Source organism: Mytilus trossulus, chromosome 12 (assembly GCF_036588685.1).
Source record: "Mytilus trossulus isolate FHL-02 chromosome 12, PNRI_Mtr1.1.1.hap1, whole genome shotgun sequence".
NCBI lineage: Eukaryota > Metazoa > Mollusca > Bivalvia > Mytilida > Mytilidae > Mytilus > Mytilus trossulus.
In genome coordinates, this window is record NC_086384.1 from 44,901,718 (window position 1) to 45,029,680 (window position 127,963).

Here is a 127,963-nt window from a genome sequence, read left to right on the forward strand (position 1 = left end):
ACTAATCTCCCGTCAATATTTTGATCGCCAGTCAAATACAGAATCCAATTGGTATAAAACTCAATGAAAGAGATTAAGTTGATTATGGATTGGAGGAAAACATTGAGGAGGCTAACCTTATGGACGATGGAAGGCCAATTATTGAGCCAATAAAGATTGTAATTAATGACCAACTAATGAGAGCAGATTTCAATAGGACAGGTACAAACTGTGGCATTAATAATTTTGTGAACTGTGTCGAAATCCTTTTTAAACAAGCCTGATTAAACTGTCCAATGACTTTTTGCGAACAATAACAATGTTTTAAATGTTTATTGTTTATTTCTTGTCCTGTTTTGTGTCCCCAGTATTATTCTTGTTTTGTTTTTTGTTTTTTTTTTTTTAAATTTATCATATTTTAATGAAATCTGTACATTTGTTAGTTTAAAACATCAAGTACCGGTACCTTATCCCGGCCTCGTTAACATTAGTAAATATCATATTTATACAGCTGTTAGTATTTGTTAGTATTATACATTCAATTTTCAAATTTGAAGGGAAAAAAAAAAGAAAAATAAACAGAACTAAGTTTACTAAATAAATGAGATTTTCAAATACAATTATTTGTAAAGCAAATGCACAGGTTTTGAAAAATATATATACTGTTTTCTATATTAAATTTCTCTTTTCCTTATTTGCACATGAACATAATAGGTTACACACATTTGTATGCATAATAGTTATATACACTAAAAAATAGTTTGATACATTGCAGATAATGATTTTAAGACAGAGGCTGTTTGGATATGAAATATATACAATATATGTGAAGTCTATATGTTTGTTTTTTTTTGTTTTTTTTTATGATAGTAAAGGAGTCTAGGGGTTCTAGCAGTTTTCTGCCCTACTGAGTAATTTATTTTTATAGAATATATTTTTTTCTATCAATAAGTTTTCCTTCAAATAATTTTTAAGTGCTATTATATTGATTTGTTCCATAGCTAATTTGCTTCTATAGATGTAGAATTTTGTTAACAGAAGTATTATGTTTCTTATATCATTTTTATCTGTTTTTGTTAAAATACCAAATAAAACCAAATCAATATTTAAAGTTAGTTCTATTTCTGTCTTCTCAAATATCCAGAAGTTAAGGTCTTCCCATAATTTTGATATATATGGGCACGTCCAGAATATATGTTCTATTGTTTCGACCCCTCCGCACCCAAAACTGCAAATATTTGTATCTTTAATTTTTATTTTAAGGAGGAGTTCATTTGTGCCTAAGATTCGATGTATTATTCTGTATTGAAACCACTGCAATTTTGATTTTTTTGTTAAATGAAAGGGCGATACATGAATATTTTTCCAATTGAAGTTTGCATTGAGAATTAATGACCATTTTTGTTCACATTTTTGTTTAGGATTTGATTTGTTACCATTCAAAATGTTATACATATCTTTTGAACCTTTCTGGGATTTAAAAAAAACCTTTAACACTGAGGGCAAAACAGGACCGTTTTCCCTCTTTAAGTCATTTGGACATATTTGATATTCTTTTAAATACTTTTTGATTGACGAAATTAGGCCTTGATATGTGAGAAAATTAGTTTTAATATTGTATACCTTATTAAAGTGATCAAAAGTCATAAAATTTCCATCTTCCTGTAACAAGTCATTGATCAGCCAAACCCCTTTTATTCTTGTTTTTTGTTGAGCCTGCGACTTTTGTTGCAAACAGCTCGACATAGGGATAGTGATCCGGCGGCGGCGGCGGCGGCGGTGGCTGACTTCTCAAAAGCTTTATATTTTAGATGGTGGAAGACTTAATTGCTTCTTATTTTGTATATAGATACCTCATGTTTCGAAGTTTTCCTCTGTCAAATGTCCATTGTCCTTGATCTCATTTTCATGGTTCAGTGACTACTTGCAAAAAAATAAGATGTTTCGTTATGTTAATTTCTCTCTTGTTATGAGTAATAGTATCAACATATTGGGATTGTGCGTACCCCGAAAGGTACTCCTGCCCGCCAGATAGTTTTCAGTTGACTTTGACATCATTACATGGATTAGTGAACAAGGTTAAGTTTTCTTGTCTTTATACATACCTACTATATCATGGTTTTTAGACTGTACTTGACCCACCAATGCATATAAAATTCGGAATAATTTTAAAGAAAAACAAAATGAATTCTCAAGTTAGTGTGTTTGGTAAGAATATTGATTTATTGTCACACTTAATCACAAAATTCCTTGTCATGATGGATAGTTTTAGACACATTTTACTTTTTTTTGTAACTAATTTTTAACCCAAATATGGAAATTTCAATTAATCATGCAGTGCCGCAGACGGAAAAAGAAGTAAAGACTCATGAAAAATGCACATTTTGTGAAAATCTTTCACCAAAAGTTCATTTTATTCATATTCTACCTAAATGTCAACAATTGAGCCATGAAAATAATTACCCAAAAGAACAACATTACTTCTGTAAGTAGCTGTCTCTTCAACTTTGCTCTTATTTTCAACTTAATTGTGCAACTAGAATTTTCATCATAAGAAGAAGATTTCATCGAGAAAAAATCTTTGTATGTTCTTTTTAATTGAAAATCATGTATGTAATACCAACAAAATCTCAATTTGCCTCAAACTGTTGTACTTTATATATATTTATACTTTTGAATGGTGTCTAGTATAAAAATGCATAATTATTACACAATTCAGTTTTTTCAGTGTAACTTGATACCCCATGATTTTTTTCTGTTCTAAAGTTGTTTTATCATTATGGGCACACAAAAGTTCACATCAGCTACTCTCTTGCAGTGAACATATAAAATAAATATCCTATGCAAGTTGCAGTCTTATAATTAACTGCTCCATAGGCTTACATGCAAAACAGCTGATCTTTGAAAATGAAAAAATAAAAAATGCTACATAGAAAAAAATCATGTTCATATCATGTATGTACTGATGTGAAATTGTGACTTAAACGACAAAAAGGGGTCTTGCCACGAAGAATAACAAGTTACGCAATCCTGAAGTCAAAACATTTTTTTTCTTCTTTCTGTTTGCTATTTTTACTAGGTCGCACCACTTCCAGCAAACATGATATCCTTCCACTTTCCTGGATTGATATCCCCAAAAGATGCAATTTTTGTCTATACATACATGTATGCTTCAATTCAGCATAAACCTTTATCAAACAGAAAAAAATGAGTTCCACAAACCACCTTATAAATATAGATATATTTCGTCTTCAAGCCATTGTTCCACAACTAAATTGTCTTTTCTACTTACCAGTACACTTGGTACAATAACAAATCTGATAATAAATTGTTCAAATAAGGCTTTCGAAAATAGTAGAATTAATTCCTTTTGGAGTGTCAAGAACTTGGAAGTATTTGATAAATTGCATGCTTATATTGGTGATTATAAATCTGTTGAAAGTTTTGATTGTTCAAATCTGTATACCACATTGTCTCACATTCTCATTAAGAAATATTCATCCACCTAGTTAAATGGGCATTTGAAAAGTCAGAATGTGAATATATAAGTTCAAACTCTTTTAAGTAATTTTTTAGTAGCAATAAAGAAAAAAACTATACCAATTGGACATGCTTTGATCCTTTATATGCCCTTGAAGTTTTACTAGATAACATTTCGTTATCTTTAGATATTCCGTATAGCGTGAGGTAATCAGAATTTCAATGGGGACTCACTGTGCACCACTTATTGCGGACCTGTTTTGATATTGCTATGAGTTACAATTTTTGACAAAAATCAGCAAAGACCCATCGAAACAACATCTGATAAACAAATTTAATAATACTTTTTGATATTTGGATGACATTCTGGCTCTCAATAATGACGACTTCAGTATGTATACTAAAGAAATTTATCCTGTTGAACTTACTTTAAATAAAGCTAATACTGACCACTGCCCTTTCTTCGATCTTGATATCTATATCACTAACGGAAAGCTTTATACTAAAATTTATGATAAAAGAGATGATTTTTCATTGACTCTCGGTAATTTTCCATTTTTAGATGGTGACGTCACCTTGTCACCATACTACGGTGTTTATATATCTCAACTTGTACGATTCGCTCGTGTATGTAACAATGTTTTAGATTTTAACGAGTCAGAGAAACTTTTGTATTCCTGAAAAATTATTACACCGAGATTTTCGATATCAATAAATAGTCCAAACATTTACTTAATTTTATCATCGGTATAAGGATATTATTCGTAAATATAACTCAACATGTAGACTTCTTATACGTTATAGGTATTTTACATCCAATGTTTTATGGAAATATTCTCTAAAAATCACAAAAATGTGAGTGTTCACCGCAGGAACTAACAAAATTTTTAAATAGACTTATTAAGAAGGGACATAGTTACGATACTGTTGTCAGGTCATTAATGATTGCATATTTTGGCGTTAATACTAATACACGTATAGGGTCTCTGCATCGGAACGTGACAAATTTATAAAAAGAAAACAGTTGTTGGCATAACATGGGTTATCTTCTTCACATATATGTAATGATAGTATGAAACTAATCCCCTAACGGGAAGAATTGCGCCTGATGTCCATATGATGACATCATAATCTTTCAATTAGTTAAATTGCAGTCTGGAGCTGGCATGTCAGTTAACTGCTGGTAGTATGTTGTTATTTATGTATAATTGTCATTTTGTTTATTTTCTTCGATTACATCTTCTGACATCAGACTCGGACTTCTCTTGAATTGAATTTTAAATATACGTATTGTTATGCCTTTACTTTTCTACACTCGCTAAAGGTATTAGGGGGGGGGTTGAGATCTCATAAACATGTTTAACTCTACCGCATTTTTGCGCCTGTCCAGGTCAGGAGCCTCTGGTCTTTAGTAGTCTTGTATTTTTTTAATTTTAGTTTCTTGTGTACAATTTGGAAATTTGTATGGCGTTCATTTTCACTGAACCAGAATAATTATATTTGTTTAGGGCCCAGCCGAAGGACGCCCCCGGGTGCGGGAATTTCTCGTTACATTGCAGACCTGTTGGTGACCTTTTACTATTGTTTTTTTCTATGGTCGGGTTGATGTCTCTTTGATACATTCCCCATTTCCATTCTCAATTTTATTCGTAACGTATGAACGTGCATAGAGCTTGGCAATCTCTTAACACGAGGCATCGGATTTAACGTCCCCATTCTGACCGGACGTGGCTGCGAACCTGATACCTACCGCACAGCCAAACGGACGCTCCACTTTGGCAAGCGTTTTACTGTCGGTAGGGAGAAGACCAAGTGACCATACTTCAAATCCCCAGATGTGATATATACATTTAGTCAGGAGCTTGTAATTCAGTTGTCGTTTGTTGCTGTGTTACATATTTGTTTTTCGCTCAATATTTTGTACATAAATTAGGTCGTTAGTTTTCTCGTTTGAATTGTTTTACGTTTGTCATTTCGGGCTTTTTATAGCTGACAATGCGGAGTTAGCTTTGCTCATTATTGAATTCGTGAAAATTGTTGAGTTGCCATAAATGTTTGCTATTTAACCTGAGACTTAATATTCGAAGCTCTTATATCATCCAAATAATGAAACAATTAAAGAAAAACGCACATAAATTCGGTTGGCTTTAAAAGAAAAGATGTTTGGCTTCACATACGTAAAAATCGAAAGTTTAACTTAGAATACAAAAGAAAAGATAACGTTCATTGCATTCTGTGCGTAAAATGGTGTAAAATAATCGGAAGTGCGGTACAAAAAAAAAACTAATGTTATACAGATTTGACGCTATATAGTTATCAAAAGTACCAGGATTATAATTTTATACGCCAGACGCGCGTTTCGTCTACATAAGACTCATCAGTGACGCTCAGATCAAAATAGTTAAAAATCCAAACAAATACAAAGTTGAAGAGCATTGAAAAACTATACAGGGCAATAACTCCTTAAGGAGTCACTTGACCATTTTGGCCAAGTGGATTTATATGAGATCTTACTTTGCTGAACATTATTGCTGTTTACAGTTTTTCTCTATCTATAATTAATAAAATTTATATAGCATAATTAAAGAAATATACTCAGCAAATGAACAATCTCTATTTGGTTGTCGTCGTCGTTGTCCGTCGTTAACTTAACTTAACAAAAATCTTCTCCTCTGAAACCTATGTACCAAATTTAACCAAACTTCGCCACAATCGTCATTGGTGTATCTAGTTTAAAAAATGTGTCAAGTGACCCGGCCAACCAACCAAGATGGCCGCCATGGCTAAAAATAGAACATAGGGGTAAAATGTAGATTTTGGCTTATATCTCTGAAACCAAAGCATTTAGAGATAATCTGACATGGGGGTTACATTGTTTATTAGGTCAAGATATATCTGCCTTGAATTTGCAGATGAATCGGACAACAAGTTGTTTGGTTGCTGCCCCTGAATTGATAGTTTTAAGGAAATGTTGCCGTTATTGGTTATAATCTTGAATATTATTATAGATAGAGATAAACTGTAAACAGCAATAATGTTCAGCAAAGTAAGATCTCATATAAATCTACTTGGCCAAAATGGTCAAGTGACTCCTTAAGGAGTTATTGCCCTTTATAGTCAATTATAACAATTTTTCGCAATTTTTTGTAATCTTTAACAAAAATCTTCTCCTCTTAAACCACGAAGATGAATAAAACCAAACTTGTCCACAGTCATCATTAGGGTATCTAGTTTTAAAAAATGTGTCTGATGACTCCGCCCGCGAACCAAGATGGCCGACATGGCTAAAAATAGTACATAGGATAAAATGCAGTTTTTGGCTCATATCTCTAGAACCAAAGCATTTAGAGCAAATATGTCAGAATAAAATTGTTCATTAAGTCAAAATCTTTCTCCCCTGAAATTTTCAGACCAATCAGACAGTCTGTTGTTTGGTTGCTGCCCCTGAATTGGTAATTTTAAGAAGACTTTGCAGCTTTTGGTTATTATCTTGAAAATTATTATACCTAAGGATTAACTTAAACAGCAATAATGTACAACAAAGTATGACCTGCATTTAATTCAAATGACCAAAATAGTCAATTGACTTCTGAAGGAGCCATTGCCCTTTATAGTCAATTCTTAACACTTTTCATAAATTTTGTAAATTTTTGTAAATTTTCACAAAATATTTCCCATTGTAACTCCTGGGCCAAGTTTATTATTGGTAGAGATAATTGTAAGCAGCAAGAATTTTCAGTAAAGTAGTAAGATATACAAACACATCACTATCACCAAAACACAATTTTGTCATGAATCCATCGATTTCCTTGTTTCATAATTATGCACATGGACCAAGGTGAGCGAAACAGTCTCTTTATAACCTTTAGATTAATATACATTTGTTATTCTACATTCCTCTCAATTATACGCTTTTACCAATTTTGCAAATTTATAATAATTATATCTATATTTTCATACCGATAAATTAACAGTAAAATCAATCTTTTCAATAAAAGATTTTCAAATAACGCATTTTGATCCCCATTATTTCTGGGCAAACTAAGTTAACATTAGTCTATCTTTAACAAACGTTGAACTAAATAAGCTGATCGATTTTAAATGGATTATTTGTTTTATATATACACATGGAAAAAAGTATTGCAACACCTCTTTCTTTTGGATGATATATAATAAGATATTTGTATAATATTATTGAAACATAGTTTATGATATCATTGGCATTGAAACGAACAAAAAGTGTTTAAAAAAATGATTTATATAACCACAATTTTAATAACAAAATGAAGTGTTTTTTTTACTGTAGTCGAACTTTACAATGTCAGGCATTTCAAAATTAATCTTCAGATGCCTGTTCACATCATGGTTGATCGTTATACGCCAAAGAATTAGTACTTTGTGCGCAGCCTCCATTCAAACGGATAACCGCATCTTAACGTCTTCTGATTCATGCCAAAAATCGACTAATTTGTTGCTAAGGTAGCAGCAACCATTTCTGATGAAAGGCATTGTTTATTTTATGATGTGTTTGAACTGGGGTGTCCTTTCGCACAGTTCCCGCCCAATAGTGTCCCATATATGCTCGATATTGTTCAAATCTGGGCTACGATCCGTCGAAGGAAGATGACCCGAATTCCATTGGAACAATGAATCTTCCTCCACGATGCTAATTTTCAATTTTAGCGAGCTCTGCACTCCATTGGATACGGAAAACTGTGTATCTGTTCGTAAGCAAAGGTCTCCGAAATGGTCTTATGGCACGATAACCAGTAGCGATGAGTCCATCTCGAACAGTTCTTGTTAAAAGGCTCCTGTATGCCCACCACTCTCTTTTTGGGATTGTATTGTATGCAATGGGTTTCCTTCTGACCAACCTTTATTATGCTTGATTTTCCCTAGCAAATGGTATAGGGGGTCTTCTTTATCTCGGAAGGTCTTTAACATCGTTAAGTGCCATTTTTTATTCTCAAAACGACTTATAGTGGAATGGTGATGACCAACAATACGTGCAGTTGTTACAGCGACATCCCTGCTTCTCTCATGCCGATAATCTGTCATCTTGCTGTAGTTTAGAGTTGTCGAGGACCCATTACAAGGTGTCAATCACATAACTTTAAAAATTTGGTTATTTAAAGTGTTGAAAACAATGAGGATGAAAACATATGTTTTGCTGTTTACGGGTTCAGTATATGCATGTGCACATAAAAACATACTGAGTCGATATTTATTGATTAAACTCATGTGATACTTCAATAATGTTTAAGAAGTTCGATTTTACCAAATTTTATCACAAAAAAATAAAAAGTGTTTTTTTAATTTCAATTTCAATTTGGTGTTGCAATACTTTTTTCCAAGTGTATAGATAAAAGTAAACGGATTTTCGAGTCAACTGCCTTCCTTGATGAATATAATAATACCTTTTTTGCAGAATGTAGGTCTGAATGGGTAAAACGTAAAATTTGATATATAGCAATCGCCATGGTTTTTAAACAGTTGTTACAGGTGAGATTTTAGTACATCGTTTTTATTGCTTCAATCAATATACATCTAACCTAAAATCAACGACTTTGTTATTGATGCATTTACTATAATTAAAATCAAATTAGCCACTTTTTTTAGATAATTGCAATAGATGTAACATTAATTTGGTCACTTTTTTATTGATTATTTTACTATATTTAACAATAAACTTAACATTTTTTTCTAGTTTGTTATATTAGATGTAACCTTAAATCTTTCAATTTTTCTAGATAATTGTATCACTTTATTTATTAATACTTTTACTACATTTTACAAGATTCAACTACTTGTATTAAATGTAACCTTAAATCGACTACATTTTATAAATGATTGTAATAGATGTAATATAAAACCGGAAACTACTTAATTGACCATTTTACTACATTTTACAGTAAATTTTACTTCTTTTGTGTATTAAGTGTAACCCAAAATCTGTCACCTCTTCTAGATAAATCGACAACCACTTTTTATAGATATTTGTTGTCAACAAGTCACTTCTTGAAAACAATTGTATCAGATGTAACCTTACATCAGCCACTTTATTTATAATTTTAGCACATTTTACAAGATTCGTCTACTTTTCATAGATATGTGATGTAATCTTAAATCGACCACATTCGATAAATTATTGTATTATATGTTAAATCGGCCACTTTCTTCAACATGTTACGATTTTTGACCTGATAAAGCCTATTTAATTTAAACGATAATAAATGTATCAATACAAAAGTGGTCGATTTTAAGTTAAATCGACCACAATTTAAAGATAAGTGTATTAGATGTAACCTTAAATCGATTACCATTTCTAAATAATTGATTAGATGTCACCTTCAATTGGTCACTTTTTTTATTGATAATTCTACTACATTTTATAAAATTACTAGTTCTCATATACGTAAATGTTAAGATTATAGAAATTAGTTTTCATCTTTATAATTATGACATGTTAAATCATTTTGCCTTATTCATAGTAATAGTGTACTGAAGTATGACCCATTGCCAATAACTGTATTTGTGTTTGTGCCAATACAGTATAATAATTTGTATAATATGCGTAAATCAGTTTGTATACAATTGAAAGAAAAAAAGAAGCAATGTATGTTGATCGTTGCTAATACTTATGTATATAGTTGTAAAATCGATTGTAAACGTTTACAAATCAATTCATATACACGACAATAAATATCATTGTAAAAATATAAATATTCTTTTAAGTTTTTAAAGTCCATAGTGATAACGGAAGTCTGTAATAGTGTAATTATATAACTAGCGATATTTAATAATTAAATTTCACATTTGATTTATATGAGATAAAAATGTAAACATCGTTTAAAACGCACATTAACAATACTTTGGACATATATTTTCTAAACCGCCATGAGAAAAATAAATAGACAGTTTAACGCCAAAAGACACAACTATCTTACGGTTCATGATGGTATTTTACGTCAAATTATAAGAAAATACTTAAGTGTTTACTGTTTTTATCAACGACCACGATTACACGATATATAGATATAAGAACTGTCAGGGATGCATTAACGTTTACTTTACAACGTATTTTTATTTTTGAAGGGAATATACTGTTTGTAATCAGATTGAAACATTATTGGAAACCGAAATATTGGTTAGTATCATTATGCATTATCGGTATTTTTGTGATTTTACAATTGTAACTATTGTTACTAAAACAAATAAGTGATTTAAAATAAACTTCCGGTATGATACAATTTGAATGTAAGGAACTTAAAGAGAAAAACTTATGGTTTATGTTAAAAATGAATATATATATAGGTTTGAACGTAGTTTTCAATTTAGACTCGTATATATCATATTGTATATGTATTTCGAATAAATAACGGCCCAACAATGTAAGATCTGTTAATTTGCGGAAGTAATTTTTTTGTTCTTCCCTGGCCGAGGTTCGAACTAATGATTCTGAGATTGACAACGTAAATTTATTAAAAGTCATGAAAGTCACTCATTCTCATAAACATAAGTTTTTAGATTTTGTAAATGAGATTTCATCTTTTGAATCATAACATGTTTTATCATTTTGGTGGTGTTTTTTTTTATAATATACTGAAATATGACCCATTGCCAATAATTGATATGCGTTTGAAAAAATAAAATATATGTATTTGCCTAATCTGCGTAGATCAGATTGTATAGAATTTGTAAAAAGCGAAGTAATTTTAAGTTGAGTCACTAAATACTTATTTATCTTGTTGTCATATGGATGGTAAATGTTTACTTATAAAATCTAATAAAATCATGAACACGACAATAAATAACATTGTAAAGGTGAATGCATTCTTTTTACTTTTTAAATTCCATACATTTAAAGATAAGAAATTTGATTTATATAAGTAAGAAAGGTAAACATCGTTTAAAACGCACATTAACAATAGTTTGAACCGATTTTTTTATAAACAGTCGTGTGAAATAAAATAATTTGAAAGTATAATGACAAATACACATAACTATCTTACTGTTCGTGATAGTAATTTTACGTCTTATCATAAGAAATATTATGAGGTGTTTGCTTTTTTATCAATCAAAATATTTTTGAAGGGATTATACTATTTAGATCACAACATTATTGAAAATCGAAATATTGGTTAGTATGATTATACAGTATTCGAAAGAATAAAACATATAAATTATTTCAAGTAAACTTCCGATATGATACAACCGCATTGTAATTTTTGTTTTGTTCTTTAATTTATGTGTTTTTTCATAATTCTTGATCTATGTGTGCAAAAAAATATTTCTCCTCATTAGTCAAATATCTGTTCTCCGCAAATGATCGGTCAAAACTAAATTATGACGTCAGTTTTTCTTTGGTTTCTCCTGAATGTCCTAATGTGACGTCATGAAAAAGGAGACCATGCCTGATGACGTCAAATATAAGGAACACAATTGTTTGCAAATCATTGAAAAGGAAGTAAATAGATCATTATAAAGAAACTGATTTCACCACTATAAATAAAGGCGACAGTAGTATACCGCTGTTCCAAACTCATGAATCCATGGACAACAAGGACCAAGCATTAGACAAGATCCCACGAGAATAACAAATATAACATCAACACCAAATACATGAATTTGGGATAGACAAGTACCGTGCCACGTCTTATCTTAATATCTAAAAAAATAAGAGAAAACAAACGACACAACGTTTAAATGCAACACACACACAGAAACGAACAATAATATAACAATGGCCATCTTCCTGACTCGTGTATTACGATATTTCAAACTCTTTATTTCAGCGTTTGATGACTTAAGATGTAAAACGTATGTCTATGAAAAAAAATATTAATGGTTATAAAAGAATCTTTCTTGATGATAAAATAATGTAACATTTGAACATAACAGATATAAGTCTATGGCTGGTAAATGAAATAATTGTCTTGTACAGAATAGCGATAAATATGAACTCAATGTTTCTTTAATTTCGGAAACTAATTGTGTATCTAAATTATTTAAACACAAATGAACTTGTACTGAAAGTCATTTTTAAAAGCCTTTTACCCTGAACTATAATAAAATGTCATTGGTAATGTTTTGGTTTACAAGTTCCATGTTCTTATTTCAAATAATTGTTGCTTTTCAAATGTTTACTGACAAGATTGCGAATAAACATCATATCGCTAGTTTATTTAATGTTTTTTTTCTCAAGAGATTGGATTTCTTTTCTTGTTCATACACGTTTTGCAATGAGTGTCAAAACATGTATGGGCAACTAAGCCACACAAAAATGTTCCTTATATTTTGCAGTTAAGACACAATGAATATCTGTCTTAATTTAGAAGAAAAGGCTTACTATAAATTAGTGCAAAACAAAGTATACTTGTTCATTTCATTTAATGTGGTTTTATTGTGAAAAGGGCAATGAAGCAGAGTGATTGATTCAGACTTTATTGATCATTCGACACGTGTTTTGATTTATATAATATCTCGACAGTTTCTCAGTTTGTTATAAGTAAAAAGAACATAGCTTCAGGCATTTTTTGGAATAAATCCGAAAACCATTGATCTACAAATGTATACTTATTCTTGCTTTTATAATGATTTGTTCCGGATGCATTGACGGTTATTTACTTTGCATCGTTTATTTTTTAATTATAATAAATTCAATATTTACACAGCAACAGTATTGGAAGATCAAAATATAAGTTAGTATCCTTAAGTATCACAGTACTGAAATGAATTGACATATAAGTGAGTTTAAGTTAACTTACGATTTGACACAATTGCTGTGTGACTATTGTTTTATCATATGTTTATGAGATGCGTTTCAAAACCAGGGTTAATCCAACATTTTCTACATAAGCTAATGCCTGTACCGAATCGAAATATAATAGTTATTCATTCGTTTGATGTGTGTGCGCTTTTAATATTGCCATTTGATCGAGCAATTACCATTTTAAATTTTACTCGGAGTTCGGTATTTTTGTCATGGTGGAAGGCGAATACTGGATATCAAATACATTTCTTCTAACTAAGTATAAGTAATCTCTCATATGCTTTCTATAACAGTTTGCCTTAATATCGTCTGTTACTGCTTGAATGTTTTACAGCGATCGACTTAACGCTATTTTATTATTTAATTTACGTAAGAGAATAAATATAAACAAAAACTGATGTTGCAAATGTCATAACACTCATTTACAATTTGATGGTGACTGTACACTTCGAGACATTTAAACTATTATACCTTTATACATGTCAATGAAAATGGTTTTAAAGTTTTCTATATATAATTCCTTTTTCACAAGGCCATTATGGAATACGCAAATTACTTCAAGATAAAAGCAAACCATTGCATATTTTCTCCTACGTTCTATTTTCAGCCATGTCGTCCAATCAATGTCATCAGACACATTTCTAATCCTTTCAGATTTTCTCTTTTTATTACAATAAAAGACAGAAATTGCAATTGACACCTATGCAGACGATGACTGTCGACGACATAGTCATAATTGAATTCATTGTCAATAATGGAAAAAATTCTCAATGGGATAAATCTACAAATACGTGAACATATATGTTTAAAATGCAAGGGAACTACTCATGCTCTTCAAAGCCGCTAGTAATAATTCACACAAATTAGAAAAAAAATGGTATTTCGTCACAAAAACGAAGGCCCAAGTGAGGTTTTTATCATCATTTGGCGTCCGTAGTAGTTAATTGTATCAAAGGTTTTCCTCTGAAACTACTGGGTCAAATGTAGCCAAATTTGACCACAATCATTTGGTTCCCTGATAAAAATGTATTTAATTCTGACCATAAGGCTATGTTAATTTGGGAGAATTTACGGCCTTAGTGAAATATTACCACAATGATATTGAAACACCAAGTGCATCATGATCAAGTTTTATCAACATTAAGGTTGCTTCTTGAAATCCTCATATCATAACTGTTGTCAAATCATTGTTTTAATGCTATGAGTAAAATCAGATATACTTAAACCTTTTAACACAAGATATGGTTCACCTGTTTATGTTGTCTTACAATTAGTTTATGGACATTGCTATTTATAGATCAAAAAAAAGAAGATACGAAAACTAGTTATGTTTTCGTCGACAAAATATCTGCAGACTTTGGTAGATAAATATGTTGTAAAACCGGCAGTAAAACGCTTTACAAAGTGGGGCTACCGTTTGACTTTGCTGGATGAAATAGTGTGCAGCCATGTCCGGTCAGAATGGGGACATTACATTCGATGTCTCGTGTGAATAGAGTGATTAAGAACCCTTGCAAAATATCTCTGAGGGGTCCGTAGGTGACCTGTTGCAAGGCAAAAAATAATGTCCAAAATACCCTTATTTTCCAGTGGCAGTCCAAACTTCCCCGACCATCATTCCGGATTGCCCCTATTACAAGACCTTCCTATTGTATTTATTGTTAACTTATTTCTGAACATGCATGAAATATTTGCCACTGGATGTTAACAAACAACAAGCAATCATACAAATCGACACGAATGTTTACATTAAAATGTATAGATGGAAAGTTAATTGAGGCTCGTTGAGGGTTACAGGTAAGTTCACCTTTCTGAAAAATTAAATTTTAATGACAGTTGTTTTTAGTTTCGTTTTAAAAATCATTCAAGTAATATACAACATGTCAGGACACGCAACAGGCTACAACAGATTTAAATTTACACGAAAAGTTAAATTTGATCGAAGGCTGCGTTCATGAGTATTCTCGCACCCTGTACAATCCGACACAATTACTTGGCCCCTTAGTGTGTCGGATAAGACAGGTTGCACTGAATAATTTTGATATTGGACGACTGACTGGAGACAGTTAAATTTAATGTAAGGCGTCTAAATCAATATTGGTTTTCTGAGCTAACTATTTGAAGCATCATTCCAGTCAACTATGAGGTTTTTTTTAATTATAATTCTGTGTTTCTTTGTTTGAGTGTACCTTGTTTTATGGAGAGGGCTTTCATAGGTTTTACCTGTTGCCTTATCAATTTCAATATATTTGAATAAAATACTGTTTAAACTAGCATAACGAATCACTCGTTCTGTCTTATCTATCTTTATATGAAGAGACCAATGAGTCTTCGCTCTCCCATAGTTTGAAGCTTGGAATTCATGATGTTGTCAAGCTAAAGGCATACCCTGCCTACAATTGTGTTTTCAATACCATTGATGAAGATATTTTTGAAAAACAAGAAAAACATATTTTCCTTTAGGAATTGATTTAAACCAACATTAAAATACTTTTGATTTGAAATCTATTGCTCTATTTCAAACTTCCGTCGCACGTCCATGGGAACTTTCTCAACCAAAAGTGATTTTTGAACTCCGTTAACTCAGTAAGGCTGACCAAAAAATCCTGTTTATGACTAAAATCAGCAAAGACCCATCAAAACAACATCTGATACAGAAATGTAATGATAATTTAAGATATTTTCATGATGTATTGGCTATTAATAATGACTACTTCAGTATAAACACTAATTATATTTATACAGCTTAACTAACTTTATAAAGCTACATTTTTTTGTTATACTTACAATCAACACTGCCCTTTCCTGGATCCTGTGATTAAATTCGTTAACTTAAAGATATAGATATGCAACCTTTTATTACATTGGATTGTCTATCTTGTCATAGAATACTCTTTCAACATGTATTTTTTTCTTTTTTAATAAAAGGATGGGCAATACAAGCGGAAAACATGCAGAAAGAGGAGCTATCGATTCCCAGGAAGGTGAATAGACAAATAGATTATGTATTTTTCTTTTGATTAAAACAGCTTAAAATTATATATGCCCCTTTTTTATTTACCTTGGAGTTTGTTGTTGTTGTAAATATTTCCTTATTGAATTATAGAAGTAAAGACTAATTAATTTAATCATTAGCGTTACGAATGTAATATCATTACATTAGGTGTATGTTTCATTATAATACGTTATTTTGATTGGCTAACATCATTCTCGAGTCATTTTGAAAACAACATTCATTTCAAAATGAATTGTAACATTCGTGATGACACACGTTTTCACAATACATTGCACAGGTAAATAAAAGAAGAATTTGATAATGATCGTGCTTTCGTTACGATAGCGAACAAATGGAATTATAACCATTGAATGCCTCTTTCAGTAATTTCATAGGGTGGTAAAAACGTTGACGTCATACAAAATGTACTTCGGTCAACGCTTTTACACCCTAATGAATTTACAAAAAGAAACATTCAATTCCTAAATGAAAAACATTTTAAGTCACCTTACATAAAAGACTTTATCCTTATTTAGAGTTATTTCTCACAACTCGATTGGTTAATATTGTTATAGTAAATGTCAGTGCACTTTTTTATTAAGTCAATTCGAATTATATCTGTTATACCATTGACTTCATAAAAAATGTTTTGTTTTTTACTGGAATTTATCATGGAAAAACAGTAAATGAGTGGTGTGATAACAACATCAGGATAAATTCGTTATAAATATTCACAACACTGGGTTGATGCCACTGCTGGTGGACGTTTCGTCCCCGAGGGTATCACCAGCAAAGTAGCCAGCACTACGGTGATGACATAAATATCAAATATGTGGTCATTTTATAAATTTCCTGTTTACAAAAGTATGAATTTTTCGAAATACTAATGATTTTCTTATCTCAGGCATATATTACCTTCGTCGTATTTTGCACAAGTTTTGAAATTTTTGGTCATCAATGCTCTTCAACTTGGTACTTGTTTGGCTTAATAATTATTTTGATCTAAGCGTCACTGATGAGTCTTATGTCGACGAAACTTGCGTCTTGCTTATTAAATTGTAATCCTGGTACCTTTGATAACTATTCCTACCACTGGGTCGATGCCACTGCTGGTGGACGTTTCGTCCCCGAGGGTACATGTATGACCAGCCTAGTAGTCAGCACTTCGGTGTTGAAATGAATATCAATTATGTGGTCATTTTATAAATTTCCTGTTTACAAAAGAATGAATTTTTAGAAATACTTATGATTTTCTGATCCTAGTCATAGATTACCTTTGCTTAATAACTATTTTGATCTGAGCGTCACTGATGAGTCTTATGCAGATGAAACGCGCGTCTGGCGTATTAAATTATAATCCTGGTACCTTTGATAACTATTGTTGTAGAAAAATGAAATCGCAGTGAAGCTGATTTGCGTAGTTAGCACTTTTTCTATGAACGCAAAATCGAAACGCATAGAAGCTGCATAAGTGATCAAACTTAAGTTTATGGTTTGTTTATGGTATATGTTAAAAAATTGCTACATGAATATTTCCCTCTTTCGTGGAATAACTGATTTTTTGAAATGTAAAAAAAATTGGACACAAATGGTGGTGCTTAACTTTTGAAGGACTGTATATATACATGTGTGTTCAAATCAGTTATGGTTTGTTTTATGTCACAAGTGTCATTTTACTTATATGAAAATAAAGAATTATTAAGTATTGTAGATAAAACCTACAAGTACTCAATTATTTATTGTTCACCGAATTGAAATTAATAATTTAAACAATTCTTTTTTTGAAATAAAAAAAAAATGATGCTTGATTATCTATTCCAGAAGATACCACAGGAATAGGATTCGCACAAGCTCAAGCACCTGTCATATACAACCTACCTGTGCTTGGCACTTTGCGGCAACAGTTAAACGTGAAAATTGCAAAAAATAGGAGAATTTTTGACTGTATAAAAGTAGACAATGTATTAGTGTTTACCGACTGGAGTCACAGCCAACTTATTTCTTGCAAGTCAGACGGTACTGAAATTCGTCATATTCCTCTGTCTTATAAACCATATTATATGACAGCGGTAGAAAGTAACACTGTAGCAGTATCCTGTTCAAATGACAGATGCATACTGATAGTAAATATATCTATAGGCTCTGTCAACAGTACAATCAAAACAAGTGGTAAATGCTACGGAGTATCTTATGACGGTAATAACCTGTATGCAGTTATTGGAAAGGATAAGATACATGAAATCGACCTGACAGGTAAAGTTGGTAAATTAATACGTACAATACATTTACCTTCAAATAGTACCGTCGACATTACGGTACACAGAGACCGGTTTGTATGGATAGATATGACATCAGTTCATTGTCGCTCGCTAGATGGAAAACTATTGTGGAAGTTTAACAATCATAAATATGAAAATTTATGTCGCGTAACAACAGATGGTGAGGGTAATGTGTATGTGACGGATTGTTTCACAAGCACTGTAGTAGTATTATCCGACGATGGAAAACAATACAGAGAATGTCTTACTGAATCAGATGGGTTGGATACGCCGCATGGAATTTATTTTGACAAAAAAGAAAACATGCTGCTTGCTTGTAATTTAAACGACGGAAACGCTTTTCTTATTGGTGTAAAAAAGAAACATTCATGATCTTTCAAACGGTTAGTTTTTATGTGTGGATATGTAATGGGTTTTTTTACTCATCGTAAATACATTTTTATTTATTTGATATAACTAGCAAAAAAGCAACGTTTGTGCATATCGACCATTGTATACTGTATTCCTATTGTAGCCAAATACAAATGTTATGTCTATGTATTAAAATACGCTTAAATTTCTTATTCGATAACGACTTATTTATGGAAATGGAAAATAATTTTATTTTTTAAACATAGAGTTACCTTATTCCGCATTATATATTTACACATCTTCCTTACGAGATGAAAAATGAGAAATGGTATGATTGTTAATGACATGTTCGGTATCATAAGTATGTAAGTTTTTAAACAGTCACAATAAAAAAATGCAAACACAAACAAGTTCTTCAATTATCATAGTTGTAACAAAAAGACTATACTTACTTTATTTATATGTATTTGTTATCTAATTTTAATCTAAGTGATGGATATCACCTATGGAAAGTTAGAAACGGTAGATGTTTACCTTATGAAATGGGTTGTAGATGTGTTTTATTTCGAATAGGTTGTAGATGTATATCACCTCAAATAGGTTGTAGATGTGTATTATATCAAATATATATTTTATCAAAGCTTTGGTGTTTTTCCTTTGGTTTAAATCATTGTCTCATTAGCAATTATCAAGTATCACTTTTTTCAAATGTTAGTCCTGTAAAATTTTGATATTTTTTATTGCAACCTTAAATTAAAAAAATCAAATATACAGAAAGCTCTGTTAATTTCTTTTAGTGCCCATCCCATGTAAAGGGTCTGTGATTAATTATTTTTTAATGATTAAGGTCCTTCGTATTTGTTTATAGTAAATTGTATTATTACTAATCCAACAGTTTGTTTTCTTGTTTGAATTGTTATACTTGGACTACGATTAGTAGATTGTGTGGTTAACATTTTTTTACTCAATACAAGAAATAATTGTAACAGGATGCTGTAAGGAAGTCTCCTACACAAAGCTCTCATACTTACTCATGTCCATGGTCTTCTCACATTGGGCAAAGTCCAGTACAAATTGGTTTGATCTAGTATAGTGATATGCATAAGTCACGTCAAGGGATTAACCCTGTATGTCATCCAAATCTTTTTGAAATCTTGAACAGGAATATATATGGTTTAGGTGTTGGGATCTCGACAGTTTCAGGTTCTCAAAAAGGAGTGGGTGGATTCTCAGGGGACTTTTTATTTCATTTGAGTTGTTTTATTGTCCCGTACAAGAATATATATGGTTTTGGGGTGGAGATCTCGACCGTTTGCAAGTTTTCAAAAGGTGACCTCCGTTTTATTTCCCCTATATTTCATTTGATCTATTTGATTGTCCAATACAAGAAAAAATATGGTTAAGGGGTGGGGATCTCTACCGTTTACACGTTCTCAAACAGGATGGGATGGGGTGACCCAAAGGGACTCCACCTATATTTCATTTGATTTGTTTTATGTCCCATACAAGAATATATATGGTTTAGGTGTGGGGATCTCGACTATTTACAAGATAAAAGCACATTCTCAAATTGAAGGGGATGGGTGAACCCACGAACTCAACCTATGATTTTGATTTGTTTTATGGTCCTGTGATCATTACTGAAGACCGCGTGTGTCTATCATTTACTGTTTCCAAGTAATAGTCATGTGAAAATAAGAAAAATGTTCCCATAGGGTTCTTAAGTAAATACCTCCCTTCTGTAGGCCCCTCGAAATACACCTTTATAGACCTCAAGAAGAAGAAAAAATAAGAACTGAGCAAAACCAATAAGTGTCCAAACTTTTGTAATAGTGCGATTTTGTGAGGCCGATTATGTTATAGGCAGAGTCTGTTTTGGACCGAGTTGAGATAGCAGGCTACTTTTGATACACTCGGGCTTTAACGTATTAATACACATTTGTAAACATCTTAGTAAAAATAGCGTCGACAATTGTTCATTCATTGCTTCACATCACGGTGTGGAGCTATCAGTGTCAGTCGACATACACACCATCTTTAAATAATTACTTAGAACAAATAGATTCTGATTGGTTGTTTTATGATGCGGCTGAGTTACATCAGCAGCTATTGTCTTAAATGAGATAAAGAATTACAGACTTTTCTCGTCTCAGGATACGACATCAAATGCCGGAAAATTAACTATGTGTATTACAGTTCCGATCAACTCTCATTAGTTCATGTTTGTTTTACTATGCATATGGTGCACACTGAAATTCAATATTAAAATATCAATTATATATGCGTGTTTACTTGCTTTGTTAATCTGCAATATGCACCATTTGTTTTGCGAAATAATGGTCCTATACAATTTTACAAAAATCTCCGCCAATCTAGACAAACCTCCAGGGAAGCGCACCTTCGTGTGTCTATTTCTAAATGGTTTCAACAAGTAAGGTGAACAATATTTGTTAAAGCATGAGTGTATAACACATTTCCGATACTAAATCAACAACCACATGCACACATATTACCTTAAAATTAGATAAGAAAGCTTAAATTTTGAAATATTTTAAACACGGTATTTATTTTCTCTTCAACCGAAGGATGAGAGGAGACCCCTGAAACCAGGATTAGTGTACTCCCGTCGGGAGGTAGACATATATGGATATCGTGCATGTCTGGAATACCGATACAAGCATAACGTAGAAACTGCTGTCTCGAGTAGATGTGTACTGATTTTAATTTCCGCGCAGCGCAGATCCGCAAAGTAGTGTTTGTGATAGCCATTTTCAAAATGTAGTTCAATTCATTTGAATTATCGATGAACTTCAGTGAATTTTAATTCAAGTTGTAAGCTAATCAAAATAGAAGTAACCCAAAATTTTAAAAGCATTTTCCTAGAATTAGTATTCAAACACTAGTACTACATTATCTAGGAGTAGAACACACATCCTATGTTAAGATAGTCTGTCCAAGTTCCGGTTTGAGGCCGATGTCTTAGGAAATTATTGCTAGAGCAAGCTATTGCAAACTATAAAAACTGTTTAATCAAAGAAGTTGTATTCCAATCAAAGGTTAATTGTCAATATGGCATAGAACTAAACAGGCAGAGAAGATGGACACAGAAATAATAAGAAATTACAAAGAATATAAGCTGCTTAATTGGTTCAATAAAGGTAAGTCAATACAATGCACCTATATTTCACATAGTAAGAACACATGTATTATTGCTTCCGAATGTGTTCATGCAAAAGCCCATGTGGCTGTATATGAATGTTTCTGTATTATTTACTAGTTTTAAAAATAATGCTCATGTTTAAGGACTGCGTAGACTTAGGTTTAAATTATATGTTACATTTAGTTTTTTATTATTTAAGTATTACGTGGGATAATTATGAATGGTGCTGTTGTTATTGTTTCAAAATTGTATGGGGGTCTGCTTCTGATGTTTACATTAATAGTGGACAGATAGACATGCTAGGAGATGATATCGTGGTCGATACAGGTTTTATTCATTTAAGGTCATTGACATTAATTTGAACCCCCTTAGCTCTCGTATCAAACTGAGAAACACAGAGTTTGCAGTCATTTGACATTTTTATTTCTAAAACAGTGCCATTTCCATCAAAACAAAATGTGTAAGTGGTTTACCGAAATAACAAAAAACAATATAGAGAAAAAAACTTTGGTTACACGGTTGCACAGACTGAAAAAAGAAGTAAGTCGACAAAGAGGCCTAAAGAAGGCTACATTTTTAACAGATATTTTTAATACATGTAAAATGTGTGCAAGTGACTCCAATATACAAAACCTCAAGACTACAGAAGATGCTACTTATAAAAGAATAGCAGAAGATTTCGTAAATGAATTACAAATAAATCAGGTAAAGAAGTCTCTTGAAGTAAATCAGTTTAAAAGAAAACGAGAAAAACTGTTGATCTTCAAGAAAGAAAAATAAAGAAAGTTAAAAGTGAAAACAAAACTTCAAGTGGAAATCCTAAATCTAAAATACAACAGCAAAATAGTAAAATCAAAAAGTTAGGATATAGTTGTTAAAATTTAAAAACTAAAACAGAAGGCAATCATCCTGTGTAGTAAAACACAAATCATGTGCTTAAGAATTAAAGAAGAAATTAACAGACATAGAAAATAAAAATAAGAGCAAAACACTTGAAATTAAAAAATTAAAAAGTGAACTGAATAAAATTCAGAGTTTGTATAAGGACGCATTAAATAGTTGAATGAACATGCGGAGCTTGTAAGTAACCTTAAAACAAACCTAAATGACTCTATGCAAATAAGGAATTACCTTCATTCTTTAATGCAAGACCATAAAGAAATAGATATTTTGGATGATAAGGTACGAGCATATTCACCAGAATTTCGACAAGCCGTTATGAGTTTATCTGGCAAGAATGTAGCAACTGAGCACATAGTATCCATTATCAATGACAGTCTGAAATTAGCTGGTAAAACTTTGAAGCAAATTTCGGCACTAAAAACCATTGATAATATTGTAACAGAAAAGGTTGTGGTAAGTAATATTCAGGTTGGACAGTGTTTGCAAGACAACGAAAAAAGACATTATATTCTAATGAAACACGGAAGTTTGGAAAGACATACAACAGCTACTTTATACGTGATGATCATCAAAATGTGAACATGCTAGGTTTAAGAGAAATGCACAATAAATCCTCCTCCACAACTTTACCAGGTTTTCGATATCACAAACTAGTCAAAACATTTACTAAATTTTATCATCGGTATAAAGACAAGCCTTTGAATAGACTTATTAAGAAGGGATATAAATACGATACGGTTGTCAAGTCATTAAAGATTGCATATTTCGGCGTTAATATTGAATCACTGATAAGGTCTTTGCGTCGGAACTAAACACATTTATTCTAAAAACAGTTGTTGGCATGACACGGGTTATGTTCTTCACATATATGTTATGATGGTATGATACTAAACCCCTAACGGGAAGGATTGTGCCTGATGTTCATATGATGAAATCATAATCTTTCAGTCAGTTTAATTGAAGTCTGGAGCTGGCATGTCAGTTAACTGCTAGCAGTCTGTTGTTATTTATGTATTATTGTCATTTTGTTTATTTTCTTTGGTTACATCTTCTGACATCAGACTCGGACTTCTCTTGAACTGAATTCTAATGTGCGTATTGTTATGCTTTTACTTTTCTACATTGGTTAGAGGTATAGGGGGAGGGTTGAGATCTCACAAACATGTTTAACCCCGCCGTATATTTGCGCCTGTCCCAAGTCAGGAGCCTCTGGCCTTTGTTAGTCTTGTATTATTTTAATTTTAGTTTCTTGTGTACAATTTGTAAATTAGTATGGCGGTCATTATCACTGAACTAGTATATATTTGTTTAGGGGCCAGCTGAAGGACGCCTCCGGGTGCGGGAATTTCTCGCTACATTGAAGACCTGTTGATGACCTTCTGTTGTTGTTTTTTTAATTGGTCGGGTTGTTGTCACGTTGACACATTCCCCATTTCCATTCTCAATTTTATTTAGATACTTTTAAGGAGATTTTAACAGATATATCTGAACTATATAATGGAAGTTTAGAAAATAATGATATATATTACGTAACATGCGAGACTTGATGTCAGACAGGGCATAAACAAACAAATTTGATGGTGATGTTATCACATTTTTAAGGTTCTGTGCAAAAAATGTTGCCAGAAGAGGTGAAGATGTGGTTGTTTCGCTTATTTGAATTCATATTGTCTTGAGAAGAATAAAAAAATAACTTCATTTCTTTCCTAGGAAACGGATTTAACATTGTTTTTCTTAAGGGCGAAATTGCTTTTTACCATCGAAATCATGTAGTAGATTTTTTTCAAAATGTGCACGGTGCAAATAATTTCCTGCAAAAAGCCACGCTTTCTCTGTGTAGATCAAATCTTGAAATAGCCGAGTGTAAAGTGCTGGGGTTATTATCAAAATTTTTAACTGCGCCATTGTGGCGCCTCATTGAAAAAACGGATAGACATGTTTTTGAAATGAATGCTTATTGTGCAATGCTTCTAATCTTTTTTGATGAAAATAGCAAAGATGCCAATTCGTTTATAAATTGTGAAGTATTTCCATTCGACGAGGATTTAACTCGTAAAGACAAGTACTTTGATTGCTTAAAAATGCAGGATGATCAGATAGACACCCTTGCTGTGCAGGTAGCACAGACTTTGGTTGCTTCTTGTTATAAACTACTTGAAGTAGCGATGAAGGATCAACTACCAGGAGGTCAGTTTTATGTAGCATCGCCAGAGTTAACTGCTGAAACTTTATCAGTTATACCACACAACAAACTAACAGAAAAAGCATTTGGGATGCTTGATTTCATGGCCATGCGTCAATATTAACAAATGAATCGTTTATAACATTTTCATCCAAAAAAACTCACGAATGGTTGGATAGTTTACCCAAAGAAGAGAGATATATTGCTGACAGATGCAAGGAATCAAGGTAAAAAATTAAGGGGAAAATTTAAATTGAGGATGCCAATTCTTGTTGGTAAAAAAGTTCGACATACTTTCAACGAAAGAACATTGCCAGTTAATTTCAACAGTACCCGGCTATCCAGACTACTATAACTTATTATACGATAGTGAATTAGACAAAGAAGGGAAGCAAAACAACTTGAGATAATATCGGAGGTGGTAGGTCTAAAAACATGTTCAAAGTTCTGTTCAAGATTCGTTTTGCATGTAGTTGCACAGGAAGTGCATTTTTTAATGATTTCAGCATGATCATGTATAGGAATACATGAACTAATCAAGTTTTACCTTGGAGCTTCCCACATTCTGTATTGATCAGTATTGAAGTAATTTTATGGCCAGAAAAAACCTTCTAGGGACAACCATGCAATTTAATATATATCCTGAAATAATATTATATATTGGAAGCTGCAAGGCATACTAACACATAATGATTGATACAGTGACACCTGTCTAAACGAAACCCTGAATAAACCGAAAACCATGTTCTGGAGTCCTTTCATCTCGGATTCAATACATTTCGAACTTCAGTCATGAATGAATTTTGGTTTGTGACTAATATACAGATATGAAATTTACTTTTGTACAGACAAATCTTTACAGTGATCTGACATAATAATTTTCTTTGATATTTCTCAAATAAAATCAATGTATTATTTATATTCATTGTTTTTCAGTGTTTCTCTTGTTTAAAAAGTAAAATTGTCTTTCAAACGGTGTTTTATTTTAAGGTGCAAATCAAATTTTGAGGAGCAGTTCTTATAGCCATGTAAATTTAGCAAGTCAAGAGAAAACAAGCAAGGAATCTTGGTGGAAAAAACTATCCAAGTTTTTTTCTGAAACGTATAAAGTTGTTTTTGTTAAAGATGTTAACCTGCCAATAAGACGAGATTATGTACTATTAGAAGAAATTTTTATTCTGTTATCATCAGCCGATGAGATGACAATTTAATCCAATCTTCTTATAAATCTACAAAAATGTACTGAGCTTTCCCTGTCATCACTTACAGAAAGCGATCTTACAATTCTTTCCTCGGCATCGAAACAACATTCTTTTCTTGTCTTTATGATAAGTTTGAGTGGGATGGAGGAATACTCCGCGCAAACATTGGACAAGGAAAAAATTATGTTTAAGTGACTCCCAGAAAAGCGACGATGAGTACCCAATATGATTTAGCATAAAGTTTCATTCATATCGTCTCTTTTGTTAATTGCCATGTCATTTTTTGTCTTTTTCCTCTATTATCATTTTGTTTTGATAAGAATAACGCAATTTGTATTTTCATTCTCCAAATATTGAGTCATGAATTTTATATGTTGTAGTAACACGATGAACAAAAAAAAGTACAAGTGTTACTTATCAAGATAACATATATAATCCAGAATCTACCAATCGCAAACACTGTTGCAAATTTGACCTTGTGACGTCAAACAATTTCCCATAATGCATTTATTGCATATACATTATAAAAAAATATTAAACAATGCAATCTAAAGTTGAAACAACAAATATACTAATTGAATCAAAATATTTGATTTGAAATGACAACTTATACCATTTGAATAAAAAAATATTGCATTTAAATGAAAAAAATGAAGAAATATATCTATTTAATAAAAAAAATAGTATTGCATTTCAATTTTTGCAACCAATTCCATGCCATATCCTGTTGAAAATCTTATAAAATATAACACTTACCAAGGGATGGCTATATTCTATATATAGAAAGAGTTAAATCCTCATATTTTTGAAATATTTATATTAGGTGTACGCGACTGCCCCCTACCACCATGCTGTGAAAAAGTTTGCTCCGACACTCGTACTTACCCTCAATTATCCTGATGCATTCAGATTTGATATTTATGTCTATGTTAGGCATTTCATTTGTAAGGCAAAATATTGCTATTATTAAATATATCAGATTCCACGGATAGATGTTTGAATTTTAAAATTAGGGAACTGGGAACTATTCAAGATATCAACCAAAAACTGCAAAATTTCCTTAAAATTACCAATACAGGGGCATCAACCCAACAACAGGTTGTCCGATTTGTCTGAAAATTTCAGGACAGATGGATCTTGACCTGATGAACAATTTTACCACAGTCAGATTTTTTCTAAATGGTTTGGTTTCAGAAATGTAAGACAAAATTTACATTTTACCCCTATGTTCTATTCTAAGCCATGGCGGCTATCTTGGTTGATTGGACGGGTCATCGGACACATTTTTAAACTAGATACCAAAATGATGATTGTGACCAAGTTTAATTAAATTTGGCCTAACAGTTTCAGAGGAGAAGATTTTTGTAAAAGTTAATTTAGACGGACGACAGACGACGGACGCCAAATGATGAGAAAAGCTCACTTGGCCCTTTGGACCAGGTAAGCTAACAATTTTGAGTATGAATTTTTAGGTGAAGTTGTTATTTTGTCCAGTTTGAAAAGGTTAAAAATTAGTATGTCTGAAGCTGTCTAATTGAATTACAGACCCCCTTAACATAAATTGTCCATCTATTGAATTAGATCCGATAAAATTTTCTATAATTTTGTATGATTTGTACACACTCTAAACATCTTTTTTCCAAAAGAGCAGGTGCGTTTTTTTATTTGCGTTTTAAAGAAATGAACTTCGAAATAATTGTCAAAAAACATATGTATGCATGTTCTAGAACAAACCTGGTGCACATATCTAAATACATTGGATTATCCCGGAATCATTTGGTGAAGTAGTTTAAGAACTAAAACTACTTTTCTGTATGCAAAATTATATATAATTGGCATCTATTGTAGCATTCCCAAAATTACTGTCCAATGTTAGGGTAGGGATGAGCGCTTTCAAACATGTTTAATCCCGCCATGTTCTATATATGCATGTCCCAAGTTTCGGATCCTGTAGTGCAGTGGTGGTCGTTGGTTCATGTCTGTGATATGTGTTATAAATAAGGCCGTTAGTTTTCCTTATTGATTTTGTTTTTATATTCTTCATGTATATAGCCAACTATAAGGTATGGATTTTCTTATTGTTGCAGGCCGTGTTTCCCTTCATTAGCAACATTTTTCGCACCTTGCCAAATGGCACAATGATAATTGAAATGTGGAAACCATTTGAATTTCGGTTTTAGAAAGACATATTGTAATGAACTGGAGTTGACCTAAGGACAAAACTAGCTTTTTTTATTTCGTTATGTTTTATTTAATTTCTCAATAAAAAAAGTATTTTTACTATCATAAACACAGCCTTGTATTGCGGATAATTTTACATGTGCCTACCTTTTTCTCTGATTTCATTGTGTTCAAAAACCATCATACATGGGAATCATACATGCCCATTGGAGCCATAAATCAGTGGATAAACTCCTACAGTCCTTGGATGATGTAAACTTCACACTTACACCATACACCACACACCCTGTACCATTACACCATACATGTTACTCCTTTGCACCATACACCTTACACCATAATGCAATTGAATTCAAAAGAAAGCGTGCGACTACAAAAATATTTATCTATTTTAAAAATCGAATTTCGATCACAATATCGGCAATTAATGCAAAATTAAATTTCAAAGTGGTATTAGCCATGAATTTATATCAAGTGCGGAGTAAAACAAGGGGATGTACTTAGCCCAACTTTATTTAATATTTATATAAATAGCCTTGTAAATGACCTTGATCATGCAAACACTCCACCAATTATTATAGGAGATGTTAAACTAACATCATTATTATATGCAGATGACATTATTTTATTGTCTGAAACCCAAAAAGGGCTACAAAATGCACAAAATGAGTTAACTAAATTTTGTTCCCTATGGACACTTGATGTTAACAAACTAAAAAAATCAAAAATTATGATATTCAACTATAATGGAAAATCTCATTGTATTTATTTTAAAGAAGAAAAAGAACATCTTGAGACTGTTAAATTTATTTGTTACCTTGGAATAACTATAAATTGTTCAGGAAGTTTAAATCTTTCAAAGAAAAAACGTATGGAAAAAGGAAGAAAGGCTTGGTTTAAGATTAAAAAAAAACAGTCTCTTTAGATAAGTCCTGCAGTATGCTTTAAAAATTATTTGATACTTTAGTTGTTCCAATAACTCGTTATGGAAGTGAAGTTTGGGGTGTAAGCCAAGTGTTCGAAGATTCAGATCCATTTGAACATTTACATATTACATTTATTTAAGAAATTTTAGGAGTACAGTGCAAAACAACAAATGTAGCCTGTTTAACTTAGACAAACAGAATCCCTTTGTACTTTAAAATTCAGCTTTCAGCTATAAAATTTCTAAACCACATTGTAAACTCGCCTAACACTTTAGTCCATTAAATATATAATAATGTAAAGAAAACAAGTAAATGGGTTAACATTGTAAAAGACTGGGCCCGGTTATTCAAAAGTGTCGTTAAGCTAACGATGTCGTTAAAGTGTCGTTGGCCAGTCGTTAAATTTGACATAATCGTTAAGTGTTGTTCAAAAATTTTAACCCTTAACGCAGTCGTTAATCTGTGTTAAACTTAATCACTTGACATACCTCGATTAAACCCCTAACGCAGCGTTAAAGATGGCCGCCTTAGATTAAGCCTTGTTTCATGTACCAATTCAAAGAAAAGAAAGAACTTTTAGAAGCAAAGAAGAACTTACCCTAGACTACACTGATACAGAACTTAGAGCACGCTACATATTTTGGAAGGAAGGCATTTTATTCCTATCTGATTTAGTTAGGGACAGGTTGACACGTCAGACAAACCTAAATCATGCCCTCAGTGTAGAACAACAGACAATGGTGACATTGAGATTTCTTGCCAGTGGAAGTTTCCTCCAGGTCATAGGTGACACATTAGGTAAGGCTATATACTTTTAAATGGTTCAGCTGTTAACGCATGTTTTCTAATGATATAATATTTCAATTTGAGAACTTTAAGCAGAATCTAAAGTGGCAATTCATAGTGTACATGTACATGCATTTATTGTTGTATTTTTTTCTTCCATACTCTGCACTACAGTACCATATTTGTTTACAAAGTAATTGGGCAGTCATTACCCTAAAGTTGTGCTACTTTATAGGTTTGGACAAAAGCACAGTTTCGAGAGTGGTCGATTCTGTTTTAGATGCCCTTTGTGAAAAGAGGAACGAGTTCATTCAGTGGCCTACTAACCTTAACCAAACCAAAGCTGAATTTTACGATTTTGCGGGGTTTCCAAACATTTTGGGTGCTATTGATTGGACACATATAAGAATAAAGAGACCGCATCATGACGAACCTTCATTTATCTACAGAAAAGGCTACCCAAGCCTAAATGTTCAAGCAGTATGTGATGCAAAGGGTAATTTTTTTCTGTTTTAATTTTCACATAATGTAATTTTGAACTGTCACATTGTAAACAAATATGCTGTTCCCCCTGAATTAAAGTTCAGAAACCAGTCTCACTATAGTCTGTTCCATATAACGAAGTCTTTATATTTAAATAGATATTAATATTGTTACTTCCAGACCTAAATAAAAAAAAATCCATACAGTAACTCTAATAAAAAAAAATGTTTTCCAGCTTAAAAAAACATGTTTTCCAAAAAGAATGTACAATCTATTTATAAGTACCCCCCCCCCTTTTTTCCATACTAAAAACAAATTACTTGGAAAAAAAGACGCTGGACTTATAAGACAAAGGGTTTATAATCTTTGACTCCTCCCTTTTTTGGAAATGTCTCTTAAGGTTTACTAGTTTTTGAAAAAAAATAATAGACAAAAAGTAACTCAAACATGTTAAAGTAGTGCTTTATATAATGTTTTAACTGATTTTTTTCAGGTAGATTTACAAACATAAATGCAAATTGGCCAGGTTGTTGTCATGTTTCACATGTTTTCATAAAATCACAGGTGAGTGTAAATGGTTGATTGATAATTTTGAATCAGCTTCATTAGTCATTAGAATAAAATGGAGTGTCATGAAAAACAGATCATAATTATACATAACATTGAGAACACTTTATTTGATTCTATTAGTCCCAGATGGTATATATATATTTCTGTTTTATGTAGACAACCTAAGTGAAGATGCAAAATATTTTCACTTTTTTAAAGAGGTCCAATGTTTCTGGTTTATATCATACAAGAGACATATTGTATTATATATGTCCTGATATCTTCCAGCAAAAAGTGAATGAAAATGTTGTACGATTGCCAATGCTATATCTTTTAAACAATGCAAACTAAATAGATATGCATGTATATTCTTTAGAAAATATTTTTGTATTGTATTTGTATTTATGTATTGTATTATATTCTTTAAAATAGATATATTTACTCATGCAGGTTTGTGCTCACATGGAGAGAAATGGCAATTGGGAAAATGGCATCTTACTTGGTAATAGTGGCTATCCCTGTAGGTCTTTTTTAATGACACCTTTTCTGAACCCCAATGGACAACACCATAGAAGGTACAACAGATGTATTGCAGTCACAAGATCCATTATTGAAAGAACATTTGGCAGATGGAAGAGAAGTTTCCACATATTGCATTCTGAAGTGATGTATTATTTAGATGATTTTATTACTATTTCTTATTGATTGGAGTATATTTTTTCCTTTCAAATTATAATCATAATAATTGTTTTAAAGAAAATAACAATACCACCCTCCACCCCTCCCCCTTTTCCACTCCCTCTCACTCTCAATACTATATCGAATACATTTGCACCCGAGTTGTGTCTTATATATATATATTATTTTATGTTATGAACCAGAACTATTTGGGTAAATTTTTGTATATTTAAACTTAATATTACAAACATTATTATACTTTTTTTGACACTGTTACTAACAGATTGCACAAATTGATCAGTGGTCCCAGAGAAAAAAAAAACACACTACGACTATTTTGCATCTTATTACTTCCTTCAACCACACAATCTAGTGTCTTGTGTAACCCTGCATGGTAATTTTTTTAAATTTTGCAGATTCGTATGGATCCCAAAAAGGTAACCAAAATAGTTATGGTTTGTGGAATCCTACACAACATCTGCATACAGCTTAATGAGCCAGATGTAGCAGAAGAGCTTGTTAATGAGGATGTTGAAAATGGAAACAACTATAATGGACAACAGGATGGAAGAGGGATTAGGGGGCACATTGCTGACACTTATTTTAACCGTCATTAGATTTAAAACATCTCTTTCATTTTCTTTATTTTTATATATTGTAATCCAGGAAACTTAAGTACCCGGATCATTTACGATTTTATAAAATTGTTTAGCTTTGAATGTTACAAAAATCATATTTGGCAATTGCCAAAATCTTGCACCCACAATGAAAATAGAAGATTTGGTATGCTTGCCAAAAAGATAAAATCTTCTATACTTCAAATGATATAGATATGAGCAATTACATGACACTGTACAGCCATCAACATTGAAAAAGTCAATTTCCTTTATATACAGAAACATTGTTGGTGAAATAAGACTCAGTATTGGAATAATCATCTTACCAGCTTGAAATTATCACATTTGACATCAACATGTTAATACATTGATATCTTATCTTCATTGATAAGGCTACAAAAATGACAAAAAAGCAACAAAAAATCCAAATTGCTGACAGTATTCATTTATAAGTTATATAATCATCAATTTCAATCACAAAGAATTCATACATACGATATGTGTTAATAGAAAATCTATCAATATAATATATGCAGTATTTTAATAATTTGATTTTGTAATAAAAATAGAAATTTGGAAAAAAACAATTAAAACAAGTCAATCATTTCAGTAAATAGAGTCAAAACATTTAAATATCTAACAACTTGAAAAGTTTTCTTAAATCTTTTAACAATCACTGCCCTAAAACTGACAATAGTTCCAAGGCATCAGAATCTAAACTGTCATATTTGCTAAGCAATTTCCTCAACAGATCTACTTGTAGTGTATTCTTCTCTAGTTCCTTTTCAAGAACTACACATTGTAATGTATACACATCTTCAGCTGTCTTTTTCTTCTTGTTGGGTGTCTGATGTATGCTGCAAGAAAACACCACATTCAAAATAATTACTGTATGAATAACAATTATAAGTTAATTGGGGCATAATCAAGTTCTGCCAACTTTTAGCAGTCCCTTTTTGAGGGTGTCTCATCAGTTGTATTATAATGGAACAATTATTTCTTTTTTTTTGTCTACTTATTTGAATTTTTAGTACCATTAGGTGTGCATCAAAGTTAGGGAGCATTTGATTTTTAGGTTGGGGAAGGGGGTCTCGAGGAAATTAGAAAAAAATAGGCAGGACAGGATTTTTGAGAAGAGGTAAAAAATGTCATGATAAAACACTTTTCAAGAAAAAGGCAGGATGACAATTTATGTAAAAAAAGTCACGCACCGGGTAATCTAAAGAGAAAAGAAGACAGGACCAAAAAGATTGAAAAATTGAAAGGCAAGACATAAATTACAACAACAACTAAGGCAAGACAAAATTTTCAATCCCCCCCTTAAAAAAAGGTTGAGTGCTCACAAACTCTCTCAGTAATCTGTGTAGGTCAATGGTTTTTCATTCATATTGTATTTTTTATGATTTTCTAATTTTCCTTTTTTTAATCCATTGGCATTGCATGGTCTTTTATAGGGTATGGGTTTTTTATCATTGTCGAAGGCTGCACGGTTACCTTATAGCTTACATCCACTTTATTTTAACTTCGCCTTTTTTTTAATCCATTGCATGGTCTTTTATACGCTATCGGTTTTTATCATTGTCGAAGGCTGCGCAGTTGCCTTATAGCTTATATCCATGCACTTTATTTTAACTTTGCTAGATTATATGTCCTATTGACAATCATACCCCAACTCCTTTTTTGGGACGATCAATTTTTCAACGGCAGCTTTCAGATATGTGTTTGTTACTTTTGTAGGGAATTTCTTATGATTTTCTAATTTTCTGTTAGGAGCTTAGACGAATATAAAATTTATGAGATCATTATATCTCAAAATTGTGCACCGAACACAAATGGAGACTTGTATAACTGTTGAACGTATATAATTGCTGATGTCATGAAACAAGAAATTTCTTGTGGTAAATATGTAGTAACATTACCTGCATGAACTTGAAGATCTTTTTGACTGGGAAGATGCTGAAATACTTGGTCCTGGAAAGTTAAGATTTAACGACTCGTTAGCCTTAATCATCGTTAAGGCTAACGCCACTTTTGAACAAATGGACCCAGTCTTACTGCGTAGTGACTTCCTGAAGTATCTGTACAACGTTCACAATCGACAATCCGACAACACAACAAAATTAGATTTGAAATGGCATCTGTACCTGCTCCCTGCTATATCCATCATGGAACCAATGAACATGCATATTCGTTCATCTAATTTTTTTTTATAAAATATCAAAATTTAGTATTTCAGTACTATTACACACTGCACCAAGGAGCTTATCAGTAACGTTCTTATCAAAATGTTATACATGTTATAAGGACAATATATCCAGGGAATATTATTAGTTACATAGTGTGCTAGTTACCTATTGGGGCTCAAATCCCCATATGGAATTTACTGACCCCATATATACCGTATTACGTCACTAGCACACTATGTAACGAATTTATCTAACCGACTATCTTAACGTGTAAAATTTAGACTAGACTAAGCATTCACATGATTAAGAAAAAACTTCCTTTGATCCTACAAAAAACAGATGCCGACAATGACAATTTGTTAGATTTAAATGTGTTAAGAGTTTATTTCACTTTATCATCATTTTCTTCGTCTGTGGTAACCTTTAAACTTATTTGTCAGTACTGTTTTGTTTTCTAAAGGGGCGTAACACCACTACTTACCGTGTATTAAATACGCTCCGCCTCCTTATTACCTTATATGGAATATAAAGGGACGTGAATCCACTCCTTACCGTGAATGACATAAGCCCTGCCTTCCAACTAACCTAATATCAAATATACACGGTTTCCACGAGGACGCTTTTAATCAATCATATTTCTAGAAATGTATAGGAGGTAAGATAAATAACCTTACCTGTATTTGCAAAACCTTCATGAATGGAGTCCTATTCTTTTCAGCTCCGTGCTTTTGTATTTTTGTATATTTTTGTTAGTGTATTTTTTTGATTCGAGCGGTACTTATTTGGTTTTTTTTTAATTTAAATCTTGGAAGCCTGGATAATTTCAATTGGTTTTGAAATTGTTGCCAGTAATTGTGAACTATTATTTCTTTGCTTTCTGACTATTTTATTCATTATTTATCACTTCCTAATTTGGTCACGACATCTACAGAAAAAAAGTGCCGTTCATGTTTTTGATTGTCGATAAACTACTGTTGCCTTATTTTACATAATCAGTTGAAGAAGCGGACCATAGAAAATCTGAATCTACCAATACAAATACCTTAGTTTTAAACAAATATAAGACATTTAAGACCATTTAACATACACTTCACATAAAACCGGAGACTGAGTAATACTAGCTCCACCCAAAAGAACTATTGGCCGAATTTGATGACATATCATATCTCATTTTTGCTTATTAGAAACCCAAAGCTCATCCTGATTAATCAGCAAAATTAATATGCTGGGTGTTTTAAACCGTAAATGATAATACACTTTTCAATTTGTCAAATGATCAAATGAATCCGATAATACAACTAGGTTCAAAAGGACATGAACTTTTTTTTTCCTTTTTTAAGCATATAATTGCTTCTTTTACATTTACTAGTTTCATGATATTAGACATGTGTTTCTAGAATGTAATTAGCAATGTGCGTCAAAGTTCAAAAACCTTGTAACGGCTTCTTGCTGTCTTTAATGGTAAAGTCAATTTTCTTTTTGTAATGGATTATTTCATATGAACTGTTTGTCTTAGTCTTTTTCCTAATATAGATTTAGGAGTGGGTGTTGCTTTGGTGCCAGGTCTATGATAGTTTATCATAGATACTGATGTTATGAAGATAAAACAATTATTTAAATTCAATTTGGAAAAAGTTAGAAGAAGCTTTAATACAAATTCATTGCTGTAGTACTTAGTTTACAATTGCGTTAAAAACAAAACGTTAAGAGAAATTCAGGAATTATTTGTGCTTTGTATAGAATATTACCATAAAAGACAGAATACCTCAAAGTATAAGATGACTGCACAATGAATTATAATAGGGCACCGTTTATTTGTACCGATGATAACATTCAGAAAAAGTCTGAAAAGTTAATGATAATTAAACGCATTTGTTATAATTTTTCAGTAAAACAGAGATTTCTTTCGATAAAATTAAAATACATTATAATATACAAGCAAATCAAATCAGTTGAGATAGGGAGATGTCATATCATGAAGCTAAGAAAACATTTTAGGAAATGTATGACAATAGATAATTCCGCTTGAAGATGTTTGTTGTATTATCAAAACTAAATTTCTTGCGATTCAGATTAAACATGTTTTGTGATCCATGTTTTTTTGGCATTTTTAATCTTTACATTTTGTTGTTTGATTTTAATCTCATCGATGTATATTTGATATTTTTTTAACTATATATATAATTAAAAAAAAGACGGCTTTTTACATAAAGAAAATACATTTCGACCTATTATTGAATTCATCTACTGGTATATTAGATGCATGCACAAACTCGTTATGTCACGTGAAGTAGTGGATAGAAGACATCAAACCGATTATATGTTATGTTAAATGACACCAATTAATAATAAGAAAGGCCAATGGATCTCGTTTAGTCTATGCTTTCCAAACGTTACTGGTTTATTTGCTTTCAATGTCAGTTGTATTTAAGATCTATGAGTTTGAATGTCCTTCTGGTATCTTTAGCCCCATTATTCTAATTTGAATTGTTCACAAATCGATGTCAAAATAATGTAATTTTATTCAAATGTCATACAGGTGAGAGACATCACGTCTGGTGTACAAAATTTGAGTCCTGGTATCCATGGTAAACCTATTTACCGTGTCGATTCAACAGGTCTCGCACCATTTGAGTTCATGTAATTCCGCCCGTTTCTGTTTGTTGCCTCTATTTTCTCTTCTTAATCGAATTATGAGATTTTATCATAGGTTAACAACTTTAACAATTAAATACTTTATAAAAATGATAGAATATAACAATCAGACAAAGAAAACAAACCATATTTCAATGAAAAATACACAATTCAATTATAGAATGAAAACAAAGAACATCTTTCAACAATACATAAAATTGAGAGTTCATCTTAAAACAAAAAAACTAAGTTATTCAACATGTTCGCGCCCCACCACACTCTACACCTCCATATGTGTTTACATAAGACATAACTATTGTGTAAAAAAGAAAATTAAACATCAATGAATTTTATAATTATGCGCTTTTTTATGATTTGTTTGCAAAATTATTATGTTGTTCTTTTCTAAGTATAAAATGATAATGTGCGTGGCTTTAATTTACCTTTTAGAGAATTCAATCACTACAGCTAGGTTCAGAAAAACACGAACCCTTTTTTTCTCTATTTAAGATAGCACAATACAAAAGCAACTAAATTTTATCAAAATGTCATTTTCAGCTGTTATTTCTTAAAATTCCAAAACCATAGAAGAAAAATTTCTCTATATATCTTGCACTGTTAATGAGTTTTGATGATAATGAGTTTTAAAGCGGAAGATATTATGAACATAATTGTGCAAATCGTAATACAAGCATAAAATTTGGTTTAAAGGTCGACTAAATGATATTTATAAAAAATCCGCTGCTGGCTACAAAAAAGATGGCCACCACACATTTTGGAAAGGCGTCGTTACAAATTGACAAAATTCGTTAAACCTTGAAAAGTCTTATATATGTACAATCCAATGTTAGATTTGATACAAAGCAAATGACAGTTCCTAAATTATGACTAGACAATACATTAATAAAACTTAAGGTAACTTCCGGTTTAATTATTCCGGCAAAAAAGTCAAAAATTTCGATTTTTATACCTTCGAGCAATTTTAAAAAGATGTCAATCCTCGAAATACGTGTTATAGATATAATCCTATGTTAGTTATAATAAAACGTTTTAAACAGTTCCTTAGTACGACAAAACAACACATAAATGAAGAAAAATAGTGATTTCCGGTTCCAAATTGGAGGCAAATACGTAAAACATATTTTTATAAGTTTCACCATCTTAACAAGTGATAACACTTTTTGTTAAGTTTTTATGCCTAGTTTAGTTAGAAAGGCAGGTTGTTCGTCTTATAATTATCTGACAGTTGCCTATACATCAACCCGTACAAGGAAGGCCAGAACGGTAGCATTTACAGTCACCAACACAGCTGGATGTTTGCCTCCGCATTTCAAAAGTTCCTGACACGAGGATGCAACTCCAGTCAAAGAAGTCCATTTCGGTTTCCAACTGTTATGGATTCTTTATTTCATCCATACCTAGTCTTCATGAGTTGCTATATGTACCTATCGAATACATGAATCAGGTTGAGCCCACATAACTCCCCTTTTGATTGATTTCTCTTTTGAGGTCTAGAAAAGAACATCTTGTAGGCGGAATTGCATCACAAGACTGCTGCGTCCTGACAAACAATTCACATCGTGTCTCGCTTCATATTTATGCAAAAAAAAACGTTCTTTACATCTGGAAGACCTTCCATTGTTAGCCAAGCTGACATCTGCCCTTTCCTATGGCAATTCCACAAAGTGTCATATCCACTGAATGCATGGACGAAAGGGAGAGCAGCTACACAAGGACCAAACGGATTTGATATGTCACGTACAAGAAGCTGTCAAAAGTCTTCATTCCTTCCATAACCTATCCATAATGTGTTCTACCTAGTTTTGCTTATTACTGCAATTCTTGATACTATTACATCTGTGTCAGTACTACCTAAAATAACATTTTACCACCCTTTTTATAATCATGCCGAACATGGACAACCATTCGTGTATCTGCTTCTTCTGGTTTATAAGCGGTAAATAGGCAGTAAGGCAGTATGACATTATTTGCATAATCATCAACTGTTTTTGCCGAACTTTGTGACCTGGAATTAACCATTGCTGCCCCACCAACGATAAATGCGTCTGAATTTGGATCAGCAATATGCAGAATGTTTCAGATAGACCCATTTGCAGCGATTTAATACCGCTAATTCAAGAGACATCCTGAGATAAAAACGGAGGAGCAGTTTGGTTTTAATGGATAAAGAAATATTTAAAGTAAAACTGTCTTCTGTGACAAGAAATATAAAGTGTAGAAAAGTTTTCCAATCACGTTTGAGTTTCCCTAGCTGTGATTTTGACAAAGACGTTTCCAGTTTTATTTTGCGGCCAAAAAAAGAAGTTGTTATTTTTTATTTGGTTATAAGAAGTAGGTTTTCCTTCTTTTTGCATTTGCTTCAAAAAAATCTTCGTATTGTTTGGACCAATATCTTGGAGTTTATTTACATATCTTACCAGTCCAACAATTTCCTAAATGGAGTACTAGTATTTGTTTTTACAAATCTGACGACTCTTCTGGAAATGAATTTCTAAACTCGTTCATCACTTTACAAAGCCTTTAAAGCTCTAAAGAGATCTTTTTGTGTTTTGTAAAGTCTTCATTAGGTCTTTCTTCTGTAGTAGAATTACCCAAACCACAAGATCTTTCAAAATCATCTTCTAGTATACTGACTCCTGGTCTATCCACCATCCATTTGTCTAAGTGGTATCTTCGGTTAATCCTAGAGCACCAACATCACCCTTCACAATTGCATTATTCTGTTTCGACTCTTATAACTAAGCTGATGAAAATGGAAAGTGCTCTTGCTTTGTAGATTAATTCATTTACTAGAGTAGCCACGTGCATCAATCAACAATTTTTACCACACACGTGAGGTCACAAGTTATGAAGTTGTATATATCGTTTAACGTTGTTGTTTACCAAAAGATTCGACTATTTATAGATAAAAGTTACCTTTGTAAAATCTTATTGCTAAAATAGAGAGGACAAATCCGACACTCTACGGGATTGAATGACATTTACTAAGTTTCGATTGTCCTAACCAATCAATAAACTTTGAATATTTACCTCTCGTAATATCTTCCAATCAGGTAGCAAGAAAAAATCACGCACTAACCGTCCATTGTTCAATTCTTATTCCGACTCCTAGGAGTCGATGATTATCAAATTTTAAAAGTTCAAGCAAAATACATGCAAATGACTGATGAGCATGTCTTATCATAGGTACATTTAAACATACATAAAAAGAATCTGCCGTTCTTGGTGTTGCAATATTGGCCTCAGTAAGACAACATATTTATCCCCCATCACGCAATATATCACCCAGAGTTTTATAACAAGTCATTTCAATGTGCAATCCACCAAACATGAGGATAAACTTATCTTTTTTCAAATCAGACCATTCCCCGTGAATCTGCTAAGGCATTTCTAAAAGTAGCTGATCTGCAGTTACAATTGATGTTTCTCCGGGATTCACCACATTTTCGCCTTATCCATCGAATACCTGAGAATTGCCTGGTGGTGCATACGCTCTTGTAGTCTATAAATGGTTTGCACATCCACAAAAGTGTTAAACACATATGTATCATATCTTGAAAATTGTTATTAAACCAATTCTTAATATCATTAGAAATCCAAAAACACTAAATATTAAGTAAATAGTTAAAATGTTTTTGAAAAAAGAATTTTGTAACATTTTCGCGCATACGCAAATACTGGATATGTTAAATGACCCCTTAAATATACATTTTTAATAAATATGTGATGAAAGGAAGGTAGCCACTAAACCTGATAATTGGTTTTTACTAAAAGATGTTCAAAGAAAAGTTTTCCAGAAAAATCAGTATTTTCAAACTGAAGAAAACAGCTATTTTAGAAAATGGACGTGGCATCATGAATTTTTTTTATTTAATGGCCAACAGTTATTTTTTTTAAAGAATATAATAATGATGCTTTGTGGTAATTTTCATGCTTGTATCATTATTTGCACAATTCCCTCGATATTGCTTCCTAATATCTTTCACTATCAGACAGCAGAAGAAAAACATAAAAGAAAAATAATCAGAAGAAAAACAAAAGGTCTTTCCGTGGAAAGACCAAATAAGAATATGTGGTATTATTGCCTATAAAAAATCGTTAAATTTAAATAGAGGTTAACAACAATATGTAACCGCACAGTCATCAACAATTTGAAAACCCCATACCGTATATTGTGCTATAGAAGGCCGAGACATGGAAATTATGAAACAATTCTATGGTGCATACTATCAACTTAATTTTTTAGCATTTTTCGAATAACGTCCATTATCATTGAACTAGTATACATTTTTGTTAAGGGTTCAGTTTAAGCACGCCTCCTGGTGTTGGGGTTTCTCCTTGCATTGAGGACACATTGTTGGCGTTCGTTTGTTGTTTGTTGTTTGGTCGGGTTGTTGACTTTTTGACACATTCCAAATTTTCATTCTCAATTTTACCAAAAAAGACAATACGACGTGACATTCATACATATTAGTGATATCGCAGTCCCACTAGGCCACGATCAAACTACGATCTGAGAAAAAAAATCAAGTAAGGTCGTATCACGATCATGGTGAGGTCTTTAAGATCGTGATGAGCCTGACCAACTTTGAACATGTTCAAAACAATTGTGGTGCGGTCGTGGCGAAACCAGGTCGTAGAAGAAGGGTAGTGAGGGCGCACTTAGGTCGTGCTCAGATCGCACAGGTTACTGTACGTAGTGAAAGTGTGATTCGATTCGGAGATGCTGCGCTACGATCTCACAGCGATAATATTATGACCTCACTACGACCATCACGTTATCACTGCAACCCAATAACGCTTCAACTACGAATATACCATGTTTACACCACGCTGATGAAGATCACAGTACGATTCTAGCACGCCATTGCCGTCTTATTCACGCTCTTCTTGTGACCTGACTACGCTCATATTACGACCATCATGCTCTTTTTGATTGTCACATAAAATATATAAAAGCTCTTCAAATTTTGTTTGTCTGTATGTAATTTACACCTCTTGTCCTTTTCTCTAATGGCTTAACCATGCTTAAATATGGCCGTAATTTCTCGTGTGAAGTGTTTAACATTGTCATTTCGGGGGCTTTTAAAGCTGACTAGGCAATATGGGCTATGTTCATTGTTGACGGCCGTACTATGACCTATAGTTGTTAATGTCTGTGTCATTTTAGTCTCTTGTGGAGAGTTGTCTCATTGGCAATAACACCACATCTTCTTTTTGTATATTGACACATCAGAGTCATCCTTGATATCGTTACCTAACACGTCGTCATTTGTACTTGATGGATCAGCCATAGGTTTGTGATTCAGGTAATATTGGTCGGACAGACATCTGTGCTTGATCAAAATTCATTACTATCATCTCCTTCTGCCTCTATCACTCCTTAATGTTCTTTTATATTTTTTTGGCATGCCATGTTGTTTCCGAGAAATCTATGTATTAATCAGAAATAGAAAGAATGGAATCCTGATTTGGAACACGATGTTGACGCTTTTGCTGTGAACGACGTAAGATTGCGGTATGAACGTAGTATAATCGGGGAAAGAATGTGCTACAATCGCAGTAGAAGCGTGGTAAGATCGTGTTGCAATAGGATAGCTCGTTGTATGGTCGTAATGAAAACATGATGAGCGTAGAAAGATCTTGATAAGCATAGTGAGGTCGCAGAATAACCACGGTGAGAAGGTGGTATTATCGTAGCGGGTATGTTGTAGAAGCGTAATGAGGACGTAGTAGCAACGTGGAGGCAATGAAGAAATAAACATTTTCATACCGCTCATACCGCGACCTCACCATCATCTGAATTTATTTTAGATCGCGCTAAGCGTGGTGCAATCGTGGTCTAGTAGGACTGGGCCATTAGTGAAAACAGCATTTCATATCCAACAAATACAATATGCGACAAAAAAAGTAATATCACAAAATTATTAAACTTAAAAGGAAAGTGCCTAATCAAATTGACAGTGTAATTCTCTACTTATATATTATTTATTACTAAAGCAAATTATGGTAAGTGTTGGATTACACTCATAGAAAAGAGCTAGATCAAATGACCACGTCGTGAACGTGCCGTTTGCTTTACTCACATCATTAGAATATGGAGTTGTAGACGAATGAGATCTTATCTGAATTGATAAGGTGAAAATAGCTTACGCATTAGTTCATGTTTTTAATTCAAACTATTCAAGATGTCTTCATAATAATGTGTTCGTATTGATGTATTAGTTAAAGACATTTGATTATTTATCTTGGGGGGGGGGGGGCTTTGTTTGTTTGTTTTTTTAATATCATATAACTGCGACTATTCTAGGTTCTGAACTTCTGTACTGTGTCTTTTGTGTTTTGTAAGTGTTTTGTTGTTTCTTTTCAACATAATTTCAATTTTTTAACATCCATTTTATATTTTCATTTCAACTGGTTTTTATTAAGTTTGTACTTGTGTCGAACTATACATCAGTGTCCCAGAGGATAGGTGCTACGTGTAATTAACATGTTTAAATACCTCCATAAACTGTATATGCCGGTGCAAATCCAGGAGCCTGTAATTATGTGGTTGACTTTTGTTGTTTATATCTTGTTTATTTTTGTTTTGTACAATACGCTTCCCTTTAAATTTTTCGCTTTAAGTATTATATATTTGTCATTTTGCGGCCATTTGTAGATTTATATGCAGCAAATTCCAACGATGACTTATACTGTTGGTAACTTTTTTGTCATGTGCTCCCTGGTGATGATTTGTCTCATTGTTAGTCATACCACATCTTATTATTTGTATGTGCATGCAAACTTGTAGAAATATCTTGATAAAACAACCTTAAAATTTGTCCTTAAGATTGTATGAAAGACTAAAAATAAAAATGAAAGAATTTGCTCATACTTTGCCGAAACGTAGTATCTATTGATATATACTGAGCCAAAAAAGTTTAGCAACACTTTTTTTTATTTTTTTTTTATGTTTCTGGAAAAAAAATATTTATAAATCATTGATACAATCCTTAGTTTTACCTGTAATCTGAAACAGTCGCACTTTTTCCCTGGTGATTAATTTCGCGCCATTTCATTTTTGCACGAGTAATTGATGTTTTACCTTCTGTACCTGTACTTTTAAAAGGATGGTAAAAATTTCTTTTTCTCTAATTTTCAGAAACACACCATTGGTAAGAAAAACACATACACCTTTGGAAAAATTGCATGTGGCGTCAACCAGGCCTACCCGAAAATGACCGTCAGACAGCTCTTGGAATGGTTGATGCCGGAATGAGTATTGCTGACATCGTGGCTCGATTGAATGTGCATAAGGCAACAGTTTAGAGACTAACAAACAGATATCGACAGATTGCAACTGCACAGGATAGGTCAATATCTCGTAGACCGAAAAAAACTATCGTCAGGGGAGGAGCGCTACCTTTGCTTTACGCCAACACGTGACAATTTTTTTTTCCAGCCACAAAAGTAGTGCATGACTATGGGCAGCTGTTGGTGTGCCTGCCAATCTATCCTTTGTGCATTTGGGGTATGGCTGATAAATTTAATTTTGAATAACACTATACTCTTTTCCACACATTGGCCCTCCCACGCTCCATACAAAGAAAATCCTTAGGAATGTAAGTGATAAACATTCATGTTGCCTCTGACATGTCATAATTTTATTTTATTGTTATTAAAATTATATGTTTAATTATAAAAAGGTCACCGCGCATTTTCACAAGATACAGGTTTGAAAAAAAAAAAAAACCTTTTGAATAAATTGTACAAGAAAATAAACAAAATGATAAAATTGTAAACAACTATTAGGAAATATAGCTTTCAGGCAATGCTTTGAGAATATCAAAAGATTAAAGGGTCACCGTACGTTTTTTTCAGCTGAATTACAACATAGGAACATTCCATGTAGATTCTTTCAGAAAATGCACTGTTTTAGAGTTACCTCTCCTTAAAATGCCAATTTCAAAACATTTAAAAGCAACCAAAAATATCAATATTTATAAGTTATACTAGTGAAATCGCGGGTCCGTGACTGAATTAAAGTATATAACTATGCGTAAGCCTTATTTTAGTATTGGTATTGGCATCTGATAAAGTCATGCCTATTATGAGATACACAGTTTTTTTCTGCTTTCAATCTCTTTTTGTGTGAACCCGTCGACCCGGAACTTTTATTATTTTTTATTTGTAATATTAATTATTTGGGGAAAAAAGGTCTTGAAAAGGAGTATTTTTTAATCAACAGCGTTGTCCTATGTTAGTTATAAACAAAGCTGAGTTATTGGATTCGCTGACTAACGTCATGCCCGCTAACAAATTGAAAACTGTACCTTCAAGTCCAGATTTTTAATATTCGTATTGTTATCTTAGAAAGTCTTACTGATTAAAATACTAAAAAAGGGAACAATTTGATAATGAATGATTTAAGTAGTGTCAACCATGTGAGTATGACCCGTGTATATAGCAAAATCCTAAATACACCGTTTGGTGGTGCACCTGTCAGATGCGGAACGTACGGTAAGATAATAGGTAACAGGTGAATATACTATTGTATCGGTATCGGAATCGACCCGGAACTTGTATATTATTGGCAATATTAAGTATGTGGAAAACAAAAGGGTCTGGAGTGGTGTAATTTTTAATCTACACCATTGTCCTATATAAGCTATATATAAAGTTGAATTCGTTGATTTGTCGTTTTTACCCGATGACGGCTGACAAATTGGATCTCGTTATTTTAGTATTATTGTAAATTGGTTATTTAAATGAAATTCACATAAAATATATGCATTTCTGCATTAAATTTTGCAACCTTGATGGAAAATCTTGACATTAGTTTCTCTGTTTATTGCAATCCAAGATGGCGGAAGACACCATAACATATAAAGCTGAACGCATTTACGTTCATTCTTATTAGTAAATTCCTTTAAATTCTAAATTCTTTATTTTTATCAAGTGTTTGAATTATTTGGGACAAACAAAACGCATAACTTCTATAGAACTATACAGGTGATAAAATAGACAGATAAAGTAATAAAAGACAACATTTCTATCCTATATATTTATTTTTTTTTACTTTATAAATTCTAACATAAACAACATTGTTCAGGCTAATTACAAAATAAACATTTATCTTCCATGATTTGAATTATTACTACTGGAGTAATCTATTGAGGTTTTTGTAAGCATTTGAAAAAGGTTCTGAAATGTTCACGATATTGTCTTACCGTAAACGTATAAATCAAGGGATCAAACAGAGGGTTGAGCAACACAAAGACATCATTAGCAATCCACATAAAGTTCAATGCAGACTCTGATCCTCCAACACTGTATGAATAGAATACAGTAATACTTCGAGGTAAAGTTGCAATAATTGTGAGCCCGATGATTGCTCCGAGTGTAATGACGTTTTTATATATTCTAATGTTATTTTTGCTTCTGTTGTCTACGGATATTGAAACATTCCAAACTGGTTGGACTCCTATTGTTTTACTTTGTTTCATTATGAGGTGCATGGTAACTCCATAACATAAGACAACTATAATAAGGATGCTGACTGATGGAATATCATGTGAAAATAAGAATGACGGAGTTGCCGTATACCTCTGATCACACGGAAATGTTCCATTCAGTGTCCCTAATCCAAAACGCAGGATGGCAAAGCCATTTATCAAAACGAAACTAAGTACAACGGAAATATTGCTTGTTATAATATGTCATATTCTTGGTTTATTGATAAATGTGGAACCTAGCCTTTCCAAACATATCATTAAAGTATGAAATTGTGAGGCAAGAACTGTTCCAGCTACAATATGGTTTATTGCGATACATTGATAGAGGTATGCTTTATCATGCGAATCCAGCAACAATAAGATGGACGCATACATTATTTCAATTCCCATGGCGAAATCGCTCAAACTTAAGAAGAGTGACAAAACCACGAACCGATTTTTTCGCAATTTCTTGTTTGACTTTATGGCCACATATATCGAGGGTCCATGAAACGAGAGTAGCAACGTTGCAATGAATAATCCTGTTTTTCCTCCTGGTCTACCCATTTCGAATGAGTCTATTATCAAGCTACACTTGCAGTTGTTACTGTGTTGCTATACTTATTTATCATGATATAGTCAATGCAATACCATAACAACAGTTTTTATATCTTATCACAACCTAGTACTTCCTTATTATTTTTTTAATGAGAGTTAATTAGTTAATATTTTCCCTTTCTTGATGTTTCTAATTTTCCTGTGTTTTGTTATAGGTTAAATTTTATACCATACTAGTTACATGTAAGTCAGTTATTAATTGCTATAACTTTATTGAAAACTCATTCGCAGTAATAAATGCTATACAATATATTTGCTAGTATACATACAGTTTTTAGATACTAACAATATGACGCAAACTATAGTGGAAAATAAGACGGGGATTTAAAACTTTCCCCGCAAATATAAGCAAGGAAATTAATACCATCATGTGAATACATACCTATTGAGACCTATCATAAAGAGCAATGTGGTTATAGTTATCAAAGCTAATAGGATTATAATTTAATACGCCAGACGCGCGTTTACTTATGTATAACTTTTTGAATTTAATACGCCAGACGCGCGTTTACTTATGTATAACTTTTGGACTAGTTTGAATCTCGGTCTATTTCTGTAAATTATTCTTACATCCGTTGATTTTTTAACCCTGTATGCGTACATTGCCTATGTAAATTTTTTGTATGCACATTGAACGACAAATTTATGTGACGTATATATTTTTTCTGACGTCAGACACTCAAATCAATCCATGTGTTCGTAGATAGTAGATGTTTTTGTGTCCTGTTAAATTGTTCCTTTTAAAATTGTTATACGATGATGACTGATGTACCCATATTTTGACTATTTTATTAATTGTGACTGTTTATTTAACGCATCATGTAAATGTAGCGGAATTTGATGAGACTGTTATAAAAGTGAGAGGGTTAGCCTTATAGAACCAGGTTAAATCCACCATTTTCTACATTTGAAAATGCCTGTACCAAGTCAGGAATATGATAGTTCTTGCCCATTCGTTTTTGATGCGTTTTGTTTTTTTGGTTTTGCCATGTGATTATGGACTTTCCAAATTGATTTTCCTCTGAGTTCAGTATTTTTGTGATTTTACTTTTTACTCTTCATACGACTCATCAGTAAAGCTCGGATCCAAATAGTTATTAAGCCAACAATTACAAAGGCGTTTGGGACCCAAAATTCCAAAATATTGTGCCACATACGGCTATGGTAATCTGTTCTATGGATAATAAAATCCGTAGTTTTTCAAAAAAAATCAAAGTTTTGCTGACTACTGGGATGGTGATACCTGCGAGACGAAACGTTGATAAAAGATTAAAAACCCGATAACTTAAAATGATAATGGTTATATGTTGATGGTAAATGAATACAACAGTCGAATAACATCATTAATTATAATTCTCTCGTTTAACACGACGGGTGCCGTATACGGTGTAGGAAATGCTTACCCTTCCGGAGCACCTGATTTCACTCCCTATTTTTAGAAGGGTTCAAATTGTTTCTTGATTTATAACTGTTGATGTAAATGTCCTTTGGTTTTGTGACTCTTTGTTTACTCCTTGATTTTTATTGTTATTGTCTAAGCTTAGGCTAAGTGGTTTTTTTAAATTATAAAAATTGCATGTGAAATTTTACCATGGCAACAAATTATATTGAATTAGGGTATCATTTATTTCTTCTTACGAGGAAGCTCCAAGCATGCTCGAAGGATGCTCAGAACTTTTGGCTTTTCTCTGCAGTTTATGTGACAATATTTGACATGATCCATTAAGATGTCCAATGTATACCTGTTCTGTATAATAATGAAAGTAATGCATAATAGCGGAAGCTCAATTAACACCTGTATAAACATCTGGTCTGTTGAAATACATTTTGCATGATATTTTACAAAACTATGCAAGAGATAAGAAATATAATAATGTTTTAATTCATAACTTCAAGCGAACATAAATAATTTACAAAAATAAACTCGACACCTAGTATGGGATCAGCTCACAGTGTGCAACAAAGCTTTTTTTTTTAAAGACTAATGCACAATACTAAATTTTCATCTGTTTTTGTCTATCTAGGCCGCTGCAGGTAACGAACACAAAAAACAATCTACAAAGATAAAAGCAATTTTCATTATGTACTCAAAGACATATTATGAATCAATTTAAAGATTCTGTTTTTACACACATTATTCACAATAAACAAAAATAACATAAGAAAAATACATCAAGTCGGATGGGTTGGTGGTTAACTTTACTGCACCAAAAGCGGACCTCGAATGACAATATCTTAAATTCGAACAACAGCCAAAAGTATAACACGAAATTGACCTTATTCAAATATTATGGTCAGTTCTAACTCGACCAATGAAATAATTAAACCTTTTATATACTTTCAACACGTGTCTAGTTATAAACAAATACACGTGGTAACGTTTACATACCATTGTACGTATCTTTAATAAATATATCAGTACTCGGTAATGCTTGGATTGAAATTTAAAGTCCAATTGAATATTTGAAATTTAAACAAGTTAAATATGCTATACAATAGTTTTGTAAAATAACAGAGCCCGAGCCACAATCAATAAAATAGTTAAACTACAAATATGTTTTATGCTATTAAACTAGTTTCATATTTTCTAACTACATTAAAGTAGGAATTACACGTACATCTTCATAAATATATTATTTATTCAACTCCTTTTTTATTTTAACACATGCATATTTCACGGATTTTTCTAAGGCTTCCCATCATCAGCCGCCCAGCCAAAATTTTAAACATTATGATACTCTTGTTAGATGCTTAGTTTAATAGCATAAAACATATTTGTATATACATATATATTTAAATAATCATCAGCTATATATAACTATAATATAAATAGTTATCCCACACAATTTGAACTATATTATGATAAATGCTACACGGACAACAAATACAGGTGTCATTATAATTTAACCATTTTATTGATTGTGGCGCGGGCTCTGTTATTTTACAAAAAAAAATAAACTTAACCGTTGCATTTATACAAAAGAGAAAAAAAAGAAAAAGTTTAAAAGCAATGGAAACAAAACAGATATACACATACATTGATAATAGAAATGAAGATATGTCTCCAGGTTTCTTAAATGGTGATGTGGACTAAATTTAGATTCTTTAATCCCAATTAAATCAATGCTTAACTTTGTATTTACTGATTTAAAATATAACAGATTAAAAATATTTAAATGGAAATTGCTGCATTATATCCTTCCTTGTAAACAACTATTTTTTCAATGGAAGATAAAAGAAGACAAAAAATGCGACTTATGTAATGTAACAGAAGATAATAAAAAAAATATTCTGAAATGTCAATACTACAAATTTTTTGGGAAAAGATCACAATACTATTAGATAAAGTTCTAATTGGTCATCCCAGACATCTCATAATAGGATATAAAATCTGTGATATCAATTATTATGATATAAATCTTTGAGGGACACTCTATCCACAAGTGCACTTACAGTTCAAATTATAAAACTACAAATTTTGATGTAGATGCCGTGTTCAAAAACGACTTTGAACTATTCAAATACTTCGACACTTTCATGTGGTAAACATGGTAAAATTTTAAAAGAAATACGCTTGTACATATAATTATTATTCTATGCATATGTGTTATATTCAATCAGCAATACATCATGTGTCTTACCATTATTTAATCTTAAAACCACGTGTTGTGGACTTTTTTGTTTGTTTTTTTGGGTTTTTTTTAATAGAGAAAAAAATGTGGTTTTGGTGCCAGGTCTGTGATTGTACATGCTAAATACTGAATTTATGAAGATAAAACAAATGTTTCTAATTTATTTTGGAGAACGTTAGAATAAGCTTTATACAAAGTCATTGTTATAATAGTTATTTTGTAATTGCGTTAAACATTAAACGTTAAACAAAAATCAGAAATTCAAACATGACATGGTTCAGCTTATGCATAATTTCTTTTATAATGGCTAAGCTAGCTTTTCACGTGAGTGGCGAACTGTTTGTGTTTTGTATAGAATATTACCATAAAAGACAGAATACCTTAACGTATAGGATATATGTACAATAAATTATTTCTTTGTACCGATGATAAAATTCAGCAAAAGTGTTGGTGTACAAATGTGTCGGTAATACAGATATGTCTTTCGATAAAAATCAAAATCATTGTAATATACAGGCGAATCAAACAAGTTGAGATCTGTTAATGCAATACATGTAATGTACCATGAGGCCAAAAAAGCATTAACATATTAAAGGAAATTAATGACAATAGATGAATCCGCTTAAAGAAATTAAACGTATTATCAATGCTTAAACTCTTGCGATTAAGATTACAGCAGGTGTTGTGATCGTTGCATTTTGTTGAAATATGTTAACGTCATATGATGAGACTAAGAAAAACAATAATATCTCAAAGGGAATTAATGGCAATAGATCAATACCATTTAAAGAATTTAAATGTATTATACACGCTTGTAATTTAGAGTTAAGCGTGCGTTAAAATCATTTTGTTAAAACCTTATGTTTGACACAATGTGGCATTTTTAATCTTTACATTTTGTTATATCATAAATTGTCATCGATGTATATCTGATAGATTTTTTTAACCACATATATGAGTATAACAGACAGCATTTTACCTACAGAAAATATATTTCTACCTAGATTACAAACAAAGTTATTATCTACTGGTATATTAGTATACATGCACAGAACTACCTATATTGTGACGTGAATCAGTGGATAATAAACTTCACAAACCAATTAATATATCGTTTGCTGAATGACATTAATAACAAAAATAAAAAGGCAACTAGGGTCATGGCTAATTTTTGCTTTTTAAACGGTACTGGTTCATCAGTTTTTAAGAATGAAACGTGATATCTTTCATGTTTTTACTTGCCTCGTGATTCGAGGTTGTGGTATCAACGATGTTTACGCTAAACATGTTTATGTTTATGTTCATTCGCAATTGATTGTTCATCGTTGAAAATATAAGGAAATTTTAGGCGACCCTACAAGTGACAGACATCACTCGCGTTTAGTGTACGTGTATGTAGCCCTTTTCACAAAAAATCCTAAGTGTAAAATTACTCTCACGATAAAAATATTTCGTTTGATTTTTAAGGAATATTTTAGACTTGCGATAAACATTGATAAATTTCAAACTAAAATTTTTTTGTCAAAAAGGTTACTGGTAGCTATGATAAGTTTAATTATCGTGTCGAATCAACAGGTCTGATGCCTTTTTGAGATCATGCAATATCGTCTACCTCTGTTGGTTATCTTGGTTGTCTCTTCCTTATCGGGTTCCGAGATTCGATCATTGGTTAACAAATGTAACAGTCACATATTTTACATAAAATACGGAAAATAACTAGCAGACAAGGAAAAAACTAAATTCAGGAAAAACACACAATGAAATAAAAAAATAAACGGAAGAAAAGAGTATAAACTTTTACAATACACTTCACATAAAAAAAAATGGGTAGTACAAGCCCCTACAAACCAATCTCCTCCATTTAAGAGAGGCGAAAGATACCAGTGGGATAATCAAACTCATTGATCGAAAATAGATTGACAACGCCATGCCTAAAAAAGGGACGAAAGATACCAAAGGGACAGTCAAACTCATAAATCTAAAACAAACTGACAACGCCATGGCTAAAATAGAAAAAGACAAAGAGACTAAAAATAGTACACTAGACATAACATAAACAACTGAAGACTCAGCAACACAAGTCCCACCAAAACTAGGGACAATCTCAGGTGCTCTGGAATGATAAGCAGATCAAATTGGCTTACATATGACATACTAATTTGAAAATGAAAAAATTAAACGTCCATGAATTTTTCTGTTATTTTTTATTCATTCGCAAAATTATTATGTTGTTCTATTCTAAGTAGTAAATGATGATGACAAAGCTTTATCTTTCAATGATTCAGTAATTATAGCTAGGTTCAAAAGGACATGAACATGATTTTTTTTTATTAAAAGATATAATACGTACCTTTGTATTTTTATGACCGCTAATCAAAAGCTACCTATGTATTTTACGTGTCCGAATATTTGACCGCTGTTCGTAGAATGTAATTGTCAATGTACGTTAAAGTTCAGAAACCTTAAAGTTGTAAATTATTTCTGCTGTATTTAATGGTAATGTAGTTTGTTTAATAATGGATTATTTATATCTGAAAAGTGTATTTTGATTTAGTTTTTCGCGTCTTAGGGAAGAGGGTGTGGTCTTTTTATGACAAATCAAATCAAATATTTTTTATTGTCAATTAAAGACGCCCATTACAGGCAGAATAATTACAAGTTAAATTTGGTGACATGTCTATGATATAAAGTAGTCTATAAACTAAATACGGGTGATGTTCTTTTATAATAGAATAAAAATAAAACGCATATATCCCGTCGAACTAAGCTTAATTCAATCCGCCTTATATTTTGAGATGCTTTAAAACATCAATATTTGGAATAAAATATTTTTGTTGGCAAAAGAGATGATCTCAATTGTAAAACAACATTCGTGCATCGCATGTATATTGAGTATGTGTCTAATTTGATTTTATATTTCGGAGCTTGCACTTCCTATGATGATTCTTGCTAAAAATAGAAGCAAGTAAGTTAAACCGACGGTGATTCAAACTTTGCCTCAGATTTTACTAACCATCTATTGAATTATAGTGGATCAGCAGCAAACCATGTAACTGATTATCAGCAAATGACCCTTTAATTATTTCTAACTCTAGTATTTTCTTATTTTTGTAATATTAAGATTTGCTTTACTCCCTCCTAAATCGATGACTTTTATTATAGCAATAATTGATGCATAATTTTAAGCCTTTAATTTAATTTTTATATACGTTTCACCATGCAGTATATCCAATTTATCTATAGACCAAAAAAGGGTCAACAAATGTGAATTTAAACCAAATAATATTGCCTTCTAAATCCTACGGTTTGGTAGTTGTATTTTTTTCATTTTAATATTCAACTCCTACTTAACCCACAAGATTCACTCTCAATACTTCCGTTGATGTTATGTTTTTATTTATTCTACAAGAGAACTGACACAAACAAGATCAAGTTTGAATATGATTAGAAATTGCGAAATCCCGACTATGTAACTACTTAATGTTTTGTTTTAAAAAGTTTAAATTTATTAACTACACTTTAAATTTACCAAATTGAATGTTTAAACTTCTTTCCAAATATTAAACCCGGATTTAAATATAAAGTAAAAAGAGTTTCTGATTACTTCACTTAATCTGAGCAGTAAATAAAATAGCTGTTTGATAAAGGGGAGATAATCAATTCTATTTTAATCATAAAAAAACTTTTTTGTTTGTGCACTGCAGAGCTTCTCAGATTATTTATGGGGAATAAAAAGTAGTCAAAGTGCTGGTGAAATTGGTGACTTTTATATCAGTTTCCTCATGTAGTAATTGATTATGTGATTGCTTGGCTGTTTTAATAGTGATTATTTGAACAACAGACCAAATATATCAGGGACCCTATGACAATTACAAATTTGCATTACCCCATGTCTTTACTGCTTACTACTTATCTCCTACAGAGGGTAAGTTAAAACCAAAGGATATTCAGACTTTTACCTCATTCCCAGGATTTTACTAACCCTCTATTGATCCAAATCGGTCAGCTGAAACCATATTATTTCTATCAGAACTTTAGTCATACTTTTATCTCATTCCATGGATTTTACCAACCCTCTATTGATCCATAGTCAGTCAGCTGAAACCATATTATTTCTATCAGAACTTTAGTCAGACTTTTGCCTCATTCCATGGATTTTACTAACCCTCTATTGATCCATAGTCAGTCAGCAGAAACCATATTATTTCTATCAGAACTTTAGTCAGACTTTTGCCTCATTCCATGAATTTTACTAACCCTCTATTGATCCATAGTCAGTCAGCTGAAACCATATTATTTCTATCAGAACTTTAGTCAGACTTTTGCCTCATTCCATGGATTTTACTAACCCTCTATTGATCAATAGTCAGTCAGATGAAACCATATAATTTCTATTAGAACTTTAGTCAGACTTTTGCATCATTCCATGGATTTTACTAACCCACTATTGATCCATAGTCAGTCAGCTGAAATAATATTATTTCTATCAGAACTTTAGTCAGACTTTTGCCTCATTCCATGGATTTCACAAACCCTCTATTGATCCATAGTCAGTCAGCTGAAACCATATTATTTCTATCAGAACTTTAGTCAAATCGGTGAAAACAGACAGCTAATGTACCTTTAATTCTACCTCAATTTGATAGTTTCTTAATTCTCTTGCATAACTCCCTCCTAAATTGACAGTTTTTATTATAGCAATAACTGATGCATAACATTAAGCCTTTAACATAATTTTGATATAAGGAACACCATATATAGTATATCATATTTCTCTATACAATAAAAGAGTCAACAGATTTGAATTAAATACAAATAATATATTCTACGGTTTGTTAAAAAAAAAAATCATATATTTAACTCCCACTTAACACACAAGATTCACTCTCAGAATTTTTTTCGATAAATAAACTCATCATAGATACCAAGATTAAATTTTGTGTTAACGTAGGCCGTTCGTTTCGTCTCCAAAAAACTCATCAGTGACGCTCGAATCCAAAAACATATAACAAGCTAAATAAAGTAGTAGAAACCATTAGTAATAGAATAGAGAAGAACGATTTACGTTAATAAAATATCGTGTCATTTCCCGGTTATAAATCGTTCATAATATTTTATAATGTTGATTGAGTTTTCCGTGAGATGAGTTGAAATTGTTGTTTGTCTTTTAGTTCTTGTCCTTTTGGGCTATGTAAGGTTTTGCAAGAAAATTAAAATATAACTAGATATACATATAATTGTAATCAGTATTTTGTGTCTTTTGTAATTTTATATAAGTTGTTTTTGTGCTTCATTTCGATTTGATGAGTGAACCATTCTCCACTATGTTATACAGTTTGGTCTTTTGTATTTTTGTTTGCCATTTGCCGTAGTTAGAAGGAGAAATGAACGTTAATAAACATGTTTGACCATCGTAAAAAGTTCGTGTATTATATAATTCTTGTCAATAGTTTTGCCAAACACAGTTAGGTAATCTATTCCTGAGGTAGAAAAACCTTAGTATTCTAAAAAAAAAAAAAAAAAAAGGTTTTGTAACAGTTACTTTATGTTTATTTACATATAAATACTAACTCTAGTTAAAACAAAAGTGCTGACTACCATCGGGGAAATAAATCTCCACCAGCAGTGGCATGTACCCAGTGGTTGTAAATAAACTCATCATAGATACCAGGATTATAATTTTATATTTACGACAGACGTGCATTTCGTCCGCTACAGACTCAAAGGGGAGATGATAAATTCTAGAAATCATAAAAAAATAATTTTTGTTTGAACACTGCTTTGCCTCTCAGTTCTTTTCTGGAAAAAGGGGGGTCTCACATATATGTATTAATATGACAAATTGCGGTAGATTTCTTTAGCATTTGATCTCTATCGGAAGTCAAATTTAGTGGATAGTTATTCTTCAGAAAAGGCATCTTTCCATTATCAGTCAACTTCGTATTTGTTGTCCAAATCTTTTTCTCAGAAATTATATAGATTAGGTAAATATCTTTCTAGGGGTTCCCTTTACAGAATTGACATCAGCGCTTTTTCGGGTTGATCATTCATGCATTGATTTGTCTCAAGCAGATAAGAAAAATCATGAGCTTTACTGTGCTAGAAAACACAATCTGCGATTTGTTCAATATCAACAAAATTATATGTAACTTTTTAATCCGAAATCAATTCAATACATGCTTCTATTTTGACCAAAGTTCCTCTTCAGTTTCACATAAGTTCCTAACTATCTATTTGTTTGTCCATATAGAGTTATAACATAAGTTATATAGGGATTCAAACAAATTCATTTAAATAGCATACTAAATTGCTCTAGATGAAGGCAACAATATTATAACACTGTTCGAAAGTCATAAATTGATTGAGAGAAAACAAATCCGGTTCTAAACTAAAACCAAGGAAAACACATCAATTATAAGAGGAAAACAACCATACAAAGAAGAATTAAACTGTCTTGGTACAGAACATTTTAAGAAAAAATGTTGTGTTGAAGCTAGTTTTGTGGCTAGCCAACCTCGCGCTTTATTGCAATTTTAAATATAACATTAAAATGACAACATTACATGGTAGGAATACAGTATAAATAAATGCAATAACATTAAGAACGGAGAAATACACAAATAAACCATGACCATGCAATAAATTATTTCAACACGCTAAGTACAGAATAAACAGAAACACGTAAAACAACCTAGGATAGCACACAAAAACAGCCAAACAGATAAAATCAGATCAACGATATCATGTTTGGTGGATAATGAAGAATATCTTCGATACGTTCAACACCTTTCCAATACTGATAAGTATAGTTTATGTACATGATAAATGTATGCACTGGGTTGATGCCACTGCTGGTGGACGTTTCGTTCCCGAGGATATCACCAGCCCAGTAGTCAGCACTTCGGTGTTGGCATGAATCTGATTTATGTGGGGTTTTTTTTTTTTATAAATTTCATGTTTATAAAACTTTGAATTTTTATAAACACAAAGGATTTTTTTATTCCAGACATAGATTACCTTAGATGTATTTTGCACAACTTTTTGGAATTTTAGATCCTATATGCTCTTCACTTGTATGACTTAATCATATTTTAAATATGAGCGTCACTCATGAGTCTAATTAATACGAAACGCGCGTCTGGCGTACTTAATTATAATACTGGTACCTTTGATAACTAATAATGCTTACTTTTCAGAATGCACCATTCATTGAAGTTCCGTCTTTACACATTTTGAATATCGATAGCGGGTTCTCAAGTTCGGAAGGTTAAAATTTCAAACTTTCAAGGGCACACAATCGAAAAGGATACCAACAAAATAGTCAAACACAGAAGGGGGCTTATTTATAACATTTACCTTTTTCCTTTTTCTCACCTTATTTCAAGTGGTACTGTACCACTTGTGGACTGTTGGATCGTGGTAAAACATGATTTTTATATATTTCATAAAAGATTAATGAACAATAATATAAAGTTAGATGTACAGGTAGAGTGGTATACTAAGGTTGAGAACCAACTTCATCAAGTGACTGTACCAAGTCAGGAGTATTACAACTGTCATCCATTGACAACATGTAACAAAAGTTAGAATGAAGTTGATGTGAGCAGTCTATAACAATTAGAAAACCCAAACAATTTAATGGGATATAAAATCATGACATAAAAAAATATGAAACAATTCAATGGAGTTAACTAACGACTTAGTTTATTGCAAAAAAAGTTTACAATCAACAAATATGACGTGGTATTCATTAATATTAGTAAAAACATCATTTCGTTTACATCAAATGCAATGCAACAAAAGTAATAACCTACCGATATCTATTTATTAAAAAGCCGATTATGTTATTTGCTTAATGACACAAAAACAAGAAACAATGGGTTACGGTTTGTTTTTGCTTGAGGAACATAACTGTTTGGTCAGTATATTGAGAATACAAAATGCTTTTTTTTATTCTATTAGCTTTACGTGTTTTATGAGGCTATGATTTCGTAGATGTTTAAAAGCATAGCGTAAAATGTTGGGTTTTTTTTTCGTAACGTCAAACTAAGACATATCAAACTGAATTTTATCATTGGTTTGAAAAACGAGAAGATTATTTGTACTTGTGTGGCTTTATAAATATTTTGATATGAGCGTCACTGATGAGTCTTATGTGGACGAAACACGCGCCTAGCGTACTAAATTATAATCCTGGTTCCTTTGATATTTTTTTTTGTACCATTTTTAATAAAAAAAAACGCAAATCAATTTTCTCTTTAGTTCAATACATATTCAGCAAAGTATGTAATTTTTTACATAGAATCATTAACATTTTATAAAATGAATTAATTTTAAATATAATCATGCAAATTAAGAGTATACATATAACGACATTATTCAAATGTTCTTGCAAACTTTTTGTTGTGTATAAATTTTAAAATGAACAAGTAAGCTATGTCTGTCCTACGTTTAAAAATACACCAGGAGCTGACATGTTTATTAAATGTCTAAAAACGGAATCCAGTTATTTCTTAAAATAGAACTTGAAGTATATTTTTTTCTATTTCATGTTTGACTAAGTAAAAATACACCTGAACACAAGGTCAGGTTTGTATCTTCTATCTTACCATTATCAATTCTTAAACAAAACACTATTGTTCAGACTAGTGTAAATTTAACCTTTAACTCTTACAAAAATGTGTTATGCTTTGAATTCTTTCCTTTCAGTGGTCTATTGTGGTTTTTTAAAGCATTTGGAAAAAGAAATTAAAAGTTCACGGTATTGTTTTACCGTAAACACATAGATCAATGGATCAAACAAAGGGTTAAGCAACACAAAGACATGATTGGCAATCCAAACAAAGTTAAGTGCAGACTCTGATCCTCCAACACTGTATGAATAGAATACAGCAATACTTCGAGGTAAAGTTGCAATTATCGTGAGCCCGATGATTGCTCCAAGTGTAATAACGTTTTTAAACATTCTAATGTTATGTTTGCTTCTGTTGTCTACTGATATTGAAAAATTCCGAACTGGTTGGACTCCTATTGTTTTACGTTGTTTCATCATTCGGTACATGATAACACCATAACATAAGACAACTAAAATAAGGATTAGTACTGCTGGAATATCATGTGAAAATAAGAATGATGGAGTTGCAGTATACCTCTGATCACACGGAAATGTTCCATTCAATGTCTGTAATCCAAAACGCAGTAAGGCAAAGCCATTTATCAAAACAAAACATAGTACAACGGACACATTGCTTGTCACAATATGTAATATTCTTGGTTTATTGATAAATGTGGAACTTAATCTTTCTAAACATATCATGAAAGTATGAAATTGTGACGCAAGAACTGTTCCAGCTACAATATGGTTTACAGCCATACATTGATAGAGGTATGCTTTATCCTGTGAATTCAGTAACAATAAGATGGAGCCATATATAATTTCAATTCCCATTGCAAAATCGCTCAGACTTAAAAAGAGTGATAAAACGGAGAACCGATTTTTTTGCAATTGTTTGTTTGACTTGATAGCCACATATATCGAGGATCCATGAAACGAAAGTAGCAGCGTTGCTATAAATAGTCCTGTTATTCCGGCTGGTTTGCTCATTTTGAATGATTATGCTTAACTAACAGTCTTGTTACTGAGTAGCTTTACTTATTTATCATGATAGATTGAATAAATTACCATGACAACAGTTAAATATATTTTAGAGCAACCTTACTTACTTTATTATTATTTTATGAGAATAACTATACAATCTATAGTTAACATTTTTCTTTTGTTAACGCTTCTCATTTTCCTGTGTTTTGTGATAGGTTGAATTTGATACCATACTAATTAGTAATACGTGAAATAAGTCAGTTATTAATTGCTATAACTTTATTGAAAACTCGTTCGCATTTTTATGTGATACAGCAGAAACTTACACTCAAACGGACAATAGGATGTCGCGATGAATAAACACAACTGCATATTATATTTTATAGTATACATAAACAAAAAAGATATTAACAATGTGATGCAAATTATATTTGACCATTAGACGAGGATTTAAGATTTACCCCGCAAATACAAGCAAATAATTTAACACCAGTATGCGAACACGTGGTTATTGAGATCTACTATAAATTGCAATGTAGTTACATTGATGAATGATCAATAAAAATTATGACATAAAATCATAATGGTTATATTTTTATTCTCAACAAATAAATAAATGAAATAACCTTATCATGGATACCAGTATTTAAATATTATAGACAGACAATCTCATATACAATGTAGTATTTGATAGCAAAGCAGTAAAGGACCTTAAAAAGAGTTTAAAAACTTTGAATTGACCTTGAAACAAACTTGATTAAAACAAGTAATTGTATAGTCATATAACATGAAGAGATTTTGCCTAAGGCACATTGCAATATTTCAAGCTAGTTAAGATTAGAATTTTTTTACATAGCCTAGGTTAAGCGGTTTCAAAAATAAAACAAAACTCGCATGTGAAATTTTACCATGGCAACAAGTAGAATATTTTGTTTCAAACCGTAGTGAATGGGATCATCTCTTGGTACAGTCATATCATCAATCGACTGAGTCAATTCAGGTAAACGTTCATTTGTTGCGTTTACTAAATACATTGTTCCTATTATGAAGATGAACGTTCAAACTTACGGATTTGCCAAAGCTTTCGAAACGCACAAAAGCAATAAAAAAATCCAAATATCCACGTAGTAGACTTTTGATTAACATTGAACTCTTTGGCATTCTTCCATATATAACAACTAGCTTCACAATAAGTAATGCATTTGCTAGTAACTTCCTTTTCGTACTTCCAGTAGATATTGCACTTGTGGTTTCTAAAAAAAATAGGTTCGTGCTCTTTCGTATCTTTCAACTAATATTAAGTCTAAAATTTCAGTTTTAGAACGAATGCATGAGACACTTTAAATCGTTGTGCAATTATTAGATTTTGGAGAAACATACTTTCGTACGTTTTTATTCGCACTTTTTCTGACTTTTAAGATATTGTACGGTTAGTAGCTATTTGAACTAAGAAAAATAGAGGTAGATTCACTTTAAGAGATGATTTCAGCTTTCCAATTGTGAACTTTCCATTTCTAAGTAGCAACATTCCAGCAGCACCTGCATACGGGGTATATATCTCCCAATTGATACGATATTCCCGTGCTTGCATTTCCTATCATGATTTCCTTGATAGAGGGTTACTGCTCACAAGGAAGCTATTAAACCAAGAGTTCCAAATAATGAAGTTGAAATCATCCCTTCGTAAATTTTACGGACGCCATCACGAGTTGGTTGACCGTTATGGAATAACCGTTTCACAAATGATATCGGATATGTTCCTTACGTCGTAACTACAATCTTCTTCCCTTTCATGAATTTGACCTACCGAAATATACTATTTACCGGATTTGTAATCACATAAGCAACATGACGGGTGCCGCATGTGGAGCAGGATCTGCTTACCCTTCCGGAGTACCTGAGATCATCCCGTTTTTGGTGGGGTTCGTGTTGTTTATTCTTTAGTTTTCTATGTTGTATCATGTGTACTATTGTTTTTCTGTTTGTCTTTTTCATTTTTAGCCATGGCGTTGTCAGTTTGTTTTAGATCTACGAGTTTGACTGTCCCTTTGGTATCTTTCGTCCCTCTTTTATTAAATACTGACTGACCCGGCCTTTTGGACCAGGCCTTGGAAAATATATAGGATGATAAATAATACTTTGATGTATGGGAAAATGAAAATTTTCTGCTAAACTTTTTTCTTAAAGATATATAATGATATACTTTGCAGCAGAATCGTATTCCTGAATTTCATAATTAATCACTGTTTGAAGTTATGTTGACGTGAAGTTGTATCTTATGTATCGAAATATGAAATAAGGGATTAATGACATTTCAACTAGAAAGCATCTGACAGAGTGTATTTGCATAAAATTCTTGTGATTGATAGCCACTGATAAAAATTTAAAAAAATAATAAAGTGGTATAGTAAACAAAACACGGGTTACGATAATCCACACTGCTACTGTTTTGCCTTTATTTTAGTGTAGTTTATTCTAGTTTATTTATTGTTACCCTGTCATGTAATGTTGTCATTTTAATGTTATAGTTAACACTGCCATTAAAGCGGGAGGTTTAGCATACCACAAAACCAGGTTCAACCCACCATTTTTTCATAAAAAGCCCGGTACCACGTCAGGAAAGTTGCTATTGTAAAATTATAGTTCTTTTCTGTGTGTGTTACATTTCGATGTTGTGACTCTGTTGAGTCATAGATTTCTTATTTTTAATACCTTTCCCTCAGTTTTAGTTTATAACCCGGTTTTGTTTTTTCTCTATCGATTTAGGAATTTTGAACAGCGGTATACTACCGTAACCGTTGAGTATTAGAATCGTTAGAACTAATTTCAAACTTAAATTTGGCGAAATTTTATGAATAGATACTAAAAGTTCTTTGTATCTTTTCATAGTTTATAAGTATATACTATATATCTAAAAGGGAAATATAGATTTAAAACGACATACAATGAAAATGATTATTTATAAATTTGTATCCACGAAGTTGCCCTAGGAACAAGGTTTTACAGAATATTTTTTTTCAAAATGCAATCCGTCCTTGTTTCAGAGTAATGTTACTTGAATATTTCTGGTCTTAGACATTATGCGAAACTTTTCTGTCAGAAGGAAAAAGATAGATTAACATAAGGGTTCTATGCTAGACAGTATACTTTTGCTTGATAGAACAATGACTAATCTCAAAGAAGAAAACCAAACATGAATAAACGAGAAGACATTTATACCTCGACGTAATGAGAATAGTTTTTTACATGTTCAAATAACATGATTAACAAAAGTCTTTGAATCATGGGTATGCCAACCTGCAGAAGCTTTAATGCATGATCTGGTACCTAAACGTAACGAGAACGGTCTTTTTGGAGCTTAATTATCCACAATCTTTAATCAATAAACACAACAGTAGTATACCACTGTTCAAAACAGATAAATCCATGGACAAAAAACTAAATCGGGATAACAAACTAAAACCGAGGGAAACGCATTAAATATAAGAGGAGAACAACAAAACAACACTGAAATGTAACACACACAGAAACAGACCAAGCATCAGACAAAATCCCACGAGAATAACAAATATAACATCAAAACCAAATACATGAATTTGGGATAGACAAGTACCGTGACACGTCTTATCGCAATGTGAATTTACACTCAAAAATAAGAGAAAACAAACGACGCAACTTTAAAATGAAACACACACAGAAATAAACAATAATATAACAATGGTCATATTCCTGACTTGGTACAGGACATTTTTAAAGGAAAAAATAGTGGGTTGAACTGGTTTTGTGGCATGCCAAACCTCGTACTTTAATGGCAATGTTAAATATAACATTGAAATGACAACATAATATTACAGGACTACAATACAAATAAATAGAAGAACGTATAAGACAAAGAAGCACATGATTAATAGATAACGCGGATTGACATAAATTTTTGTGTGGTATTACAAGAAATATTGAATTCTTTTAAATCGGAAACTGCTTGTCATCCAGTTGGAACCACGACATTTCGATACCCTTAACTAACCCTAACCCATTCGTGACAAACGTTATCGTTTTTCTGAATGCTACTGATAGGTTATTAAAAACCTACATTTTGGTTTAACCCCATCTTTCCAAACTTTAAACCATTTTATATAAATTTCTGAGTTCATTACCTTACCGAATTAAGTTTGAGATCACGATAATGACATCTGTACTGACCAATATGCGTCAGAGTGAAAGTAATATAGGATTACGAATACAAAACAATGGCTCGTCTATAACGTATTTTTCTATTTTGATGCATATGTTGATTCAATCTTTGCAGTGTAATTATTTACAAGCTGAGAAAGAACTATAGATAAGAACTTCAATCAGACATTCACAAAGGGAAGACAATTTATCAAAGAATGAACAAAGATTTGAACATGAGCTGCTTAACATGAGGCATACATTTTGGTTTAACCCCATCTTTCCAAACTTTAAACAATTTTATATAAATTTCTGAGTTCATCACCTTACCGAATTAAGTTTGAGATCACAATAATGACATCTGTACTGACCAATATGCGTCAGAGTGAAAATAATATAGGATTACGAATACAAAACAATGGCTCGTGTATAACATATTTTTCTATTTTGATGCATATGTTGATTCAGTCTTTGAAGTGTAATTATTTACAAGCTGAGAAAGAACTATAGATAAGAACTTCAATTAAATGACTGAATAAATAGTCAACGATCAATTAAGAACTTCAATTAGACATTCACAAAGAGAAGACAATTTATCAAAGAATGAACAAAGATTTGAACATGAGCTGCTTAACATGAGGCATGTGATATCGCCTCTTGAAATTCGTACTTAGGACATGTGTTATTAAAAAACGTGTTCTCTTCCGTGAATTTTCAATGAATTATATTCATATTCATTATAGTGTCCTTTTTTAAAACCCAGTCTTTCAGTTTTGTATTAGCTTACTTATCTTTTCATTCATAACATAATACAGGTTTTATCTCAAACTTCAGAGGCAATCATAAACACGCTAACATCATCAAAAACAAATGAATCTATATACTTTCTTTTCTAATATATTGTTCACACATCGTTGTTAATATAATGGAATTTGATGTGACTGTCATACAAGTGAACATTTGGCTAGCTATAAAACCATGTTCAATCCACCACTTTTTACATAAGAAAATGCCTGTACCGAGTCAGGAATATGACAGTCATAGTTGTTTTCCATTCGTTTGATGTGTTTAAGCTCTTGATTTCATCATTTAATTAGAAACTTTTAATTTGGAATTTCCCTCGGTTTTCAGTAATTTTGTGATTTTATTTTTTGTCTGTTTTACATATTGCATTCATACATAAGAGTCAAAATTTACAAACTTCTAAAACATTTCCACACGTATCCTTTTTTTCTAGTGTTTAGGGAATGTTTTTTTTTAGCATTACTCTATTGCTTATGAAATGTTTATTTCAATTTTTTCTTCAGATACTGATGAGATTTTTATTTATTAATAGGTTAAAAGTAACTCTCAAAACAAAAATCTCTCATCATTTCTGTTTGAAAGTATGAATTTGAAACCCAATACAAAATCAAATATCAAAAGTAAAATATATTTTCAACATTCAATAGCAGTCATTTATTCAAGTCGCAATCGTTAGAAATTAAAAGTTAGAATCATTATTTGTAATTCTGACTTGCAAACTAAGACAAAACACACACACGCACTCATATAAATTAATCACACATAAATATCATTTAAAAAGAAGGTTTAAATTTCAAAACTTCAAATAACACAATTATATACATATTATAATATGGCTCGTTATTCTTTTTTTAAACGTAGGTCAGAAATCAATTGAATCCACAGGTGGTAAATACTTCTGAAAAAAATAACACAAATGATTTGAATTGTTGAACAATTAATAAGTTAAATAGAGTCTACCAAATAACATATAAAAACATAATTATTAAATACAAAATTATCAAATTTGAACGTTAAGCTGCTTGGCAGTGTTTTTGCTACGCGTGTTGTGTTTGAGCTCGTCTTAGTGTTTGTGTGTCTCTTTTTGTATTTAATGGTACAATTAAATGTTTGCTACACGTACTATTATCATTTATTCACTAGTTAAATTTGAATCGTTTATCAAGAATGAGGTGCAGTAATATTGGCATTGAGAGAACCATCCACCAATAGACCAACGGACTAGAATGTAAAACGACACCATATAGTTCAATTTAAACAGACAACTGATTACAAAATGTATACCATATAGTTAAATTGGAACAGGTACTCGATATCAAAATGAGAAAAAATACATCAACGAAAAACGGCCACATTTGAGTTAAAAGCAAAAAAAACCAGGAAGGGACGGCAACCAACAACAATTAAAGGACTAAAGGCTGTTATTAGACACAAGTTATTATTTTGTACATAACGAACATAGCGCGGTAATCAAGTTTGTGATCGCTCTTAACCATTTTCTACCCTGGATCAGTGTTTCCAGTCTTATGTAGACGAAACGCGCGTCCGGCGTACTAAATTATAATCCTGGTATCTTTGATAACTTATTACCAGACGACACATAAGAATCAACTGCGAGACTCAATTGAAAATGACAAAACATGTCCTCAACACACTGGTTGGTACTAAAACAAGAAGCTAAGAGAATAAAGATAAAAGGAGCCTAAGTGTATGATATTTTATAACATCGATACACAAACACATTTTCCACTAACAAATAAACTTTTTTTCAAAGACCTCAATGTCACACAGACACCTCCAACAGATTTTATATAAGGACATAAAAATCAGCCTTAGAAATTCATTACTTTATACTTAAGAAAGTATAAACAAAAATGAATAACCTTAGTTTTCAACAATTGGATATTGATAAACTTCTGAAAATAAAACAAATCAAGTGTTTTGAATCGTAGTTTAATGTTTTAAGTGCCAGTCTGCCTCAGAATCTGGCAGTGGTGAAAACATGATAAAAAACCAACCGAATTTGACAATGATTTCAGTTCATAATATGTAGTTATGCATTAACATAACATTCATTTCTGTTTTCTGTTCTGGTAATAGAAGATACAATCTGGTTGAAATGCACTAGGAATTAACGAATAAGGGGAGATAACTCTGTAATTTGCTATCATTCTAAACAACTTTCTAACCAAGTTATATGCTATTACCAGACACACACAAACGAAAGACTAATACTTTTTAACTCGGGATGATGGTAAGTATTAAATAGCATGATTAGATCGGTGGGTTTTTTCTGATCATGTTTTGACTTTTAACTAAATTGCCTGATTCTTACAAAGAATGATACTTAATTAACATAACAATTTAAGCGGGATGTTTGGCATGCCACAAAACTAGGTTCAAGCCATCTTTTTCTTCTTAGAATACCCTGTACCAAGTTAGGAAAATGGCTATTGTTCGTTTATGTGTGTGTTATATTTTAATGTTGTGTTTCTGTTGTGTCGTAGTTCTCTGATAGTTGATTCGATTTATGAATTTCGAACAGCGGTATACTACTGTTGCCTTTATTGATGAATCTTCTCTATAAGCCAGATCACCGTTTCGTATAACATCTGATATCTCGTTGTTTAAAATTTTCTTGAGATAAACTTAAAAGCACAGTCTTTTTATCTATGATTTTTGTTAAATGCTCTACCTTGATAACAATAGATCACTTTTCATATGCTTAAGGATATTCATTATATTGGAGATTTATAAGATTACCCCCGGTTATTGGTAAAGTCTTCAGTTTTATACATAGATTTCTTTGTATCGTTGTTTATCTGTTTGTCGTTTTTTTCATTTTTTGCCAGGGCGTTGCTGGTTTGTTTTCGACTTACGAGTTCGAATATCCCTTCTGAATCTTTTCACCTTTCTTTCTTGTCATCATTTTTATTGGATTATTTCAACATTATTATTTTATATGAAGTTAACGCTCTTAATGAACTGTATGTTCGGAATAAATTAAAGATATAATAAAAATCAAATGATTTGACTCATATATACTTCGAAAAACTTCAACGAAGATATCACTAAATTTTCTAAATCTTTACAGCGTTTGGAAATAAAACATAGATGATTGTAGTTAAAATTAGTAAATCATGTTGTTTAAAATTCTAATTGATTTCAACTTATTTCGGTGAATAATTTTGTTTCTAATCAGCAATAATCTTCCGCTGCGTATTTGTTAACACTCAAAAGGAATAATTAGAATACAAACTCTTTTTATTTCATTATTCGATTTAACACAACTGTATCTTGAAAATATTCGACACCCCCTTTAGACTTTTATAAGAAAGTGTTAAATTTGAATCAAAACGTTTTCGTGTTTATCTTACCAATGCAGTTTCCTCACCGGGGTCAAATGTCGACGATCTGGAATTTTCGGAGGACTCATTTGAATTTTCTGCCTGACTTGTATCTGATGAAGACCCCTAAAAGAGACAGATTTAGACTAGATATTCCAAAAGAATTATACTGCCTGGAAGTTTTAACAATTTGTTTTTATTTGTTGTACAATACCGGAGGACCATTTATATGTTATGAGAGAGCATATTTTTATAGATTAATTGTTTATGTCTTTATCCTCTAACATCTAAAACCAACTATAATTTATTTTTTTTGTAAAGGGCTCCGTGGGAGCCATTGCTCCTGTCAGTCTAAACATCTTAGGCCGTGTTCACACCAAACGCCGTGTAGAGTAAACATGTTTACAATTAGTTTAGTGTAGTGTACACTGGTTTCACATTACATTTGTTCACATCTATACACCTTGTTTAGCTACCTGTACATAAGATTTGTTCCCACTTGTAAACTATATGTCATTTAAATGTTCATTACGTAGAACTGAATTCAAAATGTTTGGACAATTTTTCTAGCGGTACGGGAACAACCATTTGACTTCAAAAGGGGGATGGGGATGGGTATGGAAATATTCCGATCCCCAATTTGATACAAAAAAATGGTCATACAGATGATAAGAAAAATATTCTGAATCAAGAGTTTTCCCATACATTATAGTGTTAACTATTGAAAACAATGTATTTGATCACCAGCATCGAAAAAAAAAAAGGAATAAAAACGTATGCGCGAAAAAAAAAATTACTCAGATAAAAATAATAACCCTCCCCCTTTTTTAAGTTACGTGGTTGCTACTTTATGAAAGCCATTTTTTTTAATTTGCAGTAGTTAGAATATATTACAGATGTATCGATAACACATTAGAAAACATTAGCTGCAGCAGCGTGCTGACATCCGAAAAAAAGGATTGAGATATTAGGGATCACTACATTTTTATCTTTTCTGTTTGTTTCAAATGGTATTTCTTCTCCAAGGAGTATTGGTAAAAGAATAGGGTAACGGTTTTTTTATTTATTTTAGGTGTTATTTAACGGATCTGAGATACTAGACAAACAAATCATTTACCCCACACTTCTTTTTGTCATGCATTTATGCGTGAATCGTTGTTTGAGTAAAGACCAGTGGCGAATATTTCTATGTACGTCAGGTCGATTCGGGAAGATCTTTTCAAATGAATTAGGCAGCAACTATTTACTTCATTTTTTGGAGAGGGGGTGGAAGAGGGGGCTACTGATTTTTTACAGGACAAATTTTGGTGACAAGTCGAAATAAATTTAAGCATTATATATAGTGGCAGCTGAGGGTGAAGCAAACAGAAAAAATTTCAGAGCCAAAAACTGGAAACATTTTTTGTTTCCAAAACAAAATCCATAGCTCTCCACCCCCACCCCTTACCTTCATGTTTTATACTCAACTATAATAGCTCCCGAAAAATCAATTGGTTGCTGCCTTATTGGTTCGGCAATGATGCGGCTTTGAGTTTTGATCAGGAGTTAAGAAAGTACATTATTTTTTTTTACAAAAAAAAATCTGTAAAATTTAGACAACAATTTCTGTAAAGAACTATACTAATAATTATCAAAAAATAGCAGTTTTACCCAAAAATAGTTTCCTCCCTAAATATATACACGGTAAAACTAATGTCCTAAATGCCTAGTTTTGTGTACACTTAACTTACACAAGGCATACTTGACTATCGACTGTGTGTAGATAAAACATGATTTAAACTACATGTACACATTGAGTTTTATCAATGGGAACGCAATTGTGTTTAGTTTACGTGTGAGTTACACTAACACAACACCGACTTTAGGTCAATGTGAACACGGCCTTATTTGGACTACTCTAAAGCTCCTTTAGAAGAGAAAAAAACTAGAAATACAATACGTTTCTTCACATCCTATTTTCTTTGTCTACAAATACTACAGACAAGCTAAATTTCGTAACATTCCATTAAGTGTTATCAAAGTGTTTTTATGTCTGCAAATAATCTGCATAATATTAAGTACATCTTTCAGTTATACTAATAAAAAACAAAACAAAAAACAACAGGTTATCTCCAAATCATTCCAAATCTTCTGATAAAGATTGATAAAATTTCATGTAGTTTTGACTAAGTAATACATGTAATATGTCTATAATTCGTTAACCCCAGAGACTATCATAATATCAAATGTTTGTATTATCTGTATAAGATTATGAAGATATGGTATAAATGCCAATGAGGTATCACAATTATAATTTAATACGCCAGACGCGCGTTTCTTCTACATTAGACTCAGCAGTGACCCTCAGATAAAAAAAGAAGGTAAAAAGCCAAACATGTAAAAAGTTGAAGAGACCAAATGATACAGAAATTATCGTCTAATTCCACCAACGTAGAAAATAAAGCAGTAAAGTAGAATAGTAATCAATCTAATTTCCCTATGCACAAAAACGGTCTAAACAAAACTTGTAAAACCAAAAATTATGTAAAACGTTTTCAAAAGAGAATAAAACCAAAACAACGCAAATGGTCTAACAGTATAGTTTACTGTCATCTTTATTTTAGGGAATGCATAATGAATTTGAGCAATCCTGATATCCTCTACCAAATCAATGACTAATAGTTTGATGGTACACTCGAGGAATGTTAGTTCACCTGGCCAGTTGCATTATAGACGAAGTGGTAGTTACAACATTTATAACGATTTTCATCAGCAAATACGTGTTCATGGAGAACCATTCAAGTGCCTTCTTGAACAGAACTTAACCCTTTGTATATCTAATCATTTGTAGGATAAAAGATGAAAACCCTTTATCTTCTTGTTATTTAAATGCCATTCGCCATTAAAATTACACAGGCATACCGACGGATACATAAATCTTAAGAAGATACAATTAAGGTAAAAATCTGATACTGCGGGAATCGAACAAACTCCAAAATGAGCGAGACCGGTTGTGCCCACTTTTAAGCTCTAAAAAGGGAATATTTCAAGTATACATACCGAATGGACATTATTTGACATTTCAGATTCTGAAGGTCGTGGAGCTCTACTTGTTGCTACTTTCCTTAAAACATCTTGATTATCAGGTTGCGTTACTGCTAAATGGTGTTCGCGTGTTGTCCATTGGTTGTTGGGGTCTTTTTCTTTTCTTCTTAGTCTAGGTTTTACTGGAATTATAATTTATATATTAAAACATATATCATATTGGGCACTCCATCAGTCGTGACAATTATAATGCAAAACAATTATCAAAAGATTCGTATCTTGTTCCTTTTTAACTTTGCAACTTTTAAAAAATAATATAAACCTAATATTTGCCTTATTAACACTAATATAACACACGGCAAATACACCATATGCTGCCCACGCAATCCTTGATGGTTAAAAAATGTGCTTTTGTCAACTTCTTTTCATTTAAAAATTCCTAAATTCGGTGAACAATCATGTACATATGCATTGGTCTATTAGTCCTTTTGAAACTTTTATAATCCATTTTGCATTAAGAACATATATGCGGTGAACAATGTTTGCATAAAATTACAAACAAAATATATTTTTTATAGACGTATATTTGTAATAATGTGTCATCGAAAACAAGATTTCTGATGTCATATAACCGTTTCAGCACGGAGTCTTGCGTGAGATTTGATAAAACGTTTATATGAAAAAGAAAAAAACCTGATTAAAAATTTTCAAGATAAATTCACATGTCTCGTTATATGGTTTATGACGCGTCCGGATGCTGGAGTTTCTCGCGGTTTTGAAGACTCATTGGTGGACTTCGGCTGTTGTCTGCTCTATGGTTAGGTTGTTGTCTCTTTGACACATTCCCTATTTCCATTCTCAATTTCATAAATAGGAATAGTTCTCAACCGTGTGTTTTGCATCAAAGCGATAAAATATTTCGAACATCAGTCTCTTGAGATTTAATATTCTTTTGCAGCATTTCAGAGATATTGTTGGTAGGTAATCTATTCATAATTCAATTAAAAATAATTATGTATATATTGTAGATTTAACTTATATTATATATTGCATGCTGTAAAAATAAAAAGTTGCAATTCCAATTCGCCGTTTCAGAATCTAATGCATTCTGGGTGATATTTCAAAAAGCGTACACCATAACGTTGTGATTGGTTTAAAACGTGATAAACAATATAAATTCAACCAATTACGTAACGTTATTTTTATTTTTGTGTTACCCATAGTTATTTAGATTCTGAAAAGGCGTATTGTTTCACTGAAATAACAAGTCTGTTTGGTCAAGCAGGAATTCACAAAAATTATATTTTCAAAATATGTTTATGTTTAAGGAACATTATGCATCTATCTTGGTGTTACTAGTCCTAACAGAAATCAAATACCTGTAGCAACGCTTGGAATTATGTTAGTTGTAGGATTTTTGTCAATTATTGGAAGTTGCTTATTCTTAAGATTAAATGTCGAACTTCTATCTTCTTCTAGGTTTGGTTGATTTACATTATCGATACCCTCCTCGTGCACATGTCTCAGAAAGTCTGTTCGTTTCTGAGTATATGGATCGGCAATTGAGTCATCTTCTATAATATTAAGAGGGTCATTCACTCGTGACTGAGTGGTTTTGTCCTTTTTAGATAGTGTCTTTGTTTGGGTATTTCTAAATTGCCTAAATTCAGCAGTATTTTCAAGTTGTCTAGTTCTTGTCCTAGCATTCTTCCGCGGCATATTTTCATATTTTGAATGCTCTTTTTTATCACTCTTCCCCGCGTTATCAAATGTTTTTCTTTTTGACGTGGATTGAGCATCTTCCACATTTAACTTTTTGTATGTTTTCTCTCTGCAAACATATTCACCTTCAAGTGTCATCTCTACTGACATGTTACTACTTGACACATCATGAGGATGAATAAGAATTTGTGTTGACTGCAGTTCAATTTGCTCATTGTCACTTGAGGTTAATGTATTCTTATCGCTGTATTCAACGTTTATTCTATTTTTATCGGATATGGCCGTTTTTTCGTGCCGATCGTGTGAAATGCTTTTTATTTTTTGGGGTGAATGTTTTGTTCTATCTATCTGTATCGGTTTGCAAGGACTAGTTGATTTTACACCCGAAATCAATTCTGTGAATTCCTCATGTGCTACAGATGATCTTCTGTCTGTTGAACATTCAGGAAATGATTCAGTACCAAATGAACTGTGAACTTCAGCCAAATGAGGTTTTCTGATTTCTTCTTTTGACGTTGAAACATGTTTTTCTTTTGTACTGGTATTATCATAATGACTTGTAACATCGTTGTTTTCTGTGATACCGGACATCAATACACATGCTTCCTCATAGGTATTAGATATACTCCTACTGGATAACCTATCTATTTCATTGTATGTCTTATTGTTATCAACGTCATTTGATGCTTTCTCATATATGTGGCAGTTATCTGACCAGGTTCCTGAAAATTTGGATAAAATTTTGGATTAATTACACATTAAAACAGATTTCTTTATAATCAAATTAGCACAAACTTTATAAAACTGAATTTAATCGAAATTTAATTTGAAAACAGATCAAATTTTAAGTTTAAAAAAATGAATCATAATTAAGCAGCACTTTTGACATTTTAATCTTTATCGTTAACTTGTCGTTCCAGGTACCAAACAACATATATATAAGGAATAATATACATATACTCACGTATACATAAACAAACTTGAAGTGGTTTATCTCTACAGGTTTTGTTCACGATGATAACAACAACAAGGATTATTGCCACTACGATAATACCAATGATGATTCTAAAATGTCAGTGATGACTTAGTTACTTCGCTCATATACACAAAAAGAAGAACATTAACAAAAGAGTGTACTTCGGTGTAACTGATTAGTGGTAAGTGCATACATGTCATAGAGTATTTATTTCGTGTACCACTACTCCCAATACCATGTTAATTCATACTTTGACCGTTGGTTTTCTCGTTTGAATGGTTTTACACTAGTAGTTTTAGGGCCCTTTATAGTTTGTTGTTCGGTGTGAGCCAAGGCCCCGTATTGAGGGCCATTCATTGACTTATAATGGTTTACTTTTATAAATTGTTATTTTGATGGAGAGTTGTCTCATTGGCACTCACACCACATCTTCCTATATCTATTTAGATTGGTTTATTGATGGACTTCGGCTGTTATCTGCTCAAAGGTCTGGTGTTTGTCTCTTTGACATATTCATACATTTCCATAAAATCCTATTACACTGGAAGGACACACTCCAGGTGTTTAACAATCTAAAGCGAGTCTAAATTCGCCAACTATAAAAGGATTGTTATGTTTGAAGTAAATAAATTCAAGCAATATATTGCTAGTGCATGAAATTTTTTTTTTCTAAAGGTCAAAGTATCATAAATCAGGAAAGACCAATGAGTGTTATTGTGTTTTATTTGCTAATTGCAACATACATATGAAGCTCCCAATAAATATACCAAAGCACAATCACGTTATGATAAAAAAAAACACATTATACATGTCATACGACTGAGGCGTGTTATTGGATAAACCTTCATCAGAACCGCTCAATGCCCAAATATTTGAAATACAAGAATGTAAAAGATATATGACTAGAAGGGCTTAAAAATGCTATTTTCACCTAAAGCAAACATTGCTTGGAGATGTTTTCTTTTAAATTTCTTGATTTTTAAGCTGACAATTTATAATAAAACATGTCATGACTATAGAGCTGAGGTTATCATCGGGGACTGATAGAACACCAGCAACGGTTTCTACCAAGTTCTCTAAATATTACAACAACACAACATAAATTTCTGAATTAATCCTCATCAAGAAAGCGGTAAGCCGAATATTTGAAAAGCCAAGATTATTAGGACTCAACAGTGGAAATGCAAATTTGAGTAAAAAAACGGACATAAAATCTAACTTTTGTATACAATAAAACGACGTGCAAATCAAAATTGAGGGAATCGCCAGAATTCAAAAAGACCGAAACCAGGTACGTCGACATGTTCAGCTTCAACTGATTTGTATGCAGTATCCCCCCCCTGCGAATCCACATTCAGTCAAATTGATTTAAAGGTAGATATGAGAATTTTTTGTTTATATATAGATGAAACCATTCACCATAAAAAAAATAGTGTATTATGTATGACGACTCTTCTCTTAAATGGTTAACCATATGTATGTTTGCCATCTTTTCTACTTTTAAAGTATGTGACCTCGACATTCATATTTTGTTTTAAACACAAAAACTATTCAAAGTGTTGTTTGATTTATCAATCTTGTCGGACAAAAAACCCAAGAAATACTTTGTAAATTGTGTTATTTTTGTACTATCCCCTTAGTAAATAACAACATCATAATGTTTTTTTCTTTAATCTTACCCAATATAAACGTCATAATTTTGCTGTTCTTTGGTACTTTGGTCTAAAAGAAATGGAAGAGCAAGTTGTTACTATAATTTTTTATCAAAAATTGTAATACAACATCAAGAAACTATTTAGTAATAATTAACCTCAGAGCGTTTATTAAACTTAAACTCGTGATAGAACAAAATGAAAATAAGAAACGGTAACCATTCAAAAGAACTATCAGTTTTACAGGAGATACGGACTTCATTTGCCCCAAATGTTCGTTGTAACGTTTTATCGAAGGGCTTGATTATATGACTGCATAAGTTAACAAGAAAAAGTACAGAAATAAATAATTATAAAGGATGACGGTTATCAAGGAAAAAAACAATGTATCGCAATTTGAAGGTCTCGGATGAAAGCTAAATTTGTATAGCCTGATGGTATTGTAAATCCCTTCCTTTCAAGCTAGCTTAGTGTTACTACACTCAACAAAGATGACAAATGCATCTATATTCTGTTGTTTTCAGACTAATCAGTGACCCTTTAATAAAATAGAAAAACTGGAAGCCAAACAATGATTGACTTTTGTTAAATCTTTAAATACCATGGATATAAACGTCAAAACATCAAAATTTATTTGCCAAATAGTAGACATTCAATAAATTCCTAATCTGCGGTATGTAATCTGTTAATATCGTCGGTTGTATAGTTTGTTTAATTGATTATGACTGTTATTAATAAAACAAAACAACATGACATTGCCCTTCACTGTACAAACACATTGTTTTAATTTGATTTCTATTCCAACGTCAGTTTTTTTTCAATATTAATCGCAATAAAAAATGAGGATATTTGGTAAACAAAACACACAAGTTTAATGTCCTTTCTTTATACAGTTGTTAGCTGTTGTTATTGGTGTCTACTTTTAAACAATTCACTAGCGTTCTGGAACGAATTTTTGCCGTAGTCGTTTACTTTTTACTAGAACTCAAAAACAACCTTGGTGATGATGTGTACTCCATATATACCTCTGTATTTATAAGTTCAAATGCAACTCTTTTGCTGCCGCATTTCAAAGTCTCTTTTAAGTGATCTTCATTTGGTATTTCGGGTTTTTTTTATAGATCGCAATGTCGATCTATTGAGTGAATAGTTAAAGTATCAAATTTTGAAATTTAAAAATTTGATATTAAACATGACTTCTTTCTTATTGGTTAACTCTCACACTTCAGTATCATTTTATATTATATATTTTCATTAAAGCTTCAAAGGAAAAGGTTACTGGTTACTTAGTTCATTCATTCGATAACAGAACTGAATACTTCGTAAAGGAAAAATGATCATTTATCACAGAAACAAAATAAATGGGGAATGTGTCCATTGAACACAGATGATACCCCAGCCTGTATATGTTATGAAGGGACATAACTCAAGAAAGTTAAAAGTGAGTTTTAAGGAAATAAGCATTGATGAAGAGTTTCATATCATTTGGTCGAGGCCAACTAAATTTAAGAGAATGGAAACGAATACTTTGGCAATTTATATACTACTATTTGTAAACAAGTATAAGTCTAGAACATTAAATATGACACGAATAAAATTCATACTTGGTCTGTGTTGTGTGGTTATAAGCATTATGTATAAGATTCATAACATTTGGTTAAAGCAAACTTAATTAAAGACTAAAAATGAAAATGTTCCAACTATAACGGTGTATACTCATGACTGGTATAAGTCATTTTAATTTCTGTTTTGTGTTAATTTACAGTGTTTATAAGTGTCATAGCATTTGCTCCAGGCAAACTAAAAATTTGAGAACGGATACCAATTTCTGGTCATACGGCCCGACGTAGAGATGAACAAGGTTAAAACTTGATATCCCATCTACGTCGACGGGGCATGAAACTGACTTCACAGAGTCAAGGAAGCCAAATAAAAGTTACAACACAACTGTTCTCTATTTTATCTAAGACTGTTCTCGTACAATGCATATATTAACTGACTGAACACACAACATGTCCTATTTTTATTAAACCTGTCGACTAAAACAGAAGTTTGATCTATTGTATTGCTTATCATATCACATATATATAAATCAATCGTTATCTAACATACCTAGATTTTTTTAATTTAAACATATTATCGCTATTTTGTGCATTTTTCCTTTGAAATTTTTTGTGATAATTTTCATATCATGCTTCTCGCTTGAGATAGAAAAATTATCGCTAGAAACTTAGGAGACCACGTGGCGTTGCTAACGAAATTGACATTGAAATTGACAACGTCGTCATATGTAAAATAGCGATAAACAGATTATCATTGGTCATCTCAACTCGATTCCAGCTCAAGCGAGAAAATCAATCTCGTTGAGATGATCAACGATTATCTATAAATGCATGTCAAATCTGTAATCACAACTAAAACATTTCTCTTGAAGGCATGATTATTAAAAAATTGATAATTTTTTGATTCTGCACCAGTTGCACATTTCACATTGAATATTTTGTCAATGGTTCTGGAGGCAAAATTATTTGAAGTCCAAAGCTTTTTAAAAAGATGAACAGCTATTAACAAAAAAGTATAAAATAATATAGACAAAGCCGGTTTAGGAATCACAGTTTAGCCTGAGGATGATTTATTCATTATATTAAGATAATTTCCTAAATTATGCAATAGCAAATTTGATAAATACATCAACATTGTTCTGCTGTTTAATTGTGTGTTAATGATCTACTAAAATTGATTCCGGTTGATCATGCTCTTTTGCAGTTCCACGTTGTCATTTATAGTAGCTTTGATGTTGTTTTTCTTCTGTATTTTCGTTGATTTTTATTTCCTTTTCCCACTTTCTCTTTTTATTTGACCCTTTTGTCTTAGCCTTTAGTTTCCTGTTAATTCGTCTGTTACTTTTTTTCAGTCTTTTTACTTCTTTTTCTAATTTTTCCAGACGTTTAATAATACTTGATAAGTTACCGTTTGACACTGCAAGGATAAAAAAAAATTACAAACAAGTGGCATTTTTATATAATTCTATATATACTTTAAATGTAAAAAAAAAAAGAAGATGTGGTATGATTGCCAATGAGACAACTATCCGCAAATGACCAAAATGACACAGACATTAACAACTCATTTAAAAAATATATATTTAAATTATTCTATAAAATTTAAAAACAAATTAAAATTTGATACTACATAAAAGTACATCATTGAAAAAAATAGAACTTGTATCTGGGCTATAAGTTGCCTAATCTTCTTTTTCAAATTTGTTACAAATGAACGCAAATATTGTAAACTTGTTTAAATGTTAAGTAAAAGCAGATCATTCCATTTAATGAAAAAGAAAATAGACCATTTTCATATAACCGACCCTGAACTGTGGATTTTACCAATTTTCAGCAGGTTACCTACTCTGTGGTAGGACATACTGGTCCTCGGTCAATTACGAGCAACCAAAAGAAATAAAATCAAGTATTTAATCGGCGCAATTTTTATTTATTGGAGGGGGAGATTTACTGTTTTCTGACGATTGAGTCATGTTTAGAACGCATTAAACAGTTAATTTTCCTACAAATTTATACCGATTAAAATCTTGAATTTAATTATTTAACTTGCCCTTTTTTCACTGAGTACCAGGATGTCATACCACAGAGAATGTAACATGTCGGAGTCAAAAGCCAGTAATTTGAAAATGGACTATTGACATATATGTATGATCAAAAATTGATAAACTACCCAGAGTGTAGAAGAGGGATAAAGGAATATAGTATGTTCTTTTATAATGCATAGAAAAAAAGATGATAAATAAACGGCATAACATAAACTGACTTGAACAAATATACAGAAACGAAATGACTGAACAAACATGCATAGCATAAACTGACTGCACAATTGTACGCAACATAGACTTACTAAGCAAACATGCATTAAATAGACTGACTAAAACAAAATTATTGATCAAACATGCATATTATAAACTAACTGAACAGTTGTACCTAACATACACTAACTAAATAAACATGCATAAACTAAACTGACTGAACAGACATGCATCAAAATGTGTTTGGTGACATATAATGAAGTTATTCTAGTAATATGAAAAACATATCTATAAACAATCGCAGTTCATTACAGATTTTAAGGGGATAAAGCGATCACTTTCTTTAAAATTGCAATCAATGCTAATTAATCAATCGGTATTTTATAATACTTGACAAGAAAATAAAAATCTAAACATTTTAATATACTTAACGACTCTAGAAACGCATTTTTATTTTTTTACCAAATCTTGTTTGATTCTCTTACAACTTATACTTTTCATAGATATAGGAAGATGTGGTGTGAGTGCCAATGAGACAACTCTCCATCCAAATAACAATTTAAAAAGTAAACCATTATAGGTTAAAGTACGGCCTTCAACACGGAACCTTGGCTCACACCGAACAACAAGCTATAAAGGGCCCCAAAATTACTAGTGTAAAACCATTTAAATGCTTATCATACTTCTTTCTCCTTACAAAAAAAATCTGACTTACCTGTGGTTATTGAACATAGCGAATTTTTAGAGTCTTACGAATTTCTTAAAGCGAAATTTTTAACCCATGAGAGTTTTTTCATTTTTTTGTTTGTTTTGTGAAACAGTTCTTTCAATCCTTTGCCTCACTCAAATCAGTTTAAAAATGTTGCATCTCCATTTTACCAAGACTGAGAAATAAAAAACTTAATTAGCCCTTAAGAATACTGCAAACATAAAAACATAAACGTGCTGCAACCATACTGTATGACTTCAGAAACTGGTCTTACTGTCCTTTCGACAACGATACAAGTAAACAAGATGTGTTACTGGCCATCAATGAACAGATCAACCTAAAGTGACAATGAAACAGAATTGTATTACGCAACACGGCCGCAACGTCAATCGCTAATCAAATTGCCGAATGCCATTGAGTACAGATTCATGCCATAAATCTTTCCTATCAATTGAATTGCCACAGAATCGACTGAAATAAAACCTTTAAAGCCCTCTAGTTCCAACCGCGTTATTGCCAAAACCAATTAATGGGTTGAATAAATGCAAAATCAGAAGGTGTAAAACAGAACCCTAAACATGTCAGACAAAATTTTTTGACCTTTCTGACAATCATATTGGCGTTTAATACAGGCAGTCATCGCTTTTAACGGTAACACATTCATTCAAAAATAACACAAAAATAATCTAGTGTTGCGATTCTAAAGTCGGTCAGTATATATTGAATCAAAATATAACATACATGTGTCCTTATTAGTTTTCCATGAAACGTGTGTGTTCCATGTTAACGATTATGAACATAATAACTAAATAATTTTACGTGTTTTCGAATTTTAATCCAAATCGGATTAGATGGAATTGTTGCATGAAGAGAAAGCAACAAAACGATAAAGTTTTTTTTTTCCTTCAATTTATATACCTATATGGAGTTATTTTCTTTCAGAACGTCAGGTCATTCTTTTTCAGAATCAACCCGGACGATACCATGTTTCAATGGTATATGCTCCAAGGCATAAAATAATGACCTGTGTAAGGTCATTATTTTCCTTGATAAACATGCAATATATGATTTACTTCAAACTTTTATTCGTCCAATAGTTTTTTATTGCCGATGTTGGAAATTTATTTTCTAAAGTTCAACCAATGATAGATGTAAAAGAAACCGTCATTGTAGACCCGCAATTTAATTTTAGAAACAAATAACGTGAAGTTTTGTTGATTTATCGCTATAATAAAGAAACATTGTCATATAGGTCAGATGAATTTTAATGTAGACTTTCATAAAATAAATCCAGATTTAACATATTCGTGTGTAAGATTTTGAAAATCTTATTGAGTCAAACTGAATAGGTTGATTACTTAACGTCCAGTGGCAAATACTTCATGCATGTTCAGAACGATACACACTGAATAGGAAATCATACTGTGACCTACATGTATTTATATTCGTCTTTGTGTCAGTTCGTAACTTTTAAAAACTTATGTATACCTTTTACTCTATCAAATGATCAACTAATAAAATAATCTTATCATTCTATTGAATAACATTAACGTAACTCGCGAAAGGGGCGGGTGCGGAGGGTATATAATTTTATCCTGATTATCTTTTAATCAAATGTATTGCTATTCAAAAGACAATCTTTCTGAAATTTTCATTCGATTCAAGTAAAATGGTAAGATAAATAACAACTTTTCCGCGATAGAAATAACATAACAAAACGAAAGGAAAAAAAAACATACCCCCTCCCCCTTTTCCATAAGCTAAGTGATACAATAAATAACTAACTTACATTGTGTCTTGTATTTGTCATACACCGTTATCGGATGGTAACAATACATTTGTGTCTTACTTCATGCAGTTACAGTAATATTTTTTATTGTGTATGGATAACAATTTTTGAAAGGTTTATATCTAAATTATTCAGTGAGTTTTATTTCACATTTTAAATGAGCCGCAGGGCGTATTAAAACCTGAACGCATTAGAAAGGAATATCCCACTTCAGTGTTGCTGGTAAAAAAGGATACTAAATTTTACAAATCTTTATAAAATTAATATTTTTTGACGGTATATAAGTCAGATAATGCATATTTTAAGGTTTTTCTAGTCGTAGAACACACCTGGGGGTGTATGGATTGTTCAAAGAAAGACCTTCCTCCGGTCGGTCTTTCATTTGATCAATCTTGACACCCCTCGGTGTGTTCTACGACAAGAAAAACCTTAAAATATGCATTATCTATAACATAATCACGTGCATAGTCAATGCGAGGAAATTTCAATAATTCTATCGTGAATTGAGATATATGTAAAAGCTTAAGTCTTCTCTAATATTTATTAGTTGCTGTCGAAACGGGAATTCCCCAGATCTTCGTGAATGCTTTTTTGTATTTAAAGAAGTATTGTTAGTACTTTTTTTTCAAGAATTGTAAAGGTGAAAGCTATCATAAAAACATTATGACATATAGCTTTGCAATTATAAATAATTAACCATATTACATTTTTTATAACAAAGCATAGTCCAATTCAGTTGAAATTTAAATGGTTGATGTGACTTGATGGAACAACGTCAATCTACATGAAATGTGTGAAGAGCATGATTATGAGAAAAATGATTACAATTTGTTAACAACATCAAATCCTAACTGTTAATTTACAAATCAAATAGAACTTTTCAAGAAATTAGAAAGATTGAAAGCTATCACAAAAGCATTATGACGAATGGCCATGCAATAATGAATAATTTGACATTATTTTTATAACAAAGATAGTCCAATTCAGTTGAACTTTAAATGGTTGATGTGGCTTGATGGAACGACGTCAACCTACATGAAATTTGTGAAGAGCATGATTATGAAAAAACTAAATAATACATGATTATGACATGATTACAACATAAAATCCTACCTGCTATTTTCAAATTAAAAAAAAAAGATGTTATAATATAATGTTATTTGTTAAACAAACTTGAGACTATCACCGATTTGCCATAACCACCAAATTCTCACGATGACAAAAACATTAACATTCGATTAAAATATAAGACAACCACTGACGTATTTCATAACTTAAATCAGACACATACAAATATGGTATGGAGAAAATTGTTATGTGTCATCTTAACCCCCTTACTTTCTTATTTCGATTTGTGGCATAACAAAGGGTACAGTACCGTACATAAAACAAACACTAGGACACAAATCATTTGTGAATTGGATTTGGCATTAAATATTTGACTCACATATATTTCAGAACTTTGTTTAGATTTGATCATTAAGACCTCAATAATAAAAAAAAATTAAAAAAACAAATGATTTATTTTTCGTTAAATTATCAAAATGAGTTTAATTCTCGACACTTTTGATCCTAATGAGAACCATATTGAAACCGGTCCCAAAATAAACAATCTAAATACCCGGTTGGAGTCAGTATATTATAAAACTCCAATAATTCAGTTTTTGTTTAAATCAAATAAACTTTGATTGTGGATTGCATTTACCAATTTTAAAATGGTTAGATTCTGCATATCATAAAACCCCAATAAAACTATGAAATGAAACGATGGGATTAGTGGGCAAATTGTTAAATGGTTGTCCATTGATAAAACAAGAGGATATGGAATATTGAGCAAAACCTTCTAAAACAAGAGGAGTGCACATGCTTAATAATGATGAAAAAATACACTTACAGAAGAATGTCACGTTAACTATTACAACTCTTCCAAACTCGTCCATTTCACATGGTTCTGGAACAATCCCTTGTAAAATCAGCCTTTCTAGCGCAATAGACGCGTAAAAAAATCTGGTAAACACGGTTAAATAAACGTCTTGCAATATTGCAAAATGTTGTTTTCTTTTTTTAATCTCTTAACCTTTGTGAGCCATGTTTTAACGTATATATCTCTCTGATGCAACACTCCATATTAATGAGCCAATCATTTTGTAAGACATTATTTGTAATACTCACTATTATTTTTATCATTATTATCAATATTATTTTCTGTAGTTAGTTTGATTGCTGGAAGATTTATCTTTATTTTAGCTTTACAAGATCTGTCAATTGTAGTAGAACCATTGCTAGCAATATCTTGAGATACGTGGCAACTGTAAAAAAAATAATGATATCAACATTGTCAAATACGTGTATATAAACTCATCATAGTTACAAGGATTGAAGTTTTATTTTTACGCCAGACGCGTGTTTTGTCTACAAAAGACTCATCAGTGGCGCTCGAATCAACAAATGTTAAAGTACGAAATTGAGGAGCATTGAGGACCAAATATTCCTAAACGTTTTGTCAAAAACAGCTGAGATAATCTATTCCTGAGGTAGAAAGGCCTTAGAATTTCAAAAATTCAAAATTTTCTATATGGTATTTCTATATATATATATTGCATTTTCCATACACATAAGCTAGGAACAATTTACATGTATTATCATTCTAAATACGCAATAGTTAACAATATTAAATGGACTCTACGCAAAATAAGAACCATGCCCTGTAAAGTTTGATTTTTCCTTATTTTTGTAAATTGTTCCGTTCGTTATTTAAAAAGTTATCTAAGGTACCAGGATTATAATCTTATACGCCATACGCGCGTTCCGTCTAAATAAGACGCCTCAGTGACGCTCAGATCAAAGTAGTTATAAAGCCAAACAAATACAAAGTTGCAGAGCATTTAAGTCTTTAGTTTTATGTAACGTTAATTGTTATGTTTATTTGTTTATCGATAAAATTATAGTAAAACTTAAACACATATGAACAATCAGAACTTCATGTGTTAAGTAAGATTGAAATATATGGTCATCCTTGACTATCCCCTCATCCGGCGGTTTGCAACTCTTGGTACCATAATGTGCATATTTTGCAGCGGGAAGGTTTTATAAATTTGCAGTCACATCCTGTCGGAAACATAACGTTAAATCATTAGCCTCGTGTATGTTGAGAACCACGCAAAACGTATACCCGGATCGATTTTACAACTTTTTACTGGTGGCATTCCATTTTCTTACCTACCTATTTTATCAATTGTGTGTTCAATTATGGAAAGAGTAGTACGGTAGCATTTCCTGTTGAAACTGATTCCAATGAAATCACGGCAGCATACTCACACTCGAAATCATAATAGTTATTTTTGTATAATGTAAGTAGATCAGCAGCTATCATACTTAGAATACAGAGCTTATTTTGAACAATCAATTGCAATAACTGTTAGTCCGTCATTTACTTGATTGCATGCAACTGAGATTAACAAGGGTGACACTTTCTCGACGAGGCGTATAATATATACAGAAAAGGATTAAAATTGTACACAAAATACAGGAACATTATGACTTTAATTATTAACCTAGATTTGCGTTTACAGTTGTATTCAGCACTAGCTTCTGGTTTGAAGAAATCTTCAGCACAGGGCTCACATTTGCCTGAAAATATAAAGTGTTTGTATATAATTTGTTAAAATGTGTATTACCTTATACCATTATTATACACAGTTTGAAATTTCAACTATTACCAAATTTACACTGCCTTCAGTTTTTTTGCTTTTCTAAGAGGTATGTTTCTGCAAATCATAATATCCAATTGAGAAACTATTTGATATGGCTTTCAGATTAAGTCATCTCAATTCTCAATTATTTGTTTAGCTTTAAGTTTTTTTTTTACTGTTTGTTATTCTTCTTACATTTGATATTTGGATCAATTTACGCGATAAGATTATATAATTATTTTGTGTCCATTCAAATTGAAAAGAAAATACCAAAGTAAGAAACTTTAACGTTGAATGTTTTTTAAACCGTACTATAGATTTGACCTTTTTATAGTTTTGTTTCAAGCGACACTGATGTAGAGAAAATTACATCTGGCGTGTTGCATTTAGAAGAAAGCTTCAGACCACTACGCTTCAATATACAAAAACAGCTCGACCGATTCGTCTGCAGGCGTTTAATAAAAAAAAATCCTAATATTCTGGCTATAGTCGAAAAAATTAGAGAAAAAAACAGAGCAACATGGAGATTAATACGAAACATATTTTTAAAAATCTTTAAACTTCAAACGACACATAACGGTTTGAATATGCTAATATACATAAAGACTGGATAGGGAGACGTTCATGGAGCAAATCTTATTTAAGTAAACGAAGTTATAGAAATCAACTTTTTCTATAATTTTTTGGTCACATTATTAGTTTCTGACATAGGTAAATGAATTCAAAGAAGTTGAAATAGGTAATATAATTTTAATTTATTTCCAAACGAATATTTCTTACTTTTATGCAATACACTGTGACACTGTGATATTGCGAAATACTTAATTAATCTGTTTTTCAGACCATATACAAAGAATTAGCAAACTAAATTGGGGGTAACTAAATTGTGACTCCCAATTTTTCTTTGGAAAACTTATGATTTCTTAATTATTGAGATATAAAAACTTGATTAACACCTCAATTTTAGAGTAAAATTGAGATAGAAAATTGGGAATGTGTCAAAGCGACAACAACCCGACCATAGAGCAGACAATAGCCGAATGCCACCACCAGGTCTTTAATGTAGCGAGAAACTCCCGCACCCGTAGACGTCATTCAGCTGGCTTCATAACAAATACATATACTAGTACAGTGATAAAGGACGTCATACTAAACTCTGAATTATACACAAGAAACTAAAATCAAAAATCATACAAGACTAACAAAAGCCAGAGGTTTCTAACTTGGGACAGGCGCAAAATTGCAGCGGTGTTAAAATTGTTTATGAGAAATCAACCCTCCTCCTATACCTCTAACCAATGTAGAAAAGTAAACGCATAACAATGCGAGCATTAAAATTCAGTTCAAGAGAAGTCCGAGTCCAATGTCAGAAGATGTAACAAAAGTAAATAAATAAAATGACAATAATACATAAAAAAAAACAGACTACTAGCAGTTAACTGACATGCCAATTCAAGACCTCAATTAAACTGATTGAAAGATTATGTCTTCATTATTTGCATATCTGACACTATCCCTCCAGTTAGTGGTTTAGTATCATACTATCATAAAATTTATGAGAAGAACATAACCCGTATCATGCCAACAACTGTTTTTTTTAATACATGTGTTTAGTTCCGATGCAAAGACCCTATAATTGAATCAATATTAAAGCCAAAATATGCAATCTTTAATGACCTGACAACAGTATCGTAACTATGGCCCTTCTAACATGTCTAAATAAGTCTGTTTAAAGGTTTTGTACGCTTTTGAGGTGAATACTGACATGTTTGTGCTTTGTATAAAATATTACCATAAATGAATGGATGTGAAATACCTGAACGTATTGGATGTCTGCATGTTGAGTTATATTTACGAATTATTTCCTTATACCGATGATAAAATTTAGTTAATGTTCTGACTAGTTTGTGATATCGAAAGTCCTGGTGTAATAATTTTTCAGTAATACATAAATTTGCCTTGCTAAAATCTTATACGTAGTTACATACACGAGCGATTGTACAAGTTTAGATATATAAACACCATAAGATGGTGACAAGAAAACGTCAACATCTTAAAATGGATAATTAACGATAAGAAATGAAAAATCATCTCTTTTATCATAATTTTTTTGTACTAAGCTTCCCGTTAATAATACAGATATCAAGATCGAGGAAAGGGCAGTGGTCTTTTTTTGTATGTTTTGCTTTTACTGCAAATGACTTAAAACTTTAAAATGAGCACAATTAACAATTCATGTTAAACAGATTTTTTTGGTCATATAGCTGTGTTTTACTTACCATTTTCTTTGAGTTCGAACCCAGGACTTGAACACATCATTTCTGCTAACATGCAGTTATAGATATCATTTCCATAATAACCACGACTTCTGTCACATATACATTTACCATTTTCTAATCTTACTTCAGCTGAAAATTTAAACAATGTCCTTACATCACTCTACTTTTGCGTAAGGGATATAAGCTGATAACAGTCCATTCTGTAAAATTTCTCATATAATTCATAGAATGGACTGTTACAGTCTTATATCTTAATTGAAACAGTGTTAAAAAACGTCGCAAAAGGTAAAACAAAAGTAAAAGCAAGCAAAGATTTATCTTTATTTGGTATGAAAGTTGTTGTTTTGATATAAGAATATATCCTACATGTTGGCCCCTTAAACCAGTAGCTGAACATAAAAATATACACAAAAAGAAAGTACAGCTAACGGACACAACATGTTTTGCTACATGAAGAATAAGACACAGGGTATGCGTATCATGAGATTTGCGTGCGCTAGGACTTCTCATATATATATAGTTTCCGCTCATAGTTTCCGTGAATACCTTTACATGCGTTTTGTGTTTCAAAATGGATAAAGTGATGAGAGTTTTGTTATGCAAAAACGAAAAAATAGATGTCGTTATTAGTGATTGTGTTGTTTCAAACTTTGGATTAAAATCAAATGTGTATTCAGCTACAATATTTCAGTGGGGATTACAAATAGGATATAGTCAAAGCAGCTCCTAATGGCAAGTTTTATATATATTATATTACAAAATGTTAACCTATGCTATTAGATTCTTGTTCCTTTTCGTGTTTTTTTGTTTACAGGGTTAATGAGAAAAAAAGAATAGCATCTGAAGATAGGAACTTGTTGAACCATATCGAGTGCACCGTAGTCGATTTTATTTCGAATAAATAATTATATGAACAAAAGAAGACATAACAACAGGCAATCATTTATATTCTATTGTTGGAATTTTCAAGAAAATGTTAGTGGTTACCCAAATGGTACCACCTGAATACCCTCTCTCCCCTCGCCCTCTTTTCTGTTTTTTGTCCTTTCTGCAAGGTCGTATCGCTCTTGTTTTGGTTTATTTGTTTATTGAGTTCCTTGGTTTGTTTTTTTAAATATTACCGAAACGTAATTTTGTCTCGATTTTCTTTTAAATTGTTTTTTTTTATAAAACGATCGCTGCGAACAAAGTGCGAATCGGACATACTATTGGGTTTTTTGACAGATAAAATGCTGTTATGTCTTTCCTGATTCTGCTTCCCATATTCATAGTCGTCATAGATTTATCAAATTTAAGAAGCATTACTTTATTGCTTTTTTCATTTTAATTGTAGGTGAAAATGATGTTAGGAAGAATAAGAGCAATACCAGATGTCCATTTTGATTACCTAAGACGGACGAGGATAAATCTTTTGAAAAAAGACAATCAAAACGGCAACAAAAACAAAACTGGAAACAAAAACAAGACTTACATAATCAACTTATTGAATTATTACGAAAAGAGAAAACCCAACAACATGAGAAAAATGGCTGTGATATAAGTATTGGTGGTGGGTTTTGTTAATTTTCATTTGTTCTTTGTTTGTATTTTTCTTTACATGATAGAACAATTATGATAATTAATAGGTTTTTTTTCAGTGATTGAATTATCATCTATCTGTAAGAATCAGTTATGATAACTTTAACTGTCAAATATTTTTTAAGAAAGAACACGGTTATTCTTAAAATTATTGGACAGCTAAAAGTAACATAATGGATTCTTACAGGTAAAAGGATAGAATGACGTCACAACAATGTTTTAATTATAATTATATTTAACAAGGAAAAAAATGTTATGAGGCGTAAAAACTGCGAAAGTCAATTAGTTTTCAAATTATCTCAAAGTAAAGTGGTTTTCAGAACTTGTTGTCAAAACCTGTATGTTAATTCGTGTGATGTTATTTCATTGAAATATATAATGTTAAAAAAATCCTTTCATATTGTTAAGAGGTTTTTATATAAATGAACACGCATGCATAAAGTCATGCACTTGTTACATCTTATAAGTGTTATTCACGTTATCTTGTTCTTCTACTTTTGATATGTATCTAATTTTTTGTACCATTAACGAGAGATGGACTCGTGCTGTGTCAAACTAGGTCTTGTATGTATCCTTCATATAAATTCTCACTGATTGTAAAGAAAATATAAAACCTTCATGAAGATTGTGTTAACTTCTTGCGAAGGTATTTTTGGTGCGTTAGTAAGAATTCATTTCTATCAATATATTCTGAATTTTTACAAAACTTACGTTGCTCACAAGTTGGTTTAGATATACATGGATCTAATTCTGTATTCATTTTTGAAGTGTCGATGGTGTCGAGATGATAAGTGCCTTCGGGACAGTCTGAACACGTATCAAAACTCTGGTCGTGCTCACAAAACCCAAATGTTTGTCCTTAAAAACAATTCTATGATTATTTTGACAATTAATGGCCTGTGTGTGCCTTAATTGTATTTACATAGCATGTTTTTTTGTATTAAAAAAAAATGAAAATAGCCAAATCAACTTTAGAAATAAAGTTCATGACGAACTAATGAGTCAAATCATTTTCACATGATTGTTTCAGTGTGTGTGTGTTTGTGTTTTCTGTTACTCCACTGTCTCACTTATTGGGAGAGTTGGAAGCTAGCAAACATGAGTAACCATCTTGACTTTCCAAAGTTATAACCCAGTTTTTCAATGGTTGTCGAAGGTTGCTGCCTGTCATTTTGTCATTTCATTTACTGTTTGGTTTACACCAGGTCGTTGGTTTTTCTTGTTTGCAGTGTTTCACATTTTGTCATGTCAGGGCCTTTAATATTTATACGGGTTGAGATTTGCACATAGGTTAACGCTGTACGATGAGCTATAGATATAACATCAGTATACGTTTGTCGCTGGTGCTAGTTATCTTGTTCACAGTATTACCAAATCAAATTAAAGATGGCTATAATTCCACTGGTTTTTTTTTAAATATGAGGATGTGATGTGATTGTCAATGAGAGAACTAACTTTCTGACAATGTACTAAGATAATGGGAACCTCTGAGTGCGTGTGTGTGTTTCTAAAATCATATTAACCTTGTCGACAAAGTAGGGTGTAACAACATATATTGTTTCCCGATATGTCTTTTCGCATCATTTGATTTGGTTTACATGAAGGTATGCTTTTAATCATCTGAAAATAGATATATCATTTATATTAGATTAAACAATTCTCAAAAACGAAAAATTATATTTCTATTTTCATAACAGCCTGACGTAATATAAGTAAACACTTATTCAGACGCGATAAATGATATGAAAAAGGATTGGTTAATGAACTATGTACCATCCTGTAAATTCTGAGGTCATCTCGCGTTATTGATGAAGATGGTGTTGCTTAATGTGTACTTTCCTTTGTTGTTACTGTAGTTTTTCTTTCCGTCGTTTTTCCTTGTGGTCATGAGGTATTTTGTTTTAATTGATTTGAATTTAGTGTACAATCTCTGCTATTATGATGAAATTAGGGGCCTCGGTGGCCAAGAAGTCTACGTAGTTACTACTGTAGTTTCAATTGTAGTTACTACTGTATCCACTAGCTAGTCATCAATGAAGTAACACCTTCGAAACACGCTCGTAAGGGTGCTCTTGACTTCAATCTCAATTTATAAGTTGGTTTTCTCCTGGCATTCCGGCTTCTTCCACCAACAAAACTTCGAAATAGCCAAAAAGTGGCATAAAACACTTATCAACTTCACCTACCTGTAAAGTGATAGTCACAATTTCGAATTCTTAATACAATTTCATTCCTATTTTTTTTATCATTGGTAAAATTGAGGCTGTATCGACTATAAATGCCTGCCCCCTAGAAGTCAAGCAAACATCCCCTAATTCAATCATTTTGTATATATAATCAAAATAAGTTTATACAATGATCTGATTTAAATAGATCTAAAGGAAAATGTTTTATTTTACCAAAATGTATTTACAGTGTACGTCGAAAATTTGTCTTTATTTTATATATCAGAATAGAAAAGTAGGATCTGTTTGTATACTGGACAACTAGAGATATCAACGCATGTTACTAGATCAATATCAGTCAAGGTGAAAGGTAAGTATAACACTTTTATGATATTCTATATTTAGAATGCTTATTTTTTAAAGAATCTTATGAAATTTCATATTTAAATTGGTAATTTTGTAAAAACCGAATGATATTCTATATTAAAATAAAGTATTTAAGAAAATCACCTGTTCTTTTCTCGTGCGTATATGTATATATAGAAAGAACGGATCTTAAATGCGAATGTATATAAATTGAAAGTAAAATACCAGATCAATATCACAAAAAAAACGAATTCCGAGGGAAGTCCCTCAGCAAATGGCATAATCAAATGAATGGATAACAACTGTCATATTCCTGACTTATTACAGGCATTTTCTTATGTACACAATTGTGTAAAAAAATAGTTTTCTAGCTTAACCTCGCAATTGTATGACAATCGCACAAAATTCCATTTCATTGTACCCTTTTTTTTTAATTGAACTGATAACAGTTCACTGTTATATATTCTTATGATATCATTTCACTGGATGACCCCTGTTTTGAGTAAGTGTTTGTATTCTATATATCAAACTGAACCAAGATCGCAAGATCTTGTACTTACCAAATCTTAAATATTCATTCTACAAATCATTTTTTTTTTACTTTGCTATATGCAACTTCAAGATTTTGATTACAGTTATAATATACCATCAAACCTACCTGTTTGTGTTTATGTGTCTCAGTTGTTACCCAGAACAGGTTATCATTAAATGCATTTTCAATAACACTTATCTTCACATAAAACAGCTTCTCAATAAATGTATTTTCATTAACACTTAATTTAACGCTAAGTAGATTCTCAATAAAAGCATTTTCATTAACACTTATTTTCACACAAAGTAGGTTTTCATTAAGTGCATTTTCATTAGCACTTATTTTCACATAAAGCAGCTTCTCTAGAATGCATTTTCATTAAAACTCATTTTCACAAAGCAGATTTATGAGTTTGACTGTCCCTTTGGTATCTTTCGTCCCTCTTTTCTCATTAAATGCATTTTCATTAACACTTTTTTTCACACTTAGCATGTTCTCCTTAAATGCATTTTCTTTAACACTTATTTTCACACAAAGTAGCTTCTCATTAAATACATTTTCATTAACAATTATTTTCACATAAAGCAGGTTCTCATTAAATGCTTTTTCATTCACACGTATTTTTAACACAAAGCATGTTCTCATTGAATGCATTTTCAATAACACTTATATCCACATAAAGTGGCTTCTTATTAAATTCATTTGCATTAACACTTATTTTTACACAAAGCAGCTTCTCATTAAATGCATTTTCATTAACACTTATCTTCACACAAAATAGCTTCTCATCAAATGCATTTTACTTAACACTTATCTTCACAAGCTTACAGTAAATATCATGAAACGGTTGATAATTAGAGTGAATGAATTAAATGAGTAATAAGTTAATGATCAGGCAGCCCAAAAGACAAAAAACAACAAAACTCACTTTAGACTCTTCAAAGCATGAAGAGTAAATGTGCTATCCTTGTGACCAGTTTAATTTGGATATTTATAAATGCCCTTTAACATGAACAATGACCTCATTTTTTATTTTCCTGATTATCGTACTCATCTATCATGTTTTTATTGAATTATTAAACACCTATCGGAAAACCAACATTCTATTAATCCACTTTTTTCTTCAGAAGACAATGCCTGTACCAAGTATGACAGTTGTTATCAATTCGTTTAATGTGTTTGAGCTTTCGATGTTGCCATTTGATTGAGGACTTTCCATTTTGACTTTATCTCGGAGTTTTTTACTTTTGTTATTTTACTTTTTTTTCTCAGCAGGAAACACATTTTTGAATGATACTCTCTCGTGCAGAAATCTCAAAAACAATTATTTATTGGCAAGCGAATTGAATTTGTATCAATTATGGTCGGACAACGCTCGAATACAAAGTTTTGCCGTCAGACCTTTTCGAAGACTGTAAACATAAAAACAAATACATTTACATATTGCTTCACTTTTATTGTTTTTTCTAATGACTTTTTGTCGTTATGTACATATACATGTACTATAGTCATAGTTAATTATTTTCAATCTAATCTACTCTGATTACTCTGTTTTATCCCCCTCTCTGCAGCTATAAAGTATTCATATAATGTCGACAAAGCAACATGACGTACATGTAACATTGATACATTCAGGTATTTCTTAACAAGTAAAGGCTACTGTAACGTTTAAAAGCAAACAAGGAAAAGATGAAATCTAATGAAATGAATTAAAGTTTTAAATATATGATAGAGACATAGGTGTAACAAGTTAATAACTTTATTTATTTCTTAACAAAAAGTTAAAGGCTATTGTCACGTTAGAAAGGAAATAAGAAAAAGAGAGAAATCGTATGAATAGAAAATTTAAAGGTATGTGAGAAATATATGTGTAACAACTTACCTCACACATGCATGCCATCAGCAGTACTCCAAGCATATGACGCATTTCTCTGTATCTAAATAACAAATTAAATAACATTTTCCGGGTATATTTCATATTGGAATTGGCTTTAGTGGGATTTTCTACTTGAATTGAATTTTGAATAAAATATCAGTATGTTTTTCTATATAAAAAATAATGAAATAGTTATGCTATTTCACAGACTATTTGCCAGTCAATAGTTTTAAAGACTATTACCCCGGTTAATAGTTTCATAATCATCTTTCCCGTACCTTTTCATGCTTATTTTTCATTTGACAAAAATGATGCCATTAACTACTCTGCTTGGATTTGTGTGCTTGCAACGTCAAACTCTAATACCGTAAACGGTGTAATCTGTTTGTGTCGATTGTAATTTCACATAAAAGAAACAATTATAAAAGAGAAAGAAAACCTTCTCGCACAGTATTTATTAAGATCTGCAATTTGCTGCCCTATTTATAATATGGGTTATTATAAAACTGTATTTACGTTTGGTGTACTTGAATTTTATCTTATGCACAGAAAGTTTAAGACAAGTATTTCTAATCATGATTGCAATGAAATATTTACAAATACAACGCGCACTATTAAAAAAACGAATAGTTCATCTTGTTCATGTTAAGTTATGTGACAACTTTTCTTTCAGATGATATATGTACACTTTTAAACAATTAGTAAATTTGTTATATGAAAACACTTAATGACTGTGTTGTTCATTCTGATTCAAGTCATGTGTTTTGACGTGCATTATTTTGCTTGGTCTTTTCTTGTACAATAAGATAAAGAAGAATTTCCTTAAAATACATTTTTATTTCTCTCGAAAAAAAACAGTTACTGTTTTGTTTAAGTCAAAATGTGGTTCAAATGACTTTAAACAAGTGTTTGTTTCGTTCGTCGGACTCATTGAATATCATTTTTTTTTTAAAGTCATGAATATGAATTGACTTCATGCTTTATTCTAGGGAGAATATTGTCGTTGTTTTTTAATCTACAGCATATCCTTACGTAGTTTATGAACTTGACTTAAATATTTGCCAAGATATTTTTAAATTTTTACTTTTTCGCTTGTCAACACTTTTTAGGTACTTTTTGTTTCAGTTATACATATCTTAAAACATAAATGACGAAAAAATAACCTACATCACATGTAGTGCTTTTCCTTATTGTTACGAGATCTTGCACTTTTGTTACTTTATAGTATATCATTTCTGAATAACCTAAATCCTGTTTTTATAACGGATTTATAGGGATTTTTTCCAATGAGAGGTGTAAACCGGACTCTTGAATCACGATTGATAGCCATTTCCAGAAACTCTTTTCCGGAAAGACAAAATTAACTTTTTAATAATAAATCGTTTCCAAATGGTATAAAAAATCAGACTCGGACTTTCGGAAGTGTTTTTATTGATTTTTATTGATAAAACTGAGGTACAGTACTCAAAGGAGATGAAAGTACATTCAAGCATAATTTGGTCTAAATGACATGCATTTGTATTTCACAATCCACCAATTAACAGTTGGATGTACATTTTATAGTATCTTTCATTGATATACAAGTGTTTGAACCTTTACAAAATGAACTACTTTGAAATTGAATTGTTCAACAAACGCTTTAGACATACATTCACCCGAAATATTTTTCTAGATTTCCTCCATCCGGGAGGCTCATAGCTGAATATTTGAAAGCCAGGAACGTATGAAAAATCATAAGAGCGAAAGGCTATATGACAAATAGGACTTACCAATAATAGCATAATCCATATATATACAAATTTGCTGGAGAAAGTTGAACCATTAATTTCATATTTAAGTCAATTGAAGATTGGTATGTAACATATCAAGTCAGTACCAAAGTATTAAGTAATGACTGAATAAGCCCCTCTTAGATTGTTAATCCACAAACAGCAGTTCAGAACCATTTCTCTAAAGATACAAAAGAAAATCTGTCCAATGTCGTGAAAAATTTCATCATCAATGCAAATTCTGTTTCCATTTTTCTCATTGAAGTTGTCAGTTATCATGTTAATGACAATGTTTTGTTTATATGCAGGTATGTTCTTAAAACTTGTGTTGAGTTCCTTCCTGGAACATTAAAAGGGGAAAGAAAGATCAATAATTTAGTAAAAAGGTTTTACTAAGAAATGATTTAATCTTTCTTACCGTGTATTCCATTTGTATATTCATCCCTCAGAGTTTCATCCGAATTATTTAGAATAATAACCATTGCCGTGTATCTATTTTTAGAAAAAGAAAGAAAAAGAAAGTAGGTTTCTCCGTTTTGTATAGACATAGAACAATCCAGTTGACATGGTTGATACGTTATTCTGATTTATGTGAAAAACATTGCAGACGGAAATAACCTTTTGTTCGATATTGCATTGTTTCTAATTAATCACGATTTAAATTACTTATATAAGGATGGAATTCCAATATCTAAAAATAAACAATGACTATCTTTTCTTTAAAAAAATACATCGAATGTTATGAAGGGAATATCCGCCTCAATTATACATTTCTTAATTTATAAAATGCAATTTCCTAATTTGTAAAATGTTTTGTCTTTATTTTTAAAATGCATCAGTTTTTTTTAATCCGTTACATGAATTTCTACATTTGATTTCCTGATATATATGTATATGTGATTCCTAAAGTGTAAATGCAATTTCTTAATATGTTAACGTTTTTTTAGCTCTTTACATAAAATTCTATATTTCTTAATATTTAAAATGTAATCTATTTAATTGAGTCATGGTTTGTAGACACTGTGTCAGTGTAATTAATATATATCACTACCAGCCTATGACAATTTCCGTTCCTCAAGAAACAACAAATTACAAGTCAAGATGTTTTATAAGTCCAGAGTGAAATAGTTCCACAATAATACTTCATGCGAGATATCGTACCTTAGATAACTCATACTCAACTAACTCGTATTTCTACTAATTCGCACATATAATGCATACTAATTAAGTTAATATATTCTCAATTATAGAAAAATACAATACAATTGGTGATCCAATGCAATTTGCTTAACCATTCTTCTTAGACAATCAATTATATCTTTCGGGCATTGTATCTATAAAAAAAATGAGTGCCACCTCTTAGTAAACAAATCATAACACACCGTCCCCACAAATTAAGTTGTGTTTGACCCTAAATATTGACAACACCGACGCAGAAAGCAGAATGTAGGATCCTGTCGCACCCTTTAAAACAAAATATAACAACTGTTTTCATTTTACTTGTTTACATGTAAATGTATGTTTGAAGTGCTAACTAGCTCGTAATATCTATTGAAAAGTCTTAATTTTTTGCATAAAAATATGATACGTCTTATATCATTGATTTTTAGTTCATAGTGTCATCAGTCGTCAAGATTTTTTTAATCTCTATGTTATAGCTATCATTCTAGTATTGATCATTTAGTTACAATGCATTTCTAAAATGTTATTGTCAGAACCTCTAGATACGTAGACTTGAACCTTGAACAGCATTGGATTGAGGGTATATGAATAGACTGTTTGAAGAAAAAAAGTAAAACATTTGATGTCTTAGAATTATGAATTCACTTACTATAAAGAACGTTTACCAAAGTGAAAGATGATTACCATTACAAATTTACGTCTTTTTAATAACTGTAACATCACATGAATAACAATTACCACTGTTATGGCACTGTGTCAGAAAAAATACACGATTCTCACACATTTCAATAAGTATTCGCTTTTTTTCCCCCTAAAACCTCCCCTAATTTTGCTTAATAAAAAGTCAATTTGAAATTAATTGCACAAAACGAAATTTAGCAAAAACGGCGCATAGAATTTCTGTAAAAATAGACAGCTTTAGGTGTATAAACGCTTCATAGATAGCAGGCTTGAAATTTGTAAGTCTGAAGAGCGTTTAGTCTATAAAAGACAAATGGCGCTGGAATAAAAAAAAAAAAAGACGAATTAAAGTACACTGCTTTCGTCATTTTATCAATGATGTCATTCACCGATTCCTCTTCAGTTTCAAATTCTTATAGAACATCATTCATGTATATTTTTTTCTTTCATCACTTTAAAATGTCCAATTTAAAATATATTTAATAAATTTATGTACACCTCAATCGTTTGTGTTTTTTCATATAAACAGAACATATATAGAAAAACAAAATATAGTAGAGACTGGTGAAGTTGCAACGAACATGTTAAGATAGTCTGTAAGATAAATTCGTTACATAGTGTGCTAGTGACCAAATACGATATATATGGGTTCAGAAAATTCCATATTGGGATTCAACACCATATATACACATGAAAAAAGGTATTGCAACACCTTGATTTTTTAAAACTTGAAAAATCAGCCTTTTATTTTGGATTGAATATGATAAAATATTTGAAAAATAATATTGAAACATAGTTAATGATTACATTGGAATTTGAACGAACAAAAATGTTTGAAGAAGAATGATTTATCTACATCATGGTTGATCGTTATACGCCAAAGAATTAGTACTTTCTGCGCAGCCTCCACTCAAACGGCTAACCGCCACTTAACGTCTTCTGATTCCTGTCATAAATCGACTAATTTGTTGCTAAGGAAGCAGCAACCATTTCTGATGAAGGACATTGTTTATTTCATCGTGTGTTTGGACTGGTATGTCCTTTCGCGCACATTACGCCCAATAGAGTCCCATATATGCTCGATATAAATACGGGCTACGATCGTGCCAAGGAAGATACATCGAATTCATTGGAACAATGGATCTTCCTCCACAATGATAATTTCCATCTTTGGCGAGCTCTGCACTGCATTGGATACGAACAACTGTGTGTCTGTTCGTAAGCAAAGGTCCCCGAAATGGTCTTATCCCCCTGAGTAGCGATGATTCGATTTCGATTCGAACAATTTTTGTTTAAAGGCACCTTTATGCCCACCACTCTCTTTTTAGTAATGTATTGTATGCAATGGGTTCCTTTCTGACCAAGCTTCATTATGCTTGATCTTCCCTAGCAGATGGCATAGGGGTCTTTTTGATCTCGGATAATCTTTAACATCGTTTATTGCCTGATTTTTATTCTCAAAACGACTTATAGTGGAATGGTGATGACCAACAATACGTGCGGTTGTCACAGCGACATTCCTGCTTCTCGCGTGCTGATAATCTGCCATCTTGCTTAGGTTAAGAGTTGTGGAGTATCCATTACAAGGTGTCAATCACATAACTTAATAAACTTGGTTATTTAAAGTGTTGAAAACAATGAGGATAAAAACACCTGTTTTGCTGTTTACGGGTACAGTAGCTGCATGTGCAGATAAGAACTTATCGAGTCGATAATTATTGGTCAAACTCAGGTGATATTTAAGGAGATAGAAGTAGGTTAAGGGAAATAACTCTTAAAATCATCAGTATGTTTGTGTCAACCATTTTCATAAGTGTATTTTAACCTTCTAGGTTACATTGATTACTTCCAATATGTTTCAGGTAAATGCTTAAAAACATTGATTATACTTGACTTTGACACCGGCATAACTGATTTAAAAAGGTGTCTCCCTGAACCAAGGTCTACTCCTTTAAATAATGTTTAACTAGTTCTATTTTAACAAATTATATCACAAAAAAATAAAGAATGTTTTTTTTATTTATTTTTAAATTTCAATTTAGTGTTGCATACTTTTTTCCATGTGTATATATCGTACTAGGTCACTAGGACACATTGCAACATTGTAACTAATATAACTCTAAGTTTAAATGGAATTTGTTTTTTTTGTAAATTCACTTACCTTGATAACAAGAATATATTTTGTGTTTACTCAATGTCATCCGCGTCTATAAAAGGAACCGATGAAATCTCCTTCAATATAACCATTATTAACAAATTAAGGCAACCGTAGTATACAAATGTTAAAAAGTCAAATCTCATTTAAAGAGGGACGAAAGATACCAAAGGGACAGTCAAACTTATAAATCAAAAATAAACTGACAACGCCATGGCTAAAAATGAAAAAGACAAACAGACAAACAAAAGTACACATGACACAACATAGAAAACTAAAGAATAAACAACACGAACCCCACAAAAACTTGGGGTGTTCTCATTTACTATCAGTAAATGCAAATGCTCTTTAAAAAAAATAAGTACTATTTGTTCATTGTTTTTTGTGCTCATCTTCTAAGTTAAAACATTTCCAGTAAACTTTCGTTCTGTAATTGCAAAACTATATACCTGTCAAAAGCTTAAGGGTAAGGATTGCGCGCATGCAAACATTTTAACACCGCAAAATTATTTTTAGTATGTAATTTTGAAGCTGTCGTTGGTTTTACTCGTTGTTTTTTGTTCAATCTTTGTTTTCTAATTGTTCATGTTGTTATATCCAAGCATAGATCAAATCGTTGTTTTTTCTCTATGAGTTTGTTTCCTGTTTTGCCAGGCTGAGTGTTTTTTTATGTGTTATTGAACGGGATTTTTTTTCATTGTCGAGAGCCTTTAGACAATCATCGCAATAAAAACATGTCACTTCGTGGTTTTATGCGTGTTTCTTGTTTCATCAGCAAACAAGGTTAAGTATTTAAAAGGAGATTTCGACAACACTTCTTTTTATCATAAACTTATATTCCATGATATATGTGTAGTACACTTTGGCAGCATTTTGAGCATTGGGAGTGATTCTTGATGATAATATTCCGAATGTGGAGCAGAATCTGCTTACCCTTCTGGAGCACCTGAGATCATCCCATAGCGTTGTCAGTTTATTTTCGATTTATGAGTTTGATTGTCTCTCTGGTATCCTTTGCGTCTCAAGTTCAGTTACTTTAAGAAAATCAATCAATGGTTAAACTCTATATATTTAAACACAAATATTTTACAACCAAAATAAAACTATGTAGCAGAATTATTCCCCGTAAATCAATGTAACCTTGCATTAAATATATGTATGTTTCCCTGGAAGCACAAAATAAGTTGTATGTAAACATATATCTTAGAAAAATTATTTAAAGCACCAAATTCAAACATGTTTAATAACAACAAATATAACGATGCAATGTTACAATAATAAATAAATGTAAACATTATATTGAAATATATATACTTCATTTATTCTAATATCACTTTTTAAAATCTATTTATACCGTCTATGAAAATAAATTACCTTACAACATTCAACGTTAACGATTATTCATGCACAAAAATTAACACACATACAAGTTTCAACTAAAGGACAATAAATAAATAACTTGTTTCCTAGAAGCCTCAAAAGATAATGATATTTATTTCATCAGTTTATTTGATTGACCCTGGCAAGCAAATTAAAATTTATTTTAGCTTAAATCTTCTTTAGCAGAAATCATTGATGCAGGTCAGTCATTTGTTCAAATCTTTAAATTTTAAAAGTATACCATATAGATATTTGACATTAAGTTAACTAAAAGAGCTTATGTTTAATAATACAAATATGTTGCTTTGCTTTGTGAAGTGTAAACATTTTTGTCAAATCAAGTTTGAATATTTCTGGACAACAGGAAAACATCAATGGGACACACTTACCCCCATATAAAATTGATATGAAAGTAACCAATCCTTAAACATTTCATAAATAGTTTCGAAAACAAAATACCCTGACTCACAACTAACAGCAACGCACCACAATACGTCTAAGTAAACCTAGTTTGGCACATAAAACAAAACACCTTCTAAACAACAACTCACTACAACCTTTAACAATGAAAATAAATAAAATGGTCGACACTAATGCAATAAAACTAATACAATACAATGTATAAAAATGAACTATGTACATTGTGTGTAACTTCTACAAATAGTTCTTTTTAACATTAAAAAAAGGAAACTATTAAGCTATTTAAAAGGCCACTAGCTGTCAAATTCATGGTCACCGTTTTGACTCAAATTCTCATATTTTATTTATAACAATGTAAAACTTTTATCCAAACTATCAAAAGTCTAAAATAAACAGTTTACAGAGCATGGGGTAGATATTATATAGGTTCGTTTCGTGTGTATTTTAGTCCAGACGCCATCTAATTAACTATCGATTTGACCTCAAATGACCATATAAGCGATGTAAACATAAACAAAGATATCAATAGATTAAACCAACAATTGAAATTGGATTTTTATAGGTCTGTTTGATTTTATTTTATAGATTAAAAATAGATGTTTCTCATTGTTTTTAACTGTATAAGAATGACTTTATGTGCATCGAATCTTTAATCAAATGATTTACCGTAGTTTCACTTTCATTGTTGACATTCTTTTTCTTTAAATAACCAGTACACGTACAATGCATGTGTTGTCAATTTATAGCTAGGGATTGAATTGCAGTTCACATGATTACGGATTTAAAGAGGTCGACTCATTCACTTGCAAGTGAATAACTAATTATCAATGTTTCTTAACGTAATTTGACAAAATTGAACCTTTTTGGCTACAAAAAGCGAATAGTTATTTCACTATTTCACTTTCATTATTGATTAAACAGAAAAAAACTTTAGATTTTTATATATCTCGTAGCTTGTGCCCCTTTAAAATAATTAGAACAGGCACTATACAAGGTAGCCCTATTCACACATGTGCTGCCAAACAAATGACAATAAGGTTAACAATGCCTCACACAGAAATGTGAATTGTATCTTTATTTTACGTAAAATAGGCCCCTTTATTAAATTTGTCTATTTTAAAAAAGATTTACGAGATTTGAGCATCGGAAAACTACAATCGCCCTAATTGTTTATAAAAAGAATACCTTTAACATTGAATATGCACCTTATATGTCATAGTTCACGTACTCCATAAACAATACACATTAAAGTGCATAGCATGCATAGTTTCCAATGTTAATACGTATTATCGTATGAAATTCACAAATAAAACATTAATGGCATTAAGCAACATGAAATGCAAATATTTCAGTAACCATATTATTGTCGAGTCGTAAATGTTTGTGTATACACTTGAATCAATGATTATTCTAAGTTACAATACAACTTCAATAGTGTGTTCTATACAAAATACATGATACTTTTATTAGATTCTTAGAATTAGGTTTTATATAAGTTTGAATTATCGTTATGACTACTGTTAGTCTTTTTATATTAATTTGACAATTGTGATCTTTCCTAACTTTTTTTGTATCTTTTTTTTTAATTTAAAGTTGTAGAAAAGAGTAAAAGAGACTCTTATTATCTAAAATCATGAAAATAACAAATGTGGATTGAAAATAAATAAACAAATAAATGATCTATTCAACCATAAAACAACATTAGCTAAGACATAGTTATTTTAGCTGATTGGTAAGCAAAACATTTTAAACAATTAATTTGAGTGGAAAATTTGTTTTCCTTTTCATTGATGTTTCACCATAATGCTGTTTATGGTATATTTATAGTTCTAACATATGCTAATTATGATAGTTTGTTGAATATATTAAATACATTGCAGTTTAAACATTTGCTAATTTTATTTTTTCTTTACCTTTGGGTATCTTATAATTGCAGCCTTACTCTTCTAAAATAATAATTTATAGTAAAATAAGGTTGAGAAATAAAGTCAATGCAACAATCGTTACAAATCTGAAGACAAAAAATGTCCTTTTACATGCCAATAGTTCGAGATATCTATAGAAATTCTTTAGATAAATTTCTTCTGGATTTTCCATATAATAGTAACCTCTCTGTTAATGATCTTTGACAATTGAATAGGTAATAAACTTTAAAATGACAATCTTACGAAGAACCAGTTTTATCCGTTTGACATCTCTACGTTTAATATGCTCTTTTAAATACTATGTAAATGGTTCCGACGGTGTTTCACTTTCTTCCTCCTAACACACTCTACACGTACACTGAATTTAGTAAACATCTATGGACGTAACTACAAAATGTATTTCTTGGTATCTATGATGAGTTTATTCTATTCTTTTTATTTTTCAATTTCCCTTTCGAATTCTTCTTTCGTCCTTTTCTTCTTCTCTTCTGTTTGCTATTTTTATTTTGTTTTAATTCTTTGGCATTTGTGGGCAAATGTTTGATTTTTCTCAACGTTTTTTGCAACTGTTTAGTCAATGTCTTTACTTCTTCTAACTCTGTTAATTGCTGTTCTAACTTCGTTACTCTACTTCGTAAGAAGATGAATTCTTCGTATGTTAAAGTGATATTTTTACCTAAAATCATAATTCTAAAACATATAAGCATGCATGATTTTGCAACAATTCATTACTTAATAGACAATCATGACCTAATCATTGGTTTTTTTTCTAATTAGCTAGAAACCAAAAATAGTATATCAAATCATTGATGATTAATGGTTGATAAAACAACAAATCCCCAAAACGTCAGTTTAAAAGAAGTCCGAGTCCGATCTCAGTATGGTAACAAAAGAAACTACACAAATTGACAATGATACATAAGTTAACATATGACTACTATCAGTTACTGACATGCCAGCTCTAGACTTCAATTTAACTGATTGAAAGATTATGTCTAAATCATATGAATACAAAGCACTATCTCTTCCGTTGGGGGTGAAGTATTATACCATAATAAATTATATGAGAAGAAATATCCTGTATAATGCCAACATCCACTTTTAGAACAGTTTGCTTGGTGTTAAATAGTTCATCGAAACTTACTTACTATACTCTGGTCAGCGGCATGAAATCGTCCTATATTTATGTGAACAGCAGTAGAAATGCCTGGTCGTTCAAAATTTCGCGAATCAATATATTCAAAGACAACATTTACCTCCAGTCTTTCATTAGTAAAGTTTTACTATCACTTTAAAGCTGCTGAATTTAGATTCCAAACACAAAACAGATATAGTATACTTATCATCGCTTCCATTTCTGTTAGATTTGATATTCTAGAATCGATGTCATATATTCATTAAAACAAAACTATCAGCAATTTTACCTGCATTTTCTGTTAATTGCTCTAGAGGTTTGATATCTTGCAGATTAACTTTCTTCCTTGCCTTACAAGATATGTCTTTAGCTGTAGAACCGTTATCAGCAATTTCTTGAGACCCAAAACACCTAAAAACACAAACAATATTGTTTAGAGAACTTGAACATATATCTGTACAATCTTATAAAAAGATATATGTCTTTTAAAGTATTGCTGAAATAATAAAGGATTATGCTAATGATACACCTTGCAAGTACTTCAAAACCTTTCTCACATCAAAGAATATATATTAGCTTAAACGATAATTCACATATTCATAAAAGGATAACTTTCCCAAAACAGAGTTATAAATTGCAATGTGTAATAATGAAATAGCATTTCCGAGTACCTCAGTTAATCTAAAGTTATGGCGGGTCTTTATTAAGATGTTTTGTTATTGTTGTTTTAGGATTTCATAATTTTTAATTTTGGTCATGGTATTGCTTAAATTTTATTGGCCTTTTCGAATACTTGTTGTTGTTGACACATGATCAGATTGATGTTGTTTGGCGACTTAGAGCGGAAGCCGAGTCAAATATGTCCATATTTTGTCGATTGTGAAGTAAATAAAACTGATTCCAGGAATAACTTTAAAAAAACTTTTAAATGTGGTAAAATGCTTTTTAAATTGACCTAGACTTACTAGCTATCATTGTACATTGTTCGTCGTTTGAAGTTATATATACATATATTTTTTACTGAATACTTGCATTGTTTTCTTCCTACATATGTGTTCATCGCTAGCTTCCGGTTTGAAAAAGCCTTCAGCACATGATCCACATTGCCCTGTATTAAAAACAACATCAATTAAAGGTCTGAAAGGCAAAAACCTCTGAACAATTTTCTGGAACTTCAGCACGGACACAACCTATGTAATGTCTTAAAAGTGCAGTAGAGAACACTCCGTTTTGTATATAAAAAAATGACGTTATTTTGAATTATGACTTCCCACATGAAACCCCTATTTTGGTCGAACACATTACAAATCTACAGGTGAGAAGAGTCAGACAATGGCACTTTAGACCATAGCTTATTCCTGAGTTTTCTATGTTGTGTCATGAGTACTATTGTTTGTCTGTTTGTCTTTTGTCATTTTTAGCGATGGCGTTGCCAGTTTATTCTAGATTTATGAGTTGGACTGTCCCTCTGATATCTTTCATCCCTCTTTTAAGCTTACACAATTCGTAACGTTAAAGCTCTAGTGTGTTTAAGTGACTTGGTCAATCTAAAAGACTCAAAATATAAAATTCGGTAAGGTTATAAACTTCGCATATCACAGAGAAGAACAAATGCATACGGTAAGAGATCATTTAGATATGCAGTCGCTTCACTCGGAATAGCTTGAAGATCACTTTTGGACTGATAATAGCTTTGTGATTTTAAAACATGTAGTTGGGGTTTTTTTTCAATTTTAAGAATTTAATTCAGTCCTGGAGCGGTTCAAACTACCGCTACCTGGCTTGCAACTAATTTATATCTGTTTATGTAAATTTGCTCATATATGTTAAACCAAGTCTTGTACATTTAAAATCCAAATGTTGTGTATGCCATGCATGTTGATATTATTGTTTTCATGTGATGTTTTTGTTATTATATTCCATTAGACGCTTTCTACATCTTGTGATGTATAGTTTTAAAAATGACGAGTCCAAATAAAAATGTTCTTATCTTATTTTAAAAACAATTTAAGCCTTTCAAACATATTTCAAAGAATGGCATAAGTTTTGAGTTATAAAACAATAATCGTTCTTGATAGTCATGAAGGATAAGGATTGTTTGTGTTCGGTTGTATACTCATGAAAAAACATTTTTATATGTATTTTTCTAGTAACATGTTTAGATTTTTTCTGAAACTTTTATAAGTCTTTTATGCTGTATACTCTAAACTTACCGTTATTTTTAAGTTCAAATCCCGGACTGGAACAGGAAACATGGGATAGTAAACAGTTGTTATAATCACTTCCGTAGTAACCACGTCTTCTATCACAAACACAAGCATCTTTTTCTAAAATAACTTCAGCTTTAAAGAAAAAGGTTAAAACTCAAGAGGCCTTGTTAATAAACTGTTTGTATAGAGGTTTAATCTTATAACAGATTAATGGGTCATGTCCAATGAAACGATATAAGTGATTAAAATGTAATCATAAAAATAAACATATGCGAAAAAGAGAAGAAGGGAATGTTAATTATATAATCAGTTCTTTTAGGCTTTTGATACGTCTGACGCGCTCTCATCTTCACATTACATTGGTCGATTCAAAACTTTTCAAAAGCCAAATTCAATACGAACTCGAGACTAAATATGATTGATACGAACAATCAAGAGTATGGAGTATCAAACAAAAACAACAAGATGTCGTTCTAAAAGAAACAATAAGTTAAGGCACCATTCAAATAAAAATAACAATTTATGCTGCATAAATACTTTTTTCAATGCATTGCTACTTTTGAAAATGGTATACATAGTGTAGTCATTATTAAAAAATATCTTTAAATATCATTTCTACAAATATATAGAGTTCATTCACCCTTTCCTTTCAGGCATTTTGGACCTTCACTTATCGAAAAGACATTATCGAAGTTTAAATAGACGACTAACGTGCTATAGGCCTTGAAATATAGATGTCCGTAACATTCAAAATAACTGATTTTAGACGCTCTTTTTGTCTGATTTCAAACTTGGACACTAGTTATTTGTCTAAATCGTTTTCGATCAATCAGCAACCTAAACCTAAACAAGGGAAAATTCATTGAACTACCAATGCTAGCTTGATCTGGTATACCCTTAACCGAGGCCGATAGAGCAAAGGGGGTAAAAAAGGGGGGGTTGGCACAAACATTCTTTTAAAAACAATTTCATAGGTTTTCTTTTTAAAATTGAAAGTAAAGTTAAGTTAAGTTACATTCAATATAGGAAATTTTTTTTCAACTCCGGCAGTGAGATTCGAACTCTCAATCTTGTCGCTTTGGGATAGATCAGCGTAACCCTGCGCCACTGGCATTGTAATGAATTTATTGAAATTTAAGTACTTAAGTCTACTACTACTACTTACTATCTGCATGTCAGTAAATGGCGATGGAACAATTCTAAATGCCCCCAAAAAATCTTGAAATTAGCTTTTCCGGTAACGTGTACCGGTGTGAAAGGGAAGAGGTTAAAAGAAAAAAATTTCCGCGATCAATTGTGACGAAAACAAATTTAGGGTAAATTTGCTACATTGATTATTGTGAACAAATGAATTATTTGCATTGTTTAAGTTGACAGACACATTCATTTTTGTAAACAAAGACATACGTAAGATAACCAGATGCTCCATAGGGCGCAGCTTTATACGACCGCAGAGGTTAGGGTTGGGACAAGTATGGACACAACATTCAAGCTAGATTCAGCTATAAATTTGGATTGTGATTAAATAGTTGACACAGCAAAGGTTTATGACACAGAATGAATGTGGTCTAATGACTTTAAAACAATTTTTTTGCCCTTGAGCAGTTCACTTTGCTGTTGAATATTAATCCTCTCAAAAACATGTTTGAAGAAATTTTCTCTTTATTTTTGAAATTTGAAATGAGAACAAATTGCCCCCTTCCCCCAATTATTTTTTTTTCACATCCCCCTTTCCCTTATTCCAAAAACTGATCTCATTTTCAAATTTCTAATGGAGTTTGCGAAAATAACTACACATTTAAATACATCATAAAATATTAAAATGTTAAAAAAAAAAGTGCTTGTTATCACTGAATGGTAAAGATTGTTTTAATTTATCAGTTGGTAGTTAAAGTTAATAAATATTGTATATTGTATAAAACAATAATTTAAGTTGATTCAACTACTATTCTGGACAAAGAAAGATAAGTCCAATTGAAAATTTCTTGCTATTGCGCAAAATTGTGTAATTAGGCTTTTCTTGTTATTGCGCAATACTGTGCAATTGAAAATACTTGCTATTGCACAAAACTGTGAGATTGAAGATTTCATGCTATTGCGCAATACTGTGCAATTGAAAATTTCTTGCTATTGCACAATACTGTGCAATTGAAGATTTCTTGCTATTGCTGAATACCGTGCAATTGAAAATTTCTTGCTATTGCACAAAACTTAATATAATAATTTTGGATCCTGATTTGGACCAACTTGAAAACTGGGCCCATAATCAAAAATCTAAGTACATGTTTAGATTCGGTATATCAAAGAAGCCCAAGAATTCATTTTTTGATAAAATCAAACTAAGTTTAATTTTGGACTCTTTGAACCTTAATGGAGACCAATTTGAAAACAGGAACAAAGATTAAGAACCTACATACACAGTTAGATTCGGCATATCAAAGAACCCCAGTTATTCAATTTTTGATGAAATCAAACAAAGTTTAATTTTGGACCCCAATTTGAACCAACTTGAAAACTGGACCAATAATCAAAATTCTAAGTACTTTTTTAGATTCAGCATATCAAAGAACCCCAAAGATTCAATTTTTGTTATTCAAACTAAGTTTAATTTTGGACTCTTTGGACCTTAATGTAGACCAATTTGAAAACAGGACCAAAAATTAAGAACCTACATAAACAGTTAAACAAACAACGTTTAATTTTGGATCCTTTGGGCCCTTATTCCTAAACTGTTTGGACCAAAACTCCATAAATCTATCCAAACCTTCCTTTTATGGTCATAAACCTTATGTTTACATTTCATAGATTGAAATTTACTTTAACTAAAGTTATAGGTCGAAAACCAAGAAAATGCTTATTTGGGCCCTTTTTGTCCCCTAATTCCTAAACTGTTGGGACCAAAACTCCAAAAATCAATCTCAACCTTCCTCATGTGGTCATATCCCTTGTTTTAAGTTTTCAAAGATTTCTTTTTACTTATACTAAAGTTATAGTGTGAAAACCAAATGTATTCGGACGACGACGACGATGCCAACTTGATACCAATATACGACCAAAACATTTTCAATTATCAAAGAGATTGCCGATGTGTGTTTTCTATCATATCTGAGTTTTCGTCAAATGATTTGTCATACAGGCTCATCAGAAATACCAATGTTATAATTTGGTACGGCAGGCAGTTGAACAAAAAACCCAACACTAGTTTTCTCGTTTGAAGGCCATTTTGGACCCAGATAGATAATTATACCACATCTCCTTTTCATTTTAACAACACAAAGAATTAAAGTAGTAATTTTAGCTAGTAACTTTTGACTTACGTTGCTCACATGTAGGTTTCGGTATACATGGATCTATGATATTGGTCATTTCAGCAGTATTGATAATGTCTAAATGGTATGTGCTTTCCGGGCAGTTCCTACAGGTATCGTGACCATTATGGTTATCACAAAAATCATATTTTTGAGCTGAAAAAGATAGATGTAGTAATTTTAAGTAATTTTTTCAAACTTGGGTATCAGTTTAATCGTTTCAGCTAGCATAATACAGAAAATCTGTTGAAAGTGATAGCAGTGTGGAAACAACACATATTGTGGAAGCACTCCTCAGTTAGGTGTGTAGCATCACATTTTACCCCGACGGATATTACAAATAGGAAAGCTAACGTTTAATCAAATTCATTTGGATAGCCTTAGATTGATATAACCTTGATAATTGGTTTGTATGAACATCAATATTTTGTAATGTATGTAATTTTGGTTACTATCTATAAGACAATCGTTATTGTCATATCCATGGATTGATAAAAAAAATATTATGATATATCTTGTATCCTATTTTTTGTTGCAAAACCCTTCTTATATAATGTTACGAAAATATGAGCTGAAATACATGTACACCCACTTTGGTTTCATTATTTAGCAGATTAATGTTGATAGTTTCAGATAAGGTAACACTCATAGGGATTGAAATTCTAGTTGAACCAAATGTTTTGAGAATATTTGACATTTTCATGCCCCTTTTACACTATAAAGTAAATAATTACAGAATGTTGCAATGGATAAACAATAAAGAAATAATTTTTAACATTTTGAACTTTTGAAAATCGAATCTATGGAAGATATTGATGACATCGATATGCACAAACAGTTGCTTAATTTTTAAGGAAGCCAGGAAATTCCAAAGTCTTGAAATCAAGCGACCGATTATTTGTTTAACTTTAATGAATTTATCATTGCATTACACTACAAAAATTATCAAAAATAAATACTTATACACAATTTGCAAACATGTAATAAACCGTCTCCAAAGATTAATAGACAAACCTTGTTGGCATATCACTGTGTTACAGCATATATAATCCCCAGACAATGACAGCCTCGTGACCTGTCCTGCACTACAAGCTTTCGGGAAACCATTAATTATCTGGAAAATATATTTTAAATGTCATCTTGTATCTTGATGAATCAATCATTATAGCGAGCTAAGATAACTTGAAATCAGATCTTCCTGTGAAAATGTTAGAATATTTTTCCGATTTAAACAAAAAATCTGTCCTGCACTACAAGCTTTCGGGAAAACATTTATAATCTGAAAAATATATTAACAATGTCATATGTTATTGTGAGTAATCAAGCATTTTAGCGAGTTTAGATAACTTAAAATTGGATATTTTCTTGCAAAAATGATACGATTTAAAAAAAAACGTAGATTGTATCGATATCTGAATGTCTCAGTTACTAAAACAAATTTCTCTCGTGGTTAAGTGTTATCAAACTAAAATGCATTCGTACGATCTGAAAAGGGAAATGTTTCAAAAAGGTATATTTATTCTATAGATCAATTTCTCACAATGCATATTGCTGTTGATAACTGTCAGACTACTATTTCAATAATTATTCATGTAGTATTACGTACGAATGAACGGATTGACTGACTAATATAAGTGACTATACAATTATAAACAGTATAAAATCTTAAGTATCTCAAAATGACTGAAGAACCATGAAGCACTGCATGTGAAAAAAGCGACAGGTTGATATAGCAGATATCGCACGTATTTTCATGGTTGTAGCATTAATAGGTTAATACAAGAGTTGTTTAGTTGGTTTTTTTTATCTAATTTTCTGGGCCATATTCTAGTATATAGCGCTTTTGCCGATTGGGTCATTATGGTAAGACAATTGACCAACACAACTTAAATTATTCGTGAGCAGTTGATGTGTACTTTCCAATGTCTTTACTCACAAAACACTTTCAACACATCACGCATGTTGTTGCTATTTGGAACCTTCTACTAAGTATACACATTATTATACGAGTGCAAGATGGCATGCTTTCAATATAGGCACATGTAATAGTTTGAGCTAGTTTGGTTCACACATCGTTGTCATTATTATGAAGTTGTTGCGACTGTCATACAAGTGGGAGGTCTAACTAGCTATCAAACGAGGTTTTATCCATAATGTTTTACATAAGAAAATGCCTGAATCAAGTCAGGAATATGACAGTTGTTATCCATTGGTTTGATATGTTTGAGCATTTGATTTTATTATTTGATTAGGGACTTTCCGTTTTGAATTATCCTCGGAGTTCGGTATTTTTGTTGTTTAACTTTTGAGTTGTAGTTTTCCCTTCCATATTTTATATATCAAGGTATCATCCTTATGCAGACGTCCCGAATTTAACCATATTTCTAGCAATAACTTATTGTAATATCTAAACAATTTCAGAATTATTTTTTATGATTTTTTCATCTTTTGAATCATGTTATATAACTAACGTGTCGGACCTATCGCGCATCCTTATAGATAGTAAGATAACCAAAAAACGAACACCAAGGAAAATTCAAAACAGGAAGACCCTTATCTAATGGCAAAATCAAAAGTATAATCTATTTATACGTAATTTTTATGTAAAGGGAAATAATTCAATCTGAACCATGTTCCATATTATATTCAAGATATTGTATTTCTTTCACACGTCTGTTTTTATTCATGCTTTATAATACTTCAAATTGTTCTTTTTTACTATAATTCCTCACATTAGGCCATTAGTGGAATAAAATATGTAAAATAAACTTTATACCGTACGATACGTCAGACAAGTATTGTTTATGTCGATATATTGGACGTATGTTCTAAAAATACTTATGATGTGGGCAGTATCGTGATACATATAGCATGGCAAAGGGATAGTATTATTTAAAGAAACATCAGTAATAATTCAGCATCAGGCAAGATTATTGTCAATTTAGGTCACCGGGTAGTTCAATATTGTACAACAGTCCAAAAGAAATTCTTTTTTCATGATGATACCTTCTTCGATAGTAAATGTTTTTATTTGAGTAACAAAAAAATGAAAGTAAAGGTGACTTTCAAATCACATCACAAGGGTATAAATTAGGTAGTGTTACGGGTTTTTTTCTACTGTAAAACACATGATGCCACATATATCTATGTTTTAACTGAATATATACTAGTATCTGATTTCACTTACATCTAATTTCGTCAATTGAACAAAAAAAATATAATCCTGGTACCTTTGTTAACTAACTACTTCTTAACTTCTTCTTATAGTTTATGTTTATTCAAATTGACAGATTTTATTCATTTTAAAAAAGAGTTTCAAGGAATTTAAAGTTTTTTGAAGTGTTATAAACACGATAAGACAAAAAAGTGTTTACCTATCCTATTCATTTACTTTAAATGCCTGCTTATATAAATATTTAAAACCTTTTCCAACGAATCATACACAAATTGCAGGTTTCTCTTTACATCAAAGTTAAAATAAAAATTCAATACAGTAAAGGATATCCCGACTACTTATTTTCGAGACATAACCGCCAAATACACATAGTTTGTCGTCTATGCAGAATATCGTAAACATCCTTATTACTTCAAATTTAATCAAAATCAAAATGATCCTTTCAGTAACCAGGGATTGGATTTCCATGGCATGACAGCTATATCTAATTGATATCAATGACATCGTTGTGTTATAATAATAAATCTAAAATGATGACGTCCTTCAAAAAAGCTTTGAGTTCACACCCGTGTTAAATATGAGTCCAATGCAATTAGTTTGTAACGATAATTTTCATAGGACGTTGACAAATATTTGATGGGTTATATTCCACGTTGTACCAGTCCGTAACTAAGAAAGCCACCATTTTGAATTCCGATTTAATTGGGGTATGTGATTTCCTTTAAAAAAAAAACCCAAGATAGTCACATTTTGAGCCTCAAAATCTTCTTTTGTCCATATTGAACCCATTTTCAAGCATACGAAAAGTAAAAATATGTTTACTTTTCATGTTTGACTTCCAAAAATAATCACAATGAATCGTAAACAAACGATGCTAAAATGTGGTATCAGCCAATTTTTTATACATATAAGACAAAAATATTTAAATACTTTATTGTAAATAAATAAAACATATGACTGATTCAGTTTGCTACGTTATTTTACGCCAATTTAATAGGGCGTTTATTTATGGGAACAGCAAATAATTGCCTCCACCTAGAGCACTTCGATTCAAATTGATTGCCGTATTTGTCCTATTAGAATTGAAATAATTCATTGAGGCTTGAAAATATCGTGATTTTACCACGGGTTGTGACGATATCTTACCCCTCGCTATCGCTCAAGGTCAAATATTAAGCATAAAGGGCCAACCCGTGGTAGGATCACGATATGTTAAGCCCCCATGAATTATTTCGTAACTATACATTGTATACGTACGATGCTGATAGATGAAATAAATAGTTTTGGTTGATCTTGGTTAATTAAACAAAAATTAGGGATATTTCAAATTCGGTTGATTGAGGGCAGTTTTAACTAGTGACAGAACCATAGCATTAAAACTGCATTCCATTGAAAATATGTTTGAAGGGATGATAAAAAGATAAAAAAAAAACTTGTAACAGTAAAAACGAATCCTATTAAAGATGTTTACCTTTACTTCAGCAACGATAACTATCAAACCCAGTAATCTCAAGTAACCCTTCATTCTTATCAGTTTCTGGAATAAACAAAGGTATATAATTAAGATTTCTTTTTTCTTTTTAACCAATGGAATGTAGACAACAGTACATATAAAGAATGCATCTTTCAAGTGTTTAATTACTTTGCAAAAGAAAACTAACAAAACAAAATCTAGAAATACGAGTTCTTATAGTATAACACGTCTATCTTTTTTACGTTGTTTTAAATACAAGTTCAAAATTTCATGTTATTAACTCTATCAATATAACTTATAAATAAAAATTTAACATCTAAATATTATATATAAACTATATATACTTGTTTTAACATGTTCAACTAGCATGAAAATGATTACGTATACGATATATATATATATATATATATGTTGTAGGGTTGTCACTGACTCAGACGTACTTATGAATATAATTATTTTCTGTGACTGTATCTTACATTAATTTGTAGGATCCTTTACTATAGATAATTTAGCTGATCTGTAACAATAACATCTTCATGCCTTATATATCATGTACTGTAGTACGCCGCTAGATTAAAACTGACGTGGAAAGGTAACATATGGCCACCGAAAGCTCTTTTTTTAGAGCCCAGGTGGTCGTGTGGTCTAGCGGGACGGCTGCAGTGCAGGCGATTTGGTGTCACGATATCACAGAAGCATGGGTTCGAATCCCGGCGAGGGAAAAACCAAAAATTTGCGAAAGCAAATTTACAGATCTTACATTGTTGGGTTGATGTTTAGACGAGTTGTATATATATATATATATATATATATAAGTTTGATGAAATTTCTCGACTTTCATTTTTTTTTCGGAAAATATTTAAGGTCTAATGTACAGACTTTAACAGACTTTCATATATCAAGTAGTTGAAATTAAATCTTAAGAATATAAACGAAACTGAAACATTTTCAAATATACTTGTCTTCTGATTAGTTTTCTAATGTATCCATAACATTTAATTTATCTATGTGGAATGAAAGTCATGCTTTGTAACTAATGAAAGAACACGTGGCATCATACTGTTTTATTTATATCTATATCTTTAAACATAATGTATTTTTACAAATATTTATATAATAAGAGGAAGTAAAAAATGTACTTCTCGCAGATAAAACATATAAAACTTTTAATTTAAAATGTTACAAAAGAGAACATTTACCTGAAGACTCCTGAAGAACTTTATGTCCAATCCTGTTCGAACGAAAGTATTTCAACATTACCATGATTACGGGAAAACCCATGTATATAAATAATACGGTTGATTTGTTTTTATCTTACCATAGTTCAAGTAGATATAGTAATTGAATCTTTGAACTAGATTAATTACAGAATTGAATGTATACATTTTTCAAGTGTCTGCCAACAAACAGATAGGCTTTTAGTAGTTATACTGCATCTTCTTTTCTGTAGGCTTGGTTATCCGCATTGTCATGCAATGGATTTTCCAATTTTATAAATAGATCATTACAAAATGCCGCCCCTCCCCTTGATTTACGTTCTTTTACAGTCAGTGAGCCTGAATATGCGCAATATATATGTCAATCATGTGTAACGTTCGTCCGTTTGATGTTTGTTCTACGTTATTTTTTATCTTAGTATCACTATGATTATTTGCTGATGATACAACTTTACATTTGTCATCTAAATCTGTTGTAAATTTAAATAATTATGTGTTTGAATACAGACTTAGACAATGTTATTAAATGGTGTAAAGAAAATGATATGACGATAAATAGCAAGAAATCAAAATCTATACATGTTGGATCAGACAGAAAACTGGTAAACTGTAATGAATGTTTATGTGTTTTATCGATTTTATCGTTTAATATCGCTTTAGATAATGTTGAAGTTGAAAAACTTCTCGGAATTCATATAAATAAAAAAAAAACTAGCATGGTCAATTCAAATTGATAAAATATACAACACTATTTCAACCAGACTATATTTGTTAAAAAGGTTGAAACGAATTTACCATTAAAGGGTCTTATTCTTTTTCACAATAGCTATATATTACCCATTATTAATTACTGTTGTGCAGTATGGGGTCTTACCACATACATTGATCTGGAGAGGATACATAAGCTCCAAAAACGTACTGCAAGATTAGTTTTATATGTTTCTTATGATTTTCCATCAACAGTAATGTTAAAAAAACTTGCATGCATGACTATATATATTTACGAGGATACACTATTTTCAAGCTGTGTTAATGTTTATGTGTATGAATGGTCTAGCACCTGATTATCTATCTATTAAATTTACTGCTTGTGCTGATCTTTACAATTATTGTCTGAGGTCGACAACATCAGGACTTCTTCATGTACAAAGACCTAATTCTGATTTTTTAAAAAGAACATTTAAATATTCTGGTCTTATTACCTGGAATAATTTACCAAATGATATTAAAGAAGTAGATAATTTAGATACATTTAAGACCAACTGTTCAAACTATTTTCTAACTGAACAGAATAAAAATGCACGAAACTAATGTATTTTTTTCTTCTTCTAATGAATGCATAATGTGTGCTTATTCAATATTTTAGCTGCTATATTTTATAGTTTTCTATTTGTATTAATAGTTTTTGAAGGCCTCATGGAAGATTAACATGTAATTGTTAAATGTGCTACCTTCGTTAAATAAAGAATTTTATTATAATTATAATTATTTAATTATCATATGAGCGATATTCCTTGTCAATGCCTTTTTAGTAGGTTTACAATTTATGCGGTTGATTAGTATTTGGTTATCAACATGATATTGTAATATCAAATAAATATCTTTTGTGTTGTCAATAATGTGGTCATTATTATATTTGAAACATTTAGATAATTTGCTGTTTTTCTATTGTTTAGAAATAGAAGACAAGCATTTTTTTTTAAATGATACAGTGACGTATCTATTTCAAAGTTTTAATTTGAATATTTTTCTTACTTAATTAACATAATTTGCATTGTTAGATTTGAATATGTTTTAGTAGAAATTTCGATTTATTCATAGAATTTATTTAAATAGTAAGTTATCTAGTCAATAAGCTAACGTCTACGCAATAAGTTAGAATTTGCTTGCAATCTTCAGACATCTTATGATGATTATTCAACCTATTGCCAAATATCATATCAGGAAACAAGTGACTTTTGAATTTTTGCTTTATATCTTCCATGCACAATGATAATTATATGAATTGTTGTTGATATAAAGTATTGTCTATAACAAAAACTAAATATTAATAATATACGACAATTTTACAAATCTTCAAGCACTTGTGTATTTGTTTATATGTATAACACAAATAACTGATATTTATTTGTGGTATTAAAAAAAACTGATATGTTTCAAAAAAGTGATTGTATCTAATAAAAGGATGGGGATTGACGATTCTATCTAAAAATTACTTGAGGAAAAATATCAATTTACTGATCGAGTTGGTTTTGTTCTGGTCACAAGTAGACAACTACAGATATGATTTTTTACACACTTCATCTTTTTTTCATATTATTTGTAAACCATACTGTTAAACATTTTGTTAAATGTCCTCATGGCTATGCAAATATTTCTCTTCATTGTACCAAACATGTACAAATTGTAACATTCAGAACAGGATTGTGGGAACGGAGAAGTAGTCACACCCTTTTAATCTGAAAAGGACTGAATAGATTTCCAATTAAACCGAGATGTAACTTTCTATGAATAAAGGCCACAGCAGCTTACCGCTGTTCAAAAGTCATCAATCGATTGAGAGAAAACAAATCCGGGTTACAAACTTAAACCTATGGAATATTATCACCTAGAGGAAATAAACAAAACAACAGAAACACTAAAGTGCAACAAAAAACAAATACAAAATCGCGTAACAAAAATTGTGTTACACTAGAGTTCTCGCGTCAAAATATGCGTCATATGTTCTTTCAATTAGAGAGTCGCCAATAAACAGCATTGGTTCTATCAGAAAAAAAGGTTATAAGCCAGAACTAGTGACTTTATTTCTGGAATTTCACATTTTAAACTTCAGTCCTTATCATGGTATCATATACCAAATGTGTTTTAACTTTGTATATAGAACTTTTTATTTACTCGCATTTATATTTTAGACATTCAGATTAATGCCTTGGCAAATTTATCAGGACTTAACAATAATGCCTAACATCATATATATATATATATATATATATGTAATTGCCTTACGGCGTTGGCTTATTGCCTAAGATTTATGCTTAAAGCGTAATTTCACCTATTGCTACTAACGCCGGGTCTCGAACCCATGCTACTGTGATATCGTGACACCAAATCGCCTGCACTGCAGCCGTCCCGCTAGACCACACGACCACCTGGGCTCTACAATAATAAAGCGTTCAGTGGCCGTGTGTTACCTTTCCTCGTCAGTTTTAATCTAGCTGCGAACTACAGTACATGATATATAAGGCATGAAGATGTTATTGTTACATCAGGTCAATTATCTATAGTAAAGGATCCTGCAAATTAATGTAAGATACAGTCACAGAAAATAATTATATTTATAATATAAAAAAGAAGATGTGGTATGATTGGCAATGAGACAACTATCCACAAAAGATCAAAATGACACAAACATTAACAATTATAGGTCACCGTAAGTACGTCTGAGTCAGTGACAACTCTACAACATATTTATCCATCGGATCGCCATCAATGATGGTGATACATGGCTGTGAACATTATGTATATTCAACTCGTCTAAACATCAACCCAACAATGTTAGATCTGTAAATTTGATTTCGCAATATACATATATAGATTACTAATAAATCCAACATTTCCGGTATGAATAGTTTTAATTCACTAGTACTTTCGTGTTTTAAATAACAATCTTCAGGTGAAACTATACATGATTATCGTAACTATGTAATGGTATATTTATATGTTTTGCATGCACACGTATAAAAATTGCGGTTTTTATCCAACGCAATCATAGGTTTGAAAGTAGTTTTCAATTTAGACTTGTATATATAAGAACATCTAAACAAGTGACAACTCTAGGATAGATCAATCCATTGCATAGCAAATGAAAGGTGATCCAAGGCCGAAAACACATAGTATATTCATAATTACTGTAAATATTAGCACAACAATGTGAAATCTGCTTCCGCAAATTTTTTTCTCCAATAAATATAACACGCTCGTATAAAAAGTCTAAAATAAACAAATTACAGGGCATGCTCTCGATAATATGTAGCTTCGTTCCGTATTTTAATTAAGGCTCCATCTAATTAACTACCGAGTTGAACTCCGATGTCTTCCGATCACCATATAAATGATGTAAACACAAAAAATATATGTTTATGATCGTTTTACCGGTATAAAAATGATTTTTTGTGGATCGTACCAGTCAATCAAATGATTTACCTTTGTTTCACTTTCAATGTTGACATCTTTTTCCTTTAAATAATATTACAAATGGGACGTTATTCATCTCTATCTAAGGGGTAAAATTGAAGTTCATGTGAATACGGATTGGGTCGAATTATTCACTTGCAAGTGAATGACTCATCATGAATGTTTCTTAGCTTATTTTAACAAAATTGAACAAAATACTGGCTGCTAAAAGCGAACAATTATTTCACTTTTTCACTTTCATTAATGTTTGAACAAACAAAAACATATTTCAGATTTTTTTATATATCTCGTAGCTAGTGCCCCTTTAAACAATATACGTAGTACATGTATTAATTTACTTTGACATTTTTTCTATATGGTTTTTTTTATAAAAAAAAATAGGAATCGTATATAAATCAGTGTCTTCCAATATGATGTTATACAAATATAGCCTTTGTATGAGGTCGTTTCAAGGATATATTGACATATATTTTTTTATCTGGCCAGGGTTCAAGTAGCTTTTGTAATGGACCATTGCACTAGACTATTTATAAAAAAAAATCTTTCATGACTGTATCACTTTTCAGTATCTGCCTACAGACAGGTGATCTTCTATCGCCTCTTCTTTTCTGTAGGCTAGCATTGTCATGCAATTGGATTTTCCTATTTTATAAATAGATCATTACAAAATAAAATGCCGCCCCTCCTCCAATTGTGTACTTTCGGCTGGCCGACTAATCCTTCGGTTCGTTGTATTTTTAATTAGACGAACCTGTTTTTTAAACTGACGTCATTTAAATAAAAGTTTGCAAAAATATAACTTGTGCTGGTTGTCGACAATATGATATTATAATATTCGTTTGGTATATTTTCTTGTATTGATTAAAAAAGACCAATCAGTGACGCTAAAAAAAAAAAACAAGTTAACGAAAAGCCAAATAAAGTTAGAAGTTTTAAAGCATTGAGGAGCCACAATATCGAAAGGTTTAACATAATACAACTAAGGTACTAGTAGTATATAAGCATAACTTTAATACTATTCTTTAAAACATTTTATAATAAGATTTTTGACACTCTGATGACAATTTTCATAGTTTATAACTAAGATTAAATAAATACCTGATTCATGTACAATCTTTTGACGATATGTTCCGTCATTGAATTGAACAGGATATATTTTATCCTTTCGGTATATATATTTGATGTTATTCATAATTTCTTTTTCGATGTGATGATATTATGTTTTCCTTATAGTCTCCGCATTTTTGTATTTTAGTTGTTGTTTGTTTTAAAATTATTTTTCTAACTGTTTTACTATATTTTATTTCTTTTTTATATATAGTTCATTATTCGTAATCTTCTTATCATATTGATTGGGTGATTTTCGTTTGCTTAACGTATTACATGTACATTGACAGTTTCATTTTATTTTCTTTGTTTCTTTATTCTCACTTGATTTCGTTTTATGATTTCTTTTTATCAATTTTTCCATATGCGGAATTTATTTTTTTTCTATTTCAAATTTTTTTTTTTTCTGTTATTTATTTCATATCTTTTCCTGTTTTCGTTATTCGGATGTTCACTTTTGCGTTTTGTAATTTTGGTTTCCATTCTATTATTTTTCGTTTCCTTTGATTCTTTAATTTCATGCTCTTGGTGAATTCACATGTTCTTATGAATATTGAAACAAAAATGGTATATCTTTCACTATATATTCTGTTTCTTTTTTTATATATATATATAGTTCATTAAAGAATTGAATGCTTCTTTTTGTCACCGAACAGATCACCTATCCTGACTATCCTGTCCGAACAAAAGAATTTCAACATGATAACGGAAAACCCCTTTTAAAAATTAGAACAGTTCATTTTTTATTTTATCTGGCCAGGGTTCAAGTAGCTTTTGTAATTGGACCATATCACTAGACTAATTAAAAAACAAAATCTTTAATGACTGTATCACTTTTCAAGTATCTGCCTATATATCGCCTCTTCTTTTCTGTGGGCTAGCATTGTCATGCAATTGGATTTTCCAATTTTATGAATAGATCATTACAAAATAAAATGCCGTCCCTCCTCTTAATTTATGATCTTTGCAGTCAGGGAACCTTCACAATTAGTATCAATATGCGCAGTTTATATGTCAAACTCGTGGAAATAGTTATCAAAGGTGATTTGATACCCAGACATCAGATCAAAATAATTAGTGTAATAGTCGTGTAATGTATGTTTGATGTTTATTCTATATTATATTCAATCATATGTCTTTGTGGTATTACATGAAAATGATATATGTTTCCAACAAGTGACTGTAAATGAAAAAAAGGATGGCGATTAATTTTTTTAACTAAAAAATATTTTTGGAAAATTCCATCGAACTATTTCTTTCAGTTTGTACAAAATAAACATGCAAAAAAGGTTTTAGGAAACGGAGTAATAGTCAAACGCATTTTACCTGAAGAGTTTCGTACATTTGTATTTTTCAGTCAGAATTCTGATATATTAAAAAATGAGAAGTAAAATAGTCAAAGGGAATATTTAATAACATTAGTTACATAAGTTTACTGTATGTGAATACACAAGAAGTGATCGTCTGTAATTGTTTCGATGTTAAAAATAAAGAAAAGATCTATATTGTTTATATATATTAATTAAAGAAACTGATAGAGGGGGATCTACTTGAAATTACTAAGTTTGATCATTATTGTTGCTGAAGTAACGATATAAACATCATACTGTTTTTTCTGTTCTTCTGTTCTGAGTAACCTTCGGTTCGTTGTTTGTTTATTAGACGAACACATTTTTCAAACTGACGTCATATTTTACCATATATGTGTTGGTTGTTAGTATTGTCTTTATATGTATCGTATATATTGTATATTGTAATTATAAATATGCTTGATATTTTATTGAATAAAATATTATTATTATTATTATTATTATTATTATTATTATTATTATTATTATTATTATTATTATTATTATTATTTATATAAAAGTTTGCAAAAGTATAACTTGTGATGGTTGTCGGCAATATGATATTATAATATTCGTTTGCTATATATTCTGGTAGAGTATTGACTAAAAAAGACCAATCAGTGACGCTCAAAATAAACAAATAAACTTAGAAGTTTAAAGCATTGAGGAGTCACAATTCCGAAAGGTTTAACATAATACAACTAAGGTACTAGTAATATATATGCTTAACTTAGTATTCTTTAAAACATTTTATAATAATAACTTTGACACTCTAGTTATCTGTTGACAATTTCCATAGATTATTAAGGATTGCATAAATACCCGATTCATGTACAATCTTTTGACGATATATTCAGTCATTTATACCTAAACAGGAGATACTGTTCCCTTATCGGCATATTTAAATGATGTTATTCGCAATTTCATTTTCGATGTGATAAGGTTTTGTTTTCCTTTCTCTTCGCATTTTTGTATTCTATTTGTTGGATTATTCTGACTGTTTCACTACTATATTCTATTTCTTTTGTATAGTTAATTTTTCATTATCTCATTATATTGATTAAGTGATGTTTGCTTGCTTTATGTATTACATGTACATTGACAGTTTCAATTTCTTTTATTTTGTGTCTCTATTCTTGCAAGATTTCGTATTGTGCTTTCTTTTTATCAATTTTTCCATATCAAAAGTCGTGGGCTAATTGCCTTCGAAGGGTACGCAAATGTCTGTCGCGAACCACAAGTGATATACACTATGCTAAAAGTTTATTAAGAATGAAACAACTTGCGTCCGAAGTGCCTTTCTGGATTTATATTCATTCGGAAGACTGAAACACATTGGAATATTTGAAAACCCCATCGTATTTTTATTTGAATCAAATCATTGGGATGGCTTTGGTTGCTGTCTACTTTAAGTATTTGTTTGGATATGCTCGTCGTTGAAAGGCTGTAAGGTGACCTGTAATTTTATCACAATGGTAACGCTGTCCTATAAATGTATAGTTATCAATAACTGGTAATCGTACCACATATCGCTATCTTTTAAAATATCATCAGTGGCGGGTCGTGCTAATTGACATGTGACTGTTGTAAAACCCTTATACATCACATTTTTTTAATCAGATGTTATAAATAAATACGTGAAAGTTTGATATGGAAAATGAAAATTTTCAGGAAAAAGAACGGAAAACACCTTAATTTATGAGCAAACACATGCATTAATATCGTAAAATACCAGAAACAAAAACCATTGTGGTGCTATTATTAAGGTCGTCTTATAAAAAACAAGACATTAAAAACACGGTTTCTCATTGGACTAAACCATTTACATTAAATACTGAGAAGCAGCTGCTGACAGTTTTAACAAAACTCGTAAACTTTTTGTAAGCAAGCTGTGTGTGACTGGATTGAAATTGTTTACATGACGTCTTTAACATCAACTGTTACTCAGCTGACCAGAGTGTCCAGTCTGCAGTATCTTATTTGTGACCAGTAACATTAAAACATGTATTTGTTATCATATATAGATATAGGAAGATGTGGTGTGAGTGCCATCTCTCCATCTCTCCATCCAAATAACAATTAATAAAAGTAAACCATTATAGGTCAATGTACGGCCTTCAACACGGAACCTAGTCTCACACGGAACAACAAGCTGTAAAGGCCCCAAATTCCTAGTGTAAAACCATTCAAACGGGAAAACCAACGGTCTAATCTATAATATTTAAAAATTCATTCCTGTTAAGATGACACATCGCTATCTTACGAAATTTTTCTTTGATCTTGCTATTTGGTAAATTCCTTTCTAAGCGGAGTCGAGTGAAAAATTATTGCACTAAACTAAGGGGGCTCGTGGCGTTGCTAATAGAATTGACAACTTCGTCATATGTAAAATAGCGATAAACAGATTATCATTGGTCATCTCAACTCGATTGCTTTTTATTTCTAACTAGTAACTGCTCAAGCGAGAAAATCAATCTCGTTAAGATGATCTACGATATTCTACATACATTTATATGTTTATACTGATTGATGGAGATGACTGCAATCTAGTTTTTGTTTGTTTCATAAAACGTAAAATCACAAAAGTACTGAACTTAGAGGAAAATCTAATCGGAAAGTCTATAATCACATGGCAAAATCAAATAACAAAGCAAATCAAAAACGAATAGACAAGAACTGTCATATTCCCGACTTGGTACAGACATTTTCAAATGTAGAAAATGGTTGTATACCAGAAAACCTTGTTACATAGATCTACTCGACAATTTAGTTAATTACCTCTTTGTGGCATTACTTTTTTTTAATTAATAATCTTCCTTGTGATAAAAAATGATAAACGTTACATGTAGACGATTCCACTCTACTCATATTTTTTTTCCTGTTAACACATGATTTAACTACATAATGATAATTAGCAAAAATTAATAAACACATTTAATATATAACTTGGTAAATTGTTTGAAATAACATTCTTAAATTGTGTTATTAAAGTAGGAGTTTTAGTTCTGAACTTCTCGGTTCAAACAACTCTTAGATATATTAATAGAATTTGTAGAGACTTAAGATCCAGATCAGCTGTTCAGATTTTGTCCACTAATCCAAATGAAAAATATTTATAACTTTGTTTTGTATTTCATCTCTTCTTTGCTAACTTGAATTTGTGACCCCTAGTTTGGTTTGTAAATGTAATATGCTTTTAGCAACATCTTTATTATTCAATAACCTCTTTCCTCTTTTATTCTTTCTGAACCACCAGTATGAAGCCCTACGATGAATGTTTTCTATCTTACGGATATTATTTTCAGTTATGGTGTTTTACATTTTTCCCCGTGCAATGGGATAACAACAGGCCAAATTTACTTTAAACCCTGTATATATCATATTAGGTCACTAGCACACTATGTAAAGAATTTATATTACCGACTATCTTTATTTGTTAAATTTAAAGTAAAGTGGTCTTATTTGCTATCATAACTAACAACAGTTTACAACTCCCGTTAGCGCCATGTGTCGCATAGGGTGCGAATGATTTTTGTAAAAAAAAAAACTTTAAAGTTACAGAAACGCGAAATGGAAGAACGACTTTTCTAATGGGAAATTGCTATCATAACACATCTTCTTATTTCTGTATTGAAGTGTTCAAGTGTTCAATTTTAAGAACCTTCTTCAATTGGTCTGCACTAAAAAAAAACTAATGTAAACTATAAATATCTGTTATCAACAACCTTGATATAACACCATTCAACAGAACTTTCAATATTTTTAAATAACCAAACAGTGCCTAAGTCGTAAATCCACTAATAACCTTGTATTGAAATAAGCCCGTCTCCCTTCTAACCTAATATGGAATATACACGGTCACCCGACGACCCGGGTCGCTTTTAACCAATCATATTCCTAGAAATGTATAGGAGGTAAGATAAATAGTTATCTTCGTCTAAATCATCAAATGTTCTCTGTTATGTGTCATATTGCAAGAACATAATTGGCTTGAGTAATCATTTTTAATTACAATAATTAATATTTTTTCGAACTTGAGGTTTCTTTCAAACACAGTGACTCCCAGGTTTTCTAAGTTACTGTTGAGATGTGT

The 127,963-nt window shown here is 31.4% G+C and overlaps 3 protein-coding genes across 3 annotated transcripts; all 3 read right to left on the reverse strand.

Moving 5' to 3' along the window:
* Positions 1–66,291: 66,291 nt before the first annotated feature.
* Positions 66,292–73,893, reverse strand: LOC134692180 (uncharacterized). The gene is made up of 4 exons (XM_063552629.1): positions 73,416–73,893; positions 72,052–72,218; positions 69,043–69,138; positions 66,292–66,563 (listed from the first exon to the last, which is right to left on the reverse strand). The coding sequence occupies exons 1-4, from the start codon at positions 73,753–73,755 to the stop codon at positions 66,528–66,530; spliced, it is 639 nt and encodes a 212-aa protein (XP_063408699.1). The 5' UTR covers positions 73,756–73,893; the 3' UTR covers positions 66,292–66,527.
* LOC134692493 (uncharacterized) lies at positions 73,845–97,576 on the reverse strand. The gene is made up of 11 exons (XM_063552948.1): positions 97,377–97,576; positions 95,196–95,250; positions 91,774–91,870; positions 90,962–91,108; positions 88,673–88,801; positions 86,256–86,331; positions 84,874–85,010; positions 76,414–76,456; positions 74,723–74,823; positions 73,917–74,480; positions 73,845–73,867 (listed from the first exon to the last, which is right to left on the reverse strand). Exons 2-11 carry the CDS (start codon positions 95,238–95,240, stop codon positions 73,845–73,847), a joined length of 1,362 nt encoding a protein of 453 aa, XP_063409018.1. The 5' UTR covers positions 95,241–95,250; positions 97,377–97,576.
* Positions 97,577–104,674: 7,098 nt separating this feature from the next.
* On the reverse strand, positions 104,675–117,319 carry LOC134692494 (uncharacterized). The gene is made up of 9 exons (XM_063552949.1): positions 117,203–117,319; positions 116,001–116,066; positions 112,369–112,468; positions 111,364–111,510; positions 108,039–108,178; positions 106,865–106,944; positions 106,126–106,247; positions 105,289–105,377; positions 104,675–104,722 (listed from the first exon to the last, which is right to left on the reverse strand). Exons 2-9 carry the CDS (start codon positions 116,052–116,054, stop codon positions 104,675–104,677), a joined length of 780 nt encoding a protein of 259 aa, XP_063409019.1. The 5' UTR covers positions 116,055–116,066; positions 117,203–117,319.
* Between the last annotated feature and the right edge of the window lie 10,644 nt (positions 117,320–127,963).

Coding starts and splice junctions, on each gene's coding strand:
- LOC134692494 (XM_063552949.1), bottom strand. CDS start 116,054: ATGAAGGGTTACTTGAGATTACTGGGTTTGATAGTTATCGTTGCTGAA. Junction 112,469..116,000: donor TTATCGTTGCTGAAGTAAAG/GTAAACATCTTT, acceptor TATATTTTCCAG/ATAATTAATGGTTTCCCGAA. Junction 111,511..112,368: donor CACAGTGATATGCCAACAAG/GTTTGTCTATTA, acceptor TATCTTTTTCAG/CTCAAAAATATGATTTTTGT.
- LOC134692493 (XM_063552948.1), bottom strand. CDS start 95,240: ATGCGTCATATGCTTGGAGTACTGCTGATGGCATGCATGTGTGAG. Junction 86,332..88,672: donor GTTCGAACTCAAAGAAAATG/GTAAGTAAAACA, acceptor TTATATTTTCAG/GCAAATGTGAGCCCTGTGCT. Junction 85,011..86,255: donor AACTGTAAACGCAAATCTAG/GTTAATAATTAA, acceptor TTTTTTTTACAG/TTGCCACGTATCTCAAGATA.
- LOC134692180 (XM_063552629.1), bottom strand. CDS start 73,755: ATGCCGCGGAAGAATGCTAGGACAAGAACTAGACAACTTGAAAATACT. Junction 72,219..73,415: donor AATTCCAAGCGTTGCTACAG/GTATTTGATTTC, acceptor TTATAATTCCAG/TAAAACCTAGACTAAGAAGA. Junction 66,564..69,042: donor CCGGTGAGGAAACTGCATTG/GTAAGATAAACA, acceptor TATTTTTTTCAG/AAGTATTTACCACCTGTGGA.